General features: G+C 40.1%; 2 protein-coding genes and 1 long non-coding RNA gene across 8 annotated transcripts; all 3 read right to left on the bottom strand.

The window, feature by feature from the left end:
- Positions 1-16724: 16724 nt before the first annotated feature.
- zgc:194930 (uncharacterized protein LOC557813 homolog) lies at positions 16725-67518 on the bottom strand. 2 transcript variants are annotated; one of them, XM_034164527.1, is made up of 4 exons: positions 67252-67518; positions 67083-67166; positions 28108-28160; positions 16725-19813 (listed from the first exon to the last, which is right to left on the bottom strand). In XM_034164527.1, the coding sequence occupies exons 3-4, from the start codon at positions 28137-28139 to the stop codon at positions 19069-19071; spliced, it is 777 nt and encodes a 258-aa protein (XP_034020418.1). In that variant the 5' UTR covers positions 28140-28160; positions 67083-67166; positions 67252-67518; the 3' UTR covers positions 16725-19068. The 2 variants fall into 2 exon arrangements, with proteins under 2 accessions (XP_034020418.1, XP_034020417.1); XM_034164526.1 differs by lacking the exon at positions 67083-67166.
- Positions 67519-75463: 7945 nt separating this feature from the next.
- Positions 75464-79259, bottom strand: LOC117505009. Its single transcript, XR_004559000.1, has 2 exons — positions 78517-79259; positions 75464-77593 (listed from the first exon to the last, which is right to left on the bottom strand). It is a non-coding gene; the product is annotated as an uncharacterized LOC117505009 (long non-coding RNA).
- A 676-nt stretch (positions 79260-79935) lies between these two features.
- Positions 79936-134012, bottom strand: LOC117504992 (NACHT and WD repeat domain-containing protein 2). 5 transcript variants are annotated; one of them, XM_034164500.1, is made up of 8 exons: positions 133556-134012; positions 131072-131243; positions 118046-118134; positions 107909-108025; positions 91267-91470; positions 89807-89957; positions 86017-86606; positions 79936-83837 (listed from the first exon to the last, which is right to left on the bottom strand). In XM_034164500.1, the coding sequence occupies exons 2-8, from the start codon at positions 131220-131222 to the stop codon at positions 79941-79943; spliced, it is 5199 nt and encodes a 1732-aa protein (XP_034020391.1). In that variant the 5' UTR covers positions 131223-131243; positions 133556-134012; the 3' UTR covers positions 79936-79940. The 5 variants fall into 5 exon arrangements, with proteins under 5 accessions (XP_034020391.1, XP_034020390.1, XP_034020392.1 ...); XM_034164499.1 differs by having other exon boundaries at positions 133831-133869; XM_034164501.1 differs by lacking the exon at positions 133556-134012 and adding an exon at positions 133406-133541.
- Between the last annotated feature and the right edge of the window lie 3377 nt (positions 134013-137389).

The raw sequence follows: 137389 nt of genomic DNA, 5'->3' as shown, positions 1-137389 counted from the left end.
TTAATGATATTCTTGTTACTTAACACCATAATAAGCATCAACTATCAGTGACTTTGGAGTCATCTGTTTAGTAATCGTTTATTATTGGTGTTAATGTTAGCTAATGCCATAATAAGCATTAACTAACAGTGACTTGGAAGATATCTATTTAGTAATAGTTTATTAATGGTGTCTATGTTAGTTAATGCCATAATAAGCATTAACTAAGACTGACTTCAGAGTTAACTGTTTATTGTAATAATATAATAATGATAAGTAATCATTTATTAATCTTGTTCATGTTACTTAACGCAGTAGTAAGCATTAATTAACAGTGTTTTCAGAGTTAACCATTTAGTAATCATTTATTGGTGGTGGTCATCCTGCTATAAGCTAACTTTTACAGCTTACAACATATAAATCAATAATCTTTATTACTGCATTAGCTGTTATTTAATGTATCATCATTTTTTTTCTCTCCCTCCTTAAAGGCGGGAAGGTTCATTTCTTTTTGAAGAAGTGATCACGAGCATTTTTTAAAAGTCATATGGAAAAATGACAAATGGGTTCTAATTTTTATGGTCAACAAAACAGTTAAATTTAATCAGTTTGTTATTAATTTTTTATGCCGATCATTCATGAGATATCTTGTATCTATAAGTCCTCACTGAGGGTGAGTCAAGTTAAATCAAAGCAGGGTGCACATGGACTACACATCATGTTTTGTTATAGTTTCATACTCGCAGAAGTGCACCCCCCCACTTGTTTTAGGTTGCACTGAATATCCGCTGCTTGTAGCGTTGGAAACAAGGGCATGGTGGGGGGCGGTGTTTTGTTCTTCTGCTGTTTACTGTAACAAACCTTAAGCACAGAAAGGTGAAGTGTTACACAGTTTGGACAGTGACAGCTTTTGACAGATATTGGATTTGAAAGCGCGTAACGAAAATGAGCTAAGTGCCGACTGATTAAATTTGAGTGTTTCTCACTTGTATTGGATGAGCCCGACCTCCAAAAACATAATCGAATAAACTGTAAATGAATGAAACCGTAAAACAATAAAAAAACATACAAAAATAGTGTAATTCTTTACAATTCACCCAATCCCCTCAAATTAAAAGCAAAACTCTGTGCTTTGATTTTATATTTATCACTTATTTGCCAAGTATTTATGGATGGAACTGTAACTAACCTGCAAGGTGAAGCATAATTGGCCAAATGTTATTTTATCTCCGGTTTATTGATGTCAAGTCGCCCTTGAAATCATCAGTCTTGTCATTTGAGATGGTCACTACTTTGATGTTGTTGTTGCAGCACAGTGATTTGCTGTTCATATCTTAAGATATCATCCTGTTTTATTGATAAATTAATGTAGAATGAAAGAAAATAAAGACTCCTATTGTATTACACTTTCATTCATATATATAAGATTCTAGGTTACGTTTTGTGCACGTTATCGCTTCCTTATTTGAGTGAAACCTCCATCTTCATATTCTTTTCTCACTCATTTCCATTTTATTCTTCTGCCCTTCGTGTTCCTCATTTCCTTTCATACAATAATGAAGAGCTCGTTTGTCTTACTCATCTTGAGTAGGTTGTCCAATGACCTCTGACACACTGTCCTATTACTTCTAGACAATGAAGATGAAATGATTCAAGAGGTATATTTGAGTCGTGTTTCCTCCTGGCCATCTAAGTGTTACTTTCATGTGTTTTTTCATTATATTTGATGTTATCTTCTGTATAAAATTCTCAAATCCCATCACCCTGCCAGTTATTTTTTTTTTTCTAATTTGCTGTACTTCAGTTTTTTGTATTTGTTTTTTAATACTTGGTAATTCTCTGTTGAGAGATGTTCTCCACACAAAAGTACTGAGAAACTCTGTTTCCCCTGTAATAGTACAGGCCTGGCAGCCCACCAGGCCAACAACAACCCCTGCCATGCTGAATGAATATATATATATATATATTTCTTAACAACACCAACTAAAAATAACAGACCAAATAACGAAAAACACCACATATCTATTAATTTGAACATGGAGAATCATTTCAGCGCAGCTACAATTCTCAGATCAGCGCAAAAGCTTTTGACACAGCAGTTTTTTTTTCTGCTGCACTCCACACCTGAGTCAAAACACCTGTTGAGCACTAGAGCCCGACGGATATTATCGGCCAATATAAGCCCTTTTCAAAGTACTCACTATCGGCTGAAATTTTGCCGATATAATGCGGATAATTTCTCATAAACAGAACAGTTACTGAAATGATGTTTGTGTCGGCAATGTAAAATGTCCTTGCACCGTTTGTCCAGTAGATGGAGCTCTGACTCCATTCAACTGAGAGCTGCTTACACCCCTGCTTAAATGTGTTCATTACCGGCCCCGTAGTTCGCCGTCACACTGCACTGATTGGCTGATAAAAGCATAAAAGTAAGTTTATAAGGATCTATATCCTTATCCTGAACCTATATCTAAGTTGCAGCAACAAGAGGTACAAGATCAGATGTATTTCACAACTCTTTTTAAGGATATGTATTTGCTAATTTCACAAAAGTTTTAATTCTTGATTGCATTTTTTGAACTTGAAAATTCTTCTCTGTTATAAAGTTAATCAATATGAGGACAAAGCTTCAGCTTTTAGCTCATGCCTTTTTTGTTAAGGGTCCAAAAAAAGAACGTTTTATTCATTTAAAAAAAAAAAAATATCGGCTGATTTATCAGCTATCGGCAAATCAGCCGATTTATCGATTATCTGCATTTTTTTTCATCCAAATATCATTATCAGCATCGGCCTCAAAAAAATCCATATCAGTCGGGCTCTATTGACCACTTTATGTACAGAAGTAACTTGTGAATAAACTCTTATTTTCCATATTAAGATATAATTATGGAAGTGTGGTTAAAATGTGATTCTGTTGTGTGAAGCAGAGTGACTTTTGTGCTGGATGCTCATTTATGCCTTGACATTTGTTATTAATTAAATACAGCAAAATATTTGATTTATGAAATTTTTCCAATTTTCAAGGAGCAGTTTAAAAATGAAAATAGTCTTAATCTGTTGAGCTAATCATTAAAGGGGCCATATAAGGTGAAAACAATTTTGATCTACTTTCACATTTTCATGTACTTGAGGTTTAATTTTAAACATCTCCAAACTCCCACAAGTCTGTGATTGTCTTCACGAATTTTATCCTTATTTACACATCACTTAGGCCTGACACAGCTTGTGTGAGATATTGGTGACATATGTAACAAAAACACCCCAAAATGCTTTAATTTTACCAAAGATTGTTAAAAGACAACCCCCTCCCCTCACACTTAGTGGGCCAGGATTACCACTCTATTTCAAAATCATGCAATTACACCGGTCTATATTAGCCTGCCAGGGTTCGAACTCCACACATGCAACCTGTCTGCCCTTGGACAAGACACTAAATCAGCATTGTCTCAGTCCACCCAGATGTAAATAGATACCAGTGTCAGCTGGGGAAGTAACCTGTGTTGGAGTTTTGGACTCTCACCCGCTTGATGTGTCGGAATCTGGAGATAAGTGCCTGCGCTAGCACACCTTAAATGCGTTAAAATGCACTTTGTTGTGCAAGCAGTAACTCTATGCTCACTCTGTTCAAGCTGTCCACAATTGCAAAATTCATAGGTTATATATTTTATTTTTACACAATTAAAAAAAAAAAACTAATTTTGTAACTTTTCAGTAAAAGTGGTGTATGCATTAATTTATTTGGCACAATACATTTGCGTTTGAATTCCTTGAATTTATCTGCTCTATGCACCTCGTGATTTGTGTTTTCTGAGATTACCATCAACTGTCTGACCTATACGGTAGCTATGGCCACGTTTTCGACATGAGTCCACACACACACACACACACACACGGTTTAAAAGGGTAACGACTCATTCCTTCAAATTATTCAACCTAACCGCTGTACAACACTGAGAACCCGATTTAACGAGGCTTCTGAATGACGTGCTGTTGTCACATGATTGTGATGGATGGATGATTGATTTTTTTTTTTTCCCCCCCCAAGTGTTGACATGGACACACATTGGCGCACCCCAACCCCCACCCTCACCCATGGCATGCATAGCTGCGCCGCCCCACCCAAGGCTTTAGGTTCAAACCAAACCAGTCTTTGTGAAACTCAAACACAGGACGGCTTCAGGGTGTTAAAACCCGTCAGAAAGACGGTTGACAGCGCAGGACGTAAGTAAACAATAGGGAGGGGAAAAAACCTGGTGCAAATATTGACTCCCAGCACGTGTTTATTTGTGCTGTTGCAGGGACAAAAGGTGTTACCGCTTTGCGTCACGTTTCACACCGTGTTGCAGCTGATTTTTTTAAATCTAAATTAGGTATGCACATCTGTGATGTAGATAGATGTAGATAATACAGGCTCTTCCTGTTTTTGCATGGCTTCATAAGTGGTAAATTTATCTCAGGCACTGAATTATTCAGGCGTTCAGGCGACAAGGTTCCCATACCGATGCCAGGCTAAGTGCTCTGTCTTATCTTTGTCACTGGCTATCAGCCAGGAGGAAGCTGCAAGAAAAAAAAACCTGTTGGGGAGGAACTCCCGTTAATCGCCTTTTGAGCTATAGCAAAACTGCAAATACAGTGACTGTCTGAAATCCCTCAATGCTTGCAGCGTAATCGACATGATCCACAAGCCTACATTGTCTACCCATGACAAAAGCACCAGGACTTCTATTTATCCAGAACCCGAGAGAAATGGGTGCCAAAGGGTTTGACTTATAACAAATACAACAGCCTTCATCAAAAAAGTTCATATAATAGATTATAGAATTGTCCCTAAGCCAGACGCCAATTTTGACCCAATTGGTACCACTTAAGTCGATGAAACAACACAATCCAGCCTCAGTATACCATGATCTACACAAAAATGTGTGGTAGCCAGGCCAGGGTGAAAAGATAAAAATTCTCCAAACCATATTATTTGTCCGATTATAACAATTCCAAAAAAGTATAGTTTGGACTAGCAATGGACTCAGTGTTATGAGTTATGGGGTAAAATAACAAAAATGGCGGCGACAGGACAATTTGTATTGGGTGAAGTTAAAGTTGCGCCAACTTTCTTTAAATAGTGATGTAAATTACTGGTTGTGCCACTAGGGTGAGCAAATACAATAGTTTTGATTGTTGAATGCTTGGTCTCCGTAGTAATCATCAAACAACATAGACATCCATTGGGCTCTATGATGTCATAAAGCATAAAACTCAGTTTGACCAAAATTGGAGCAATTTAACCTGTGACCTATGTACAAACTGAAGTTTACATCTGCCACCATTTTTTGCCGTTTTTACCTAATATCACCATAATATCCACTCCAAACTATTACTTTTTGGAAAAAAAAATTGCTAACATGTAAAATACTAAATAATTGTGGACCCCCTTATGTGGTGGAATTGACTGGGTTTTATGCACCGGAACAAAGCCATGTGGTCTCCATGTCCTGATGTATTGTGCTTTGTAAAGTAAGTGGTTCTGTAGCGTCAGATTCTAGGCCTGACCGCTTGAAGCTACCCGTCTGTGTCCTTCAACAAGACACTTTATCTGCATTGTCCCAATCCATCCAGCTGTAAATGGGTTCCAGCCTCATCTGGGGAATACTTGTGACTGTCATCAGATCCAGGGGGAGTCACAGACTCTGATCTGCTTCACGCTGCCAGAGTTAAACACCGGCCCCGTTGTGCCACATTTGGCTCAGAAAGGATTTAAAAGAAGTTGGCACACTGCAAAGCCTTTTGTTATCATGGTCCAACTTTGTGGAATAGTCTGCCCATCAACATTAGAAAGTCAAATTCAGCTCAAATCGAGACTAAAAACTTTACCTCTGTTCTAGTTTTTATAATTACTGGATGGCCTGGGATTATTTGTGTTGTTGTTGTAAATCATATTTCACCAGCGTTATCTTGCCTGCTAATGTTTGTTTCTTCTAGATTGGACTAGTGCAATGTTCTATTTTCTGATTTACCGCAGTCCAGCATTAGGGGTCTCCAATTGGTTCAAAATGCTGCTGCCAGACTCTTGAGAGGAAGCGTAAAGTTCGACAACATTACACTCATTTTGGCTTCCTGTCCCTGTGAGATCAGATTTTAAGGTTCTGTTACTAACCTGTAAAATTATTCACAGACTAGGACCTCCATACTTAGCTGACCTAATTAAACCCTACGTACCGGCCCGGGCTCTGCGTTCTCAGGGTGTAGGACTACTTTATGTCCCTAGGGTGAATAAGAAGTCTGCAGGTCATAGAGCTTTCTCTTATCGTGCCCCTGTTCTGTGGGATGATCTCCCTGCATCAATAAAACAGTCAGATTCTGTAGAGACTTTCAAGTCCAGATGAAGCAGTTGAATCCTGACGAAACAACCACTGCAGGAACGAAGCTGAACGAAGGTTAAACGACGCCAACAAAAGTCAAAGAAAGTCCAGATTTCTTGTTTCCTTCGGGCTTCGTTGTCCTTCATTGAGTGTCGTGTGACTGGGCCATAAGATGCACTTATTTTCTCTTTCGTATGGTTAACATACTGGCATAGTATTGTTTTATGCTTTCTACTCTTAAATTCATTTTATTAGGAAATGGAGCGGGTCGCAGCATCAACTTTATCTAATGGGTCTTTTAGTGAAGCTTGGGGCTAGTGGCCGGCGATCACCTTAGTATTTCTTCTGTTTATCTTGTTGCTAAATGCTGATAAATTTTACTGTATTTGTTGTCTTTCTGCTGCCTGATCCTGTTTTTTTCCTCTCTCTCTCTCTGTTTGAGGTGCGGCTCCATCCAGAGATGGGCATGGTTGTCTTCTTCAACAGGCCTCCCGTCCTATGCACCAGGATGGACTCCCAGAATTTGCTGTACATTCGTTTTCATCAATTGTGTCGGTAGCATGGCCCAAGCAGAGGGTCACCCCTTTGAGTCTGGCCTGCTGGAGGTTTCTTCCTCAAATCATCAGAGGAAGTTTTTTCCTTACTACTGTCACCTGTGCACTTGCTCTACGGGTTGGTAAGGTTAGACCTTACTTGTGTGAAGCACCTTGAGGCAAGTTTGTTGTGATTTGGCGGTATATAAATGGAATAAACTGAAATTTAATTAAATTGAAATCGCTAATTGTTTCGTGATGTTTTACATATACGATGGCTGTGGTTTTACAGTGTTCTTGTCTTGTTTACTGTTTGTTGTATGGTTGTTGTAAAGCACAACTGTTTTGAAAGTCATATTTGCGGCAGTTAGACCTAAATGAATCAGCTGTCCTCACCGTTCATGAATCCGTAGCAATGGTGTAGAAGTGTATCCAGATACGTTGTCCAAAGTAGACATCGTGCAACACCTAATTCCCATTTGAACCCACCAATAGGATCACGGACGATCTCATGTACTTCTTACCGTATTATCCATAAGGTTTTATAGCATAACATTGGCCATATTCAAACAGACACTAACCAAACCAGGTTAACGTGGCTACTTAGGATTTAGCTAACTCAAGAGCTAATTTGTAAAGCAATAAGGACTTCTGCTGAAATGTGTTCTTCAGGTAACATTAAGCTATCTGGTCCCAGAGTTAATCCAGATGTACTAGATCTCCTTGATAGTCTCTGAGGCCCACTGGTGTTGGTGCTGATGCTAATTCCCGCGTTGCATAACCCACATGACTCTCGCTGGACTTGATGGTGGAGATAGTTTATGACGCGTCCTAAACAGAATGCTAGTCAATCACATAATGGCAAAAATAGTGAAAATGGCGGAAATAGACCTCATAAGCCCTGAGGCCCATTAGTGCTGGTACTTATTCCCAGATTCCATAGTATGAAGCAAGTGATGGTCTAACACTATCTGTGGACTGGATGCTTGTCCATCATGTACTAGACCACCCACATAGACCCTTAGGTCCATTGGTGAAGGTGCTTTTTCCCAGATTCTATAGCATGAAGCAAATGATGGTTTAAGACTGTCCGTGGATGGGATGCTAGTCCATCACATTGTGCTAGACCTCTAACATAGGCCGAGAGACCCATTGGTACTGGTACTTATTCCTGGACTCCATGGCATAAAGCGGATGATATTCTATCACTTCAACTGGACAGAACACCAGTTCATCACATTGTCATCAACCATATATATATATATATATATATATATATATATATATATATATATACACACACACTCTGCAACCAACATCTGATGCTTTTTTCCTTAAATACAGCATCACATATTCCTGTGAGACGAAGTGTGTGTATGCGCTCTAATTAAGGGTGACATCGTTAACTCCAACAATGCCTTGAGAAAAACAAACATGTTAACCGTGCGTGCACGCCTCTGGGACTCTACAGCCAGCTGCTTAATGGGCCGCATAAAAACATCATGAAGGAATCTGACACAAGTGCTCTTTACTCGTCTGCATACTCTTCATCTGCAGTCGGCACATGGCAGCGTGTGCGCCGTATTGTTGCCCACGTACGCTGTCACTTTAAACTTGCTGTCATTGTTTTCTTGCTTCCAAACTGTTTCAGTTATACACCATTTAAGCAAACTAACCGAGGTAACCAGGTGCCAAATGTTGTACCCAAAATCATTAGATTATCACATGATCCATCCTTAAACAGAAAAGACTTAAAATAGCGCAGCGGCTAAGAAAATATTTAGAGCAAAATTGTGCAAATGGTGATACAAGCACCAAAGTTGGCACAAATACTCCTTAGACATTACTCTTTTGAACAAACCGACTGGCCACTTGAATTTTCAATAGGCGGCCAGGTAGGGGTCAGTTGAAGAATTACACAGGGGTCAAAATTAAAAATGCTCAAATCATTTTAAAAACTGCACCACATTTGTCTGATCATAAAGATTCCAAAAAGGTATAGTTTGGACTATCTATGACTGAATGACCAGAAGTTATGGGGTAAAAATAGCAAAAATGGTGACAAAGGTCAGTGTCAGTTTGTACAGGGGTCAAAAATTAAAGTTGCCCCAATTATGGTAAAAAAAAATTACACAGGGGTTAAAATTAAAAGATTGCTCCAGTCATATAGAAAACTACACCACAATATTTGCCTGATCATAAACATTCCAAAAAGGTATATTTTGGACAATCTGTGACTGAATGTTGTGGAGTTATGAGGTAAAAGCAGCAAGAATGGTGACAAAGGTCAGTTTCAGTTTGTACTGGGGTCAAACGTTAAAGTTGCTCCATTAATTTTCCTCCAGCTGTATTTGTGCTGAATTTGATGCTTGTATCACCATTTGAAGGATTTTTGTCTGTTGCACCAATAAACCCACAGAGCATGAACCAGCTGCTGTCTGTTAGCTTAAACGTGTATATAAGGCAACCCGAAGTCCATAGTTCAAACAATGTGTTCAGTTCAAATCTGGGGCAAGATTTTTCTTCTTCTACTAAGGTGGATTAGAACTTTTTGTGGTACACGGCACCAACTACTGGACAGGAGGAACTTAGCAGTCAATGTGATGCACTAATTTGAAAATGCAGGTCTTTTAATCAGATTTCAGGGGAATCCAGTGAAACTCCGGCCTCCGCTGTAGCTCCACCCATGCCAGGAAGTGTTCAACATTTGACATTTTCTGTTTCACTGTTACTGAAAATTTGGCACTTCCTGTTTGAGTGTGAGCTTGCCACTAAGTTCCTGTGAGATTCCATGGGATCTCGTCTGTCAAACCAGGAAGTGTTTGACATTTGAACATTTCCTGTTTTGCTGTGGATTTGAAATTCCTTCCTGTGCCTTCCTGTTTAGGACTCCCTGAACCATGAGCGAGCTTCGCGCCACTGGGCGATGCTTCGCTCGTATTATGAACCTTACTGTGACCTAATTGTACAGATGGAGTCTTGACACCATCCTATTTCTGTAATTTACCAACTATTTGTGTAGGTGGGGGTGGCACCGCGCAGTAATTCATGGGGTTGTTTGAGCCGTGAAGGATACACCTGTTGTACCCTTCATTTTCTGGGGAAAGAAGGCTGCTGCCAGCGGCCCACATCCCAAGGAGTCTTTGAAATGAGACATCCGAGTTACGCGACTTATAACGTACGCAGCTTTCGAATGGTGCGGCCCCTGAATTGGATGGAAAGGATCTACTTCCTGTCACGCCTCCTGTCCAAAAAGGAAAAGTAGAAGCCATTTCAGGCTTATTTTTTGCTTATAGCTGGACCAGTTCTGCACACAGAGAATTGTGGGACTTTGAGGATATTTAACATGAAAACTTTGATGTATCATTGAAGTTTTATTTTTTTAAAACCTTTTTTGTCTCTCACTTGTGAGGCACTGATGGATGGAAGAATGTAAAGCAGATACATTTCCAGCTGGTTTTTGCTCCACTGGTGAGAGTGGGGGGAGGACGGACTTTGTTCTTTCTCCACCGCTAAACAGCAACCCGCAAGTTATCTTGTCCATCACCGGAGGAAAATATAAACACGATCCTTTACACACAGGGCGGTAAAGAGGCCTGCGTTCAGTACGTGATCTCCAATTATCTGACATTATTTAGCAATGTGACAAACGCCAGCTGACAGAATTCTTCCAAACAGTATAGTTGTGTGATCTGTGATGAGCAATTATAGCAAAGTGTGAGGATGAATGAATGAATGAAAACTGTTTATTTCGAACATTTGATACAACAACAAATACAAGATAGATCAGTGAAGACAACAAAAAAAGTTCCTACTGTGTACCCAACATGTCTGAAAAGGGGTAGGGTGAAGCATCAGCTTATTTATCCCTACCCCTTCTTCCCCACAACCAGTAATACCCTTTGCCACATATACACATAGATTCCTACACACCTAAACCGATATCAGTGTATATATATATATATATATATATATATATATATATACAAACATAAATATACACCTACACATACCTACTTACATACAAAATACTATATATTTACAAGCCGAAGCAAAAAACAAAAACACCCTAACCCTCATTACCCTTCCTCCTCCCTATACCCAGAAAAAAACATATTTTTGTACCCAATCTGTTCCACATCCTCACCCCGCAGACAGAAATACAGAAACCTTTTAATGTTGTTCGTGCCCACTGATGCTTTAAATTAAATTTCCCCCTCAGACTGCAATCCCCTGATCTGTTAAAAAACATATTTTTAATATTTGCTGGAATTGTTTATTGCTTTATACACGATTTGTACTGTTTGAAAATGAACCAAGTCTGAATTTTAAGATTTTGGATTGTAAAAATAGTGGATTTGTATGATCTCTATAGCCAGTATTATGAATAATTCTTATAGCTCTTTTCTGCATTACTGATAGTGATTGTGTTGTACCTTTATAAGTATTACCCCATACCTCTGCACAGTACTGTAAATATGGTAAAACCAGTGAGCAGTAAAGAATGCGGAGTGAGTTGTGGTCCAGAATATGTTTCGCTTTGTTTAGAACTGAAATGCTTTTGACAGTTTACTTTGTATATGTTTTATATGAGTCTTCCAGTTTATCTTATCATCTATTATCACCCCCAGAAACTTATTTTCATGTACCCTTTCAATATCTACCCCCTCGACTTGTAACTGAAGCTGTATGTCTGTATTACAATAGCCAAATAACATGTATTTTGTTTTACTTAAGTTTAATGATAATTTGTTTCTGTCAAACCATATTTTCAATTTTCCCATTTCTATACTGATCCTCCTCAGTAACTCCTGCAAATCCCCCCCTGAACACAAAATGCTTGTGTCATCTGCAAATAATACTAATTTTAATATTTTGGAAACATTGACAATATCATTTATATAAATTAGAAACAGTTTTGGACCCAATACTGACCCCTGTGGGACACCACAAGCATTGTCCAAGCATGATGATGTATATTCCCCCAACTTCACAAACTGTTTTCTGTTACTTAAGTAGCTTCTCACCCAGTGCATGATCACAAGGATGACAACAAAAAAAGTGGAAGTGGCTGACGTGCAGAGATCAACGTCCACAGAGGGACTATTCTAGTCTCATCGGGCTCCGTTCCACTTCCTGCTCGCAGACGCGCTTGTAGCCGCTCCTGCGGTGAGGTTTTTATTCAGAGCTCATCTTGCAGCTCTTGTTGAAGCAGTTTCCAAGGCACTGGTGTTTCTCATCCCACAGGTGTTCATTAGCCAGGGGTCCCAGGGGCCGGACCGCTGAGGCTGGAACTGCTGTGACGGCAGAGTTTAAAGGCCGACTCGCTTAGTGATCTCGCTTATACAGACAGGACATTTGATTCTCTCAGAGACCAAGACTGATGGATTTGGGATCGAATGAATTGATAAAGATATTAAGGGCTTCAGCTGTTTGTTCATAATGAATTCATGATAAAATGTCAACAAACTCAATGAATTCACCTGTGGACCTTGAGAGGCACTGGACAAGACTCTACGACTCTCCATGGACCCCAGTCTGTTCTAGGTTACTTCCCTAAATAAGGCTGGTACCTATTTACAACTGAGTGGACTTGGACAAGGCAGACAAAGTGTCTCAGCAAGCACATGCACCAGGTATCAAACCCAGATCTACATATTGGTAGACCAAATATTGGTTGAAAAACAGTTGTATAAAACAAGTGTATCTTGAATACCATTTAAACTAGTTGGCAAAAGCAAATTTTCCATGCGTGCTTATGCCAGTTAAGGATCACGGGTGATATGACGCCTATCCCAGCAGCCACTGGTCAAATGTAGGGTACGCCTTGGGCAGGTTGCTAATCTGTTGCAAACTAGGATTTCAATTTGGACATTTTCTGCCATATTGGATTTGATTAAAAAATTCAAAAAAATCCACAAGCCACAAATTTTGTACAGTCTTCACAAAAATTGCCAGTAGATTTCGAGACCAAGCCTGACTGTTCTAATGTCATGAAGACTTAGGACAAAGTCCCTGATCACCAGACAAGAGTCTAAGTGTTTTAGCTGTACTCAATTGTATAAAATATCTTCTTAAAGTTGTCCAGAAAAGTCCGAGAGAATCAAGTCCCAAAACAAGTTTTTATTTTGCCGGCAAAAGGAAGTAATATCACAAGGTCCCTATAACACAGAAAACACCAGGACTGCTTCAAAAAGACAAAGGATTACAGCCACGTTTATGCAGTTCAAGGGTCAGTTACTCCACCTGTAGTGGGTGGACCTTCCAAACTTGGTAACTCTTAGCAAGAGTATAGTTTGTCATTAGCAAGTCATCTATCTATCTCATCTATATTTGGCAAAAAATTACACTACACTATCTACAAGGTGACCCAAAAACAAAGAACCCATAAAAATGGTTTTAAATCTTATCCTACAGATGTCCAGCAAATTTAAAGAAATTCCAATAGTCTTCCCCAACATGTATTGGTCAACCAAGGAAAAGACATTTTACCTGGAGACCTATTACACCAACAAATCATCCCATTTGGAGCATAATTTTGAGAGACCATGACTTTTATGCAAAGCCACCAAAATAACAAACTTTGGGGGGTGATTATCATACACAGACTGAAGTTTAAGTCCAGCATATTTTGTAGGATTTATTCGTTTTATGAGTTCTGGATTTTTTTTATTATTATTATTCACCGTGTATATCGGCGTTTGATGCATTTAATGGATTTTCCTCTCTCAAAATGATCGTCCATCACAGCCCATTGAAATTGGTGGAAATACAGGAAGTGAGGTCATATCTCACTAATGGTTTGACGTATTGTTTGTGGCCTCAAGACCCGAATTGTGAGAAAATACCAAATTTAGGCCCTTCAGACTATTTTGAGTAAATGCTTCAGGGAAGCATTAGCATGGCAAAAACCTTTCAGCTTCTTGGAGGGGGGGGGGGCTTTTGCCTTTCAGCTGACCCCCTAATTACAGCCCTCTTAACCCCCTGCCACTTTAAGCATTTTTTATTGTAAATGTAAATTAATAGTCAAGGTTTTCAGCTAGTTCACAGTAGGGCTATACAATATGGCCAAATTATTGTATCTCAATATTGTCAAATAAACTGTCATAAATGTCACTTATATACATGCTGTCCATATTCTAGAGCCATTTAAGTGGGTAGGGAGAGTTCCCATGGAATAAAAAACCTTTTCAACCTACCATCCCTGGTTCTCAAGACCAGGTACTTAAGTGTCTCTATACTCTTTTTTTTTTTTTTTTTTTTAAGATATTTAGGTGTAACTTAACCAACACTAGTAGAGTTCCACCTTAAATTTGGAATGTATATAATAGAAGATATACCTTCCTGAATTTTCATATCAATATGATTTATGATATGACTATGATTTGACACAAAATGCAGCAACAGTGAAAATTAAGCATTCTTAAACAAAACAGTAATAATACCACACTCATTGTGCAGTCATCATAAGGTTAGGATACTGTGCCCTCCAAAGTATTGGAACATTTGGAATTTCACACATTTTAATTTGTTTATGCCATTTTAATATAAGAAATACAAAAAAATAAATAAAAAAATAAAAATTTCTAAAATTATCTTCCTTAACTCAAAACTGAAAGCAAATCTCTAAAACTTGATAAAACCTGTAAATAATAATCAGTTTTATTGCCAGTTTTCTCTAGACAAGTCAGGGGATGGAAACATGAACATTTACAAATCACTGAATATGTCTTGGATTTTATTTACCTACCTCAATTATGAAGAAATACAAAAGTTTCTTTCATCAAAACATCAAATCTACGCTTTCATCTCAAATGTACTTTGTCAAATTGTAGCTGAACTTTCAGGTCTTTTTAAGAAAATCCTCCTCTACACCACTTCATCAGGAAGCTGGATTTTATCATTTTAGTTTATTTATATCAAGTTGTAGAGATTTGCTTTCAGTTTGAGTCAAAGAAGTAATTTTAGAAAAAAAAATGGATTTGAAAATGAAATAAATTAAAATGTGTGAAATTTGAATTTTTTTCAAATTTCACACATTTATTTATACACATTTTGTTAAATACCAAGTGTTTCAATACTTCTGAGGCCAATTGAGAAACATTGAGGAACAGCATCTTACGTCTCATATATAGTGCAGCAGATGAGAATTTTTAAAGTGGAATCCTGCAAATGGTGATACAAACATGAAATTTGGCACAAATAATCCATGGGTGATTCTTTAACTACGGGCACTATTGGCCTTGTAAATGTAATTTCCACCACACCATTTCCTTACAATATAAAGTGCCTTGGGGCAACTGTTTGTTGTGATTTGGCGCCATATACATGTGCTCTGATGTCACTGTTTATCTCCATAGAAACTACCCAAACAATCTTTCATACAAACTGTTTAAAGGGACATTACAGTGTTGTGGTGGAAATTACGGCAATAGTGTGGGACAACTACATTGTTTAAAAAAAAAATCACAACAGTTGTATGACATTGAATACCCCAATTATGTTTTGATTATTTTACTGATATTTTATTCAGATATTTTAAAACATTAGAAAAAAGTTTTTTTTTACCATTCATTTTTATCATTGAAGATCAAAAGTCTGGGTGTGGGACAAGCACAAAACAGCAATATTTGCATATAATGATGCTGAAAAAAAAGGTGAAAAAGTCATCATAGACTACTAGAACAAATTTCTTAAAACACTTTCATTGTAAAGATAACTATAAAAGTGTGAAATTTCCCCTTTTTTCTGTTTTTCATACAATATGATCAAAGGACATAAGTGCCCATAGTCTAAGAATCACCCCCATAGACATGAACTTAAGAAAAAAAAACTGATTGGCCACTTGAACTTTCAAGAGGCACCCAGGTAGGGGTCAATTGAATTGCAGGTTTTCTTTGCAGCCACTGACTCCACCAGGTGATTTCACTGGCTGCAAAGAAAACCTGCACCCTCTTGGCCCTTTGTGGAACAAGTTGCCCACCCCTGATCTAAATTAAAAGATGCTTGAATCATATAGATAATTACACCACATTATTTGCCTGATCATAAACATTCCAAAAAGGTATAGTTTGGACTATCTGTGACTGAATGTTATGGAGTTATGAGGTAAAAGCAGCAAGAATGGTGACAAAGGTCCGTTTCAGTTTGTACAGGGGTCAAAATTTAGAGTTGAAAGATTGTTTCAGTTATCTGCTACACTAATAAGCCAACAGAGCATGAACTAGCTACTGTCTGTTAGCTTAAACGTGTATATAAGGCAACCCGAATTAAAGGATAAACGCTGCTTTTAACAACCTGGACCTCATTTCTGGCATAAAATATGGTTGTTTACTCACCAGTATAAGTTCGGTGTGATTAGACATCCATAGTTCAAACGACATATTCAGTTCAAATCAAGCAAACATTTTTCTTCTTCTAAGGTGGATTAGAACTTTTAGTGGTACACAAACTACTGGACAGGAGGAACCTATATCAGTCAGTGTGACTCACTAATTACAAAACACAGGTCTTTCAACCAGACTTGTGGTGTGGTGCCGTGACACCTCAATCATCTGTGTCCAATCAGAATTCAGGGGAGTCCAGTGAAACCCCGCCCTCCGCTCTAGCTCCACCCATGCCAGGAAGTGTTCAACATTTCCTGTTTGAGTGTGAGCTTGCCACTGAGTTCCCGTGAGATTCCATGGGATCTCGTCTGTCAATCCAGGAAGTGTTTGACATTTAAACATTTCCTGTTTTACTGTGGATTTGAAATTTGGCACTTCCTGTTTAGGACGCCCTGTACCATGAGCGAGCTTCACGCTGCTCGTATTAATCTCTTAAAATTCACAAACAAAATATAGCCACAATTATTTTTAAAGTAAATTTCTTTATTTGACATTATAATACAAACATTTTAAGAAGAAATAATTTGGCAGGCTGTACTTCATGAAGCTTATTGAGCTGAATGTCACTTTTTCCGAAGTCATGTTTTTTTTGTGTGTGCCTTGTTTACCCTCTTAGGCACTTAAGATAAGCTCCAAAATAAACTCATGTCACAAGCCAGACACAGAAACCAAAGCTTGACCTTGAGGAGCTCGTAGACCCAATCGATGCCCTGTCAATGGTTTATTTTTTGACGATTTGACCTTAGGAGAAATAAAATGTACAGAAAAAAAGCAAAATAAATGAAATGCACAGGTACTTTTGGTAACATTCTCAGAATTTCTCCTTTTCAACAACATTATTTACATATTCTCACACTAAGGAGATGTGAATGGAAATTCACCTGCACGTTAAACAGTTTATGTGAATTCGTACATCTGGGATATGAGTGTTGATGTCCAGAGGAAATGTTTCATAGAAACCCAAAGAGAAAACATGGCCGTCTTCAGTCACATGTTGAAAACTAGATGACCAATGACATCACGCAATGGAGTGTGAGCTAGGACTGCCCCCTTTGTACCCTTAACCTCATCCAAGAACAACAACAACAAAAAAACTCTCTCAAAAATAATAAAAACTGTCCTCAAGCCAGATGTTCAAGATGGTTCCCCAAAACAGCCACCATTAAGACCAAACTTTCAAAACTATATACATGAGAAGAAAATCTTAGGTACAATACATTTGCATCTTAACTTAATTCATGACCTTTGAATTCAAAATGGTGTCACCAAAAATGGTTTCCCATTAAAATGCATCATAGCAATAAATTAGATTTAATAATTGCAGAATTTCATATTTTTTGGCAGCCAGTTTGGATGCCATCCTCAATATCCGGCTTGAGGCTAGTTTTTTAGTCTTTGGAAACGTTCATGACTGTAGTGTGTTATACACACACACTACAAAAGTTGGCCTGGTTTACTTGTGGTCGTGGGGGTTGTAAAGGGAGCGGTTCTAGCTCCCCTAATAGCGGTATCTGAGCTCTAAAGACTGGACGGGGCTTCACTATCATGTTGGGTCACAACCACTTTAGCACTTTAGTGTCCTTGGCGCTATATTTTCTTGGCCAAACAGGGACTGTGCTCACAGTTGTACTACTGTAAAGCCAATTTTCTGCCAGAAGATTGTGTTTTTATTAGATGTTTCCCCTGTAAACGGAGTTTACCGTCATCATGAAAATTAGCTTAACATCTTAATTACTATATGAACGAATAGGTCTTGACCAATCCAGTACTTACAGATCAGTAACCGTCATATTTATGGAAACTTTTCATCCCCCAGAAGTGTAAATTCTGAAAGGTATTATTTAACCTGCATCTAACGCTTTAACTTTTACAGATGATAGAAAATAATTTCTTCAAAACAGAAATTACACACTTGATATATGAATAATGCACAAACTGATTTATAAATTTCTAACTTACTCTTTTCCGCAATCAACCGACGTGTGCGTTCTATGTTTCCTCAAATGTTTCGCCCTTTGAGACTTTAACATTGTTCAGTTTCTTCTTTTCAAAAATCACTAAATCAAGAATGATATAAATAACATCAAAGTACGGTTAAATAATAAAAAAAAAGTGATGACCTTTCATCTTCCATTTGCTCAGTGGAAAGAGGCAGAGCTCCCTGAATAGACAGGCAATATGCTAATACCTAGCATATCGTCAAACATCGTATAAAAACCAACGGCAACCTGATGGTCTTATGGCAATAATGATGTGGCAAAGCGGCGAATAAACAGCCTGAAGGCACAAACTTACCTCAGATGTAACTAAAAAAAATAACAAAAACAAAGAAATATAATTGTTATTGTTCATATATTCATCAAGATTTATCCACCAGGGGGCAGATTTGAGCTGAATCATGTTTCTGGTTTGACATGTTGCGCAACCACCTGATGACATCCCCCCCCTCTTATTTGTCCTTGTTCTGCCTCTATACTGCCCCCATGGTTGACACAGATATTGCAACTCGTGATTCATTGCACAAGTTTCGAAGGATGCGATTAAAAAAAATATGTTTGTGCCTTTACAATGAGCATGGAGTGTTTTTTCTTAACTCTACCTGCAGGAAATGTTCACAGTCTGTATCTTCATTTATGCATTTACGCCAACGTCGCAGCATTCAAAATGTTTCTTTCAGCCATGTCCTCTGTCTGTGCACAATAAAAAATAGAGTCTAAAATAAAACTTTTTTGTAAACTGAGTTTTTGTCACTCGTTTGATTTCTCATCATTGGTTTTCTTCTGAAGACATGCTGTGTTCAAGTGCTCCCGCTTGTCACTCGGAGTCCTCCCCGGCGGTGGCTGCCTCCAGGGCAGCGAGAGCCTCCGCCACCATGGAGTCCGTTACGCTCTGTACCTCCTCCTCATCCTCGCTCTTCATCATCGAGATGCCGCTCTCAACGGTGGAAGCATCCGGCGTTTTTGGCAGTCTGTGGTCGTCCTTGGTATCGGCCGAGGACAGGCTGGTTGTACTGGTGTGGATGTCCACCGACAGGACGCTCCCTTCGTCCCCCGTGTCGCATGGGTATTCCGGTGTACCTCCCACGCCTTCGTCTGTCTCGTCAGCCGTTAGGCTTTCGCAGCCTGTCACGCACTCAAGGGCGGAGTTGTCCCGCCTGTTCTTCTTCGGTTGGTCTGCACCTTTTCTGTTGCTCTTCATCCTACTTGGCTGATTCTCGTACTCGTGTATGTTTGGGTACACTGGCACCTGGCTTGGACCTTTTTCCTGCATGACCCATCGTGGTCCCATTGCTTCTGGGTGGATGATATACAGGCCCCCAGCAGTAGGGGGCGCAGTCCCCTGTTGGAGCTCCTTGGCGTCTGCAGGAGCAGCGTGTAGCCTGTGATTGATGTGGTTATTGTCCGACTCAAGTTTGAGGGTGCTGTCATGGGACTTGCTGTAGCCCATGTTTGGGACGCCCTGCTTCTGCTTGTTGTGGCGGCTTTCCGGCTGGTAGAACGAGCTGCTGGTAGTGTCGCCCTTCCTGCCGTCAGTGGGAACAGACGGGTCATAGATGTAGCTGTGAGAGAGACAACAGGACTATTTTTAGATTCCCATTTTGTTTTGATGTACAGTACTTTGCGTTAAAATGTCAAAATGTCTACATTCTTCTTGCACCTGATGCACATTTTGAAACATTGGGTAGTAGGGAAGCTATGCCCCTCTGGCGACAACTAAAAGCTTTAACAACCCCCAAAACACAGCTGGGTTACTGCTAAAAAAATGCCCTCAAATCAGTTACTCAACGTGGCATCTAAAATGGCTACCAACATAGATTTTTTTTTTCCCATTTTGGGAATGACAGGCAAACTACCATTTTTCAATAAAATGCCCATAAGAGCATCAAAGCAACAAACAATACAATTATTAACAAAACACTATATTTGGGTGGGTAATTTGGACACCATATTGAATATCTGGTTTCAGGGAAGTTGCTATGTTTGGCGAACATACCGCTTGTGTTTTGGGTTCATCTAAGGTAACTAAAAACATTGGTTTGGTTTAGTTCTTGGGCAACTTCACACCCATCTGCTGTAAAAGTCCCTCACTCTTATTTTGCATTTTCGTCCATTGTGTTGTCGCGGCTATACTATTTTTGTTTTACTGACGGGATTATAAAGAAAAGAAAAATACTTTCTGGTGTTTTAATATGAACTGGGTAACCTGCACGAAGAAGGGTACATTCTTTTTAGTTCCTCTTGAGTTGCTGCTTGAGTGTGGATGATCTGGCACAAAAATCCCTCTCAAAAAACAGGTCTTATGTACTGTACACTGACAACAGTATGTACATAGTTTGTTTACACTTCCTGCACCTCCTTAGCTCTGCTAATATTTGCTTTTCTCACGATCGTTGTATATAATCGGCAGTGGATGGACATGGATACACACCGCTCCATTTCAACCTGTAAAATACCTTTACAACGTTGCATCACTAGTGTGGAGGAAGAAACAGGTTCGTTTATGTGATGATGCCTAATGAAACGTGATTAGATGTTTCTAGCGTGAACCTTAACTACACAGAACTGATTTTTCAGGAATAGGTTACCGACAGGAGGAAACGCCGTTAAATTACTGTAATTTATCAGCGAAAGATTGTTTTTTTTTTTTTTACTTTTAATTAAATACGTACCGTAAATGCTTTTTCTGAACAGTGCCTGTAACACAGCTGGTAAAAACACACACACAAATCATAAATGCTTTTTTCTCCAAACAGGGCTTGTTAAAAAATAAAAATAAAAAAAGCGTAAAATGCTTTTCCCCCCCCAAACAGGGATGGTAACAAAAAAACAAACAAACAAAAAACAAAACAAACAAACAACAAAAAAACAAAATAAAATAAAATAAAAAACACAAACCGTAAATGCTTTTTTTCTCCAAACAGGGCTGGAAACAAAAAACAAAAAAATCCCACAAAGCATAAAATGCTTTTTCTGAACATTGCCTGTACGCGACTGGCAAAAACAACAACAAAAAAAACCCCAAACAAACAACAACAACAAAAAAAACAGTACAATTGCCTACCAGGAAAAGTCCTGTGCACTAAAACCACTAAAGTTGTCTTCTTCAGTGTCGGAATTGAACAGCCTCCAAATTACTTCGTCACACGCTTCCTCGGTCTCTTTCGTTGTCGCTCTCAATGTCACTTTCGTCTTGGGGAAAAACTGCCCTTGAAAAATCCATAAATTAGCCGCATCATTGTTAAAGCCGCAGTGTTCAAAGTGTGTGAAAAAGTAGTGACTTATAGTCCAGAAATTACGGTTCACAGTTAGCCTGCTACAGACAAGGCTAGCTCAGAAGCATGCGTTACCATGGATACTTAGCAGGAAATCCTGTTAGCCACAATGATGGATGCTAACTCTCACATACCGACGCGAGAGTCATGAAAACAAACTAGGACTCCACTTTAGCCGGGTTGAGGGAGATTTTATATATCTACATCCACCCTGTTTGTCTTCCCGTGTTATTTGCTTCTACTTATTACCACGATTAATGCTAAATGAGGCCCCTTCTGGCCAACGCCTCCACAAAATTATTTTTAGCCCCAAAAAGCTAAGATTAAATGGAAATAAATGGCAAATGAGATGCTGATTGTGGACCTCAAATGGTAATCAGAATACGAGGGCTGTCTGGCGCTTTGTTTGATCAAAATTTTTTCTAAACCTGTGAGACACATCGAAGTGGACACAGTTCGAAAAATTAAGCTGGTTTTCGGTGAAAATTTTAACGGCTGATGAGAGATTTTGAGGTGATACTGTCGCTTTAAGGACTTCCCACGGAGCGAGATGTCGTGCAGCGCTCCCAGGCGCCGTCGTCAGCCTGTTTCAAGCTGAAAACCTCCACATTTCAGGCTCTATTGATCCAGGACGTCGTGAGAGAACAGAGAAGTTTCAGAAGAAGTCGGTTTCAGCATTTTATCCGGATATTCCACTGTTAAAGGAGATTTTTTAATGAAAGACGTGTGGACGGGTCCGCGCGTCGGGACGCAGCCGGCGCGGTGGAAAACACCTCCGTGTTGATAACCATTTGTAAAATCCAGGCGGCTTTTGGTGGCTTTCAGTTGAGTGAGTATATGAGAAATTGTTTAACAGCTGGACATGTTCCAACTTGTCCTCAAGGCTTCCAACAGAGGTGTTTTTCCTGTGGCGGAGCGTCGCGGCGGCTGCGAGCCGACGCTGCAATCCGTCCGCACGTCTTTCATTAAAAAAATCTCCTTTAACAGTGGAATATCCGACGACGTCCTGGATCAATAGAGCCTGAAATGTGGAGGTTTTCAGCTTGAAACAGGCTGACGACGGCGCCTGGGAGTGCTGCGCGACGTCTCGCACCGTGGGAAGTCCTTAAAGCGACAGTATCACCTCAAAAATCTCTCAGCCGTTAAAATTTTCACCGAAAACCAGCTTAATTTTTCGAACCGTGTCCACTTCGATGTGTCTCACAGGTTTAGAAAAAATTTTGATCAAACAAAGCGCCAGTCTCTCAGCAACTTCTCAGACAAAGGAATTCCGACGAGGGGCTGGACGACTCCTCCCACAAGGAGTGCTCACAGGCGAATGACGTCACCGACAGGCGTGGAAAAACTCACGCATGCGCACGAGGGTTCAAGCATGTCTGACGTAAAAACATATGAATGAAATCCATATAGTTTTTGAAAAAAATAAAAAGGACCTATACTTTATGGACAGACCTCGTAAGCACCAATAAATAAGCTTTTTCAAAGAGGTGGTTCATTATGATGCTTGCTAAATGCTAAATATCGCAAGGGGCTCTGTTCACCCACAGGAACACCAACTTGTTTTTATTTTCCTGCTGCTAATCAATCAATCAATCAATCAATTTTTTTATATAGCGCCAAATCACAACAAACAGTTGCCCCAAGGCGCTTTATATTGTAAGGCAAGGCCATACAATAATTATGTAAAACCCCAACGGTCAAAACGACCCCCTGTGAGCAAGCACTTGGCTAAGTTCATCACTTTTTGGTACAACTCTTTTGATCATCGACAGTATTGGAGTTTGGTAGGATTTCTTCTGGGGGACGAGCAGGTTCGAGGGAGTTTATCTGGATGTTGTGTTACCAGCTGTCAGACATCACCCGCTGTGACAGCGTTGTGTTTTCACACCTTTTCATCAGTTTTCTCCTCCGGCTGATGGCTCCCTTGAGCCTCACGTCCCCAGCAGAGCTCCCTCCATCTCACACCTCCAAAACACCCTCCTCCTCCTCCTGTCTCCTCCAGCTTCAATCATCTGCCATCCCTTGCACCGACTCCTAACCACAATTGGCAATCCTTCTTGAAAGATGGCAGCTTTTGTCGGTTCCCCTGTTTTCTTTACACAAATACAGATGTTTGTGATTCCCTAAAAAATAATGCTAACGCAACTTTTCTGATATCTCACGAACACATCAGGTGCCTACGCTAACACGGCGCTCTCCCTGTGACTCTCTAGCGCCACATCACCCCCTGCGTATCTCTGTTAGCGGTGCGAGGGCTCAGAAAATGAATGTTTTCTGTCCCTTCTCACACCTTGGCAGCACCGCTGCAGTCTTGGAGCTCAAATTGGAGGCTCGCTTTACTAGAAAAATAAACCGAATAAGCTGAAACAAACACATCGTATCAATGTAAAAAAACAAAAAACAAAAACAAATTCTTCATTTTTACTTGTTGCCCAAAGAGATGGATACATCTGTTGTGGAATTTTAAAGTGGAAATGCAAAGTTTAGGTTTGTTACTTTCCCCCTAACCAAGTTCTCCAAAAGATGAAGCCAAAGTAGGTGGCTCGCTCCAAAAAGTGAGTCACTCCCCATAGACCCCCATGTTAAAATGTCCAACTTACAGCCTGGTATGCAAAAATAATAATAATAAAAAAAAAATGGATTGGGTCTCTATCGTTAGTTTCCCAGGTCATGATAATGGTATGGTAGGTCAATTTTTATGCAACTATACATTTTAGGATATTTTATGCAATAAAATTATGAATAATTTAGGGCGGAGCTGTTTTGAGTGTAGTTGGCCTTCATAATAACTCAGCAATGGGTGTGTTTTTACCCCACCAACCATGGCAAGAATATTATTTGGGTGTTTTGGTGAACATCTCCAGATGATTACTAGTCAAGGGTGTCAAAAAAAGAGCAAATTTTCCAGGAAATCTCCACAACCAAAGGGGCTGTATTGATCTGCTAATCATTTGCCACTATGTGATGTCATGATGATGTCACTGAAAGGTCATTTAATGATGTTACTGTAGTGTGGACCCCCCTCCTCCCCCAACATTTATTATATGCACTAGTTTGATACACTTTTAAATAACTAGCAATTTTCTTTGGGAGTGTTTTAATCTTTGAGTACCAAGGGGGCGCTATTATTACTATGACGAGAGTCGTAGTAATAATATGCAACTGGGATACGTCATGTGCTACACATTTAAAGTTACAGTGTGTCGGGTTTTGGAGCGTTTATTAGCATCGTAACCATCTGTTCATAAAGAACAATAACAAATTGATGTTTTCATGAGCTTATAATGAGCCTCCAGGAGGCTGCCATGTTCATACAGCCACCCAAAAACAACACGCATACTTTACCTTTTGTTTTTTGTACCACGGCTGCAAGACTGAAGAACAAAGTGGAGAAATCAGTGGTTGCTTGCCTATACACTGTCTCCCGGTTGCTAGCACAGGCTAGCACGCTTGTGAACCGTCATTTTTGTGAAACGGATGATCAAGAGCAGGCAAAGGAGCATGAATCCCCACTGGCAAAGAAGCGAAAATGACCAGTGACAGTTTATGCAATTTGCAACATCGCCACCAGATGGCACTAAATTCTACACATTGTAGCTTTAAGATGGCATTTGTGAAATTAAACGTAGGATGCAGCAGTGTCAGGTAGAAGGGTGGCTTAATGGTTAGCGTTCTCGCATCCTCCCAATATGTTCACATAATGTTTTTTGGGATTTATGCTTCCAGGAATAGAAAATAAATACCAAGACGTGACAAAATATCTTTGTTTTTTTCTCAAAGTGGTTGGGAATGTGTGCTGTTGAGCCTTACGAGTGAAGCCGACCCAGTAACCTACAGTCTGACCCTGCCAAACTCCAAACAACGCTAAGCCCAGAAATGTGACGCTCCAGACTATTAGGCACGTATGTGTGCGCGCAAACATACACATGGGTGTATTTGACATGAGGAAAGTCGAGGGCGGTATTGGGGGGGGATTACCACTCTGGTATGCGAGTCACAGTGCTGCCATTCATTAATCCACAATCAAAAATCCGTTTTCCTGCCCTGGTTCAGTCTTAGTCTGCTTGTTCACCTCAAACACCAGGGCGGTGTTGAGGCCTGACAGCGCTGGCATGTCGGCTTTTAATGAACAGGCAGACCTGCGAACAAATACTGTAACCAAGGGTGACGACTATTGGCGTATTGACTCACACTCGGTACAAAGACCCCACGTGAGGTTGAGAGTACAAGACGTGAAATGGTAATGTGGGATATTTGAAGTGGCACAGTGAACCTGCAGATAAAGGAACCGTGAGTGGTTACCGATGACGTGGACCGAGCTCCGCACAATGGGCAACGCGGTTTACGCTAATTGCGTTTGCAACAAGACAAACAAAAGGTTGTGAAATGTTGGACAAGTGGACTGCACGCACTTACTGCGTGTTCAGGCACAACATATAAGAATTTACAATGAATTTGTGCGCCAATCAACTGACAGGAAAAACAACTTTTTGACCATTGTAATAATAGATTAAATGATTGAACTTTTCGTGTTGCATTTCAAAATGTTTATAGCTTTAATAAGATTCTTTGAGCACTGTTTCGTAAATCGTTAAATCTGACATTTTATTAAATCGAGTGGGATTCTGTTTTACACCATCAAAAAAGGTACTTTAGATATTACGATTTTAAAAACAATTGTTGCCATGTGTGTGCTATTAGGGATGGGTATTGATAAGATTTTAATCAATATCAATTCCGCTTATCAATCTGATTCTTTATCGATTCCCTTATACCTCCTGTGAATTTTACGTGTACAAAAAGTAGGCTTTACAGGTTTTCTATGTCAACAGCATTTTATTGAGATTTAAAGTAAATAAATGTGAGATTGATCACTGGATCCTTGAACTCTGGTCATAAAATAAAACTAAAATCTGTACATGCTCACTGGATTCTAGATCTCTGGGACAGGTTCATCCAGGAGTCGGCAAGACCTTATTTAGGACATTGTTTTGGTGATTAGGGATGTCCTCGTGTACTGTAATAAATATTCCAGAGAATTGATTCTCTCAGAATTGAGAAAAATAGTCCTGAAAGAAGTTTCTGTTGGAAGTATTTTGGACATAGGATCAGCAGGTTCGGTGAATTGGAAACTTTATAATTGTCCAGGTCCAGGTAAAAAAAGATCTTGATCTCAGTGGGACAAACCTGGTTAGATAAAGATTGAATTAAAGTGGAAGGGGGAAGTGTTGCCATTTTAAACACTTTTAAAGACACTGGACTCTGGAGGCTTTAGTACTATCACACAGAAGGTGGCAGCAATGCAACAATAAGGATGCCAGCTGCTGATAAACACCACAGAAGAAGAAATGGTGCACTTTGTTTATTTCACAGGACTGGCATTTTGAGGTCGGAGCGCATTTTCACATTCACAAAATGCCTCAAGAAACCACAAAAAAAAAAAAAAAAAAAAAAAAAAAAAAAAAAAAAAAAAAGCATAAAAGTACTTAATTTACTTATATTTGTTGTCAGTCTGGGTAAATTGTCGGACTCGAACCCATTAATTGTGCAGCTAATCTTGTTTCCTCAGCGGTGCGTGCATGAGACAAAAACAAACATTTTCATTATGGTGACAACAAATGTTTTCATTATGGTGAGTGGTCGAAGCTATCTCCAACCACCAGCTTGCTCCAGCGTAGTGAACTGAAGAACCGATAAGGGAATCGTTAAACAAAATGGCTATTGATGCCGGTGGATCGAATCATTTCTTACTGATTCTTAACAGGAACTGGTTTTCGATACCCATCCTTAAGCGCTATATAAATAAAACCAGCTTGATGAGGATGCCCAACTTGGAACAGACAAAAAGGTAGATCCAGAGCATGGAGGAGGTTACACAGTGACTTCCCAGTTGGTTCTATTCCCATTTTATCTCATTTATACTCAACAAGAACTGAACTTTAACTTTAAATTAACTCAAACATTCAGTATACGTTGAACTACATATTCAATGAAAGGGTTCGGGCTCGTGCTTAGTGCTTGTCATTTAGCACAAGTGGCTGTGTGTCTATACTTAGTAGAGACAGTGGAAGTAGACAGTATAACAAATTTAGAAGGTAGCCCAAGTGAGAGTAGACCTACTGGGAATATTTGATGAGATGAAATGGCAAAGTTTTTTGTCGACAATATGGAAGTACACCAACTGCGCACAAATCAGAATATGCTGCAGCCCAACTAAACTGGGGACACGATGGGAACACCCACTATGAGCTGCTTGAGGAACATCTGGCCTATCTTGATTGACCTGTTGTGCTTGCAACCCATATAAACTAGAATATGGTTGAATGGCTGAAAAGGTCGATGTATTTTAATTCATTTAAACTCAAGATGGCTGCATTTAGGTTCCAAACCACAAATCAGCGCCACACAATGCATCCTTTCTTAACCAGTCATGTAGAAAACAGGCTAATCTTTCATAACTGGCCACTGCAAGCAGGGCGGGATCAGAGCCACACTTCCCACACAGGGTCTCACTACAGGGAGCACGTTGGCACAAAATAAAAAGGTAATGAGAACCGAACAGATCCGGACAGGCTTCTCACCTCTTTATCATCCGGCAGCACCGGCACCCCATTTGGCCAGCTGTGTGGTGGAGCTGTGGAGGGACATTAGTAAAGCAATTAAACTTTAATCACGCAAACATCAGTCACTGAAAGAGACAAACTCCACAAGCCATTTAAAACACGGAAAGTGGCCTCAAATTAAGTTTTCAGGTGGTGCTATTTCCTACGTCTGCGTTATCATGCGCCACAATGAACCACAGCGACACAAATCCCCACTTTATGGTTTTTAAGTGAGTGCTTTTTGGGGTTCTCTCAAGAGTTTGCTTCATCAGTCGAGTTTTGCTTTGCCCTTGGTCTCTATGGTGTTTGGACATGAAGTGGAAAAGTGTGCGCCTGAAGCACTGATAGAGATGTTATTGCCATCCATCACCCTTATACGTGCGCAGAATGGGAGTGACCTTTTCTCTCCTGGTGGTGTGTTTCTCTCCGCTTTGGCATTTCATTGCCCGGGTAAATAATTAATCACAGAGTCTTGAATAGATTTGTCTGCAAGCAAAGGGGGGAAAGAGAAAGCAACAAAGGTAGAGGACACAGTATCTCTTCGTGAAATGAAAGGAAGGATGTCTGCCTGCGGGACGAAGACGATTCCAGTGTTAACCTTAACTCTCTGACCTGAATACCTTCAATTTTAGCTTCAGTGCACAGTTAAAGAATGGAAAGCAGGCTCCATTGCATAGTAAAACAAGTAGTCGTCGTCCTGGGTAGCAGTGATCACGGAATATTAAAAAATATTGACTGACTGAAAAGGACAAAAATTCTGTTTTTTTAAAATCCAAAAATCCCTTTGGGCGAAAAATTACATCCCTTTTTAGGGTAGGGGTTAAAGAAGCCAAAACAGTGACATAGTCAAACTGTGGATTTTGACCTTTGAATATCTGTGCGCCCTCAGTAAGCCTCATTGATCTTATGGTATATGAATGTATGGATGGAGTTCTCCCATTTAGCGTTGTATTTTTCAAGGCTAACTGAGGGCGCCACCTACAGAGGGCACTTCAAGTCACAACTTTTGGCATTTTGGGCTACATTTGGGACCCTCCCAGGGCCTGCACCCTGAATAAGCCTTGCTTATTTATGCAAATTTGGATACACTGGGACAAGTTCTTTCCAAATTTGCATAAATGGCGGTGGCTTAGTTAGGGCGTTTTTGCATAAATGGCGGTGGCTTAGTTAGGGTGCTTTTGCATAGGTGTCGCTCTTTATGTTAAGAACGTGATATTTGGCGATTTTCATTTGGCCATATCTCGGTGCGCCCCCTATGGATTTCAGTGAAACTTGTTTTATTAGGTTCCTCTATCCTGCTATTCAGGATAAAGATACCCTAAAAAGGGCCGTAATTTTCCTCCCAAAGGGATCTTTGGATAAAAAAAATTTTTTTTTGTCCGTTTGGACAATATATCTTCCCCTAAATAAAACTTCAGTGGCCTACTGAAACATGATATATCACCCCCTTCTATAAACCATTCCACAGTTACAGACTATGGCTCTTAAGTAACAAATCACAATATCCATCCATCCATCCATCCATCCATCCATTTTCTTCTGCTTTATCCGGAGTCGGGTCGCGGGGGCAGCAGCTCAAGCAAAGCTGCCCAGATCTCCCGATCCACACACACCTCCCCCAGCTCCTCCGGGGGAACCCCAAGGCGTTCCCAAGCCAGCCGAGAGATGTAGTCCCTCCAGTGTGTCCTGGGTCTTCTCCGGGGCCTCCTCCCAATGGGACGTGCCCGGAACACCTCTCCAGCGAGGCGTCCAGGGGGCATCCGGAAAAGATGCCCGAGCCACCTCAACTGACTCCTTTCGATGTGGAGGAGCAGCGGCTCAACACCGAGCTCCTCACCTTCTCTCTAAGGGAGCTGCCATGCGGAGGAAACTCATCTCGGCCGCTTGTAAAGTTCTGAGACTAAAGGATTAGAATTGGCTTTGTTGTCTCTGTACTAAAAGTTGACCTTAGTCAGCATCAGTCAAAAAGTGATTTGGGTGAGGGACTGACAAGTGATCATACAAGACAAGCGATTGTTAGTCTGATAGTTTCTTGGGAAGCGTTTCTGTGAAGGACAATCATGGGCTTTCGCGACGCTTGCATTGTGTTTTGTAGTGAGCTTTCACAATCTTTAAAGCACATTGAGGACTCCATCAAAAATATTTGTGCAAAGGTACACATACACATGCAGAAACATGCCTAATCTTTAGGGTCACTCAGCATAAATGTGTTTGACACTTTTTAAATGTGTTCTGAATAATGTCAGAAGCCTTTTTGAGTAGATGTGGTACAGATACACAATATTTATAAAGCCACCAGTCTGACTTTACATTTAAAATGACTAATCTACTCATCTGTGAGCATGAAGACAGGAAAGGTGATAGTAATCCACCAGTATTGACCTCTGGTCTAGTGGTTAAAGGATCCTGCCCAAAGAGCCCTTCGTCATTTATTGGCCTGACATGGAATTGAGATCCTATCAGGCCGGAAAATGAAGAAAGACCCTTGAGCAAGCGATTGAACAGGTGTATCTAATAAAGTGGCAGGTGAGCGTAAATCTGTCCATTTACCAGACTTACTGTGAATATCTGTTTTGATCATTGACCCAAATGAACCTGATGGTTACTGAAAGAAAAAAAAAAAAGAAAAAAGTGCGCAACTCTGGGGTTGACCTTCATCGACATAACGTTTGGTAGCAATATCATACTGTAAGTATGATATTCTTGGATTTAATATGGATTTATTAGTGGAAAATTAAAAGCAAAAACATCCATCCATCCATTTTCTTCCGCTTTATCCGGAGTCGGGTCGCGGGGGCAGCAGCTCAAGCAAAGCCGCCCAGACCTCCCGATCCACACACACCTCCCCCAGCTCCTCCAGTGGAACCCCAAGGCGTTCCCAAGCCAGCCGAGAGATGTAGTCCCTCCAGCGTGTCCTGGGTCTTCCCCGGGGCCTCCTCCCAATGGGACGTGCCCGGAACACCTCTCCAGCGAGGCGTCCAGGTGGCATCCGGAAAAGATGCCCGAGCCACCTCAACTGACTCCTTTTGACATGGAGGAGCAGCGGCTCGACTCCGAGGTCCTCCCGAGTGACCGAGCTCCTCACCCTATCTCTAAGGGACCGCCCAGCCATCCTGCGGAGGAAACTCATCTCAGCCGCTTGTACTCGCGATCTCCTTTTTGGGTCATGAGCCAAATATCATGACCATAGGTGAGGATCGGAACGTAGATCGATCGGTAAATCGAGAGCTTTGCCCCCCTACTCAGCTCTCTCTTCACCACGACGGTCCGATACAGCGACCGCATCACTGCAGATGCTGCACCGATCCGTCTATCGATCTCACGCTCCATCCGTCCCTCACTTGTGAACAAGACCCCGAGATACTTAAACTCCTCCACAAATCACAATATAGTTTTGTTTAAAAACAGGAAAATATGAGTGAACAAATTTTCTGCCATTTTCGTTTTGTTGTTGTTCACACTGTATATTCTCTCTTACAGGTACATACTTACCTAGAGGAACTATCTTATTGCTCCTTGACACTTTCAGAGGGATGTTTCATGGAGATGTGTGCCAAATGGAGAACTGAAGGACTTCTTTGAGTGTACTGTGTTGTTAAAGAACATTTTTCCAAAGAGGACATCTTGCCAAGTTGGGTTATTGGGTTATTTATCTTTCGGCTGCTCCTGGTTGCTCTGAGTTACCAGAGTGGATCTAGTACAAATCCTCATTGGGGTTTAGCAAAAATATTACATTGGATCCTGATGCAACTAAACTTCGACATGGACAAACACACACAACTCCTGGTCTCCACAAGTACTAAGCAGGACCTACTCTGCTTCCCTTCAGAAATCAGGTCTACGCAGAGCAGCATGTATTCACAAACTCTGAACTATGAAGGAAGGTACGGGTTTGTGGATTTTGGCAGGTCAGGCTCTTACTAAACCCTGCTAACTTCATGCTTGTTCACACTCTGAGTATGTTAGAAATTCAACCTGGTGAAACACGGGTGCATCTTTGGCCTTCTCGAGCCACTGTGGTCCTCAACACTTATGCACCTGTGTGCTGCATCATGCCTGGAGAAATGCACCACACAGGCAAAAAGCCGTAACTGACTCTCCATCCTCATGCAAGGGATACTTGTCACTGGAGTCTTCTGAACTAACCACACATTTGACACAAAAGTAATTCCAGAAGCACCCATTCAACCCCCCTAAGGGTATATACGCAACAAAAAAAGCAGCAAACACAGGGATATGGAGTGTAGATACTGTACGATGGGGAATCACACAAAGGGATCAAGAAACTAAAACAAGAAGTGTTTATTTGTGTTATTTGTCCTCCGAAGACACCTGGCACCAAAGGCAGCCAGTCGTTACCTGAGGTCACTGGTTCGAGTCCAAGTCCCACAACCATACAGTAACACAGGAACCACTGGGACACTAAAGATTTGGCCCCTCATTCTCCTGCAAAGATACTGGCATTGGCAAACACCTCTGTCCTCATGACTCCATAAGCACTTCCTAGGTGTCTCTTGATCTCAAAGACAAAGGACCCAAAGGACATGAATGCAACTGTTGAGATAAATGAATATTCAACCATTGCTCATTGCGGCCACAGATTCTACATGTGTATGGGTGCTTAGTTGCAGCATTTCCTTCTTTGTATGTGTAACTATTCTTTGTTGGGCTTTGTTTTGTATTGATACTATGGCCAAGCAGATGGCCACCCCTCCGAATCTGGTCTGCTTTAGGTTTCTTCCAATCATCAAAACTCCCAAGGGAGTTTTTCCTAACCGCTGTTGCCAATGTCCTTGCTCAGAGGGTGTGGAATGTTAGACGTTACTCGTGTGAAGTGCCTTGGGATGAATTATGTTGAGATTTGGTGCCATGTGAATAAATTGCCGCATACACTTACCCTCCTGATTTCCAAGACCAGTAGGTCATTGAAAGCCTGAATCTTCCTCTTAATCCAGGATCATCAAAAACACAGACACTCCGACTCCTCACTCAGTTTCTCAAGTGCTGCCATCAGAGTATCCACTAATTCCATAAAGATCACAGCATCATCCAAAAAAACTAAGTTGGTAAACCTTTCATCACGAATAACGATACCCAAGTTGCTGGTTTCCAAATTTGAAGCACCTCAATAATAAGCTGACAAAAACATTCCTCGTAGCTACAGGATATTTAATTTCACAACCAACCGCCTCTTGTTTTACCTTCTTCCTCCCTTTGTGCAATTCCCCATCGTGCAGTATCTATACTCCGTATCCCCGTGTTTGCTGCTTCTTTGTTGCGTATACCCTTAGGGGGGGTTGAATGTGCTTGCCTCAGATTCATGCATCCTGACTCATTTGGGGAGCTTCTTCACTGACAAATTCAACTGCGTATCTGTTGGCTGCACTAAATGGTTCTAAACCCTTGGATGTAATTGTCTCTGATAAAAGTGTTTAGATGATTGCTGGCACCAAAGTACAGATAAAACAGTGTGATAGAAAACCAGCGCATTTATTAAGCAATGAGACATTTTACAGGTGAGAACCTAATAGCCACAGATGCATTTGCATTTAAAGAGTTTTAATCCTTCTTTCTCAATGAGAAAATGTTCTACTTCATATAAATATACAAATCAGGTGGTGCAACATGTTTGCTATCACGTTCAGTGTCTTTCTACCACCTAAATTAAAGTTTGGACCAGGCTCTGCAGAACAGATTTTTCAGGAAATAAAACTACTAATTATGTTTAAATCAAAGGTGATATTACTGTAGGACTGCAGGAAAAATTGGTGTCTGACCACAACACCTTCTGGGCAGAAATCACTGGGATATACAGTAGTGTTCAGAGTAATAGTAGTGCTATGTGACTAGTAGAAAAGGGGGTGTTCACAATAATAGTAGCATCTGCTGTTGACACTACAAACTCAAAACTATTATATTCAAACAGCTTTTTTAGCAATCCTGTGAATCACTAAACTAGCATTTAGTTGTATAACCACAGTTTTCATGATTTCTTCACATCTGCGAGGCATTAATTTTGTTGGTTTGGAACCAGGATTTTGCTCATTTACTAGTGTGCTTGGGGGTCATTTCAAGGCCATGTCCTCTTCAGCATAAGGCAACATGACCTCTTCAAGTATTCTGACATATTCAAACTGATCCATGATACCTGGTATGCGATATATAGGCCCAACACCATAGTAGGAGAAACATGCCCATATCATGATGCTTGCACCACCATGCTTCACTGTCTTCACTGTGAACTGTGGCTTGAATTCAGAGTTTGGGGGTCATCTCACAAACTGTCTGTGGCCCTTGGACCCAAAAGGAACAATTTTACTCTCATTAGTCCACAAAATATTCCCCCATTTCTCTTTAGGCCAGTTGATGTGTTCTTTGGCAAATTGTAACCTCTTCTGCACATGTCTTTTATTTAACAGATGGACTTTGCGGGGGATTCTTGCAAATAAATTAGCCTCACACAGGCGTCTTCTAACTGTCACAGCACTTACAGGTAACTCCAGACTGTCTTTGATCATCCTGGAGCTGATCAGTGGGTGAGCCTTTGCCATTCTGGTTATTCTTCTATCCATTTTGATGGTTGTTTTCCCGTTTTCTTCCATGCCACTGTTTTTTTTTTTGTCCATTTTAAAGCATTGGAGATCATTGTAGATGAACAGCCTATAATTTTTTGCACCTGCGTATAAATTTTCCCCTCTCCAACTTTTTAATCAAACTATGCTGTTCTTCTGAACAATGTCTTGAACGTCCCATTTTCCTCAGGCTTTCAAAGAGAAAAGCATGTTCAACAGGTGCTGGCTTCATCCTTAAATAGGGGACACCTGATTCACACCTGTTTGTTCCACAAAACTGACAAACTCACTGACTGAATGCCACACTACTATTATTGTGAACACCCCCTTTTCTACTTTTTTTTTTTTTTACTAATACCCCAATTTCATAGCCTTAAGAGTGTGCATATCATGAATGCTTGGTCTTGTTGGATTTGTGAGAATCTACTGAATCTACTGGTACCTTGTTTCCCATGTAACAATAACAAATATACTCAAAACCTGGATTAATCTTTTTAGTCACATAGCACTACTATTATTCTGAACACTACTGTATCGGCAAAAAAAAGGAAGATTATTGCTTTTTATACAACCAGAATTCATTGTTGTATCTTCATTTGATTCAAAAGAGTTTGTGCATGTCTGAAACTGTTATTTATGCTACCATCTTGGCAAGGACACTCCTAAAAAAATACATTTTTAATCTCAATGAATTGGTATGGAATGCATTGTTGATCTGTATTTTTTTTTTAAACAGTTCCATCTATATAACATGAACGGGACTCAGGCGGCCTTGAACCTGGGAAGTTTTGCTTGGAAGGCAAGCATACTTACTTACTGTTTACAGCACTGTGCCATCACACAATGAGAACCACTCTGAAAATATAACAAACTGTATATCATATTGCCATATGAACACATTTTTACTGCATTTACAACAAGTGTGTTCTGAAAAAAATCATGTCTGCTTAGAAGTGAGTAGGTTTTATATCAACAAGATTAAACAGATTCTGCACTTTATGATGTTTGCAGATGACATTGTGATCTACAGTGAGGGTAGAGATCAGGTTGAGTCTAGTCTGGAGATGTGGAGATATGCTCTGGAAAACGGGAATGAACATCAGTGGGAGCAAGACTGTGTGTGTGAATGAGAAGCTTACAAGATATAGAAGTGGTGAAAGTAGATGAGTTTAAATACTTGGGGTCAATTGTCCAAAGTAATGGAGAGAGAGGTGAAGAAGAGAGTGCAGGCACTGCCAGGCAGGGTGGAGTGGGTGGAAAAAGGTGGTAAGAACATCTGCAAGAGTGAAGGGGAAAGTCTACAAGACAGTAGTGAGACCAGCTATGCTTTACAGCTTAGAGACAGTGCCAATAACAAAAAGACAGGAGACAGAGCTGGAGGTGGCAGAGCTGGAAGTGTTGCAATTCTCTTTGGGAGTGACGAGAATGGACAAGATAAAGAATGAACATATCAGTTTTGAGACAAAGTCAGTGAGGAGAGATTGAGATGGTTTGTAGATGTGCAGAGGAGGGACCCAGGGTATATAGGGAGAAGGATGCTGAGGATGGAGCCAGCAGGCAGGAGGAGAAGAGAGAGGCCAAAGAGGAGGTTTATGGAAGTGCTGAGGGAGGACATGCAGGTGGTTGGTGTGACAGAGGAAGATACAGAGGACAGGGCGAGATGGAAATGATTGATCTGCTGTGATGACCCTGAATGAGAGCAAAGAAAAAGAAGAAGTAGCACATGATTGACATACATTCATGCAAGCTATTTCTTTGTGATGCTGTGATATAGTAACATCTAGTCCTGTATAGCCTTGACATTTGATCAATTGTTAAACAATAAATTTACTGGACTTTGACCTTTCAAGGTCCCATAAAGTCAAATTTTATGTGACCAATAAAAAGGTGACATATTACTTCATATTGGTGTTCAACAGTAAACACAGCTGTATCTTTAAGAAATTCCTCAAAATAGCCATTCTACGAGTTTGACCTTCCCAGATCACCCAGTGTGAAAGGTCATGCATCAAACATAAAGGTGGTACAGGTTGTATTCATGTTTCATAGTAGCTAGGGATGCACCGATCCACAATTTTTCACTTAAAATCCGATCCCAATACCTGAATTTGGGTATCTGCCAATGGTGATACTTTGCTGATCCGATACCAGAGCTCTGTTTGCTTTAATATTATTATTATCATTATTGTTGATTTTATGAGGATTTTCTTAAAAAAAGAGACCTGAAAGTTCAGCTACAATTTGCCAGAAGGTGCATCTAAAATGAAAACCTAGATTTGATGTTTTGGTGAAAGAATGAAGTACTTTTATAGACGAAAAGACACACTCACTCACTCACTCTCTCTCTCTCTGCAAACTTCGAACTTTTTGGAAACACGAAGCCTTTCAACTGTAAAATAAGTGTATCATCAGCGACGCTCACGCGCAGGATTTTAATGGAGAATTTTTGTCCCTTTCAGCGGACAGAATCTCTGTTCGGCTCCTCATTGGCTCCTCGGGACAGTGAAGCGGCTAACTTTGAGCACACATTTTCAACAACAATTCAGTTCATTTTTTGGTAAATCTGTGCTTGATGAACAGACAATTTGAACACGAGAGCCGGGAAGAAATTTGCCGCTAACCGCAGCTAGAACATGGTGGAAGAGAGCTCTCTCAAACAGCTCAGCTTCAAAAACCTCCCCTCCTCACTCTCGGCAGTAAACAAGCAGAGAGCAAACAACAGCAGCTGAGACGATTCACAGTGGCTTTTCTCCGGTATCTGAAAATGTCACGGGTTGGATCGGTATTTTCTGATTAGTGAATTACGTTGGTATTGGAACCCGATACCGATCTGGGATCGGCTCGCTCCCATCCCTAATAGTAGCCATGGTGTTTCGGTAACTAGTTTCTCAAAATAGCCATTCTAAAAGAGTCTGACCTTCAAGATCACCCCAGGTCAAAGGCCATGTGTCTTATATGTGTCTTAATGCCATAGGTATTAAAGGCACTGCGCTGCGGTGGTTTGAATCATATTTGTCTAATAGATTACAATTTGTTCATGTAAATGGGGAATCTTCTTCACAGACTAAAGTTAATTATGGAGTTCCACAAGGTTCTGTGCTGGGACCAATTTTATTCACTTTATACATGCTTCCCTTAGGCAGTATTATTAGACAGTATTGCTTAAATTTTCATTGTTACGCAGATGATACCCAGCTTTATCTATCCATATCAAAGCGCATATTAAACAAATATGTAGGACTGCTTTTTTGCATTTACGCAATATCTCTAAAATCAGAAAGGTCTTGTCTCAGAGTGATGCTGAAAAACTAATTCATGCATTTATTTCCTCTAGGCTGGACTATTGTAATTCATTATTATCAGGTTGTCCTAAAAGTTCCCTAAAAAGCCTTCAGTTAATTCAAAATGCTGCAGCTAGAGTACTGACGGGGACTAGAAGGAGAGAGCATATCTCACCCATATTGGCCTCTCTTCATTGGCTTCCTGTTAATTCTAGAATAGAATTTAAAATTCTTCTTCTTACTTATAAGGTTTTGAATAATCAGGTCCCATCTTATCTTAGGGACCTCGTAGTACCATATCACCCCAATAGAGCACTTCGCTCTCAGACTGCAGGCTTACTTGTAGTTCCTAGGGTTTGTAAGAGTAGAATGGGAGGCAGAGCCTTCAGCTTTCAGGCTCCTCTCCTGTGGAACCAGCTCCCAATTCAGATCAGGGAGACAGACACCCTCTCTACTTTTAAGATTAGGCTTAAAACTTTCCTTTTTGCTAAAGCTTATAGTTAGGGCTGGATCAGGTGACCCTGAACCATCCCTTAGTTATGCTGCTATAGACGTAGACTGCTGGGGGGTTCCCATGATGCACTGCTTCTTTCTCTTTTTGCTCTATATGCACCACTCTGCATTTAATCATTAGTGATCAATCTCTGCTCTCCTCCACAGCATGTCTTTTTCCTGGTTCTCTCCCTCAGCCCCAACCAGTCCCAGCAGAAGACTGCCCCTCCCTGAGCCTGGTTCTGCTGGAGGTTTCTTCCTGTTAAAAGGGAGTTTTTCCTTCCCACTGTAGCCAAGTGCTTGCTCACAGGGGCTCGTTTTGACCGTTGGGGTTTTACATAATTATTGTATGGCCTTGCCTTACAATATAAAGCGCCTTGGGGCAACTGTTTGTTGTGATTTGGCGCTATATAAAAAATTGATTGATTGATTGATTGATATTCGATTTAGATGTCTGATGGTGATGTTACACTAGCTGTCTACACAAAGAAAGCAAGAGCAGCCTAATGTAATAAGACTTTACAGTAAGAGGGTTCGGTTTTAGTTTGAATCTGGATTCACAAATCCAACAAATGCGCCAACAATGTTGATTGCTAAAACGCCTCTTAATTACAAATCATACAAAAGCAACAATGAGTAATGGCTAACAAAACAAAAACAGTGATGACCTTTACAAAAATATCCATCCTTGAAGTCAGTCTCATGACTTTCTCAACTCATGTCACATCATGGGGAATTTTAGGAGGAAAAAGAGGGATTTCCTCGAGCCAACTTGACACGGGACACTCCGCTCTGCTGTCATCAGATATTATGACCACATTCAATTTCAAAGAGTATAGAAGTAATTCTACAAAAATAACTGGAAATGTGTGTTGTGCAGTTTTGAGTCTCATGAGGTTACAACTGGATAAACGTGCTGGAAGACAGAACTGTTTTCTTATTGTCAAATTTTTTGCCTTCCTTATAAAACGATGTTTTTCTGTAAAATCTGTCTGACAGTGAGTATCCGATGAGGATGTATCAGACTAATGGGTGGCTGCCTGCGTTGGAAAAAGCTGGTTTGCAGAAGAATGGAGTTGGGTTGCAAATTTGCAAGGCAAAAACGGGCTGGTGGGTGAGCGAGTGCTGACAATGTGATTGTAGTGTTACCTGCCTTGGGCAGGCTAATCGCTTTGCTATTGGACAGCACAAATGGCTCACAGTCACAAAAGGGGTTGGGGGAGCATCCACAGCCAGACCCTCCCTTGGACATCTACCAATTCTTCTCCAAGCAACCAGGCCCCAGTGAGGAAACAGCTACTTAAATGGCTGTGCAACTTCTGGATTTAAACTCAAATTGTGTCTCCCAAGTAATCTGCTTTGGGACAATGAAATGCCAAACATGACTAATTCAGCACGCTAATATATGTTCTGCCTCCAAAGTGTCTACTGCATCTGTCATCTTTGACATTTTAATTCTTGTAGAGTAAATGGCTTCTGATACGCACAGATAATTAGAAACCAAGAAATCACATTCATGGTGCACACACCCAAGAATTCCCATTACGACTGTTTCAAGTATATAGTTTATGTTTGATATTGTATATATGCATTATGTCCAGGAAGGTGGACTTAAAATGTATACAAAGTGACTGAGGGCATTTAATATACCAATCACGTTTGGACATAATTTGGTTTTCTTAACTTTAAAATTCATGTTGTTCATTTAAAAATGTTAAAATCTGCATTCATTCAATCTGGCACCATGGACTCTGATATACTGGAATATACAGTACAGCATTACCAGCAGGGTTCCAACAATTTAAAACAAGATGGAGTTACAAAATTAAATAAATTATACCAGTCTCAATGATATTTAAGAGGAACTTTACAATATGGGTGTGCAGAATATGCGGTAGACAGTATAAATGATAGAAATTTGGCCTATGATAGAGATTTGGACTCCATCAATTGTAATAATGCTTGTTGATGCAGACACAGAGACCATGGAGCAGGAGACGCTGGTCAGAAAACAAACAAAAAAAAGTGTGCACTTCAACCTCTATACCACTTTTTAAATTCAGTTAATAGGCCTTCTATAACATGAATTATAATAATCAATAATTTCCGCTATGTTTTTTCAGGAATTTTATGGTCACATTTGGTGCACATATTTGCAGAAAGCCGCAGCAAAAAGACTCAATTATTCCTCATTCGGTGCAGGAGAAGCTAAGGAAAAAAACCCCACACCTTCTTATTTATCACTGGTTCAAACGCATAACCGAGGCCAATCAGGATCACCAACCCACGTGGGATGCACTCTGAGGACTTTCTGAACAAAATGCCACCAAAGGCAGACAAAAGTACTAACACTTTATGATAATGAAGCTCTAAGTGTTTTATTGTAACCAATACCAGCTGACTCATATTTAGAGCATCCAAGTTACCAACTGGATTGTTCTCCAGGAAAATTTCCAAAGTCTTAATCAGATAAGTGGTTTTTATTTATTCAGGCATGAGTCATTGTTTATTGGCATTAACAGGGCTTTATCTGCTCCCCGGGCCATTCATTTATTATATGTGGCTCCTGTTTTTATAATGGAGAAAATCACATGATGGGTTGAGAGTTCAGGACAGGCACCATGGCTTCCGCTTTTTAAAAAAATTCTACAGGAGAAATTGAAACATTTCATCTTGGGGAAGCAGGTGCAATAGAAGTGAGACAGGCTAGGAGTGCCTCCTAAATCTGAACGAGATTGAATTCCAGTGGATAGCCACGGTACTGGCAGCCGGAGCCATTATTAAACAATTTGTGTGGGTGTGGGAAATTTCATCCACAGTGATAAGACTCTGAAAGAGACCAGCTGAAAATAAATGGACTTTGAGTTTTTTTTGTTTTTTTTTGAAAATGGGAGTTAAGAGATAGTTTCCTCACCATAGTGGATGACCCAACATTCCAAAAAAGTTAGGACACTAAAGCATTTACCACTCTGTAATGCTGCCATTCCTTCTCAAACTTAAAAGATGCATCTTGGCAATGAGGATACCACGTGATGAAGGCAACATATGTTGCTCCAAAATCTCAGTGTCATTTTTTTGGCATTAATTCTGCCTTCACAGAAGCTTACTCACATTACCATAACAGATCCTCCCTTTTGACTTGTTGCTGATGAGTCTAGATCGCTTTATTCATCTTTTTTTCTGGCACACACAGTGTCCCTTTTTTGCCAAAAAGGGACAAACAGGACAAACTACAGGTGTCTCTGGGTTTTCTGAGGGACAGTCTAACTGACTATCAGAAGGCTGTGAAGGAGGCAAAAGCACAATATCTGTCACATATTATTTCTAGCAATTGTCATCGTCCCAGTGTGTTATTTCAGACTATAAACTCAGTTGTAAATCCACACACCTCTGTTTTGATGGATGCTACAACCGCAACCTGTGAAGAGTTTCTTCAGTTTTTTATTGACAAGGTTTCCTCAGTCAGACAGAACGCTGATCAGAACTATAATGTTGAGATGTCTGCTCCTCGTGCACATTCTGCTATGCTCGAGCAGTTTGAGCCCATTTCTTTTGCATCTCTTGCTGATGTTGTCAAACACATAAAATCCACAAGTTGTCCTTTAGATGTTGTTCCAGCTAAGGTGCTGAAGGAGGTTTTTACAACCCCTGGCAAAAATTATGGAATCACCGGCCTCGGAGGATGTTCATTCAGTTGTTTAATTTTGTAGAAAAAAAAGCAGTTCACAGACATGACACAAAACTAAAGTCATTTCAAATGGAAACTTTCTGGCTTTAAGAAACACTATAAGCAATCTGGAAAAAAAATTGTGGCAGTCAGTAACGGTTACTTTTTTAGACCAAGCAGAGGGAAAAAAATATGGACTCACTCAATTCTGAGGAATAAATTATGGAATCATGAAAAACAAAAGAACGCTCCAACACATCACTAGTATTTTGTTGCACCACCTCTGGCTTTTATAACAGCTTGCAGTCTCTGAGGCATGGACTTAATGAGTGACAAACAGTACTCTTCATCAATCTGGCTCCAACTTTCTCTGATTGCTGTTGCCAGATCAGCTTTGCAGGTTGGAGCCTTATCATGGACCATTTTCTTCAACTTCCACCAAAGATTTTCAATTGGATTAAGATCCGGACTATTTGCAGGCCATGACATTGACCCTATCTTTTTGCAAGGAATGTTTTCATAGTTTTCGCTCTATGGCAAGATGCATTATCATCTTGAAAAATGATTTCATCATCCCCAAACATCCTTTCAATTGATGGAATAAGAAAAGTGTCCAAAATATCAATGTAAACTTGTGCATTTATTGATGATGTAATGTCCCCAGTGCCTTTACCTGACATGCAGCCCCATATCATCAATGACTGTGGAAATTTATATGTTCTCTTCAGGCAGTCATCTTTATAAATCTCATTGGAATGGCACCAAACAAAGTTGCAGCATCATCACCTTGCCCAATGCAGATTTGAGATTCATCACTGAATATGACTTGCATCCAGTCATCCACAGTCCACGATTGCTTTTCCTTAGCCCAAGTCCCAAAAACCAGTTTTATTTGTTATTATCTATCGTCCACCTGGTCGTTACTGTGAGTTTCTCTGTGAATTTTCAGACCTTTTGTCTGACTTAGTGCTTAGCTCAGATAAGATAATTATAGTGGGCGATTTTAACATCCACACAGATGCTGAGAATGACAGCCTCAACACTGCATTTAATCTATTATTAGACTCTATTGGCTTTGCTCAAAAAGTAAATGAGTCCACCCACCACTTTAATCATATCTTAGATCTTGTTCTGACTTATGGTATGGAAATAGAAGACTTAACAGTATTCCCTGAAAACTCCCTTCTGTCTGATAATTTCTTAATAACATTTACATTTACTCTGATGGACTACCCAGCAGTGGGGAATAAGTTTCATTACACTAGAAGTCTTTCAGAAAGTGCTGTAACTAGGTTTAAGGATATGATTCCTTCTTTATGTTCTCTAATGCCATATACCAACACAGTGCAGAGTACCTACCTAAACTCTGTAAGGGAGATAGAGTATCTCGTCAATAGTTTTACATCCTCATTGAAGACAACTTTGGATGCTGTAGCTCCTCTGAAAAAGAGAGCTTTAAATCAGAAGTGTCTGACTCCGTGGTATAACTCACAAACTCGTAGCTTAAAGCAGATAACCCGTAAGTTGGAGAGGAAATGGCGTCTCACTAATTTAGAAGATCTTCACTTAGCCTGGAAAAAGAGTCTGTTGCTCTATAAAAAAGCCCTCCGTAAAGCTAGGACATCTTTCTACTCATCACTAATTGAAGAAAATAAGAACAACCCCAGGTTTCTTTTCAGCACTGTAGCCAGGCTGACAAAGAGTCAGAGCTCTATTGAGCTGAGTATTCCATTAACTTTAACTAGTAATGACTTCATGACTTTCTTTGCTAACAAAATTTTAACTATTAGAGAAAAAATTACTCATAACCATCCCAAAGACGTATCGTTATCTTTGGCTGCTTTCAGTGATGCCGGTATTTGGTTAGACTCTTTCTCTCCGATTGTTCTGTCTGAGTTATTTTCATTAGTTACTTCATCCAAACCATCAACATGTTTATTAGACCCCATTCCTACCAGGCTGCTCAAGGAAGCCCTACCATTATTTAATGCTTCGATCTTAAATATGATCAATCTATCTTTGTTAGTTGGCTATGTACCACAGGCTTTTAAGGTGGCAGTAATTAAACCGTTACTTAAAAAGCCATCACTTGACCCAGCTATCTTAGCTAATTATAGGCCAATCTCCAACCTTCCTTTTCTCTCAAAAATTCTTGAAAGGGTAGTTGTAAAACAGCTAACTGATCATCTGCAGAGGAATGGTCTATTTGAAGAGTTTCAGTCAGGTTTTAGAATTCATCATAGTACAGAAACAGCATTAGTGAAGGTTACAAATGATCTTCTTATGGCCTCGGATAGTGGACTCACCTCTGTGCTTGTTCTGTTAGACCTCAGTGCTGCTTTTGATACTGTTGACCATAAAATTTTATTACAGAGATTAGAGCATGCCATAGGTATTAAAGGCACTGCGCTGCGGTGGTTTGAATCATATTTCTCTAATAGATTACAATTTGTTCATGTAAATGGGGAATCTTCTTCACAGACTAAAGTTAATTATGGAGTTCCACAAGGTTCTGTGCTAGGACCAATTTTATTCACTTTATACATGCTTCCCTTAGGCAGTATTATTAGACGGTATTGCTTAAATTTTCATTGTTACGCAGATGATATCCAGCTTTATCTATCCATGAAGCCAGAGGACACACACCAATTAGCTAAACTGCAGGATTGTCTTACAGACATAAAGACATGGATGACCTCTAATTTCCTGCTTTTAAACTCAGATAAAACTGAAGTTATTGTACTTGGCCCCACAAATCTTAGAAACATGGTGTCTAACCAGATCCTTACTCTGGATGGCATTACCCTGACCTCTAGTAATACTGTGAGAAATCTTGGAGTCATTTTTGATCAGGATATGTCATTCAAAGCGCATATTAAACAAATATGTAGGACTGCTTTTTTGCATTTACGCAATATCTCTAAAATCAGAAAGGTCTTGTCTCAGAGTGATGCTGAAAAACTAATTCATGCATTTATTTCCTCTAGGCTGGACTATTGTAATTCATTATTATCAGGTTGTCCTAAAAGTTCCCTAAAAAGCCTTCAGTTAATTCAAAATGCTGCAGCTAGAGTACTGACGGGGACTAGAAGGAGAGAGCATATCTCACCTATATTGGCCTCTCTTCATTGGCTTCCTGTTAATTCTAGAATAGAATTTAAAATTCTTCTTCTTACTTATAAGGTTTTGAATAATCAGGTCCCATCTTATCTTAGGGACCTCGTAGTACCATATCACCCCAATAGAGCGCTTCGCTCTTAGACTGCAGGCTTACTTGTAGTTCCTAGGGTTTGTAAGAGTAGAATGGGAGGCAGAGCCTTCAGCTTTCAGGCTCCTCTCCTGTGGAACCAGCTCCCAATTCAGATCAGGGAGACAGACACCCTCTCTACTTTTAAGATTAGGCTTAAAACGTTCCTTTTTGCTAAAGCTTATAGTTAGGGCTGGATCAGGTGACCCTGAACCATCCCTTAGTTATGCTGCTATAGACGTAGACTGCTGGGGGGTTCCCATGATGCACTGTTTCTTTCTCTTTTTGCTCTGTATGCACCACTCTGCATTTAATCATTAGTGATCGATCTCTGCTCTCCTCCACAGCATGTCTTTTTCCTGGTTCTCTCCCTCAGCCCCAACCAGTCCCAGCAGAAGACTGCCCCTCCCTGAGCCTGGTTCTGCTGGAGGTTTCTTCCTGTTAAAAGGGAGTTTTTCCTTCCCACTGTAGCCAAGTGCTTGCTCACAGGGGGTTGTTTTGACCGTTGGGGTTTTACATAATTATTGTATGGCCTTGCCTTACAATATAAAGCGCCTTGGGGCAACTGTTTGTTGTGATTTGGCGCTATATAAAAAAATTGATTGATTGATTGATTGATATTCGATTTAGATGTCTGATGGTGATGTTACACTAGCTGTCTACACAAAGAAAGCAAGAGCAGCCTAATGTAATAAGACTTTACAGTAAGAGGGTTCGGTTTTAGTTTGAATCTGGATTCACAAATCCAACAAATGCGCCAACAATGTTGATTGCTAAAACGCCTCTTAATTACAAATCATACAAAAGCAACAATGAGTAATGGCTAACAAAACAAAAACAGTGATGACCTTTACAAAAATATCCATCCTTGAAGTCAGTCTCATGACTTTCTCAACTCATGTCACATCATGGGGAATTTTAGGAGGAAAAAGAGGGATTTCCTTGAGCCAACTTGACACGGGACACTCCGCTCTGCTGTCATCAGATATTATGACCACATTCAATTTCAAAGAGTATAGAAGTAATTCTACAAAAATAACTGGAAATGTGTGTTGTGCAGTTTTGAGTCTCATGAGGTTACAACTGGATAAACGTGCTGGAAGACAGAACTGTTTTCTTATTGTCAAATTTTTTGCCTTCCTTATAAAACGATGTTTTTCTGTAAAATCTGTCTGACAGTGAGTATCCGATGAGGATGTATCAGACTAATGGGTGGCTGCCTGCGTTGGAAAAAGCTGGTTTGCAGAAGAATGGAGTTGGGTTGCAAATTTGCAAGGCAAAAACGGGCTGGTGGGTGAGCGAGTGCTGACAATGTGATTGTAGTGTTACCTGCCTTGGGCAGGCTAATCGCTTTGCTATTGGACAGCACAAATGGCTCACAGTCACAAAAGGGGTTGGGGGAGCATCCACAGCCAGACCCTCCCTTGGACATCTACCAATTCTTCTCCAAGCAACCAGGCCCCAGTGAGGAAACAGCTACTTAAATGGCTGTGCAACTTCTGGATTTAAACTCAAATTGTGTCTCCCAAGTAATCTGCTTTGGGACAATGAAATGCCAAACATGACTAATTCAGCACGCAAATATATGTTCTGCCTCCAAAGTGTCTACTGCATCTGTCATCTTTGACATTTTAATTCTTGTAGAGTAAATGGCTTCTGATACGCACAGATAATTAGAAACCAAGAAATCACATTCATGGTGCACACACCCAAGAATTCCCATTACGACTGTTTCAAGTATATAGTTTATGTTTGATATTGTATATATGCATTATGTCCAGGAAGGTGGACTTAAAATGTATACAAAGTGACTGAGGGCATTTAATATACCAATCACGTTTGGACATAATTTGGTTTTCTTAACTTTAAAATTCATGTTGTTCATTTAAAAATGTTAAAATCTGCATTCATTCAATCTGGCACCATGGACTCTGATATACTGGAATATACAGTACAGCATTACCAGCAGGGTTCCAACAATTTAAAACAAGATGGAGTTACAAAATTAAATAAATTATACCAGTCTCAATGATATTTAAGAGGAACTTTACAATATGGGTGTGCAGAATATGCGGTAGACAGTATAAATGATAGAAATTTGGCCTATGGTAGAGATTTGGACTCCATCAATTGTAATAATGCTTGTTGATGCAGACACAGAGACCACGGAGCAGGAGACGCTGGTCAGAAAACAAACAAACAAAAAAAAGTGTGCACTTCAACCTCTATACCACTTTTTAAATTCAGTTAATAGGCCTTCTATAACATGAATTATAATAATCAATAATTTCCGCTATGTTTTTTCAGGAATTTTATGGTCACATTTGGTGCACATATTTGCAGAAAGCCGCAGCAAAAAGACTCAATTATTCCTCATTCGGTGCAGGAGAAGCTAAGGAAAAAAAACCCACACCTTCTTATTTATCACTGGTTCAAACGCATAACCGAAGCCAATCAGGATCACCAACCCACGTGGGATGCACTCTGAGGACTTTCTGAACAAAATGCCACCAAAGGCAGACAAAAGTACTAACACTTTACGATAATGAAGCTCTAAGTGTTTTATTGTAACCAATACCAGCTGACTCATATTTAGAGCATCCAAGTTACCAACTGGATTGTTCTCCAGGAAAATTTCCAAAGTCTTAATCAGATAAGTGGTTTTTATTTATTCAGGCATGAGTCATTGTTTATTGGCATTAACAGGGCTTTATCTGCTCCCCGGGCCATTAATTTATTATATGTTGCTCCTGTTTTTATAATGGAGAAAATCACATGATGGGTTGAGAGTTCAGGACAGGCACCATGGCTTCCGCTTTTTAAAAAAATTCTACAGGAGAAATTGAAACATTTCATCTTGGGGAAGCAGGTGCAATAGAAGTGAGACAGGCTAGGAGTGCCTCCTAAATCTGAACGAGATTGAATTCCAGTGGATAGCCACGGTACTGGCAGCCGGAGCCATTATTAAACAATTTGTGTGGGTGTGGGAAATTTCATCCACAGTGATAAGACTCTGAAAGAGACCAGCTGAAAATAAATGGACTTTGAGTTTTTTTTGTTTTTTTTTTGAAAATGGGAGATAAGAGATAGTTTCCTCACCATAGTGGATGACCCAACATTCCAAAAAAGTTAGGACACTAAAGCATTTACCACTCTGTAATGCTGCCATTCCTTCTCAAACTTAAAAGATGCATCTTGGCAATGAGGATACCACGTGATGAAGGCAACATATGTTGCTCCAAAATCTCAGTGTCATTTTTTTGGCATTAATTCTGCCTTCACAGAAGCTTACTCACATTACCATAACAGATCCTCCCTTTTGACTTGTTGCTGATGAGTCTAGATCGCTTTATTCATCTTTTTTTCTGGCACACACAGTGTCCCTTTTTTGCCAAAAAGGGACAAACAGGACAAACTACAGGTGTCTCTGGGTTTTCTGAGGGACAGTCTAACTGACTATCAGAAGGCTGTGAAGAAGGCAAAAGCACAATATCTGTCACATATTATTTCTAGCAATTGTCATCGTCCCAGTGTGTTATTTCAGACTATAAACTCAGTTGTAAATCCACACACCTCTGTTTTGATGGATGCTACAACCGCAACCTGTGAAGAGTTTCTTCAGTTTTTTATTGACAAGGTTTCCTCAGTCAGACAGAACGCTGATCAGAACTATAATGTTGAGATGTCTGCTCCTCGTGCACATTCTGCTATGCTCGAGCAGTTTGAGCCCATTTCTTTTGCATCTCTTGCTGATGTTGTCAAACACATAAAATCCACAAGTTGTCCTTTAGATGTTGTTCCAGCTAAGGTGCTGAAGGAGGTTTTTACAACCCCTGGCAAAAATTATGGAATCACCGGCCTCGGAGGATGTTCATTCAGTTGTTTAATTTTGTAGAAAAAAAAGCAGTTCACAGACATGACACAAACTAAAGTCATTTCAAATGGCAACTTTCTGGCTTTAAGAAACACTATAAGCAATCTGGAAAAAAAATTGTGGCAGTCAGTAACGGTTACTTTTTTAGACCAAGCAGAGGGAAAAAAATATGGACTCACTCAATTCTGAGGAATAAATTATGGAATCATGAAAAACAAAAGAACGCTCCAACACATCACTAGTATTTTGTTGCACCACCTCTGGCTTTTATAACAGCTTGCAGTCTCTGAGGCATGGACTTAATGAGTGACAAACAGTACTCTTCATCAATCTGGCTCCAACTTTCTCTGATTGCTGTTGCCAGATCAGCTTTGCAGGTTGGAGCCTTATCATGGACCATTTTCTTCAACTTCCACCAAAGATTTTCAATTGGATTAAGATCCGGACTATTTGCAGGCCATGACATTGACCCTATCTTTTTGCAAGGAATGTTTTCATAGTTTTCGCTCTATGGCAAGATGCATTATCATCTTGAAAAATGATTTCATCATCCCCAAACATCCTTTCAATTGATGGAATAAGAAAAGTGTCCAAAATATCAATGTAAACTTGTGCATTTATTGATGATGTAATGTCCCCAGTGCCTTTACCTGACATGCAGCCCCATATCATCAATGACTGTGGAAATTTATATGTTCTCTTCAGGCAGTCATCTTTGTAAATCTCATTGGAATGGCACCAAACAAAGTTGCAGCATCATCACCTTGCCCAATGCAGATTTGAGATTCATCACTGAATATGACTTGCATCCAGTCATCCACAGTCCACGATTGCTTTTCCTTAGCCCAAGTCCCAAAAACCAGTTTTATTTGTTATTATCTATCGTCCACCTGGTCGTTACTGTGAGTTTCTCTGTGAATTTTCAGACCTTTTGTCTGACTTAGTGCTTAGCTCAGATAAGATAATTATAGTGGGCGATTTTAACATCCACACAGATGCTGAGAATGACAGCCTCAACACTGCATTTAATCTATTATTAGACTCTATTGGCTTTGCTCAAAAAGTAAATGAGTCCACCCACCACTTTAATCATATCTTAGATCTTGTTCTGACTTATGGTATGGAAATAGAAGACTTAACAGTATTCCCTGAAAACTCCCTTCCGTCTGATAATTTCTTAATAACATTTACATTTACTCTGATGGACTACCCAGCAGTGGGGAATAAGTTTCATTACACTAGAAGTCTTTCAGAAAGTGCTGTAACTAGGTTTAAGGATATGATTCCTTCTTTATGTTCTCTAATGCCATATACCAACACAGTGCAGAGTACCTACCTAAACTCTGTAAGGGAGATAGAGTATCTCGTCAATAGTTTTACATCCTCATTGAAGACAACTTTGGATGCTGTAGCTCCTCTGAAAAAGAGAGCTTTAAATCAGAAGTGTCTGACTCCGTGGTATAACTCACAAACTCGTAGCTTAAAGCAGATAACCCGTAAGTTGGAGAGGAAATGGCGTCTCACTAATTTAGAAGATCTTCACTTAGCCTGGAAAAAGAGTCTGTTGCTCTATAAAAAAGCCCTCCGTAAAGCTAGGACATCTTTCTACTCATCACTAATTGAAGAAAATAAGAACAACCCCAGGTTTCTTTTCAGCACTGTAGCCAGGCTGACAAAGAGTCAGAGCTCTATTGAGCTGAGTATTCCATTAACTTTAACTAGTAATGACTTCATGACTTTCTTTGCTAACAAAATTTTAACTATTAGAGAAAAAATTACTCATAACCATCCCAAAGACGTATCGTTATCTTTGGCTGCTTTCAGTGATGCCGGTATTTGGTTAGACTCTTTCTCTCCGATTGTTCTGTCTGAGTTATTTTCATTAGTTACTTCATCCAAACCATCAACATGTTTATTAGACCCCATTCCTACCAGGCTGCTCAAGGAAGCCCTACCATTATTTAATGCTTCGATCTTAAATATGATCAATCTATCTTTGTTAGTTGGCTATGTACCACAGGCTTTTAAGGTGGCAGTAATTAAACCATTACTTAAAAAGCCATCACTTGACCCAGCTATCTTAGCTAATTATAGGCCAATCTCCAACCTTCCTTTTCTCTCAAAAATTCTTGAAAGGGTAGTTGTAAAACAGCTAACTGATCATCTGCAGAGGAATGGTCTATTTGAAGAGTTTCAGTCAGGTTTTAGAATTCATCATAGTACAGAAACAGCATTAGTGAAGGTTACAAATGATCTTCTTATGGCCTCGGATAGTGGACTCATCTCTGTGCTTGTTCTGTTAGACCTCAGTGCTGCTTTTGATACTGTTGACCATAAAATTTTATTACAGAGATTAGAGCATGCCATAGGTATTACTATCCATGAAGCCAGAGGACACACACCAATTAGCTAAACTGCAGGATTGTCTTACAGACATAAAGACATGGATGACCTCTAATTTCCTGCTTTTAAACTCAGATAAAACTGAAGTTATTGTACTTGGCCCCACAAATCTTAGAAACATGGTGTCTAACCAGATCCTTACTCTGGATGGCATTACCCTGACCTCTAGTAATACTGTGAGAAATCTTGGAGTCATTTTTGATCAGGATATGTCATTCAAAGCGCATATTAAACAAATATGTAGGACTGCTTTTTTGCATTTACGCAATATCTCTAAAATCAGAAAGGTCTTGTCTCAGAGTGATGCTGAAAAACTAATTCATGCATTTATTTCCTCTAGGCTGGACTATTGTAATTCATTATTATCAGGTTGTCCTAAAAGTTCCCTAAAAAGCCTTCAGTTAATTCAAAATGCTGCAGCTAGAGTACTGACGGGGACTAGAAGGAGAGAGCATATCTCACCTATATTGGCCTCTCTTCATTGGCTTCCTGTTAATTCTAGAATAGAATTTAAAATTCTTCTTCTTACTTATAAGGTTTTGAATAATCAGGTCCCATCTTATCTTAGGGACCTCGTAGTACCATATCACCCCAATAGAGCGCTTCGCTCTTAGACTGCAGGCTTACTTGTAGTTCCTAGGGTTTGTAAGAGTAGAATGGGAGGCAGAGCCTTCAGCTTTCAGGCTCCTCTCCTGTGGAACCAGCTCCCAATTCAGATCAGGGAGACAGACACCCTCTCTACTTTTAAGATTAGGCTTAAAACGTTCCTTTTTGCTAAAGCTTATAGTTAGGGCTGGATCAGGTGACCCTGAACCATCCCTTAGTTATGCTGCTATAGACGTAGACTGCTGGGGGGTTCCCATGATGCACTGTTTCTTTCTCTTTTTGCTCTGTATGCACCACTCTGCATTTAATCATTAGTGATCGATCTCTGCTCTCCTCCACAGCATGTCTTTTTCCTGGTTCTCTCCCTCAGCCCCAACCAGTCCCAGCAGAAGACTGCCCCTCCCTGAGCCTGGTTCTGCTGGAGGTTTCTTCCTGTTAAAAGGGAGTTTTTCCTTCCCACTGTAGCCAAGTGCTTGCTCACAGGGGGTTGTTTTGACCGTTGGGGTTTTACATAATTATTGTATGGCCTTGCCTTACAATATAAAGCGCCTTGGGGCAACTGTTTGTTGTGATTTGGCGCTATATAAAAAAATTGATTGATTGATTGATTGATTGTTTAGGTGCTAATGATGGCTTTCGTTTAGCTTTTCTGTATGTAAATTCCATTTCCTTTAGGCGGTTTCTTACAGTTCGGTCACAGACGTTGACTCCAGTTTCCTCCCATTCGTTCCTCATTTGTTTTGTTGTGCCGTCAAAGCGTCTGTCTTGACGCTTTGACGTCTTCCTTGGTCTACCAGTATGTTTGCCTTTAACAACCTTCCCTTGTTGTTTGTATTTGGTCCAGAGTTTAGACACAGCTGACTGTAAACAACCAACATCTTTTGCAACACTGCGTGATGATTTACCCTCTTTTAAGAGTTTGATAATCCTCTCCTTTGTTTCAATTGACATCTCTTGTGTTGGAGCCATGATTCATGTCAGTCCACTTGGTGCAACAGCTGTCCAAGGTGTGATCACTCCTTTTTAGATGCAGAATAACGAGCAGATCTGATTTGATGCAGGTGTTAGTTTTGGTGATGAAAATTTACAGGGTGATTCCATAATTTATTCCTCAGAATTGAGTGAGTCCATATTTTTTTCCCTCTGCTTGGTCTAAAAAAGTAACTGTTACTGACTGCCACAATTTTTTTTCCTGATTTCTTATAGTGTTTCTTAAAGCCAGAAAGTTTCCATTTGAAATGACTTTAGTTTTGTGTCATGTCTGTGATCTGCTTTTTTTCTACAAAATTAAACAACTGAATGAACATCCTCCGAGGCTGGTGATTCCATAATTATTGCCAGGGGTTGTAATACTGTTGGGGCAGGTCTCCTAACTTTTATCAGTGCTTGTCTTAGATCAGGGTCTGTTCCAGCTGCTTTTAAACATGCTGTGGTTCAACCTCTTCTTAAAAAAACCTCACCTGGACTCATCAGTTTTATCCAATTTTAGACCTGTGTCTCATCTGCCGTTTCTGTCTAAGGTTTTAGAAAAGGTTGTCTTTTTACAGTTACAATCATTTTTAGAAGACAATCTCATCCTTGAAAAATTCCAATCTGGGTTTAGATCGCGACACAGCACTGAGTCGGCACTTTTAAAAGTTCATAATGACATCACTTTGTCAGTGGATGCAGGGAATCCTGCTGTGCTGGTCCTGTTGGACCTCACAGCAGCCTTTGATACTGTGGATCACACAGTACTTGTTTCCCAGTTAGAAGATTTTTATTGGCATTCATGGTACTGCACTTAAGTGGTTTAGATCATATTTGGCTGAAAGGAGCTTCTCTGTCATGATTGGGGACCTCTCCTCATCAACTGCTCATCTGTCTTGTGGTGTGCCGCAGGGTTCTGTCCTTGGGCCGATTCTATTTTCTTTGTACATTCGTACATTCGGCCAAAATTTTGCCGATAGAACGCTGTCGTTAGTTACTGAAATAATGTTGTGTAGACCTTATTTCTAGCATGAAGAACTTTCATTTACTGCTAAGACGTTGAAACATTCAGCTGATTTATTGGCTATCGGCAAATCAGCCGATTTATTGATTATCAGCATTTTTTTTCCATCCAAATATCATTATTGGCATCGGCCTCAAAAAATCCATATCGGTCGGGCTCTATTCATTACCAGCCCAAAACTCCCTCCGTCCCAACTTTTCTTGGAACATGTTCTTGGAACACCACAGCTGTATCTTTAAGAAATTCCTCAAATAGCCATTCTACGAGTTTGACCTTTCCAGATCACCCAGTGTCAAAGGTCATGCGTCAAACATAAAGGTGGTACAGGTTGTATTCATGTTTTCATAGTAGCTAGGGATATAAACAATATTAACAAATACATAAATAATAAATTAAGTTGACCACACAAAACATGAAATATCTTGGGCTCATACTGCCTGCAATGAAATAAAAGTCAAAGTCAATGCAGGAATCAGAGAAAAATCCACAAAAATGATTTTTGGTGTAAAATTGAGGGAGTTGAAATATTTTTGAGGGTTGAAACCGAGTAAAGTTCCTTTAAAGGCGATAGTTTCAAAATTAGAGCATATGCTAGATTTTCAAAGTATAATGGAGGTGAGTTGATGAGAAAACATGGTGCTCAGTTGTTCATGAGCATTTCAAAATCTGTTTTCAGGAGGTATTTAGTAGTCTGACAGGAAAGTGATCTCAATGTATAAATTATTCTTTACAACTTTTGTTATATACTGTTGTGACTTTATAGCCAGCCCAACAAAACCACCTACCAAAAAACAAATAAGGCTTCTAGCCCATCCTTTCACCTTGGTAGAGTGCAATATGGGTTTGAGTTGTTGGTGTAAACACTGCACATACCAACACGGTAAAACCAAATAAAGGTAGATGAGGTCTGACATAAACCCGGAGAGCTTCGATAACATCTGGGCCTCGCAAACAGATCACTAAAATCCATTTTTTCCAACATACCAACAGTAATTCAACACCAGAGTTAAGCTGGCACTTTTTCAGTTGTTGCCCGAGGTGAAGATATGAAGATATATCTCTCTGTGGCTCTCGGAACATTATTACAAAAACAAGCTAAATCTTTCACAGACAACAAGAAATTGTTGGCTCAGATGAAAAAAAAAGCCTTAAATTATTAAGTCGGCACTTAAATCTTGGCATGCATGACGAACGTGTGTATTGACAGGACAGTGAGCTGGAGATCATGTTTATATGGGTGATGTGTGAAGGAAAAGTGGGCTAACAGGTCCAACATCGATGTCGTGCTTGCTGTCTTTCTTTCTCTTTATCTTTTCCCATCTACAATATAATCGCTCACATTTTTCCTTGACATTTGACCTTTCAAACCACAAACTAGTCAACATAGGTCTGGCAAAAGCATGGTGGGGATCCCCTTTGCTAATACTTTTGTGCCCGCCTGATATACTGAAGGTGAATTTTTGATAAAAGCTCAAACAAGAAGGTACGGATTTCCATATCACCCTGATTTATCTACAATAAAGTAACTGAGAACCTCGAACTGTCATTGAGCTTCTGCACTGGAGTACAGCAGAATGGGCAAAGAGGTCATCTGTCAAATTCGTGGTGCAGTTTAGCTAAAATTCCCATAATTGTGCATTTTTGTGATTAAATCAATCAATCAATCAATTTTTTTATATAGCGCCAAATCACAACAAACAGTTGCCCCAAGGCGCTTTATATTGTAAGGCAAGGCCATACAATAATTATGTAAAACCCCAACGGTCAAAACGACCCCCTGTGAGCAAGCACTTGGCTACAGTGGGAAGGAAAAACTCCCTTTTAACAGGAAGAAACCTCCAGCAGAACCAGGCTCAGGGAGGGGCAGTCTTCTGCTGGGACTGGTTGGGGCTGAGGGAGAGAACCAGGAAAAAGACATGCTGTGGAGGGGAGCACAGATCGATCACTAATGATTAAATGCAGAGTGGTGCATACAGAGCAAAAAGAGAAAGAAACAATGCATCATGGGAACCCCCCAGCAGTCTACGTCTATAGCAGCATAACTAAGGGATGGTTCAGGGTCACCCGATCCAGCCCTAACTATAAGCTTTAGCAAAAAGGAAAGTTTTAAGCCTAATCTTAAAAGTAGAGAGGGTGTCAAAACCTTATAAGTAAGAAGAAGAATTTTAAAGTCTATTCTAGAATTAACAGGAAGCCAATGAAGAGAGGCCAATATGGGTGAGATATGCTCTCTCCTTCTAGTCCCCGTCAGTACTCTAGCTGCAGCATTTTGAATTAACTGAAGGTTTTTTAGGGAACTTTTAGGACAACCTGATAATAATGAATTACAATAGTCCAGCCTAGAGGAAATAAATGCATGAATTAGTTTTTCAGCATCACTCTGAGACAAGACCTTTCTGATTTTAGAGATATTGCGTAAATGCAAAAAAGCAGTCCTACATATTTGTTTAATATGCGCTTTGAATGACATATCCTGATCAAAAATGACTCCAAGATTTCTCACAGTATTACTAGAGGTCAGGGTAATGCCATCCAGAGTAAGGATCTGGTTAGACACCATGTTTCTAAGATTTGTGGGGCCAAGTACAATAACTTCAGTTTTATCTGAGTTTAAAAGCAGGAAATTAGAGGTCATCCATGTCTTTATGTCTGTAAGACAATCCTGCAGTTTAGCTAATTGGTGTGTGTCCTCTGGCTTCATGGATAGATAAAGCTGGGTATCATCTGCGTAACAATGAAAATTTAAGCAATACCGTCTAATAATACTGCCTAAGGGAAGCATGTATAAAGTGAATAAAATTGGTCCTAGCACAGAACCTTGTGGAACTCCATAATTAACTTTAGTCTGTTAAGAAGATTCCCCATTTACATGAACAAATTGTAATCTATTAGACAAATATGATTCAAACCACCGCAGTGCCTTTAATACCTATGGCATGCTCTAATCTCTGTAATAAAATTTTACGGTCAACAGTATCAAAAGCAGCACTGAGGTCTAACAGAACAAGCACAGAGATGAGTCCACTGTCCGAGGCCATAAGAAGATCATTTGTAACCTTCACTAATGCTGTTTCTGTACTATGATGAATTCTAAAACCTGACTGAAACTCTTCAAATAGACCATTCCTCTGCAGATGATCAGTTAGCTGTTTTACAACTACCCTTTCAAGAATTTTTGAGAGAAAAGGAAGGTTGGAGATTGGCCTATAATTAGCTAAGATAGCTGGGTCAAGTGATGGCTTTTTAAGTAATGGTTTAATTACTGCCACCTTAAAAGCATGTGGTACATAGCCAACTAACAAAGATAGATTGATCATATTTAAGATCGAAGCATTAAATAATGGTAGGGCTTCCTTGAGCAGCCTGGTAGGAATGGGGTCTAATAAACATGTTGATGGTTTGGATGAAGTAACTAATGAAAATAACTCAGACAGAACAATCGGAGAGAAAGAGTCTAACCAAATACCGGCATCACTGAAAGCAGCCAAAGATAACGATACGTCTTTGGGATGGTTATGAGTAATTTTTTCTCTAATAGTTAAAATTTTGTTAGCAAAGAAAGTCATGAAGTCATTACTAGTTAAAGTTAATGGAATACTCAGCTCAATAGAGCTCTGACTCTTTGTCAGCCTGGCTACAGTGCTGAAAAGAAACCTGGGGTTGTTCTTATTTTCTTCAATTAGTGATGAGTAGAAAGATGTCCTAGCTTTATGGAGGGCTTTTTTATAGAGCAACAGACTCTTTTTCCAGGCTAAGTGAAGATCTCCTAAATTAGTGAGACGCCATTTCCTCTCCAACTTACGGGTTATCTGCTTTAAGCTACGAGTTTGTGAGTTATACCACGGAGTCAGGCACTCCGTGGTATAACACACACCTCCATTGGAAGCCTTAAGGACAAGTTGGAACATGTCCTGCTGTTAAACAATTTCTCATATACTCACTCCACTGAAAGCCATCAAAAGCCACCTGGATTTTACAAATGGTTATCAACACGGAGGTGTTTTTCCTGTGCCGCCGCACCACGTCGGCTGCGTCATGACGCGCGGACCCGTCCGCACGTCTTTCATTAAAAAAATCTCCTTTAACAGCGGAATATCCGGATAAAATGCTGAAACTGACTTCTTCTGAAACTTCTCTGTTCTCTCACGACGTCCTGGATCAATAGAGCCTGAAATGTGGAGGTTTTCAGCTTGAACAGGCTGACGACGGCGGCTGAGAGCGCTGAGCGACATCTCGCACCATGAAAAGTTCTTAAAGCGACAGAATCACCTCAAAATCTCTCATCAGCCGTTAAAATTTTCACTGAAAACCAGCTTAATTTTTCGAACCGTGTCCACTTCGATGTGTCTCACAGGTTTAGAAAAAATTTTGATCAAACAACGCGCCAGTCTCTCAGCAACTTCTCAGACAAAGGAATTCCGACGAGGGGCTGGACGACTCCTCCCACAAGGAGTGCTCACAGGCGAATGACGTCACCGACAGGCGTGGAAAAACTCACGCATGCGCACGAGGGTTCAAGCATGTCTGACGTAAAAACATATGAATGAAATCCATATAGTTTTTGAAAAAATAAAAAGGACCTATACTTTATTGACAGCCCTCGTATGACTACTATATACGATATACTGCAGATTCTTTCCTGGTGGATGCATATCATGTTCTGAGCCCGTCTGCAGTTCAGCTTCTTTCCGGGAAGCTTAGAGTGATGAACAAAATGTCATACAAATACAAATCATCATACAAATCGTCTTACAAATGCAACGCTGATAAACGGGACTGAGTGCAACATGGTCACAATTCACTTTTGTGTAATTCACCACACTGGCTCTTCTGTTTAATTTACTTTGGGTTTAAATAGTGCAGTGCCCTTAGGAAGTACGTGTTCCTCTAGAAAAGTGGGGGTTTTGTTGACGATCTTTGTCAAGCTGGCTCGTGAGAACGTTCCGCCGTGTGCTATTAAAGCAAGAAGCATCTGTGTGTCTGTAGCTCACATATCTCTCAGTGTTTGTGTATTATTTATTTCTTCCGCCTCTCCCCTGTGAACGCGTTCGAGATAGGCATCTGTTTAAGGCAGAGTGGCTCATCTTTTCTGACAATCTTTGTCAAGGTTGTCATGCGAGAATGTTCTGCCCTGTGCCAATAATGATGACGACTTAAAAAAAAAGGTTTTGAAAATTAATCCCCCAAAATTTTCAGAATAAAGGATGCGCATTATCGTGCCATGCGCAAGCCATTCACATTCGCTCAGCAGTCTTTGAATTGGAGTCTTCCTTCATGGGCCTCGAACCAAAACCACGATGGTCGCAAAAGTAGTACATCATTACTTCATACCCACAAAGCCACAGTGCTGATGCCCGCCCTCCCTGTGAGCTGAAGCTGCACCTGACAGATTGTCCTCACGTGACATGAGGGAACGGCATCATGTTTGCTAATCCAGTTCCTCAGGATGCAGGTGGCTATGATCGTGAACATACTGTTATTTGTCCTTAAACGACACCCAAACAGAACCAGTATTTCCATGTAGACATGTGGAATGACCCTCTATTTCTCTGATAAGGTGCTCCACTAATCACGCTTTTAAGACCCATGTTCATTCTTTTTAAGATCAGCGTATGAAGAAAATAAAGCCCATTTACCTGCTTTTGTGTTTTGTTTTAGTAAACTGCGTACAGATAAGAAAGCCTCCCAAATCTCCCAAAACGTATCAGAAAAGTTGACACGTTTTTCTGGATTCTTGTTAATGTGTAACTTTTTCGATTGCAATTTCACACAAAAACCATATATGTTGCAACACTAACAGCGTATTCCACAAATGTCATAATAAGTGGCAATTAGGAATGAGTAGGTGGAGCCAGATTTAGGGTGTCCCGGGGGCGTGCCCCCTCCCCCGGAAAAATTTTGCAAAGAAAAAAAAAAAGAAACGTGGGTTATTAGGTGGTTTTTGGTTCATTTTGAGTGTTATTTTAATTCTTTTTTCTGAACAGATTATTTTAGACATATTTGCAGTATAACCAATAATAAGCATGAAACTGGGTTACAGTTTAACACTCCTCCATTTCCCTTCTTTCTCTCTTTCTTATGCACTCACTATGTACCTTATCTGTTGGATGAGACAAATAATCAGGGTATTTAATGATCACAGGCACACAACCGCTATAAAGTGTTCAGGCTGCTTAGCGAGACTAATGTATTTGAACCATGGAAACTATTTAAAACTTACTCTTTGACAAAATTTTCCAGTTGCTTAGCAGAGCAGTTTACAGGAACGATGTCTGCTAACACAGTGAATTCCCTAATGTTCCCTTGTTATCTAGCGGTATCTATTGATAATAACTAGGCATAGCAGCTTAGCTAGGTGATGCTGATGTTAGCTTCCGATTCTGTTGTTGATTCAAAGCTCTCAAGAGCGCTTTGAAGATTTGTGACCTTTTCTTTAAATTATGTGATGTGTAAAAAAGTATGTACACAGAACAAAAGGAAAAAGTAGCTGGAACACAGGTGTACACTCATTTTTCAGGGCGTTACGGCCCGAGACGGGCATCGGTGGCCGTGAGAGTGCAGCCACAGAGACAGACAGAGAGCAGCTGCTGTCTACACGTGCGCGCGCACACACACACACACACACACACACCACCGGCCCCCGCTGTTAGGGAACACAAAGGTGTAAAAACAGAGGTCATAGAAGGTGCAAGTCTGTTTGCTATTTAACCGGTGGGGAATATCAATGTAAACCTGAACGTGAGGTGCAAAGGAGTTGGATTTACCGCATGCCTGGACATGTTTGTAGTTCACACACAATCAACCAGTCACACAGGTGCCTGGCCTCCCTTTTACACTGGAGCGCACCAGTGGAAAAGTACTGGGATAATGAGAAAACAGTTGCAAGTAAAATACGTTCTGGCGAGGTGACGGATTAGCGCCAACCTGCCAGAGTGTGCACTGGACAGTGATCACCAAAGCTCCCTGATGTGAAGCAGTCAGGTGAAGTTTTGAGTTTTTGCATTCATGCTGACTCATTTAATAGTTGATTTCAATTCACGTTTGTTTTTTTATTTTTCCTCTTATATTGGAAGTGGGGGGGGGTTCTGTCACAAACAACAATGCTTTGCGTTGCAATATCACATCTTCGTGATGCCAATTGTGCACATAAATTCAACAGCTTTGAACCTGGCTGTGAATTAATAGTAGTTTCATAGTTTTTTAATCATAGGCATTACCTGAACAAGTAAATGTACAGGAAAATGGAGTGTATGTGCACTGCGAACCTACTTATGTAAGGCGAGTCTGATTGTTGCGCACTTTAAAATCGACCTATGCAACCCTGGGCTTTGGACCAGGTTTTCTTTGGTTTATCAGGTGGACACTAGGAATGAGACCAGGCTGCAAGATGGAACCCAAAGTATCACTTCCAAATCTGCATCTGACAAATGCGCTTCTTGCCAGTTGTGAAAAGCGTAGTTGTCGCGGCAACCAATTCATATAAACTCTACGCTCCACAACCCACAGTTGTTCCATAAATCACACATCTGTATCTTTACATTTTCTAAACTGATGTGAGTAACTGAATTTGAGCATTTACTCTGCATATGCAGTGATAAGAGGAGTTTTTTCTTACAGCAGCCTTTCAGATGTCATGGCGCAGAGTGTGTGTACGTGTAACATGATGTGCAGTCTCCAAACATCTCTTTCAGACGGCCTTGGGCGGCAGCCTGATGCAAACAAGTCCGTCTTCTCTCTATTACCCAGCAGCCCACACTTATCAATAGCTGTCCCCTCCCTCGGTCACACTGCAAACAGACCTGCTGCTGTTTTCCTAGTCAGGAGATCCGAATTGCACTTTAGACGGTAAACAGGCCTGCATGGGTAAATGACGCAGTGCTCTTTATGCGGTGCTAAATATAGGCACATTTTTTATTTGGTTACAGATCTACTCAAGAAACTAGAGTACAGAATTTAAAATAAACTCACCAATGAATTTTTGAACAACAACATTAATGTGCAATAGTTCCAGTTATTGACACATTTTGATAGATGTACATGAAATCATCATTTAGTAGATTTCTGTGTGAAACCATGTATCAATGTTCACCAAATTTTAATCAGTTTATCGTCATTAAGTTATTACTTCCACCAAGGGCGTAATAAAATCATCAGCATTTATTTATTTATTTGTCTGTCTGTCTCTTAGCAGGATTATGTCAAAAGTACTGTCAAATCAATTTTTTTGGTTTTAATAAATGTTAGAAAAACTGGATTATTGTGGTTTTGAGGAACTTCCTTAACAATTTTGTTCAGGAAGTGCCCAAAATAATCACTTAACCCTCATTAACCGTTCAGGGATAAATTGACAGTAAATGTGTAAACCTATTCTGCTCAACCTAAGTTTCGGGATGTGTTAATGTTTAATACATCAAAACACATCCATTAATTGAAAGAAGAATTGGAAAGCCTTGCATGAGTGCACCGCTGGATGAGGGGTTTAAAGGGGTCATACTGTGCAAAATTACCTTTAACAGGTAAATGTGGTTGGGATTTAATGTTAAACCACCTCACAGTTGAGCCCTGCTGTCCTCGCCTCCTTCTACAGATAAACAGAGAGTGTACTAACCAGTAGTATCTCTCTGTGGAATGAAAGTAGCAGTCTTGCAGACGGGAAGGCACTGGGGAGGGTTGTGAGGGCAGCAGGGAAGATTATCAGGGCCCGGCTGCCAACCATTGGTGAACTGGCAGAACAGCGCTGCTTGTCCAGGGCAAGGATAATCAGGGACACTTCACATCCCTTTAACAATCTGTTTTCCCCCCTACCCTTGGGTTGACAGTACCATAGCCTGAGTTGCAAAACACACAGATTCAGGGACAGCTTCTACCCAACTGCCCAAAGACAGTTAAATACAAATCGATAGAACTATCCAATATAGAATGTAGGATATAGAATACACTTTCTCCTTGTAGCATCTTCATATGTGCAATATCCTGTGTCCTTTATTTATTTATTATTATGTATGTTGTGTATACACAGATACAGAGACAGTTATTAATCTTTTTTTAACCTATGACTATCACAGTCCTTGGACTGGTATTCTGTGCTTTATTCTGTTTTTATCTATTCATGCAGTGCATCAATCTTTCGTTCTGTACACCATCTGTGCTGTTTTTACTGAATGACAATAAAAATGAGTCTAAGTTGCACAGTTTTATGTTTGTCCATGTAGAAGCAACACTAAGCAAAGCGTATGTAATAAAATGGCCCATTTATGCTTATGTGACACACTGTAAAAGTCATACGGCAGTATGAATACATCTGAATATATGCTCATAACTGAGTCCATTCTTTTCCACTTATCACCCGCGGGACCACAGCGGATATACAAAAGCGGATATAGAAACATGATCCCCCCATCAATACGTGTCAGACATATTTCATGTCAACACTAAACTGCTAGTTAAAAAGTTGTTTCCACTAAGTTTCATGCCTGTACCTCACGTGCTATAGCGCCACCACCAGGCCAAATGTAGAGCTCAATTTGCACATGGAACTTTTGAATCATATGCCTGACTTTCAAAGCTCATGTACTGCTGGATTAGTTTGATGCTCAACGCACCCTATAATGATTATTTTCACCAAGTCAAGACTTTCCTTCATATTTTATTTTAAGGAAAAGTCTAAATATTTTTCGCATGCCATAAATTTTGTCCAATTATTGTGAAAAAGCCAATGATGATCTACAGGCCGAGCCTCACAAAGCTTTCTGTATGACTGTTTGGTTTTTCAAAGCGTTCATCTGTTACAGCCGACTGAAATTGGTTGTGAATCCGCCAAATAGGAAGTGAGGTCATATCTCAGGGTTACTTCGATGTATCAAAACCAAACTCAGTATGTGGCCTTGAGAAGTTATTGTGAGGAAGCACAAATGGTTTTTGCAAAAAATAAGAAGGTCCGATACTTTTCTAACAGACCTAGTAAACACTTCTAAAACTGAAAATGCTGTTTTTGGAACCTGCTAACACCTCTGGAGTGATTTACAAGACATTTTGCGGATGTTAGCGTGGTGACGTCACACGCTGGTCTTGCTAGCTGCAAAGCTCTGTTTAGTTTGTGTGTAAATATAATCTCTGTCATATATTATGTAAACGCTAGTGCGAAATAAACATTTCTAAAACTGAAAACGCTCGTTTTGGAAACTGATAACACCTCTGGAGTGATTTACAAGACATTTCGCGGATGTCAGCGTGCACACTAACTTCCGCTAACTCAAAGCTAGCTTCTGCTCTTGCCCAAAGCTCATAAACATAAATATTGCTTATGAATGATTAAATGATTGATAGAAGGGCTTTATTGAACATGTACAAATTGTAAATAAGACAATGGGATTTTAATAATTAATGTAAAGACAACAAATGTATAATTTTATATATACACACATATTCTGAAATGTAATGATTTTGTCAATTATGTACTACTTTCAAATTGAAAACAAAAAATAATCCTTAAAAAAACAATAGGCCACTGGGCAAACACAGACTGGAGCTCTGTTTATCCTGTTTCACATGATTCAGCTGCAGCAACCTTAGAGCAGCAAGGCAAACTAGTCCTCAGGCAAAGAGTATTTGCATACACTTTTAATGGCCTGCTTAGTAATGGTAATAATGTGCAATACAGGTGGAAAGCAAAACAAAAGGGTTTAGCGCACCACATCTTAGCATGTCGTGTCAACCAACTATCAGGATGTGTTGAATCGCACCTGTTGAGGGAAAATAAATGACTTGGAAACTATCATCAAATTGAAGAATTGCACTTTGGTGCTGAATGCGCCACAACACTGACGTGATCGACTTCCAGGAAGAAGGATAAATTTTGGGTGACATTTTAACCGCCCTGTGGTTCACTAAAGCTATGCGTTAGATATGCAAACAAAGCCCAAGGCTACGTATACGAGTCCTGGTCCACCTCTCCCCGCCATCTCCATTCCAGGAAGAACAAATGTTGCCTGTAACTGCTCACTGATCACTCATTAACCCGCCTGTTTGCAGTTCTCAAGGTCTGACGGACGTTTTTAGCTCAGCACTCGCCTCCTGAAATAAGATGTTTGACTCAAGAGCTGAAACGGTTACTTGATTAACCGAATGTTTGAGCAACACAGACTCCTTCAAGTGTAACAGTGGTGTTTTTAAACATCATTTTTTAAACACCAACTTGTGGTAATTAATCATTTTTCTGTAGTTATATAAGGTAAATTAAATATCCAAAATATTTAATCAAAATAATGGTTATTTTTTTGTGCTTTCTGAGTTCTGCTACGATAGCCAAGTATGCCTTTGAATACTAGCTACAGGCGATTAATATAAATAGACTGTTGTTGCATTGTTTGCCGCGTGTGTAATAAAATCTCCAGAATTCGCTCGTGTGGAACCCCTTGGGGTGAAAAGCATTAACTCAGCAGTTCTTGGAGATGCATGCACCGCGCAAGCTACAAGGACATGGCTGAATCTATGGATAACACTACGGCAAATATTTGTAACTTGCTCAAAGAAGGATGGACAAAGTCCCTGAAATGTGTCACGGATGTGACAATCGCAACAATAAAATATTTCTGGTCAATAACGCATGCTTTACATTTCATTGTTGCACTCTTGCCCCCCAAGCCAATAGCATAAGTAGGACTTCACATTTACGCAGATTTACGCACTGCTAAGCTTGAGGATTCAGTTTGTAGCATTGGGTTCCTGTGGCGTTGTCTCCTTTCCAACCAGAGACGGTAAATATTGCGCTGTGCACCTTATAAACGTTGGTCATTGACATCAATTTCACCAGCATTTGATGAACAGGCTAACGTAAAGAGAAATTATGTTGGAAATAGTTTGTAAATTCCAGTTAGGCTAAAAATGTGTCTAGCATAGCCTAGCTTGTTAGCTGCTACATTAGACTATAAAGTAAAAGACAGTCTTTATCAATATGTATTTAGAATGTCCAAAAGCTACATAGCTATGTTTCAAATTCTTAGAACAGGTGGATCCTAAAACCCGGAATCATTCGGCGACATCTCGGAAACAGTACTTATTATGTAGATCAATGTATTTCTGCTTATAATTAAAAGTCATATGGTAGAGTATGTTTTAAATGGAGTAATATAGTGCGGTTTTAAGAGTGATTTACAGATAGATTTTAAAAATCGAAATCATTCGCTGTTTGAAAATAAGTAATATTTCTGAGATCTCTCGTGGGGGGGGGGGGGGGGGGGTAAGAAAAGGTAAGAAAATTCACATCATTTCAAAGTGCACAAAGTGACATCTTCAAAATATTTAGTTTGGTCCAACAACACTCAAAACTCAATTCACACTGCTACAAAAACAGAAGCTTTGGTGTCAACCAATCAATAAATAAATATTGAATACTAATTAGATTTTTTTTTATCCATTCAGGGTGATCATTTTCTGTTATTTTTTGAATAAAGCTGCAACTAATTCATGTTAATGATTTAAATTGCATAATGAAGTAATTAGTATGTATATATATATATATATATATATATATATATATATATATGAATCAGTTTGAGTATATTAATTAATTTATTATTCATCATCTCACAAATAATTTCCAGCTCTTGTGCACAAGATTTTTTTTTGTTCAAACTATTAATAATTCTGAAAATAGTTTTTTTTTTTTAAATTAAAAAAAAAAAAAATTCTATTCAAGAATGATGTACAGCAGTGGTGCAAACACTTGCTTCATCATCAGTTTAACATAAATAAGTAAATAAATTGCAGTTTTATTTTCTGTTGTTGAATGTGTGGATGTGATATTTTATATAACTTTACCTCGCCATATGGTCACAACATTACAGCCAGACGTGCACCTGTTTCTGTCGACGCTACGGCAACTAACACTTCCATCCACACCACCTTGTTGTAAAACGAAATATATATATTTTTAATAAAAGTCGTTGATAAGGCTTGTAAAAGTGGAATAAGTGTTAATAGCACCTACCTGTTGCGCTAAGCGAAGATGTGACGCTCCTCTAAGTATGAAAAAACCACCGAAAACTTCTGCTGTCATTGAACTTTTCTCCCCCCAAATACTCACTTGACAGAAAAAAAATACGTTTTATAAATCTTAGAGGCTCCATCGATTATTTTCAGCGCTAAGTGATGGTTTTTGTTGATTTGAATCCGCTGAGAAGCGTTTTATTTCCCCCTCGGTGACCACACAGTCCCATGTCTCTCCAACTGATGTTTGTTAGCTTAGGATACACCAGCACCTCCGTCAAGTTACACGCAACTACCGCCGGAAGTCTGTCACAACTTTCAAGTTAAACTTGTAAAGCTAAAAAAAAAAAAAAGTACTTTGCTTTTAAAAAATGCTACAGTGCTGGAATGTTGTAAGTGTTATGACATTTAAAAAGTTTAGATAAATTTGCATTTAACTGAGTTTTTTTTCTCCAAAACACCAAAAATAAAGGATGCCATTTTTATTTTATGCTATCAGATAAGATCAACTTTATTTATTCTGAAGGAAATTATTTTGAGTACAGAAACAGTAAACAGTGAACAATGCCCCCCACAGACACACAATAAGGAGAACAAATTCATGCAAAATGCCTGGAAGACCTTTGCACAAGATGTTTGACAACACTGCACACAACCCTGAATAACAACTCGACTGAATCACTCTTATGTATTCATCCTGCAGAAGGGGGAGGGATTATACAATCTGATTGCCACAGGTAGGAAAGACCTCCTGTGGCATTCTTTGGTGCATCTCGGTGGTCTCAGTCTGTGGTTGAAGGTACTCAGGCTGGACACTAGTGTGGCATGCAGCGGGTGGGAGGTGTTGTCCAGGATGCTGAGCAGTTTCCTCAACATCCTCCTCTCTGACACCTCCACCACAGATCCAGCTCAACCCCCAGGACAGAGCCAGCTCTCCTGAGAAGAGGCTCAGGTCTAGGCCATAGTCTGTAAGAGACTATGGCCTCGACCTCACTCACTAGAATGGTGGTGGGTACATAGGGTTTTAACTATGGCCTTTGAAATTTCATAAAGCTGACAAAATTTAGTTTCTACTGAAATCCAAGCATTATAATGTAGGTTTATTTTTGCAGTTAAATTACTGCTCATTTTAAAAAGAGAACATATTTACCTGGGGGAAATTCATAGGGAATATAGAGTCTTTCATGGTCCACTCATACCCTGCGCATTTGGAGGAGTTCCAGTCACACTCGTCACACACAAGAAAAAAAAAAAGGCAAACCAGCATGAAATGTGGTCACTGAAGGCATTCAAACATAAGCTAATGTTTATATAGATATTTTTATTTTTTAAGTCAAATCCCACAATAAATCACACCTAGATATCTGCCATTGATATTCCCATTTCAGAACCTCCATATTTCTGATAACTGCAAGAAAACAACAAATCTTCGTGCGACGTCATGTTAGCGTGTTACTTGAACCCCTGCAGGCATTCAAAGCATCATGGGATCCTGAAGTCCAGAAATGCCTTTTCCTTTTTACGCTGTCGTACAGATAAACTGCAGGAGGTTTTCAGAATATTCGTGCTCTGACCACTTGCTTGATGAATGTTCCAGGGGCGTGCATGGTAATATCCATAAGATGTCTTGTAAATCATGTCAAAGGCGTTTACCTGGCTTCATAAACAGTTTTTTTTTAGATTTAGAAATGTTTCTTTCTCACAAATGTTTACAAAATATATGAGAAACATAGTAGATTTACACAGAAATAAGCTGTTTCAATGCATTTCCCCCCATCTTCGTTTATTTTGTTGGAGCAAGCATCCAGCTGACATCACGCCATCTTTATTTACTCTGACTGTTGGCTTGATCTTCCCAGCATTCTTTGCGCAGACTGGGAGAAGCCCCCTTGTGAAGTATGACGTCGCTACTAAATATATGTCATGGCATTTGATTGCTTGAATTTCTCCCCTTCAGGGGTCAAAATTCTAAATTTGTTCTTGACGTAGCAAATTTTGACCATATTGGTAATATAATATTATGAATTCCTTATTTAAATGCAAAAGAATACATTTATATTGGTGCTAATGAAAATTCTTTTATCACTTAAATCTTAAAAAAAAAAAAAAAAAAAAAAAGACCAGAGGCCACACAGCTTTAATGGAGTTAGTCAGCAAAAACGCCTGTGCTGAAATTTTGACTTCTGGCAGATGATTTTGAGGACCAATTTGAGCAGTGTTGGTTTCTATTAATATGCGCAGATGCACCATTTGAGCAGCCCTAGGTTCTGGATAGCAACCACTCAGAAGGATAACAGGTCGATCCTCACTTCTTCAAAGTAGACATGTATGTGCTGCAGGAAAGTGAAATGTGGGCGAAAGGGTTTGAATATGTCACCAAAATTTCAACATTTTTGTAAACCATAAAAAAAACACATCAGTGATGATTTTCAGTCATGTTTCCATAAGATCAAAATTAAACGCTTGATTGTTTATTGTCATTTCCAGCCCTGAGGATGGCAGCATGGTTACACACTTGGAAAAACTGGTTTTAGTGTTTAACAGATACACAGGCAACAAGTTCAACAACGGTTAACAGAGGCCGCTGCAGGAGCAAACAGGTGGCGGATCTTTAAAACAGTAAATGCTAAGCAAAAAAACAAACAAACAAAACGAAAAGGGCATCTGTGGTTGCATGTGACAGGAAGGCAGGTAGCACTTAGACACAAACATGGCAAAACATCCGATGCATGGTTGACCTCTTTGCAAGACGTTCAAAGCTCTGCCAAGCACTGCTGCATAAACACTGTTTTCATTCTACTGCTTTCTGCTGCAAACAGCGAACAATTTAAATGTTTTGGTCCTGTCATTTGTAATATTTCATATATACAACCCCTGGCAAAAATTATGGAATCACCAGCCTCGGAGGATGTTCATTCAGGTGTTTAATTTTGTAGAAAAAAAGCAGATCACAGACATGACACAAAACTAAAGTCATTTCAAATGGCAACTTTCTGGCTTTAATAAACACTGTAAGAAATCAAGAAAAAAAAATTGTGGCAGTCAGTAACGGTTACTTTTTTAGACCAAGCAGAGGAAAAAAATATGGACTCACTCAATTCTGAGGAATAAATTATGGAATCACCCTGTAAATTTTCATCCCCAAAACTAACACCTGCATCAAATCAGATCTGCTCGTTCGTTAGTCTGCATCTAAAAAGGAGTGATCACACCTTGGAGAGCTGTTGCACCAAGTGGACTGACATGAATCATGGCTCCAACACGAGAGATGTCAATTGAAACAAAGGAGAGGATTATCAAACTCTTAAAAGAGGGTAAATCATCACGCAGTGTTGCAAAAGATGTTGGTTGTTCACAGTCAGCTGTATCTAAACTCTGGACCAAATACAAACAATATGGGAAGGTTGCTAAAGGCAAACATACTGGTAGATCAAGGAAGACATCCAAGCGTCAAGACAGAAAACTTAAAGCAATATGTCTCAAAAATCGAAAAATGTACAACAAAACAAATGAGGAACGAATGGGAGGAAACTGGAGTCAACGTCTGTGACTGAACTGTAAAGAAACCGCCTAAAGGAAATGGGATTTACATACAGAAAAGCTAAACGAAAGCCATCATTAACACCTAAACAGAAAAAAACAAGGTTACAATGGGCTAAGGAAAAGCAATCGTGGACTGTGGATGACTGGATGAAAGTCATATTCAATGATGAATCTCGAATCTGCATTGGGCAAGGTGATGATGCTGCAACTTTTGTTTGGTGCCGTTCCAATGAGCTTTATAAAGATGACTGCCTGAAGAGAACATGTAAATGTCCACAGTCATTGATGATATGGGGCTGCATGTCAGGTAAAGGTATAAAAATCATTGAAATTAAAGAGGAAACTTTACAGTACAAGTAATTCTTGATTGTTTTGTTAATACTTGTGGACTTGCCTGTATTTTTTGGAGTAGATGCTCTACTGCAGTGATTCCTAAAGTGTGGGTCATGGCCCCCGTGGTGGGCCATGAAGCTGTTGCAGGCAAATTATATATATTTTGACTAGTTTCAGGACTGGTCCAATATAGGCACACTTCACTTATGTAGTTGGGCAATGAGAGGTCAATAAAAACAAAACACCCAAAATATTTATTTAAAAAAAATCTGTAATAAATATTAAACAATGGGATTTAAATTGAGTGTTGTTCTTCATTTACCTGCCCAATCTTAACATAATATATACATATGGAAATACTTAATCTACTGTCAATCAAAGCTGTGGTTAAAGCTTTTGGAACATTTTCATATCTCAGGTTTGGCGATGGTATTCGTTGCAGTATAGCTGCTACTTTTGTTGATCATGATTGCATTTGTTGACCTGGACCCAATTAGTAGGCAAATTTGTCAACAGTTTTTTTCGGTAACTCTGTCCCACGGGTTTTCGGTGTGTTGTGTTGGACTCAGTTCAACGTATTTATAATGCCCCAAATCACAACATAAATCATCTCAAGGCGTGACGCACAACCAAGGTCTTAACGTGTGGGACTAGACCATGGTCTGGACCTTACCCACATGCATGATAGTAGGTGGGTACAGTGTAGATCAGGGCTCTTCAACTCATTCCAGAAACGGCAGAGAGGGTGAAGATTTTATTTGTGACCACTGATTTCACTGATTAACATCACTGAGCAAATGGAATCAGTTAATCAGTGAAATCACCTCGTGGAGTCTAGATTATGGTCTCTCGACCTCACTCACTTGAATGGTGGTGGGTATGTAGGGTTTAGACTGTGGTCCAGACCTCACTCACTAGAATGGTTGTGGGTACGTATGGTTTAGACTGTGGTCTAGACCTCACTCACTAGAATGGTGGTGGAAACGTAGGGTTGAGACTGTGGTCTAGACCTCACTCACTAGAATGGTGGTGGAAACGTAGGGTTTAGAATGTGGTCTAGACCTCACTCACTAGAATGGTGGTGGGAACGTAAGGTTTAGACCGTGGCCTAGACCTTAATCACTCGAATGGTGGTGGGCATGTAGGGTTTGGACTATGGTCTCTAGACCTCACTCTCTCGAATGGTGGTGGGAACGTAGGGTTTAGACTATGGCCTAGACATCACTCACTCAAATCGTGTTGGGTACCTAGGGTTTAGACTATGGCCTAGACCTCATTCACTCGAATGGTGGTGGGTACGTAGGGTTTAGACTGTGGCCTTGACCTCACTCACTAGAATGGTGGTGGGTACATAGGATTTAGACTGTGGCCTTGACCTCACTCACTAGAATGGTGGTGGGTACGTAGGATTTAGACTGTGGCCTTGACCTCACTCACTAGAATGGTGGTGGGTACGTAGGGTTTAGACTATGTCCTAGACCTCACTCACTAGAATGGTGGTGGGTACGTAGGATTTAGACTATGGTCTAGACCTTTGTCACTCAAATGGGGTGGGTGAGTTAGGTCTATACTGAGATTACAGTGCCAAACACATTGATGTAAACTAAAGACATCAACATGGATACACATCCAGGTCAAATATTTAGATTTTTAACTGTCGCATGTGCAAACTCGTCACTCTTGTCTCTTCAACCCATCACAAGCAACCTACTCTTGGACTGACCCCTATTCCTCCAGTTCACCTGACAACATAATGGAGAAAAATACTTCAGAGAAGGAAGGTGTCACATACAGTTTCTTTCTTCCCAGCATGCTTCAGAAGGATTAGGTCAGGGCACGCCAGTACCCTTTCCCCCCTGTAACTGGGCCTGCGTTGAAGCAATGGGCAAAGATTCCAAGATTAAAGAGGGCGAAGATGAAAAGTTAAGAGTTTTTCTGATTGAATTTCTCATATCTGTTTCCCAGACAAAGAAAATTACTTTACTCACGCTGGATCACTTCATAAAATGCACCGTTTGTCTTTGGCTCCAACATCCTCGAAGACTGAACAAGACGTTATTAAGTTTGGATTCTTTGTTCATTACTCGCAAGGACAAGACGTTATTGGTTGAACTCACCTTTCAGGACCAAATGTGTGTGAGTCACGGACTTCACCGTCACTGAAAGTACAACTTATAAAAACGATCCGTTCACAAAACAAAAGGACAAGATGACACAAGGAGGGACCTGGATTGCAGAGTCAATACCGCATACAATAGAACGTTTTAGTGTTGCGTAAATAAGAGAAAGCGTCCTACTCTACTTGTCCCTCAGTTGGATGTGCACTGTGTGACTTGTGAAGACCTCCTGTTGGATAAACGTGGTTTAATTATTCACCTGTGCAACACTGGAGGTGGAATGTGCTCCGGATAGTCAACCCCTTGTTGTCCTATAAGGCCTGGAAGCAGCTCCAATAGCCAACAGACATGAGCTCACCATTATTACAATGAGAGGCATGGCCAAACCCGCCGCTGCCATGGATCTGGCGTTGCCGTGGAGACAGGACACACTCACAAACACATCCTGGCTCAGAGTGACACCACTGGGAAATTAAAAAGGGAACCCAAAGCAACAGGGTTTTTTTTATTGGTCTATCATGTCTTTGGCTTGCATGTGCGTGACACATTCATCTCGTCTCTTAATTGCAATGGCAATGCAATCCGCCATTGGAGAAATATTCTTCACGCTTGTCTGGTGTTGAGTGTCAAGCTCAGAGGGGAAATTATGAGCTTGTCGCCACCTTTTACATCTGCAGTTTGTGTTTTGACACTGTCACCTTGTGAGAAGGTGATCTTCACCTGGAGAACCAAGAGTCACGGGACATGCATGAATGATGTTTTCCATCAAGATTGCTACATTATATTTTAGAAGGTGATTCCGCCTGGAAGGAATAATCCAGAATCCATATCTGGATTTTGATCATCATGAGACATAATGGGTTTTTCCCCTTTTGAAGGTTGCTCATTCTGTAGGTTTCCTAGAGATGGTATACTATAACCAGCTATGGTTGGCCAGTTATGGTATAAATGGCTGAAAATCTCTTGAGTAAACAAAATTTTTGGCATCCATTCGTTCATCTGTGCATACGCTAGTCGCACTTCCTTGACCCAATATTTTGATTTTCACCAGATTTGAGTTGGACATCCTAAAAGAGTGTAACATTTTCCAGAGTGTAAGGGTTTTATTTTCTTACTAGTTTGGGAGGTCCTGCAACTTACATATCAAAAAAAAAAAAAAAAAAAAAAAAAAAAAAAAAAAAAAAAAAGCTTAAGCAATTTAATAATGATAATAGTAACATTGTTTAGATTAGGCTTTCCCAGGAATCAAAGCACAAAGCAAAATGTACTCCAACAATAAAAATCAAATCCCAAATAGACTCACGTTTTTTTAAATTATAGTGTTTCAAGTGCTGTCGATCAGCAATCCGTGTCCATCCAATGATTTATTTTGTCCAAACTGCATCAAATAACATCAAATATGTTGTCCTAAACACGTTTATTTGTCCATCTTGCTTAGTTTTGCCATTTGTCATTTTGTTAAGTAACAGCACAGGCTATTGTGTGCACATGTGCTACACTGCGTTCCTATCCATTAAACTCACCCCAAGAGAAAACCTGTGTTAAAAAAGTTCCACATTGAGGAAAAAAGGGTGCAATTGATACTCTGGAAAATATGGTATCTCAAGATGACTTTGAATTTAAGCTTGATTGGGATTCACCAAGAACCTCAAAGGACTGCCCACTTTCCAGGATAGAGTCTTAACTGTTGTAATTTGTTATCCCTACCTTAAATAATCAGCAGCACAAAAAAACATCCATCGAACATATGTTAGCAATGCTCAAGATGTAAATTTGGAAAGCAGAACTGTCAGTGTTCCATTTACCCCAAAACCTTTGTTCATAAATTCCAATTTGCCCCACGGTTGGCACACACATAGACGTGGGATGCAGAATTGCCCAGCAAGGCCGACTCCCCCTGGTCCTTTTTGCAAATTTCCATCAAAGTTGTTATATCAATGAAGGATGACTCCAAAATTGCCATTAAAGAATTCATTTTTGGCAATCGTCAATGTCAACGTCAAGGAATTTCATTTTTCAGTCCCATGTGGACCAAATGTGGCACATGCTTGGGTAAATTCTAGACGCGCCAAAGGTCAAACATTGGGTGAGGGTCAAAGTCATTGAGATAATATGTTAGATGTCTGTCGCACTTATCTTCGTGAGCAGGATTACCATTGCCTAGTCCTCTTAAAAAAAATACATGAATAAATTTACCAATGTTGTGGCATATGGAGCCAAAAATGTGAACCATTTTTATTACATTAAAATGTTTCTTACAAACAATGCATACACACTAGTTCATATTGCTTCAGACATAAGTTTCTTTTCAACTTTAATTCCAGTTAAACAACTCTGTAACAAAATGTAAGTACAACATTTATGAAAATATAAATCTCTAAACAGTAAGTCAGTCCTGACAATACAAAGAATACCATAGAAACATTCATTACCAGTATGTCAACTAAGAGTTGCAAACATATAAGTTATTAAAAGTCATTCAAGTTACTTAACATATTATAATACCATTTACTGGCTTCCATATGGACACATTCAAATATACTATGAAACTGGCATTCCGATATATCATAAGAGGACTCTTTTTCAAACTTTTTAACAAAGTACTTTTTTCTATCGTAAACATAATCACAGTAGAACGCTAAAACAATTTGGTAACAATATAATTACAGTACAAGCCTCCAAAAACAAACGAGACCGTCAGTAAAATAAACTATAATCGGGACTTTGGTAAATACATAATGTCTTTTTTTTTTAATTTAGAAACTCTTCAGTTGTACTTTAAAGCTTGCACTGCTACCCGGTTTCAAATGATCGAAGGGCAATTATCTCAACAGCTCAAAATAGTAAACATACAATAATATGGAGTAGCCCTTTAAAATATATGTAGAGGTGGACGTGTGGTTTTGTTTCGTTCATGTTTCTTAAAGCTGTCCGGCCTTTGGTTTAAGGTTTAAGTCATAAAAAGAATTTTCATTTGTACCACTATAATTTTATTAATTATTTAAATAAGGGATTCATAATATTATAATGCCAATGTGATCAAAATTCATGCTGTCTGGAAACAATTTAGAATTTCAGCCCCTGAGGGGGAGAATTTCAAGTGATCAGGAAGTCAGATCATGTGGGGGCTTCCTTCAAGCAATACAAGGATGCTGGGAAGGACACCACGATTGCCAATCCAAGTAAAGAAAGGTAGTGTGACATGAGCTGGCTGCTAGCTCGAATAAAATAAACCAAGATGGCGGAAAACACTCAGAAACAGCTTTCTATATAAATGTGTTTCCCAGATATTTTGTATAGGTTCGCAAGAAATAAGCACTTCTAAATCTAAAAATGCTGTTTTTGAAACCATATAACACCTCTGAAATGATTTACAAGACATCTTATGGATGTGCACTCGTATGCTTCCTCCTGTACAGTACGTAAGAAGGAAAACAACATTTGCCATGTAATTCCGCCCAGATAAATGTGTTCTCTTCATTGAAATAAGCTGTAATTTTGCAGTATGATACAAAAATAAACCTACATTTTAATTCTTGGATTTTGGTAGAAGCTAAATTTTGTCAGTTTGTGTCATTTGAAAGGCCGTACAGCTTTAATTAATCTCTTAATAATATAGTATCAGATTACTACATAATCCATCTTTATTGTAAGCTGTTAAAGTTGAGATAAATTTTTATTTTAGGCAATTCCTAGTTTAAGACGAATCTAAATCACTTAACTTATACAATGTTTTATATGAATAAATATTATTTTTCACAAACTACTCATAAAGTGCTTCCGTCTATGGTCTAAACCTCTAAATCTACTCACATGGCCAAATTGTTTCAGCGAAACAGTGGACTATAATCACTTCGCCCCCTTTCTCTACTGGAACGTTTGAACAAACTCGGCTAATCCTAAAGCAAGAACACTGGTTAAGGCGTGCATGTGTCTGGTGCTATGCTACACTGTATGCTCCATAGTGGTGTATCCCTTAGAACTAACAGCACACGAATTGATGGAACTGCAGGTAAATTCACATCAAGTTTCTGTAAACTGTTCGAAGGAATTTCTAAAATGATCATTACAAAGAGCAAAATGCCTCTGATCTCCTGCGTGGTTGATCGGATTTCCAATCATCCACTTTCACCATCAATGCAAGTATTGTGTAACTATGTGTATACTGTGTACAAATTCCCTGCATCTTCATAAATCTTGTAATCTGCTCATAAATAGCGTTTTTTTTTTTTTTTTTTTTTTTTTAAGTCCAGGCACTCACTTTGATTGCATTAAGCACAATAGAACATGTTAAGGAGTTGCACAAATTGCAGCAGCCAAAGAGATATGTACATATGTTCATAATACTTCCTTTTTAGTGCAGCAAATAACTGAAACAATACTTCACATGGTGATGCAAGCACCAAATCCAGCACAAATTCTCCTTACACATTGCTCTTTTGAAAAAAAAAAAACAATTTTCAATAGGCGGCCACATAGGGGTTAATTGAAGAATTACATAGGGGTCAAAAGATAAAAATGCTGCAGTCATATTGAAAATTATACCACATTATTTGTCTGATTGTAAAGATTCCAAACAGGTATAGTTTGGACTATCTATGACTGAATGTTATGGAGTTATGGCGTAAAAACCTTAAGAATGGTAACAAAGGTCAAAAGTTAAAGTTGCTCCAATTTTAGCAAAAAATGGTGCAAATTGTTGATTGAGCTACTTGGATTAATAAATGGAATAGTTTTGACTGTGTTGAATGCTTGGTCTCTAAAGTAAAAGTCAAATAATGTTGACGTTCATTGGATTCTATGACATGTGACATGTTACCCCATAACATGACAACTAAGCATGATACATGGTGCGAACTATTCCTTTTTGAAACCCTATTAACTCAACCAATAATTTGCATCACCTTTGAACAAAATTGGAGCAACTCTAACTTTTGACACCTGTACAAACTGAAACTGAACTTTGTCACCATTCTTGTTGTTTTTACCCCATAACTCTATAGAATTCAGTCATAGATAGTCCAAACTATACCTGTTTGGAATCTTTACAATCAGACAAATAATGTGGTATAACTTTCAATATGACTGGAGCATTTTTATATTTTGACCCCTATGTAATTATTCAATTGACCCCTACGTGGCCACCTATTGAAAATTGAAGTGGCCCGCCGGTTCTTTCAAAAGAGTAATATCTAAGGTGTACTTTTGCCAAATTTGGTGCTTGTATCACCATTTGCAGGATTTCTCTGTAAATATTCTGTTATCTGCTGCACTTTTTTGTACAGTACCAACTGATATGAATACAAACATAAATATAAACTTCTTGAAAGAACGCTATGGCTTAATGTGCACTATTAAATGGAGCTTAACAATGAAAGTGGCCAAGAGCGCCAGAATGATGTTGAAAATGTTTAACCAAGACATTTCAGTCATAACGTTGTTCTTCAAATGCAAAAAGACACGTAATGGCAAACTAATACCTCAGATAATATACATGTTTTTTCTGGACGAAATTGTTTTTTTTTTTAAACAGTCTTCATGTGTAAAATAATCAAAAAGCTAAAGTATCAGAAGTTGGAAGGAAGTAATACATCGTTTGAGTACAGCGTTGTAACGTTCAGCCCGTTAGCTACCCAGAGGGCTGACATCTGCAGCTGAATCACGTGGATGTAAACAAGAATCGACCGCAACCCCAGAGATTTTAAAGTTTATCCTCAATCTCCACCCTACTGCCCCATTAGTCCATGGGCCAAGAAGGTTTTCGGTGACACCAAAGGAGACGAAACAACACTTACAATCCAGCTTCTGTACACCACAATTTACAGAGAAATGTATGGTGGCCATCCCAGGGTGGCAGCTCTAGCGGGTTGGGTTCTATGAAGAATTACATGGAGGTCAGTATTTAAAAATAATCAAAATCATATTGAATACTATACCACATTATTTGTCTGATCATAAAGATTCCAAAAAGGAATAGTTTGGACTGTCTGTGATGGAATGTTTTGGAGTTATGGGCTAAAAAGGTGAACTGCACTTTGTACAAAGCTCAAAAGTTAAAGCTGTTCTAATTTTGTTTAAAGAAAAGTGATGCAAATTGTTGACTGAGCTAATATGGTTCTAAAAGGGAATGGTGGTAATAATATGTCGTATGTCATAGAATCCGATGGACGTTTCCTTGTTCGACCATTACTCTGGAGACCAAGTATTCAAAATGGTTAAAACCATGACATTCACAAATCGTATTAGCTCAACCAATAATTTGCATCACTTCTTACCAAAAGTAGTGCAACTTTAACTTCTGACCCCTGTACAAATTAAAATTGACACCAAAATGTGTCACCAGTTTTGCTTTTTATACCCTATGACTTCATAACATTCAGTCATAGATAGTCCCAGCTATCCCTTTTTGGAATTTTTCATTATGTTTGTAGCATTTGTACATATTTGATCCTAGTGTAATCCTTCACAGACCCCTACCTGCTACAGCTACCACCTTTGGATGGCCAGCATACATTTTTATGTAGTCCATGGTATAGTCCTAGTGAGTGCTGGTTTCTCCCCGTAACTGGCATTAATCATTGGCATTGGTATATAAACCAATAATAATATGCCAGTAATACCAATAATAGGAATTGGTATTAGGTCAAAATTGGCTTTGGGCTCATGGACTATAACCTGGTTTGTGCCTTCTAGGCATTTACTGCACCAGTTCTCCCTTTTTGGTAGGGGTAGTTGTCTCACCTTCTCCAGAGTCTGACACATTGATGGGGCTATCCCTGGAGAAGACCTCTGTGGACTCCCTCCAAACGCAGTCAGCAATGGTCTTAAAGGAATGGTTGCTGCACTTGGGCCGCACCTTTTGTGAGGCGTTGTTGACAATCTGCCGGCTGTTTGAGGTGGCGATCTTTATCTTTAGAGCAGCGTCCACGCGGTCCACAACTGTGTATGTGCCAATGCTACCATCCTCAAAGCCGATAATGATGTTCAGCGCACGTTGTGAGAGAGACAAGAAAGTGGGTGTCTTGTATAGAGAGCATGTTCCGATGCTCTTACCATCAGCAAGGCGCATCACAATCAGACTGGACACAACACCAGCCTCGTCGTCTTCATCACAGTTCCGGAAACACACGTATACAAGATAACGTCCATCCCTTGATAATTTCTGCCTCCAAATAATACCAGCAGCATGGACAAGTCTCAGTTTTCCATTGTGAAGGTCTAGGACATTAATGTTCTCATCGCCTTTGGACACAATTCCTAGTTTCCCATTTGGTGAGATCTGAAAGTCCTCTAGGTTTTTGAGGAAGTTGGATGGCAGCTGGACTCTCCTGCAAACAGACTCATCTGCGACATTCCAGATGAAGACGGTCTCAGTGGATGTGATGAAAACCACACAGTCTGGGCAGTCCGGAATGAGTTTGAAGTTAACGATGGTAATGCCATCATCACAAACAAACTTCTTGGATACGCTTCCAGACCAAAGGCTGACAGCGAGGAGCTTGTTTTTAGTTGTTCCCACAAGGAAAGTGTTGGCTGTTGTGATCAGGGCATTCTGGAGGGTGACTAAGATGTTGCACACTTTGTGCCCAGTAGCAAGCCTCCAGACCCTGGAGGCATTTTGCTCACAGAGGGACACAACAAATTGGTCATTATGTGTAATTAGCAGCTGTGATATTCTCTGTCCATTAATGCGGAAGATATTTTCCCCAGTATTTGTTTGCCAGATGTACTGACTGCACTTGTCATCTGATGTCACCATGAGGTCCCCTGAGGAGGTTAGGACACAGTTCTCCACTATGCCCTCATGTTTGAAGACTGTCTCAATGAAACCTGTGCCAAAGTTCCACTTGTGAACAGCTTCTGAGCCGTCCATGGTGAATACGTAATCCTCTCTGCCAGTTAGTAGTAAGTTTTGAATTTTCTTGCCCGTTTTGTCAATATTTGACATGGCAGTGATAATATCGATATCCCAAACTGACAGCACTCCACTACTGGCAACAGAAAGCAGCAGGTTGTGGTGGACTGATTTAATGAGCTTGACGATGGCCCCTGAGATCTCAATTAGGCTAGCCATGCACTGTCCACTGTCCCTCCTCCAGACAAAAATGGATGATGTGTTCTCCATGGAGGCCACAATGCTTTGGCCATTCTTGGAGAGAACTGCAGCCACAAAGCGTTCACTACGCTTGGCTTTGAACTTTTCAACCATTTTCCACACTTTTGTGTCCAAAACCTCAATGCTTCTGGCCTTACAAATGAGAATAGATCGCTGATCTTCTGATAACTCAATGCCTACAACTTCACTTTCATCGCCTCGACAGTCATAATCTTCCATCAGTCGTGGGTTGGTGATTTCTTTTGTGTTCCAAACAGACAAACTGCCTTCATTGTCAATCATCACCATCTGGTGAAGAGTGTCCAGAACAAGGATGGACTTGACGAAGCCCCCAGAAAACTCAGAGGTGACAGTAGCCAACTTGTCTCCATTTCCCAGATGAAATATTGATGCAGTGTTGAGATACTGGCCACAGAATGCATACATCCCATCTGGAGAGCACTGGACACATGTCACCTCATACCAGCAATGGAACTGGTAGAGAGGCCAACCATACAGTAAGTCAATGACATTGACATCTTTACTCGCCTCGAGCCAAGCCAAAGCATGATGAGTAGACAAAGTAAAACCATTAATGAAGGCCACACCCCCAGTGACACCACCATGCTTAGATCCCTTGATTTCAACCTCAGATAAAAGGCAGGATTTATGGTTGTCATAGATGAGCAGCGTGTTTTTGGTTGTAGCCACAACAAGATACTTCTCATCAGTGGTTAACCTGATTCCCAGCACTACAGACTGAGCTGTATCAATTTGACGCAGAAGTTGTCTGCTCTCCACATCCCATGTGCTGACAGATCCATCTTCTAGTGCCACAAGGACAATGTTTGGGGCCAGTGTAGGCAGGATTTCCACTATTTGCATGTAGCTGGAACACAGAGGAAGCCTTTCTGGACTGTAGGTGACATCCATAGAGGAGTGAAGAGGCACAATAGAGCAATACTTTGGGCCGTCTTTGTCACACTCCAAGAGGAGGTGTCTGAGCTTGGGAAGGGAGGTGACAACTGGCAACAACCTTTGCTGCAGTTCTGCCGACAGCGATGTTGGATTTTTCAACACTTTGACTTTGATACTACGGAGAGTTGTGGCCAAGAACTTTAGCTCCTTTTCTTGAGTATAGCTATAAGCTAGGTCAATGTCTGTAATAGCCTTTTCAAACTGGCCAATCTTGATCATTGTATAGAGCCAGCTGAAGTTCATGATGACCCCAAACATAAGATCGTCAGTGCGCCCACTCCTGCTCAGGTGGTACACCAGTTCTGTCATTTTTCGATGATTGACGAAGAAAATGTCGGGTTCCAAAAGGTTGCACTGGAACACCCAAGGCTGCTCAGGAGTCTGCCTGTCGTAGGAATATTTGTCTGACGAGGGCTTCTCGTGGGGCTGCTGATGGTGAGGGTTTTTGTGATGAGAAATATTAAGGGATGTGAAATGATTGTTATCATAGGTAAAGATCTTCTTCCTGCCTCCTGACCACGCACCCAGAAAGTACTCCGCTAAGAGGCTGTGCATCTGATGAACATCCTCTTCATTGCTGAGATACAACTTCTGAGCAATGAGGTGTAGGTGTCTGTTGGCCCAGACCATCAGAGTGACATTCCGTACCTGCCGCTCCACCAAATAACCCTCCAGCTCTTCTTTAAGCTTTGCAACCAAGTCATACGAGATCCTCAGGGGGTTTCTAAGGTAAGATGCCACAATGACATCACCAAGGACTATGTTATCCAGGGATAGGATGTCCTCTAACTCAACCTCAGTTAATCCAGCCTTGGCCATTGTGATATACCCCAATGCTCTGAAGACGAATCTTTGGCCCAGCTTGTTCTCCACTGAGTAGAATAACTGTTCTATGCTCTCATGTACCGTGGAACACAAAGACCTGTCATCCACATCTTTGTGAGACCGCCAATGAACTACCTCTCTGTAAATGAGGTTGACAAACATGGGTAGTGTGCACTTGGCAAGCGCCTCATTGACGTATATCTGCTGGCCTGAGGTGACCTTCCTCTGTACCCCCAGTAACTGCTGCTTCAGTGTTTGGCTGCAGACCTTGCGGTCTCTCTGTATTAATTCCACGTAATATCCCTCATCAAGGATGAGATTTCGGAGCTTCTGCAAGATGCCGTGCTTATTGGGCAATGTAGACACCACAATGCGAACTGTTCGTGGCAGGTGTACAGGAAGCCACCACAGCTTGCGGGCATCATCAACGTCAGAGAGCTGCTCCAGAGCATCCAGGACAATCACAAGGGGCCTGTGGAAAGAAGATTCCCCGAGAAGATTGATGAGGAGCTCCCTCATCTCCTGGATCTTGTTAGGCAAAGAGTGGATCAGGCAGTGGTAGTTTATTGCAATCTGCTCACAGATGCTCTGGAGGAGGGTGCGTAGGTCTGTGGAGAGCTGGCTGGAGGCAATAAATCGGATAATAACCACAGGGTCGGCTTCGGGGCCCATTTCTTTCTGCAACCATGTGTAGGCCTAAAAAAAGACATAGGGAGATGGTTATTAGAAAATGTATGTCTTTTACTTGCTAGTCTGAATAACATTTCAAGATTGCAAACAAATGGCAAGACAACAGACAATATTAATTATAGGAATAATTAAAAAACTATACCACAGTGATGGAACGAGGATGGAATGTTGAAAATTTTATGAGGCTCAGATGTTTGCCTAAATTTACTGTGAATGTAATTAACTTGTATCCTACCAGGAACAGTCAGAGAACCACAATCAAACAGCGAGAATAATCAAAGCTCACCAGCGAGAGCGGAGGGATCTAATTACTATTCCAACACTACGAGGTCGGGCTCGTTAGTACACCAAGAAGGATCAAGGTTTATTACATTTTACATATGACTGAATATGGATGCTGCTTTTAATTCTTATGATGAACAGAAAAATATGCATTTTTAAGTGCAATTATATTTTAATTTTTAATTCAGAATTTGTTTTCCATGAGAAACACCCTGTAAAGGAGGGCAACTTCAGTTTCGAGTCTCTGTTGACACTTTTCGAGTGACATTTTTGGGGCAATACTGTTGTCGGCGGCCATGTTTTTTGCGCCAGTGAGCGAGACGGGGAAAAAGAGAGATGAATATATACGGTATTTGCAATGAGTAGTTTTGAGTTTAAGTAAGGACACAGGTCCACAAAAATAATGGAAATCTCTATAACTATTCTTGACTACATGTCTATGGATGATACTGTAATAAAAAGCTAAATTTCTACATTATTGGATTTTAGAAGTTTTGATCATTTTAAAAACCTATTCAAAAGCAATGCCCAAACTACTTTTTTTTTGTTAATTCCAGTATTCTGTGCTATATTTCCAAGTTGTCAACTCCCTATAGAGTCATACCGTAGCATTAACCAGTCTCCACCCTCATGTTTTTCCACAATCTTGATGAAATGAGAATGACAAAAAAAGAAACACTCATTTCAAGGGGCAATATTTTGCAAAATTATTTTTAATCAATTTTTTACAGTTTAATGTGGTTGATCATTGTTGTACATCCTCAAAATGCCACAATTCTATGACTGTTTATCAGAAAACCTTTTTTAGTAAATATCCAGTCCTGAAATAACCCCATTCATTTGTCGAAGTCCCATCACTTCCCCAAATTTCAAGAAAATTATTCTAATTTGTTTCTGAGTCCTCCTGGTGACACGCACATATTTGAAACGAAACATTTGTATTTATCTTAGCCACAAAAATCTATATTTGTTTATGTGGAAAATGCATTAGCCAACTATAACAAAATACAACTTTATGTGTTTTTTTAAAATTACAAAAAAAAAAAAAAAACACTATGGAAAATGATGTCTGATAATGCAGAAATATGTTAATTAAAAAATATCATAGTGATATTACAAAATAAATATGCCCCAAGTGGAAATAAAACATGATGTGTTAATTTAAAAAAACAACAATAAAAATTAAAAATAAAAAAGATGGACAACTGCAGCTCTAATGGATTGAAACAACAAGGATTCATTCAATACTATAAAAAAACATTTTATTGCAAAAATGCACTGACATCTTTTGCAATTTTCACAGTCCCCCCACTATATTCATCTCATCCTGAACTTTTAATGCTTTGCATGATGAAACGATCTGCACATAGTTTGTTGTGCCGTCACCGTCTTGACTTCACCAGCGTCACATTTTTCATACTTTCTCAGTTCAGCATCACAGTTACCCTGAAATCTTTCGGTTTTTGTAAATAATTGCTTTTTATTGCACATTTTGTACAACTCTCCACAACACGTGAATGTTATGAACTCACCTTACATAGTGGAGAGGCATCTATTATTAAGATTGGACAGGAGGGGTAGATCTGTGCACGCGTGCTGTGCAATCCTACGATGTGATCCAAATGTAGACGGGCAGCCAGATGGTGCACGCAAAACCAGTGGGTGAATACGGTTCAACAAACGGGTAAATATGCACACAGATTTTAGAAGCATTGACAGATATGCACGTCATGCATGTGACAGGAGATCAGAGGTATGCACGGTGATAGGTGGCCTTCAGAGAGACGCACAAATGGACAAGTGAGCATTTGACAAGAAGAAATGGAACAGTTGTAGGCTCCTTCATACTCTGCTGTACATTGATCAACACGAGCGCACAGTAAGAGTGGTCAAAATCGCTCACCTGTTTGGCGACTTCGGCGAGCAGCAATGTTTTTCCTGTGCACGGCCCCCCGTACACCACCAGAGGGCTCATTCTGCTCCCCTTGAATGGCAGAAGGTACTCTTGTATGTAATCCAGTGACTCGCTCTTGTACGTGTACAGCGATGCATAGGCTTTGCACAGCGACAGGTGTTGTAAAACCTCGTCGTACAGTTTGTCAGACTCGGTGTCAAAGTTCTGCTGGACCGTGGCTTGAATGATGTCCACCATGTCCTCGTAGAACTGTTTACACAGACCTTCTACGTAGTGGCTCTCCACCTCTTGGGAGTAGCCCAGCTTCATGTCGCAGTGCGTGACCGACGAGTAGACTCGGAGGTTGGAGGCGGCCACGATGGTGGGGATGAATTCATCACGCACCTTCAGCAGACGTTCGTAGGCTTCCTGATTACGCATGACGCGGTCGCTGCTAATGACAATATCCATGTATTTTGCCATGTCGGGGAGTTTGGCAAAGCGGTCGAAGTTGGAGATTTTGCGAATGTAGCAGACACATTTCCTGAGGAAGGCAGGAGTTTGTTTCCCAAGAGCAAAGTCCAACTCATCTTCCAAGGCTGAAATGACAAAGAACAAAATGTTTTACTGGTGTTGAGCACTGCTGCCATTTTGAGCATTTAAACTGACATATGCAGTTAACATGCATGTGAGGGCACTGGTCTGTCTCTTGTAGCTAATGCAGCAAAGGGGTTAGTGTAGTAATTAGCAACGAAATATTGGCGTACACTCTTGTGATAATTTTGGTTTCTGTGTAAAACTACATATATTGTATGTATGTATGTATGTGTATATATATATATATATATATATATATATATATATATATATATATATATACATATATAGTCTAAGGCACACCTGTGCACTAATCATGGTGTCTAATCAGCATCTTGATATGGCACACCTGTGAGGTGGGATGGATTATCTCAGCAAAGGAGAAGTGCTCACTATCACAGATTTAGACTGGTTTGTGAACAATATTTGAGGGAAATGGTGATATTGTGTATGTGGAAAAAGTTTTAGATCTTTGAGTTCATCTCATACAAAATGGGAGCAAAACCAAAAGTGTTGCGTTTATATTTTTGTTGAGTGTATATATATATATATATATATATATATATATATATATATATATATATATATATATATATATATATATATATATATACACACGCACACACGTCCGTTGTCGTCGACGCCATTGGTGTCGTTGTGCGTTCATTGCAATACCTCAAAAACTGTTTGATACCTTTTTCTAATTTGGCAAGGGCGTAATATGGATCATTGGCTTTGTTTCCGTCTAAAAATCATATTCATAGATTTGTTTGTTTGGAAATGGTGGCCATTTTTTGAGTACTAAAAGGCAATCTTCTTAAAAACTGTCTGATAACTTTTTCCTAATTTATCAAGGGCATAATATTGGTCATTGACATTGTTTCTCTCCTAAAATTATTTTGCGTAGATTCGTTTATTTGGAAATGGTGGCCATTTTTTGCGAAAATAGCCATTTTGAGTACTGAAAGGCAATCTTCTTAAAAACTGTGTGATAACTTTTTTCTAATTTGTCAAGGCCATAATATGGGGCATTGACATATTTCAATAAAAAAAAAAATTATAGTCAGATTCTTTCGTTTGGAAATGGCGGCCATTTTTATGCCAAAAGCAGCCAATTTGGGTATTTGTACTCAATTTTCTCAAAAACGGCTTGATAACTTTTCTTTTTAATTTAACAAGGGCACAATATTGGTCATTGACATTGTTCCTGTCCTAAAATTATTTTGCGTAGATTTGTTTATTTAGAAATGGCGGCCATTTTTATGCAGACAACAGACAATTTGGGTATTTGGACCCAATTTTCTTAAAAACTGTCCGATAACTTTTCTCTTAATTTAACAAGGGCACAATTTAGTCATTGACATTGTTCCCATCCCAAAATTATTTGCGTAGATTTGTTTGTTTGGAAATGGTAGCCATTTTTTTGCTGAAAATGGCCATTTTGTCTTGGGCTTTAATTAAGCCGTTAACTTGCGGGGAACTTGGCACTCCAGTTTAATCCTCAATGAAAGGGCAAAAACTGTGATTTTTGGGGAAAAAGATGATGTCGTTTACGGTGACACTATGATTGATAACAATCCCAAGAAGGTTTCAAGAACAGAAAAAAGTTGATCTTACTCAAATACCAAAATTACCTGAACACAACAAACGACAAAAAAAAAAAAAAAAAAAAAAAAAGGTTTTCTCTCACTCACTGAGAGTCTAAAGGCCGCCATCAAACAAGCTGGATTTAGATTCTTGTAGCAGCAAAGCTGAACAGCTTTGAGACCTTTTTGTATTCTGATTAGACAAATTCCTCTTGAGCCTTGTTGATAAAATTTCAAGCGCTGGAACGACTGAACTGTAGCGCAAAACTCCCTCGCCTAACCTTCGCCAGCATCTCCTGTGCTGCTTTGCTCAGATGGCGGCTGGATAAATAGGTGTGAGTGGCAAAGTCGTCTTGTTTCCCCTGTAAGCTGCACTCAAACACATGACAACACATCCACATTTTCTTATGGAAATCTAAGTTTTAGCAGCAGTAACTTGATTATCGAAGCCCCGGCGCCGTGCAAAACACTCCACGTCTTGGTGTTTAACATGAGAGCTCAGAAGGACAACTTTTATGAGTCATGATTTTTACATTATTTTTCATGACACCAACAACCAACACTGAATCCAAATTTATGATAAAATACAAAACAATCAGCCTGAATACAACACAGAAAAGTACTGACAAAAAAGAGGAAAAGTGACACTGAATCTCGATTAATTACTATAAAGGTTTAGTGTGATCCATTAAAAGATAATAATGGAGCTTTGTTTGTCATGATGCGTTCGTTTCCTAATGATGATGTAAAAATGGCGTTTAAGTTCTTAAAAATGTATTAATTTTGTAACATCAGATGTGTTGCAAAACTTGGACATTAAACATAACAATTAGAGTTGAATTTTGTTATTAGAAGCTACAGTGTGTAGGATATAATGACATCTAGTGGTGGGTTTGCAGACTGCATTATGCAGTCACTGAAAATTTTGCTGCAAAATGCAAAAGGAGGGATAAGCATGTCTGCATGTTTTGGGCTACTGTATCAACACTGCGGTGCAACATGCGCCCACTTTCATGGAGACAAAAAGGGCGACCTTCTAAGTTCATGTAAACATATTGCTTGTTACGTCCGCCAAGGACATAAAATCATTGGTGTTTATTTATTTATTTCTTTGTCTGTCTCTCTGTTAGCAGGATTACGTCAAAACTGACACAGATTTTGATGAAATTTTCACCACAGATAGATATTAGGCCAAGGAAGACCATTAAATTTTGGAGGTGATCCGGATCCGGATTCTGGATCAAGTTTCACATAGGTTTTGAAGGATTACTGTTAGCAGGATTACATCAAAACAACTGCACGGATTCTCACCAAATTTGCACCACAAATAAATATTAGGACATGGAAGACTCTGATTTCTATGGTTTTATTGCAAGTAATTTCACTTTAATGTGCAAATAGATATGAATGCTACACTCCGTTTATACTAAGTCCTACACACTGTAGCTTTAAATCGGACAAGTTGGCCATATAAGTCATCAAGTGTCAAAAAACAGATATTAAAGTTCAAACCGCACAACAGACCATCACTCCATCACAAAAACTCAACGGACAGCGTATGTTCCTGACTTTATAAAAGTCGGAACATACCTCAAACTTAAAAACCTCAAACTAACCAGAACAAAGGAATTTCTTGGCCTGAGTGCTTTTCATGGACCCTTTCTCTTGAAGCTGCAGCACCGCCGTGCGGAATATCTTCTTGATCTCCTCCGACACGCTCCTCCAGGCTTTGTCGTTCTTGGTCTTGGCCGCGCTGCTGGACTCCATCTGAGCGGGACAGAGAGGTCAGCCCGAGGACTCGCCTCGCATACTGAGGAAATGTGCTTCATCACATTTTTAGTATAAAGACCAAAACTGGCATATTTGTAGCCTGAAAATTTGAAATGATTTGGTTCATCATGATTACATTGGAGACACATGTGAGAAAAACTGCTTTTATGGAATAAAATGTTTCAAATTTTCCAGTTTCTGACATGATTATGATGAAATCATTTTTGATATATATCTTTTTCTCACATCTTATATGCAACATAATAGTAATTAACAATAAATCTGATTGGAAAAGGGAAAACACAAGAATAATAATAGTTAAAATTGCGTTTTTTTTCATGTACGAGTTGCAACACACTCACTGATTTCAATAATAAATAATCCAGCTATTTAAATATATTTCACAGTCAATAATGGCGAAAATAAAGCTGCAACTTTGTGTGTTTCCTTTAAATATTTTGTGTAATGATGTGTATTGATTATGGAGTCACAACAAGAAGGTCCAAGGTGCCAAAGGGCAAAATTTGTAGGGTTTGAATGCCGATATGTTTGTTTTGATGAGTATGTTTTGCTGATTCTTTGATACATTCTGTTGAGTATCCATGAAAATGTGGTGCCATCTACTGCACTGGCAGCATTTCCACATATTTGACCCTAACGGGGCACTCGTTAGAGAGGATAACCCTGCCAGAATTCCCTATGGTGCAATATCAGAACAAAAAAATGTGCAAATTTTGTCAAATATGTCAATTTTATCCCACTTTTTTGAATATTTGCAGATCTAATTTGCAGATTTAATAGCTTTTATTCCAAAGCGAACATTTTGTAGAAATCATTTCATTCATATGACGGCTCATTATCCTGTGTGCCAGTGAAGCAGGGTATTTAAGCCTGTGTGTGTCTGTTTTTGAACAAAGATAACTCAAAAACAGCTCAACAGATTTTCACTAAATTTGATGTGAATACTTATTGGGCAGCTATCTGGAAATGATTAACTTTTGCAGAAGTTTGGACAAAATCACAGTCAAAGCCAACAAAAAGATGTTGCAAAAAACATATTTTCTGCTATATCTCAGCAACCAATAGGGCTAGAGAGTTGATCACAAGCTTATATTGATCAGAAAAATATTTGTGATTGACTGGTAAAACTGGTATCATCATGACATCACAAAGACGTGATCAAAGGAGGGTTTTCATCAGCCCTCTTTTTCATCTTGCTGTGTTAATACAAAATTCAAACGCTACACACCAGGTTTGTGTACGATGTAGGAAAATAAAAATACCTGTGATTTGAATGCACACTTACAGAGTTCTGGAAGTTCTTAAACATTTGGGCTTTGGGTTTGAGGTAGTATGCGGGTGGCACGGAGTTTTCGTCCCTGCAGTACCACTCTTCCAAAATGTGTGTGTCCAGCCCCGCCTCCATGGCTGCGTCCAGGATCATCTCAAATTCTGCCGAGTTCACCTCGCCAGGCACGCGGATGCTGCCATACCGTTCCCCCACGAGACCCTGGAGAGAGGTAGACAAGGCAAAAATAGAGGTCATAGGAGGCGTGTCTCAAATAGCCGGAGGTATCCAGAACTGCAGGGACGGAGCATAACTTTGGAAATGAAGGGAAACTACTGTCGCCTTTTAAAGGACCATACTAAAATACGAAATGGACGAAATGGAGCGAAACGGGGACTGATAATCACGAAATGGGGGTAAAATGTAACGAAATGGAGCAGACTGACCCACACTGACTTCAAAAAAGTACTTTTATTTAATTGTTTGGCTTTTGTTTTTTGTGAGATGCGCTTAGTAGATGTAATTGGGGCAGGTGCGCCATCTGCTGTTCAAGAAATGAAACTTCAGTCAACGGGTCAGTCCATTTCGTTACGTTTTACCCCCATTTCGTTATTATCAGTCCCCATTTCACTCCATTTTGCTCAAAAATAATCAAATAAAAGTAATTAATTTAATCATATTTGGAGTCAGTCTGGGTCAGTCTGCTCCATTTCGTTACATTTTACTCCCATTTCGTGATTATCAGGCTCCATTTTGCCCCATTTCGTATTTTAATATGGCCACCTTTTAAAAGGTACTACAGAGAGGGCTATTTCCACGCACCCTTTGTGAAGTATTGTTAACCCACAGCTCTTTGCCGCCATCACCGAAACCATTCATGTGTTAATTGCACTTCTTGAAACAGCTTCAAACAGTCAGGACTGAAGTGGGACACAATCTTTACCCTTACTACACTCTACAGTACCGACTGCTTCAAAGGACTGAGGTGAACAACTAATCAAGTGTGAAATGTTCATCTCTTTGTCTCACTAATGTCTCACTCTCATCACAGACGGGGTTTCGTCAGTGTCTGTGCATAGGTCAGGCAGCTGATACTATCGGTTGTGTAACCACTGGCTGTCTGCCATATTGGCCGTCACTGTTACCAGCCCTTTGTAAGGTAATGTGACAATGCTGGATGTAAAAGAAGAGTAAATCTAGGTGTCATCATCATGCCTACTGGAGGCTCAGATATGGGGTGCAGAAATTGGAAAAATTTGTCATTTGATACCTTCCTGAAAGACCCAGAACAGTAGAAGCATAGGTCATATGCAATGACACGAGAAGGTATTTTGCTCAGACATTATTTATTCTTATGAGCTCTGAAATGGCACAATTGTTACCCTAAGCCGCTACACATAAGCAGGGCTTAAACCTTACCCAACCCATGAGCAAACACATTGGTGACAATAGTCAGGAAAAACTCCCTCAAGCTTTTTTTTATTACAGGAAGAAACCTCAAGCAGACTAGACTCAGGGGGGTAACGTCTGCTGTGGCCATACTAACAAATAAAACAGAATTGTCACAAAAAGCCGTGATATAAGCAGTGTTGCCACAGTTACTTTGAAAAAGTAATCCAATTACTGATTACTCCTTGAAAAAGGAACTTAGTTACTTTACTGATTACTCAATTGGAAAAGTAACTAAGTTAGATTACTAGTTACTTTTTTAGTTACTTTCCCCAGCTGCCGACAACAACCCACCTCAACATGACAATGATACCTGTTTTGCCAAAACTCACTTTATAATCACCCTTTCTTGACTTCAATGAAAATAAATACTTGTTTTATAAAAAGTAAAATAAAGACGTCTTTCTTGACCTCATATTTAACTATTGACAGCACTGTAACAGTAAAACCTGCTATTTCTAACCTACATTGTTTATAAATGTAACTATTAAATTCATTCTAACATTTTTCTAACATTTAAATTCTTTCTAAACATTTTACTTGTCGAAATTATTATTATTTTAAGTAGTATTAGTAATTGTAGCTAAAAAAAAAGGCTTCAAAACTGGACCTTTAATCTAGGGGTGTTGTGGGGGGGCACATCCTTGCCCCACGCCCCCATTCTATCTGGATTCGCCCCTGCTTTGGCGTCTGAGCACAAAGAATGGATAACATTTATTTATGCAGAAAACATGACCAGATTTACAGCTAAGAAAGTTTTATTGCGTTTTCACATCATGTGGTCCTCAGAAAGAGAGTTTAGGTGCATTTGAGTGGAAAATAATGTTAGTTGTTGACGCGTCGCGGAGGATCAGCTGTTTTTAGCAACAGATACAGAGCAGCTCGGAGAAAAAAAAAGCATAAAAATGTCTTTGTAAAGCTCAGTGTAGGTGTGCTGTTGTCACCGCGCTTTAAGAGGTGAGGACGAGTCGAGCTGCTGAAAAAAAATGCGGATGAAAAGCTCACAGCTCACTTAAAGTGGGCAGTTCAGTCGAACCCTGACCCCCTGCCCACGGACCACGTTTAATGCTGCTATCGACCCACAATGCAAAAATAATAGTAACGCACAATGACTTGGAGAAGTAACTTTAATCTGATTACTGATTTGGAAAGATTAACGTGTTAGATTACTCATTACTAAAAAAAGTGGTCAGATTAGAGTAACGCGTTACCGGCATCACTGGATATAAGTATATATAATTGCTGTGCATTGCACATCCTGTGTGTTTGTGCCAAATAAGATCGACTGATATGAGCCTTTTGCGATCAGATTGATATCAGCATTATTGTTGCTGATATGAAAATTTTTATTTTACAGAATAAACAATGCAGAAAAAACACCTTGGCTGTTGTAAATGGTGTCATAACAAAATATGACCAGCAGAGGGCACTCCAATGGCATTGTTTACAATGCCGTCAAGCATGGCTGGGACCCTTACCATCTCACATGAGCTTCAGGAGACAGAGGCAAAGCAACCAGCTGCTCTTCATTTTCAGTCCGGCAGGGCGTTTTACTGCAACATGAGTCAGGTGGTTGCTATGCGGGGGGGGGGTTTAAAATAGGCACATGGCGCATGATGAGTGATGCGATGCAGTGACTGTCAATCCTCGTGAAGACAGCACAATGGCAGTGTGATGTACATTGGCAGGTTGTTGTTTATATTTATAGTTATTTGGAATAATGTTTCTGTTTAAAGAGTAACATATCAACCCAAAATTACATTCTTTGCCATAAGGGCTTAATAATTAAATGGTAGAAATTATTGCCATGTTTTATGTATATATCGGCAGATATATCAGTATCTTAATGTGGGTATCAATATCGGCCTCCCAAATATCGATAACGGTCAGGCCCTAGTGGATTTAGTTCCATCAATGCATGCATCCATCACAGCAGATTCAATATCATCCAGAAAACTCCCAGTGCAGAACAGAGCCTGTATCCAGAACATATCGACAGAGTGATTCTGTATATTTGTTTTGCTATCATTATAGCTAAATCGGAAAAACATGAACAGCTTTTGTACGATTTATGTGAGTGGAAAAAGTTTGCCAGATCATTTCAGTCAAAACCTTCAAATCATTTGTAACTTTCACACACTAGTAACTGCGTTAACAAGGCGGTACGGGTCAGTAATGTTTGAGAATCAGAAACATCATTGTGCCATAAGATACTAAATTTACAACCCCTGCCGTTCCTCCGCCGGCAATAAGCGACCATCAAAACCAATGTAGATGTTTTCTCTCAACCAGACAGAAAACAGAACACAGTCTCTGCATAATTAGGCATCATCAAATTAAACCGTGGCCCTTTTACCCGACCATTATCTCTCACTGTCTACGTGATGTATCCGAGCTCCACTGAGTCTCCATTGTTCTCATCGCTCGAAATGCAGTGAGACAGCAGATTCAATATTATCCGAAGAGATCAGGGCCATTTACCGGCACAGCACTTGATCTGCTCGATCAGTCACTTTTGACGACAATGGAAGTACAAAAAAAAAAAAAAAAAAAAGAGAAATAAATAAAAAAAAACCTCACCGGAAACCTTCTACATCATGACCAGCTCCTATATCTCCTCCATGAGTCGTAACTCACATGCAGGTAAGGCCTCGGGGGAAGAGCGAGGAATGGGCCAAGTGACCGTGAGCTTGGTCAAGCGTGGTAAAACAACATCGATGCGCTCGCGGCAATGACGCTTCAAAGCCATTGCATGTTGCCCTCCTCGTACCCTTGGCATTCAAAGGGAGAACAGATGCAGAATCGCATGATGCCGTCGGACAGGCGAAACTGAAAACACATTTGCACAATTTTTTTGACTTATTGACTTACAATTTTTTTGAATATCAGTTGTTTTTAAGGGAGAGGTTTAATTTTCAACTTTGTATGTTGGATTGAGGCACTCAGTACCATGCTTTCTCTCAAAATACTATATGTTAAAAACAAAGGTAGGATACCAGGATGGATTGGTTTTCCTTTGACATCAGTTCGCTCCAGCCCTGCTGTCTGAAAGTGTTTTGACAAATTCTTACTAACAGGTCACTCACTGGAGATAAACATTAGAACATGAGACCAAGGCAGCTCACGGCTGAGCATCCCCCTCCACAAGAGGCATTTGCAAGAGGTTAAATGGCACCTTTTCTTTGTGATTCCTCACAAAGGGGTCCCAGTCCCCAAACTAATGCTATGATATGACCTCACTTCCTGTTTGCCAGATTTGCAACTGATTTCAGTTGGCTGTAATGAAGTTGTGACATTTGGACTGAATGTTAACTGAGCCAGTTTTCAGAAAGATTGGCTTTTTTTTGTTTTTAACCTTCTCATCCAGTATTGCTGAAAATGCGTGGTGGTGGAAACTGATGTGAGACAATCGTATTAAACTTGGCTTGAGCCGATGGCGTAATCCAAGGAATCTAGTTGGCACCTCATATTTGAAGTTTCAAAAGTTGGACATGCAAACACATCTCCATATTTGACCCACTCGGGGGTGCTAGATTACTGGAAATGCAGATATGAAACTTGGTGAAAAGAATGACAGTACTGATCTCAGTAGTGCACCAAATTTTACAACTTTTTACCCCGCGGTTATAGTGTAGGCATGAAATGTGATGGACACATGCATTGATGGAAAAAGCGTGTTTCTGTAGTAAAACTCACATAATGATATGGGTGGACCAACTAATTTTGTCCCTTATAATCAAAATGTGTTATAGGTATAAAACTGAGAAAATCCGCTATATGTACAAAATGTACAAAATTCATTATATGTATAAAATGGACAACATATGTTTTCCTAAGTCCGCTGCGGAGTGGTACCTTAAAATCTTAAAGCGTGATTTATGCTTCTGCAACTCTGTAACTCTGTGGCCATGCAATGACGTTGGTGTGTGCGTGACCCTTTTAAAGTTCTCTGTCACGTCTTTGTGCAGTTTGCTGCAGGAACAGCTGCTTTCTCTGGATTAATTTGTCCCTCAATGACCTCCACTTCTTTATGCAATCATGAACCTCCAAACCAACGACATGGCCGTACAATTTTTCTCCATGAATTGTGGGTCATTTGAGCATCTTTTTCCGACTCCTTGTTGTAAAGTTGGTCATATTTGTGGACTTTTCTGCTAAACGTATTTGATCCATGATCAAAATGTAATTGGTGGGTGCATTGAAAACTATTAAAATAGGACGAGAGAGGAAAGAGTGAAAACGTACAAGCCCTTATGGTCTCAGTCATTAAGCAGGTGTACGTCAGGCTCTGGGGAGGATTTGCAGCTATGCAGAGGGCTCTGATCTAAAGTGGTTTGGTTCGCCACACCTAGGGATATGTGTGAAACCTAACACCAGATAACAGTGCAGGCAGCAAGTAGCGTTTTGTTAGTAATCACCAGCCTTGAATTACACCCTGCCTCATTTAGGTGCTGGGTCTGAGCATGGTTTGAAAAAATGAACGGCAAGGCATTTAATCAAGGAAATACGGAACCCACTTTCCTTGAATCGGCGGGTGTCAGTACTGAACTTCATTTTGTACTTCTGTTGTGGCTGGGCACATCCAGACTACTCTATCCGGTACATGTGAGGAGTTTTTAATGGAAATGCATTGCGATCAGACAGGATGGTTTGTCCTACGTGAGCGAAAATCCGTTATACACAGTGTTTATTACATGGAAAACCATACAAAAGCATTGGGACTCTTGCTTTTGTCCGGTGAGTGTGAATATCCGGTTTATACAATCACGGTTTAGGGGATGAAAGGCAGAAGGTAACCAATGAATGGATGAATAGCTACAAAAATGAAGACTAGCTTGGCATGATGAAGATCTAACAACTCATCTACGCTTGCAATCATTAAGTGCTGTTATTGTTCTTGGAGGCTTTTGCTGTGTTTGAACTTAAAACTAAACACATTGATTTTGGTGTTACCACTTTTTCCTGTCAAAAAAGCTACCTAGGAGAACATCAGGCAAAGAATTACAGTCCCAGTCTGTGAGTTACAAACTCACAGATGACTACACTTTTGCAAGGATAGTGGCCGAACATTACCGCCATGCGTAGCATACTGCACTGACAAATGCTCAAATCCAAGAACTGTTGTCTCAAACAGTTTGAAACCGGAACTTCTGAAGGACCTGCGGCATGTCGTCCGCCCACTTTAAATGGCTTTCAGTGAGTCACGCTGCTGCAATGATGTGTCAGAAGATGACGGAGGCACTGGGTTGAACGATTCTGAGGTTGAATAAGAGACATACTGTGTTCAAGAGAGAGAGTTTGTCTCACGGCGACATAATAGGGTGGACGGGAGTGGATCTATGCGAGGAGAGAGTGAGACAGACCAGAATGAAGTTAATCACACAAAATCAGGCGTATAAATGCACAGGTGGTAATACTTCACACTTTGGATTTGCAGGTGCAAGGACCAAACTGGTCACCACAAAACAGATGGGGACGGAACGCAATCCTGCTTTAAGCTGCAACCCCCCCCCCCCCCCCCGTTTAGTTTCATCCTTGGAAGGGGTTCATACTCTGCCTAAGTGCACTTTATCTGATGAGCCTGGGCACGCTGTTGAGAGAGGCGGCTGAGATATTACCAACGCAAAATAAATCAATCAAATCGACTGTAAAGATATTTGCTGCATGAGCTTTGGCCCCGAAAAGGAAGAAATGTCAAGATTGTGTATAGATCTAAATTCTACGAGTGGATTTATTCAGACAGGCTGATGAGTTGAGTTTGAATTAATCTCACCTTTTGTCCAAGTCTTGATGAGGTTTTCTTGGGTCTGAACCCCGTCTTAGCAGGAAATCCGTGCTCCTATACCCCCAACTATCCTCTTACATTCAGCAAAGTTGGATGAGCGACTGAGCATTGCCTTCCGATATGCACACTTGAGGCGTTTTATCAACTCTGGCTTTTTCATGAGGGAATTTAAGACCGTTGGATAGAAGGGTAGAGACAGTCATGGATCATTGTCATGCTTAATCTCCAGGTCAATGATTCCATATCACCATGCCAACCTCTCCTATTGCCATGGAAACTACCTTCCTGCATCTACGGTTTACAAAGAAGCCCCCATCACCTAAGTGTATGTGTGTTTTCAACCATGGTTTGCCACTTATTGCATTGAGCCGTGACCTTTAAGAGACATTTTCGAGAACTGATTCTTAGTCATAAAGAAATACTAACTTGCTCAATAAAAAGCTTGTTATATAACAACTGACTTTCTGTCTCGACTACAAACCAATACAAGTCTACACAAGAGCAATCCGACAATTCAGATCCTCGTAATCAAATCCTCATGTCTTGAAAAACATGACTTGTACCTACTACTATTTGATGTTTGGACACTTTTATGCCCACGAATCTCCACTGTATTGAATTCAGATCAGTTCCTGGGATTTTTTTTAGATAATAGTAAGAGGTCACCCACTCTATCATTTTAAAATTTGGTGTTTGGCCACCCGGAATAGAAGCCAAATTGGCTGAAAGAGTCCTTTAATAATTTGTTGAGCCTACATCTGTCTGATCTCTGGGGAAGACCAAGTCAAATGTCAATAACATCAACTGGTTTTAAATTACAGAGAATAACAAAGGCACAGATGTGATTTAAAAAAAATCCATTTCCAAACAGAAAATCCAACCCAAAAGGGACCTGGGGATTATTGGACATGAACGGAGAAAGACCTGAGGCAAACCAGCTGCAACAACAAGCAGTCAATCTGAACAAATTCCAAATTGAAAAAGCATGACACCCTAAAAAATAATGAAAGAACCAATTGCCTTTTTCTCAGCACTTTTACACCAGATATATGGACAAACAAACCTGAGGCAAGAGGACAGGATCCACGTCACTGAATGAAATTTGGTAAGTTGTTTTGTAGAAACCAGGCGGACCCATGAAGACTTCCAAAGGAAGAAAACTGAACCCCTAACAACAAAGTGGAAATGAAGATGGGACAAGGTAAGGTGAGACCTTACCCTTGTGAAGCGCCTTGGGGCGACTTATGTTGTCATTTCACGTTTGATAAATAAAATCTATTAAATTTAAGAATAGAATAAGGATTTCCCCTTTGCATTAACATTTTGAAACACATTTCAGTTCGAGGGGCACTAGTTAGAATTCATTCATCCGTTAAGGCTGAAACATGCCAGATTTTACTATTCCATTTATTTATACTGTGCCAAGTCACAACAAATACCCTCCCAAGGCATTGTACCAGCAAGGTTTAAACCTTACCCATGCCAAGAGCACTTTGTTACAAAAGGCGTTGACTGCGGGATGACTTAATCGATACTAGGGGTGTTTGTTTGATGGTATGTTGCTTCTTATCTAATGTGCTTAGCTCTTGTGAGGATTTGTAATTTGTAGAACCTCTTGTTGCCCACCAGGTTGATGCCCTATGGTAGAGGTTGAAGGTAGGTCACCTTCGAGTGTGGGGTCCAGTTAAAGCCTCACTTCCGGCCTTGCTCTACCACTCCTCAGTATGTCCCATGTATGAGTTTGGTGGTTTTACTCTGATATTTTTTGGGTTTGTCTGCTGTGCACACCTAGTGGCTAGTCTAGGCTGTCTTTGGACTGTGGCTATGGTTTCCTTTGTTTATGCTGAACTAGATCCTACATCTCTGGAGTGTTTGTCTAGATGTATGGAACCTGTACATGAACCATGACCCTGAACCTGTAGACTATTACTAAAAGTTGGGGTAACAATCAAGGATGGGAACACCTTGTCTTCAGGTACTGTGAATAAGTGGACACTTTCAAACAGAACTTCAGAGATTGGTTAGGGTGATACAATCCATACCAGTATCGTTTCTCATATGAAGCTTTGAGAAGATGAAAGGCAAGTTAACTAATCCAAAACTCGGCCAATCTCAGTACTCCTTTAGGGTATCTACTGACCGTGCATGAGGTGAGTCATGAGGTGGGTAGCTGTGACAAATGCCAAAAGTACATTTATATTTCCTGGCTTTGCACCAATTCTTGAGACTCTACCACAACAAGAATGGTTCTTTTTCCAGTCTCGACGAGTCCTTGTCACCATTGGTTCTGGGCGCATGTGCTTAGCTACACATCACTGAATCCATCACTCTGTGGCACTGCCTTGGGTCTTGTTTGACACCAACCCAGACAGACAATCAGTTTATCCCAACATCTTGACCTTAATCATCTATCTACTACAGTCAGGTGAAACATGAGTGTCCACCTGGGCTTCTCCAGCCATTGTACTTGGCCCCACAAATCTTAGAAACATGGTGTCTAACCAGATCCTTACTCTGGATGGCATTACCCTGACCTCTGGTAATACTGTGAGAAATCTTGGAGTCATTTTTGATCAGGATATGTCATTCAATGCGCATATTAAACAAATATGTAGGACTGCTTTTTTGCATTTGCGCAATATCTCTAAAATTAGAAAGGTCTTGTCTCAGAGTGATGCTGAAAAACTAATTCATGCATTTATTTCCTCTAGGCTGGACTATTGTAATTCATTATTATCAGGTTGTCCTAAAAGTTCCCTGAAAAGCCTTCAGTTAATTCAAAATGCTGCAGCTAGAGTACTGACAGGGACTAGAAGGAGCGAGCATATCTCACCCATATTGGCCTCTCTTCATTGGCTTCCTGTTAATTCTAGAATAGAATTTAAAATTCTTCTTACTTATAAGGTTTTGAATAATCAGGTCCCATCTTATCTTAGGGACCTCATAGTACCATATCACCCCAATAGAGCGCTTCGCTCTCAGACTGCAGGCTTACTTGTAGTTCCTAGGGTTTGTAAGAGTAGAATGGGAGGCAGAGCCTTCAGCTTTCAGGCTCCTCTCCTGTGGAACCAGCTCCCAATTCAGATCAGGGAGACAGACACCGTCTCTACTTTTAAGATTAGGCTTAAAACTTTCCTTTTTGCTAAAGCTTATACTTAGGGCTGGATCAGGTGACCCTGACCCATCCCTTAGTTATGCTGCTATAGACTTAGACTGCTGGGGGGTTCCCATGATGCACTGAGTGTTTCTTTCTGTTTTTGCTCTGTATGCACCACTCTGCATTTAATCATTAGTGATTGATCTCTGCTCCCCTCCACAGCATGTCTTTTTCCTGGTTCTCTCCCTCAGCCCCAACCAGTCCCAGCAGAAGACTGCCCCTCCCTGAGCCTGGTTCTGCTGGAGGTTTCTTCCTGTTAAAAGGGAGTTTTTCCTTCCCACTGTTGCCAAGTGCTTGTTCACAGGGGGTCGTTTTGACCGTTGCGGTTTTTCCGTAATTATTGTATGGCCTTGCCTTACAATATAAGGCGCCTTGGGGCAACTGTTTGTTGTGATTTGGCGCTATATAAATAAAACTGATTTGATTTGATTGGAGAATACTTCATATCCAGAGAAACGTGCCACATGCCCAAAATGCCATAGCATCTCACCATGTTTCATGACAAATCAGGTAAGTTATGGGAAGGTGATGGTCTCGTGGTTAAGTGCTGGGCTTGAATAGAATGGAGAATAGAGTTTTTATCGTCATTGCACAAACCAACTATAGAAGCAAAAATACACAAAAATAGACAAACTGACTCAAGGGGCGCAGGTTAGACTTGATATTAAGGCTATTATTTTGTCACTGGAGTTTAGCAATGAGGAACTGGACAGATCTGGATTATTTGTGTATGTGACTGAGCAGGTATTAAGAGATTTCCGTGGTTGCACAGATCCCTTGTGGCAGCAAGAAACACACCTACTCTGCTTCTCTGCATTTGATCTCTCTTGAAATCCACAGCACAGTCTTTCCAGGGAAGCTGTTTTCCCCACGCCGCGCTCCCGTCCTCCCCCTTTTGTCGCCTCCTTCTCGTTATCGCTCCATTTCCCACAGTTGGAAATCCTCCAGCGTCAGCATATCAGTAAGACAACGCTTCCTTGTCTTTTTGCACATAAATCATTTCTGCAGGATTCGTTTTGGTCTTTGTTTTTTGGGCGGGAGGTTTCTCTTTATCCCTTCTTGTTTTTTCCTATCCCTCATTCCTCTCCCCTGACTCATGCACCGGGCTCCGTGACAGTTGTTTTAGCATGACAAACCCTCTGCCACATCTTCACTTTGAAGTCCATGTGCGACTATGTAACGGGGTGACACCTGAGTGGCAGCATTTTGAGATGAGCGTTAATAGAGTTAAGATTGTTCTCACGTCAATGCTTGCTGTGGAGAAAACTGGCATGGCAGACACACAAGTTCTTGCACATATTTACACAGATTGTATTTGCTGCGTACAATAAATATACTATGTGTCTACCACCCTGTAAAAATAAACAACGGGACTCCGGAGATGGCCCAGACAACCCAGAACTGTCAGAAATAAGAATCCAAGTCCCTGATCAAAGCGCTGCTGTCGCTCCGAGCTCATGGCGATGGAGGACCAGGGCTACAGGGACGGCGGCAGCTGCCACCGACAGGTCGGAGTGGGACTTGATGGTTAATTCTGTGGAGATGCTGTGAGGTCTTTGGCATCAAATACAACTTTCCCCACAGACTACAAACCACTAGAATATGTCATTAATGATTTAACCAGCCAGATGGGGAGGCATGTCTGACGAATGTGTGTCTGGTCCCCAGAGCTGGCGTATACCGCGACAACCTGTCAATCTTATGACGGAAAACGCTTCAGGTCAAGGTGTTCTGTTTGTGTGCGCCTGAGTGGGAGGCTGTCTGAAAGCAAAAACAGACAAAAGGAGAACAGAACAAAGAGATGTGCGTTTGTGTGCGTGTTGCTGGGTTGATGTGTGTGGCGCGCAGTATTGCTTGGGGTCAGTTGGGGTTAAGGCACTGAAATTGCAGCAGGGGCAGCAGGCAGTGAGGCTGATGGGAATGAATGAAATCACGGCGCTGTGTACAACACTCCAGGAGGAGACTGTGTCACTTCTGTTCAACACAAATCTAATGATTTCATTCTATTTCAGTCCATTTTAGCTCAGATTTAGGGCTTGTTCATACTATTCCCTGCTCTGGTAACAGTGACAGGCTTGGAATTAGCCAATCCCAGGCAGCTGGTGACCACAATAAAGCAAAGGTAATAAATTTCAGTCATTTTGTAACTCAGCAAACTGAAACAGCCTGTGGGATAAAATACTTTCATCTGTACTGCAAATTAGTGATAGCTGCATTAAAAGTGTTCAGGAATGTTTTGAAACATTATTCCAGAGTCCTTGGGGCTCTCATGAACATCTAGCCTGCAGAGACAGAGGAGGCCAAACAAACCATTCTGAACTGAGAACCTTGTTCACATAAAATAAGGTGTTCCACAGGGCTCCATCTTAGGCCCCCTGTTTTTCTCCCTTTATAGAGCACCCCTCGGGCACATATTGTGGTGTTATGGGATTACTTTTCATTGCTATGCTGTTGACACTCAGTTGTACATGCTGATAACTGCAGGTAATCTCATACCTCTCAGGATTGCCTTGCATCAGTGAAAAGCTGGATGTCCAGCAATTTCTTACTTTTAAACTTGGACAAGACCAAAATGATGGTCCTTGCTCCAGCAACACATTAAATCAGTTTGACCAGCTAATGCTTAACCTAGACTCGTGTGTCATACATCACACTGACAAAGTGAGGAACCTTGGGTGATTTTTGACCCCATGCTGTCCTTTGAACTCCACATTAGAGATATTTGGATTTTCTATATTTCATTAATACGATGACGAGAGAAATTAATTAGTTATTGCTATTTGGATTTTCTATACTTTGTTAATTATTAAGTTATTTAATTTTTTATACTCGTATATATTAAATTTAAGTATTTTTACATTAGGGTACTTTGGCTAGATTTGCATTGATTGTTCCGATTGCTTGCCTCTACTGGTGGTTGGCTCTCACTGCGGTATTGTATCACTTCCTGTTCCGGAGCACAGCGGTGTTTTGCTGTATCTGTTAGCTGTTTAATCTGCGCAGTTAGACTGATCGTTACCTAGATAACGATTTGTTTCACAGTGTAATCTTCACGTGCCTTAACTAAAGCACTCCCTCTGCTGAATCACCTCTAAATTATTTACACATTATTCACTTTGTGTGTTTTTAGGAATCCGCTAGCTTAGCACAGCTACTAGCTCTTAGCCGGTTTAGCATGGCGGCTTCTCCTGTCTCTCCCGCACTTTTCTGCTCTGGGTGTGAAATGTTTAGTTATTCCTCGGCCTCCTTTAGCAGTAATGGTACTTGTAATAAGTGTAGCTTATTCGTAGCTTTGGAGGCCAGGCTGGGCGAATTGGAGACTCGGCTCCGCACCGTGGAAAATTCTACAGCTAGCCAGGCCCCTGTAGTCGGGGCGGACCAAGGTAGCTTAGCCGCCGTTAGTTTCCCTCTGGCAGATCCCGAGCAGCCGGGAAAGCAGGCCGACTGGGTGACTGTGAGGAGGAAGCGTAGCCCTAAACAGAAGCCCCGTGTACACCGCCAACCCGTTCACATTTCTAACCATTTTTCCCCACTCGACGACACACCCGCCGAGGATCAAACTCTGGTTATTGGCGACTCTGTTTTGAGAAATGTGAAGTTAGCAACACCAGCAACCATAGTCAATTGTCTTCCGGGGGCCAGAGCAGGCGACATCGAAGGAAATTTGAAACTGCTGGCTAAAGCTAAGCGTAAATTTGGTAAGATTGTAATTCACGTCGGCAGTAATGACACCCGGTTACGCCAATCGGAGGTCACTAAAATTAACATTGAATCGGTGTCTAACTTTGCAAAAACAATGTCGGACTCTGTAGTTTTCTCTGGGCCCCTCCCCAATCGGACCGGGAGTGACATGTTTAGCCGCATGTTATCCTTGAATTGCTGGCTGTCTGAGTGGTGTCCACAAAATGAGGTGGGCTTCATAGATAATTGGTAAAGCTTCTGGGGAAAACCTGGTCTTGTTAGGAGAGACGGCATCCATCCCACTTTGGATGGAGCAGCTCTCATTTCTAGAAATCTGGCCAATTTTCTTAAATCCTCCAAACCGTGACTATCCAGGGTTGGGACCAGGAAGCAGAGTTGTAGTCTTACACACCTCTCTGCAGCTTCTCTCCCCCTGCCATCCCCTCATTACCCCATCCCCGTAGAGACGGTGCCTGCTCCCAGACTACCAATAACCAGCAAAAATCTATTTAAGCATAAAAATTCAAAAAGAAAAAATAATATAGCACCTTCAACTGCACCACAGACTAAAACAGTTAAATGTGGTCTATTAAACATTAGGTCTCTCTCTTCTAAGTCCCTGTTAGTAAATGATATAATAATTGATCAACATATTGATTTATTCTGCCTTACAGAAACCTGGTTACAGCAGGATGAATATGTTAGTTTAAATGAGTCAACACCCCCGAGTCACACTAACTGCCAGAACGCTTGTAGCACGGGCCGAGGCGGAGGATTAGCAGCAATCTTCCATTCCAGCTTATTAATTAATCAAAAACCCAGACAGAGCTTTAATTCATTTGAAAGCTTGACTCTTAGTCTTGTCCATCCAAATTGGAAGTCCCAAAAACCAGTTTTATTTGTTATTATCTATCGTCCACCTGGTCGTTACTGTGAGTTTCTCTGTGAATTTTCAGACCTTTTTTCTGACTTAGTGCTTAGCTCAGATAAGATAATTATAGTGGGCGATTTTAACATCCACACAGATGCTGAGAATGACAGCCTCAACACTGCATTTAATCTATTATTAGACTCAATTGGCTTTGCTCAAAATGTAAATGAGTCCACCCACCACTTTAATCATATCTTAGATCTTGTTCTGACTTATGGTATGGAAATTGAAGACTTAACAGTATTCCCTGAAAACTCCCTTCTGTCTGATCATTTCTTAATAACATTTACATTTACTCTGATGGACTACCCAGCAGTGGGGAATAAGTTTCATTACACTAGAAGTCTTTCAGAAAGTGCTGTAACTAGGTTTAAGGATATGATTCCTTCTTTATGTTCTCTAATGCCATATACCAACACAGTGCAGAGTAGCTACCTAAACTCTGTAAGTGAGATAGAGTATCTCGTCAATAGTTTTACATCCTCATTGAAGACAACTTTGGATGCTGTAGCTCCTCTGAAAAAGAGAGCTTTAAATCAGAAGTACTTGACTCCGTGGTATAACTCACAAACTCGCAGCTTAAAGCAGATAACCCGTAAGTTGGAGAGGAAATGGCGTCTCACTAATTTAGAAGATCTTCACTTAGCCTGGAAAAAGAGTCTGTTGCTCTACAAAAAAGCCCTCCGTAAAGCTAGGACGGTTTTTCCGTAATTATTGTATGGCCTTGCCTTACAATATAAAGCGCCTTGGGGCAACTGTTTGTTGTGATTTGGTGCTATATAAATAAAACTGATTGAATTGATTGAAATTGATTGATTATCCATGGGGGACGTGCTAGTATAATATATGTCATGCAAAGATAAATCAGATAAAGAACTCTTTTTTGTATTGTCTGTTGTTTGTCCATGAGAAAAAGCAGGGGGAATCAGTGCATACAGGGTTGGGGACAACAAAGCAGAAGCAAATGTAAAACTCAGCCTGGGCAAGGAGATTATGCTCCCTAGAGACCTGGGTTCCTGTCTTACCCATAAAGCATTACTTCTCCCCCTGATCTCTCACCTCAATTTCAACATCTAGAAACAGATATGTTCCATTTGAATAATTCACTATCCATTTTTCTTCCTGCCTTTGCCCTTTGTAGTCTCCTATATTCCTTCGTTTGTAGCTTCATTTCTTTTTTTCCCCATCTCTACATTGATCTAAAAACAGATCTCTGTAATGTCGGCGCTAATTACGCATCGTGTCACTCGCACTCCTTGCAGGAATTTTTACATAACTCATTCAGAAAAGTGTATTTTTAGTTCTGGATTGTACAGCTTTTTTGCACTTCGGTGCTACTCAGTGTAGTATAAAACTCGACTGTTTGCACACAGTCTCTCAACCACATGTGCACAGCGATACAATAAGTTACAGCAGCGCAACACTACCCGAAGGTCTTTTCTGCCATCATTCTTCAAAAGTGACCAAGCCGGCACTCGTAAAAAAGACAAGTCTGCAAGAAAAATTAGATTTCATTCTTATTTGGTACTTTCACCGTGCTATTTGATGGCACAGCCTGGGAACAATCCAGGCCTAATGTCATACAGGAACTGTGTAATGAGACAGAGAGGGATGGCGAGAAGAGGATTCGGTAACCTAAGCAGCATGCGATACTCACAACAAAGCAGGGTCCGGCTGACGTCTTCAGACATTCTTCCAGGAGCTTCATTCGGAGTCGCTGCAGCTCTGGACTGTCCCATTCCTCTGGGTCCACGCCCCAGTACAGATCCACCACCTGAACACACAAATACAGAGTTACGTCACAGCAATAAGGCAGCATGCAAGCCTGGCGTATGGTTGTGCTCCTCGCGGATCATCTCTAACCTTCTCCTTGTGCAAACAGAAAGTAGAATCTGGCTCTCTGGGGAACATGTTTCAAACAGAGTAAACAGCACAGCCGCCTTCGCGGTAATGAAATGAGCAAATGATGCATTTCTTCTTAAAATTTGCTTTTGAAAATTAGCACTTCAAGAAATTAGAGTGTGCACAACAGCCTGATTTTACAACACGTTCAAAGACAAATACCCATGTCAGGAAAATCCAGGACTTTATTGTTTACCAAGAGCTATTTCAAAATAAGAGCCAGTTAAATTACCCAATATCCCAAGACATTTCAGGCGCCATATAATTTGGACAGAATGCATTGTTAACCACAACCCTAATTACCATCTCCAAATATACATCATATCTGTGTAAAGCAAGAAATATTTACAGTATATCTAATTACAGTGTCTTTTATCAGTGCTCTTGGGTGGCTGTTGCAATTAATTATGCAAATCTCCACCTCCACATACAAGTATTAGTATGTGTTGTTATATTTGTTTTACAATACACACATTCTGAAGAGGACATGTGCATGATACTGTATTCTTAGGCCATAGCTGTTAGAAACATACAAAAAAGCGGATATTAAAAGACAGGTGCAGACACACCTGATTCTCCATCAGGTGAATAATTTGTGTGATTTACAGAGAGAAATGAAGCTGTAGTGTAACAAAAGGTTGACTTATGAGCTTCCTGTTTTAATATATAATGCACAAAACAGTACAAATGTGTTGTATCTTTAAATTAAGTGTGTTATCGAGGGTCTTGTTTGTACAGAAAAATGACTGACATCATCCACCGCCAGCAGGGAAGAGTGAAGGATCACCAAAACAACACGGACGGGTGCGACGAAGATGATGGTGAGGAAATGCCTCGCTGAAATGGCAGCAATCCCGCCCACCGGTGGGGTGTGAAAGCTCACAACCCTTCAGCCAGGGTCGTGACATATGACCCTGCTGTCTGGGGTGTCGGTTGCCTTCTCTATATCCGTTTCTCCTCGTCTACTTGCCTTTGGGATGGGCAAAAAGATGAAACGGGCTGCTGTCATCTTCACGCTCTGATGCCCACCAGATTGGCGAGTTTAAATGAGTTTCACCTGGCAAAATGACAGGCACATCCGCAATGACAGGCAGCCCTGTAATGCCGGCCAGCGTTGGCTCCAAGACCGCCGGAGTTGACTTTGACAAGCGGGGAGAATATTTGCCTGTGCAATTATGGGTAAGAAGGAAAGCTGGAGAGTCGGAGCGCCGGCTCGGCTCATCCGCCTGATTGTTGTGCAGCTGTGAGCAGCTGTATCCCTGCAGATGGAGGCAGATGTCAACCAGCTGCAGATTTTGCATTAAATTGTTTCCACCACAAAGCTTTAGATGATTTTCCAGCAGGCTGGTAAAAACGCATGTCAGCACAAAGTTCTACAAATGGAAAACAGTCCCCAGACACATACTACGCTTCTTTCAGTCACGTCACGTTTTTTTTTTTTCCTTAAACAGTGATGTGAACACACTGCTTCACAACATAAACATTGCCTGGGGGCTGAAAACTGGGATTTGGGGGTGCTATTCTTGCAAAGGGTATCTTTTCAGTTGGCGGCACTGGGCCTATTGCTTCTGCTTCAGCTATGAAAGCTGCCTGAGTTGAGCTGGGCCTCTCTAGCTAGCTCAAATATTTTAATTGTATTTTAGTTACAAATTAATTGTAGTTAAATGCTCCTTCTTGCTTCTTAAAAGTCTTTCATTTTTATTTTTGAACAGACAACCTCCGGTCCTGAAAAAGTAAGCCAACACCAAAGTGCCAAATCTTCCAGTTTCCTTTTATGTCCAGGCTGCAAAATCTAGTCAATCCACATGCTAAAATCTCCAAATTTGCATCAGAAATATACATGTTTTCAACCTGTTTGGTCTTTATGGCAACTGCACCTGGAGGGAGGGCGGTATATTTAAGATAGTTTAAGATATTATTAGCCACAGAATTGTGAATAAATAGGAGTGTGATGACTTTCAAGTGTGCCAACAGGTCCATGCAGCCACCTGCTAGCACTAGCTACTAGGTGCTATGTCTTCTCAGAGCATTTTATTGTAAATATTTGAGATAATATGGCTTGCATTACAGTTAATTGTACTAACAAGTCATTTAAGATGTCAGTGCTCCAGTATTTCTGTTGAGTAAAACTTTAGTATAATTTCATTTGTATTTAGCACCGCTAGTGCAAATTAATTTGTACCCAAGCCACCTGCAAAAACCACCGCCCAGTCCACAAAGAAATTATCTAATCAAACACCTGTGCCAAGTTAGCATGTTTGGAAAGAATGAGACGGGGTGTGTTTGGGTGTCATTGTTCACACTGGTCTTGTCCAACCTTTTTACCCAGCCTTTAAAAAAAAAAAAATTGTCCAATAGAAAATGCATGGATCTCGCGGTTGCCAACACTTACTTGGCGTTAATGAAATCTCAGTACTTGCAGAGTAGTTTCCACCCTCATGTAGGATTTATACTATGACTGAGCCCAATATGACCATTTTATTAAATGTTGTACTTTCAGCAAATTTGCTTATATTTCTCATTTTTGTTGAAAACAACCCCAAATCCATCTTAAATAATCAATTATTCACAGTTTTCCCTGTCTTTACCAAACGCTATTACTTTGAAAAACCTTCCGTTCAGTCGTGCTTGCATAATAAGCGCCCCTCATCGTGGTCTATTGTGCAGAACTACTTCACACATCAGTCACCGTGTATCAGTGTCACTAATCTACTTCCAACAAGCGGGTGTGTGGGAAACTCGAATCGGCCGAGTGTTGTCAAGGACCGGAGGGAGGAGGGATGAAGTGAGATCTGCGCCCCCGATTAAAACAGGTTTCCACTGGGTTCCAGCTGGTGATTGAGAGGATGCACAGTAATTAAAAGCTAAATGAAGACATTAGTCATATCTGCTCGCCATTTACTTGTGCAGGGAGGATATACTGATTTAATTTAGCCCATCACCCACTGCTGTGGAAGGAAGGGCAGATGTATATGAGAGCAAAGGCAAAAATGTCTGTCCAAAGGATGCAAGGATGTATTGAAAACAGAGCCCCACCGATATGGATTTTGTAATGGCTGATATTAATACCGGTATTAGGGAGTGAAATTATTATTATTTTTTAAAATGATGATATCGGATATCTGCAAATATGTAAAACTATTTATTTTTTGCTAACATTTGCAAAATCTATGCATAAGCATTTGCATAAAATAGAGTTCTTGTCTATTTTGGTGCCACCTAGCTGGCAACATAGTGACTACTTGTTTTTTTGTTGCCATTCTGATTGAAAATACATGGCATCTGGTTGCTTTGCCACTGTTTCTTATAGCAAATGCAACCAAGGGGTGATGAGGTCCCAGCCATGCTTGACAGTAGTACTATCGGACCACCCTCTTCTGGACAAATTATGTAATAACACCATTTCCAACAGCCAATGTGTTTTTCTGCATTGCGTATTTAGTATCAGCTAAAATAAAGCTGATACTGATATGTTCCTGAAATGCTGATATCGGCTTGTATTATCAGCCAGCTGACATATCGGTCGGGCTCGAGTTGAAAAGGTTAAAATAAAAAGGCTTTTCATGTCATAATGAAGGTGACAGTTAAACAGACTAGACTCCTTTGGGACTGGATTTGGCTGAAACTCATTTTCTTTGTCTTTTCACCCCGTTCTCTCCTTTTCTTTCTCAACTTTGAAATTTCTCTTTCTTCCTTCCCCAAAATGATGGTAGCGGGGGTGCTGCCACTTACATAAGAGCTGAAGTAGCTTCATCTAAGCAGCTTTTTGCTGCCCTTGGAAGGCATTTGACTGTGGCGGGTCAAGTGTAGGAGAAGCTTGTTTTTTTCTCCCCCATTTATCGAATGTTAGACTGTTATTGGGATTATGCCCAGGATGGGCAGGGGTGGTGGCCAAGTGGTTTGTGTGCTTGGTTTCAGTATGGAAGGTTCCTGGTTCAAACCTCACCCCTGCCACATTTCTCCATGTAATGTGTTAGTGTTGCCAGATATGAACACTCAGAATCTCAATTTCAGTTTAACTTTATTGGCATCCGAGCTAACTAAAGTGTAACCTGGGGTGGTGCAATAATATCCATGCACCCTATTGTCATACCAACCGGTGAAGACTCAGAAACTGAACGGTCACTCTGGATGCATTTGTCGGAATTCTACAGATGGGAGTATAAATGAAGTCCAACTCGATCTTTGATCATTTGTGCCAAATATCTATATCTTTCCTGTTGACGTGTGCCTCTTCTGCATTCTGCAGACTGAACGCAGTGAACAATTGTCTCGGAACAAGAATGTGACTGGAGACGGTGGCCTGCTGCCAAGGAATGGAAGAAACACTGTACAAGAAAAATGAGAAACACATAGAGTCTTACGCCAGCCGGGGAAACTGATAGAAGAGCCGCGAATATGCAAGGTTTGAGAAACACTTTATCATTTAAAAATCTTTTCCTTTTCACATCACAGCTATCAGTTTGTCAAAAACCACATCTGTTTTATTTAAAAACAGAAAATAATTCAAAGAAATTACATTTTATTTGTGGTTCCCGTCTGTCTATTCTCGAAAGAATTGGCAATTTTTTTTTTTTTTTACGAAAAGGCAAATTGACAGCTTTAATTACCTTCCTAGATAAAACGTCTGTGACTTATGTTGTGGAAATCCGCTTTTGGACTCCTGATTTCTCTGGGAGACAAGACTACTTAGACACGCCCACAGGGTTTGCAGGAGCTAGAGTGACTAAGTGCACCAATGGATCCTCTCAGACATCGGAAAATTTATCATCATCCAAATATCTCGCATTGTTTCACCTTTTGATGTTGTTCCAACCTCATTAGAATCAAATCTACTTATAAACACTGATAATACTCCCTAGATACTCATACCTTAAACAATTTCAGTAAGTCTTCTGTAGAAGGTGGATGGATTATCACGCTATGCTACGGCTGTTTTTGTGCCATAAAATGGACATAATATTGTCCATCCATCCATCCATCCATCCATCCATCCATCCATCCATCCATCCATCCATCCATCCATCCATCCATCCATCCATCCATCCATCCATCCATCCATCCATCCATCCATTTTCTATACCCGCTTACTGTACTTAAGGGCGTTGGGGGTGCTGGAGCCTATCTGAGCTGTCATAGGGTCAAGAGTTGGGGTACACCCTGGACAAGACGGCAGTCTATCGTAGGGCCACATACAGACAGACAAACACAACCACACCTACGGTCAATTTACAGTTTCCAATTCACCTAACTTGCATGTCTTTGTAAGTGGGAGGAAGCTGGAACACCCGGTGGGAACCCACACAAACGTGGGGAGAGCATGCAAACTCCACACAGATAGGACCAGGTGGGAAGTGATCCCAGGACCTTCTTGCTGTGAGTCAACAGTGCTAACAGCTACACCACTGTGCTGCCATTGATCAACATGGGCAGCCATATTTGTTTTTTTTTTGTTGGGTTTACCCATGACATCATTGGGGATTCCCCTGATTTTTTTTTTTACTCCCCACACAGGAACAAGTTGGGGCTATATTTGAATTCAGCATCATTTATAAAACGAGCTGCAAACACGAACCTAATACGGCATTCTTTCTTGTTCATTATAATATACCATGTTAATTTAAATTGATGCAATTTTCTATCATGGAGTGACACATTAGTAAAAACAATTTGGAATACCAGCACAGTACCAGAATAAAAAGTGATGCTGCAATATGCAGTAAACTCTTGACTGAATGACATATATTTGCTAAATAACCAATAAGACTCACATAAAATAGTCTGACACAGACTTTAAAGCTCAAAGAAACACAAGGTATAAAATCTCATCTGTGCCAGATTATCTTGCATACGCTGATTCCAGTTTGACCCTGGATCTGTTGATTTGTTAAAGAAGTGCATATGCAAATGTGTGATGAAAAAAAAAATGACAGGAAAAGTAGAAACCCATAAAGGAAAAAATAGTAGAAATTAAAGAGTCAGAGTCTGATGCCCCCAGGTGGTGTATGCTGACTGAATGAGGACGTGGCCCTCGGCCTGTGAGCTGGATTTGTGTCCCCCTTATCCTCTGTGTATACCTCTCTCCATCCTCTTAAGGAGACACAGTGGATGGAAACTGAGTCAAGCGATGAGGGAACGCTGAGAACTGGGTTTCATCAGCTTGGCATATGTGTGTCAGCGAGCGCCAGCGGATGTGAGACATATGGAGTGTAAAAAAGGGGAGGGATTGCACAAAAATTACAAGTCACAGCAAAAAAAAAAAAAGGAATTGCAACAGCACTGCAATAACTCCATGCACGCATAAGATACTTCCAGTGACATATGTTTTTTTTTAAAAAGATGAGATTCCAGTTCCTCCTCATTATGGTTGAGAAGGCGGATCAGAGTGTACGGCTGGAGGACGAGGAGTGGCGGGGAAGAAGAAGGGGGAGGGAGTCAGTGAGTCATAGTATTAATTCGCGGGCCTTCTGCATAATCATTTTGGCGCACGCTTCGTCATAGCCAGCTGAATCACCAGACAGACACGTGGCCACAGATAGTGAAGCCAAAACGTCTCTGCCAAGCTTTTCTAACATTAGCTCGCACCTCTCCAGCACACAAAGGCATCTTTGAGTAACAGGATTTTTTTTTTTTGTTCATGCTTTGATTCGTTGGGTCTTCTTTGGCTTTGATCCTTTGATCTGATGTAAGAGCTTGACCGATTGCCAGCAATCTGTTAATTCTACAAGTCTACATACGTGTTGTTGATACCTGGTTGTCAAGGCAATGATAAATGCATGATATATACTAGAAAAGTTGCCTATATAATGCATGATGTGGGGATGTAGCTACAAGATAAATGAAAGAAAGGAAGAGGCCATGTGGTATCAAGGTCCTTGCTTCCCAGCATGTTTTCCAGAGCTAGACCACCACCAGACTTTATTGTCACGTTCGCAATGCACATTTATGCAAATACAAATGAAAATGCATCACAGAGGACAAGAGTCCAATTACGTGTACACTGGTTGTAGATAAATTTAGTTGAAAATCTCACACTCAACGTTGGGTGTTGATGGAAAAACATCGGGTGGTGTTCACCCTCTGCACAGTGACTGTCGCTATCTGTTGGTTCACTACATGCATGACCGCTGCAGACATTGGTGAATGCATGACTAACTGTAACTATGGTGTTTTATAACTGCCATTGCATATCACACTTTCATGCATTTCCACTTTGAACTCACAACAGAGGATTCTTGGAGATCCAAATTTTCACTCTCAAAAAACATTTTACATTACAGTTATATGACTTGCTTGTCATACCACCATTGAGTGGGTACAGGCAATATGGTATCACAGTATTTTTTTTCTCTAATGGTATTGTTATCTGCTAATATAAGCAACAGGTTGTTCATAGGTTCTTGAAATGGAGTAATATCTCCACCTGGTGGAGATTTACCATTAATACAGGTACAATAGAGTTTCAGCAAGAACGCGGGTTTTTCATTATATATCATTTAATAATGCTGCTAATATGTTCACTGAAACCTGAAGAAACTAGATGCCCAAAAAGTTTTGTCTTTTAATGGACCCTATTTTTCAGAGAACAGAGTTGCACATATAAAAAAAAATGCCTCTTGAAGAGGCAAAAAAAGATACAAAAGTACACAATTTTCTCTATTATCAACTCTTTAATTTTGGATTTTTATGCATTGTAGTATAATTTTTATTATAGGTATTTATTATTTTATTATTGGAGTTTAATTTGTTTAGTGCTTTGATTCCGGTGAAAGTCCTATATAAATAGTTAACATTATTATTGTGAATAACAAATGTATGATTTTTCAGTATATAAGTCGCACCTGAGTATAAGTTGCAGGGCCTCCCACACTAGTAAAAAAATGTGACTTATACTTAGAAAAATACAATATTTTATTTTGGGAACCACTTTGTGTATAAAGCTATAAACCACAACATAAATGTTGGTGTTACTGTCGTCGGTGTTGCTGTTGTTATAGCAGTAGTACATCGAGGGCTTTTATTATGAAAGGTCAGGGCAGGAGGTGTATCTGTTTCTCTTTGCATGAAGATATGTTGTAAAAGTGTCATCAATGTGTTCACAACAATCTGTGTCTTTATTTGGTATCCTGTTGTAAGTATCAGCAAAGCTGTAACCCTCAGTTCAACAACCTTTTTTCTCTACAATTTCCTCAGCTTTAGCAGATGACCCAAGTTCACTTTCACAGTCGCTTTTCACTCTGGGTTAACTCCCTTTCTTCCTTGCTGTCTTTTACGCCAACTTTCACAGAGTGACGTCACTCACATCTCCATGCAGCTAGAGTACTGACGGGGACTAGAAGGAGAGAGCATATCTCACCCATATTGGCCTCTCTTCATTGGCTTCCTGTTAATTCTAGAATAGAATTTAAAATTCTTCTTCTTACTTATAAGGTTTTGAATAATCAGGTCCCATCTTATCTTAGGGACCTCGTAGTACCATATCACCCCAATAGAGCGCTTCGCTCTCAGACTGCAGGCTTACTTGTAGTTCCTAGGGTTTGTAAGAGTAGAATGGGAGGCAGAGCCTTCAGCTTTCAGGCTCCTCTCCTGTGGAACCAGCTCCCAATTCAGATCAGGGAGACAGACACCCTCTCTGCTTTTAAGATTAGGCTTAAAACTTTCCTTTTTGCTAAAGCTTATAGTTAGGGCTGGATCAGGTGACCCTGAACCATCCCTTAGTTATGCTGCTATAGATGTAGACTGCTGGGGGGTTCCCATGATGCACTGTTTCTTTCTCTTTTTGCTCTGTATGCACCACTCTGCATTTAATCATTAGTGATCGATCTCTGCTCCCCTCCACAGCATGTCTTTTTCCTGGTTCTCTCCCTCAGCCCCAACCAGTCCCAGCAGAAGACTGCCCCTCCCTGAGCCTGGTTCTGCTGGAGGTTTCTTCCTGTTAAAAGGGAGTTTTTCCTTCCCACTGTAGCCAAGTGCTTGCTCACAGGGGGTCGTTTTGACCGTTGGGGTTTTACATAATTATTGTATGGCCTTGCCTTACAATATAAAGCGCCTTGGGGCAACTGTTTGTTGTGATTTGGCGCTATATAAAAAAATGGATTGATTGATTGATTGATCACTGACTCAAATCTACAAAACCGAACCGATACGTTGAAGCAGCCATTCAATTTATGTGGAAAACTATCTACCCTGTGTTCCTATTGGTGATTTTTTTAAAACCTTTTAATTGATGGGTTTTGAGTTGTACCATTTTATCATAATTCTGTAAAAGAAGTCTGAAAAGGGATTCGAACTGCTCAAATGAACGGCCAGTCCTGAAAACAAATTTAAAATCCTTCCTCACAAAGAGATTAATTTCAGAACATCCCATTAAGTGTTCAAATAATAATTTCTGCGCCTTTGTGTTTTGTGGTGCAGCATGAAATCAGAGGATCAGCTTCCAAAACCCCGTTGACGTCTGAGACAATCCGGGGGGGTCACACGCAGCTCATCAAAAGCAAAGCTCCACAAATCCTTCCTGGAACAATCTTCCTGACTCCAGGGCTGTCCTGGATTTGTTGCGCAAACAAATCTCCGATAGGAATCTCCGTGTTTACACAGGCACTGATTTGCAATGCAAATGACAGTGATCAGTGGGCAGCGCAAGCAGACGGCAACAAAAGGGAGGAAGCCCGAGTGTCATGCTGCCTTATCCACAGTTAGATTTATGCCAGGCTTCACCAGAGAACGTCTTATCGCTGGCCTGCTGTCTACTAAGAGGCACAGGGGACCCTTTGAGGCACTGACGGCTAACTGCAGTGCATAATGTACAGTTGGAGGGGCAGAACAGTCTGTAGTAGTGAATCTACTGTGCTGAGAATTATAGCTATAAATCAGGTAGAATTCAGTCAAATACCTGGAATTCAATGCCGTAGTTCTCCCTGCAGAAGTCTCGTAGTTTGGGGTAGACATGTTCTTTCAATGCGTTTCTCTCAGCCTCCGTGTCTGGAAATGAAAGGAAAAGGTCACTTCAGGGAGTTCTTGCTGATTTCCCTAAAACTTTTCTGTGCACTTCACACCAACAGCAGAATTATCAGAGATGTTGTTCTACACAACAGTGCGGAAGCTCACACAAATCACACAACTGTGGTAGGATTGTGGCAGGACCACTGTGAGTATGTCACAAACTGTCTTTCCCTCCAAAATCAATGCGACAGTTGCCAACAGTAATTGAGCGGATTTTGAACACGTTCAGGATTTGTGCTATGACTGATTTTCAGACCGCCACACAATGCAGACACCCATTTTCTTGCCAAAAGTTGCACAGGACTGTGGTAGGATTGTTGCAGGACTGTCGTATGGTATGCCATAAAGGTATGTTGTAAAACTTCCTTTCCTTACAAAATCATTGTGACAGTCGCGGATAGTCCCATGTTTTTATGTAGCCCCGTTACAAAAAATGCCCCCTTTTCATTACATGTTTTTTTTTTTTTTTGCTATTTTGCTATTTATAATCCTCTCACTTCTCCTACCTCTAACCATAACCATAGGGTAAGTGTCTACTCTCCCCTAACCCTAACCATAACCCCCCAGACCCCCATTCACCCCACATTTTGCACCCCATCACAAAATAAATTCATGTCCGTCACGAAACGCTCCCCATTTTTGTGCCTCCATCACGAATCCATAGATGAATGTACTTTTTGTAATGTTGCCGTGAACTGGCATGAGACTGGGTTGCACTGACCATATTTTGAATGATCTGGATTTGCTGTGTAACTGATTTTCAGCCAGCCACACAATGCTGACACCCATTTTTCTGACAAAAGTGGCGTGACTGTGGTAGGATTATGGCAGGACTGTAGTGCCTATGTTCTAAAACTGTCTTTCCATCCGAAATCATTGTGATAGTCACTGACAGTCAATGAGCATATTTTGAACATGTTCAGCCTACACTTTGTAACTAATTTTCAGCCCGTCTCACAGTGCCGACACCCATTGTTTTCCTGCAAAAGTGGCACATGACTGGTAGGATTGTGGCAGGACTGTTGTGTGCATTTTGTAAAACTCTCTTTCCCTCCAAAATCATTGTGATACTCACCGACAGTCAACGAGCATCTTTTAAACATGTTCTCCCTGCTGTTTTTCAGCCCACCACACAATGCCGACACCCGTTTTTTCTGCAAAAATGGTAGAAAAATGGAGAGGAGAACCTGCAAGATTTCATCTTGAATCTGTGACAGGGTGGTCGTATCCTTCCGGCGTGATTAGACCCTAAGACGACCCACCGTCAACTGTGTCTGGTCCAATCCATTCTACTGTGGTAAAGTTCAGAAAACATGGATATTCTGATTTCGGTCCATATTGACTAATTGACCAGATTTATCCAATCTGGCAAAGGCTGTGAACACGTTGGACGTTATAGAGTGGATGTCCACAGCTTGCTGTTTTCCACTTTCCTCATCTTTTGCTGTGTTTCATGTTACGATAATGTCTTTGGTCAGGCCCGTCAACAGCCCGTCAGCCGTTAAACATGCCATCCCAACCATAAGCAGGGGAGTCGACAAAATCAGTTTGATGTAGCTTTCACTCATCTATCTTTAGTAAGGCTTCAGGCCGCGAGCGACCATGCAGCTGCCCACAGCCACCCAAAGAAAATGTCAAATCAAACACGAGTAGCTATGATAGCACGCAAGTAAAATAAACGTTAATGACAAGACAGTACGGCGTACCGTACGCTAAAGTGGCATAGGTGACTGCACAAATGTGTGAATTCAGTGGTGTGTTTCACTGAGAGTTGCTTGTATGTGGTTGTGATTTGACAGAATATGTTGTTTTTGTTGCACTGCACTGATTATGGCAAGATGCCTGTTTTTTCCCCCCAGTGGGAAGATGATGAGTTATGACAGCCTGACGCATATATGTGCATGTGCACCCACATGCACAGGAACAAAGACTTGATGTTTTCATTCCCTTTCTCACTCTTTCTCTCCATCCCTCCCATCAATTATTGACTCATTTTACTTCAGCGATGCAGACAACTAATCTAAATACGTTGGTTTTTTTTGTCTTCTCCCTCAGTTCATTCTCCCTCTTCTGCCCTTGTCCTTTGGGAAACTTGTGGTAACCAATGGAGAAATATAGCCCCATTTTGTGTTCTCATTGTCTTTTACCTCCTCTTGTGGAATCCTAAAGTACTCCCAGTGTGAAACTGCATGGCAAAGAAGGCCCATAGGTAACACCTAGACAGGTGCCAAACGGATATTACTGTAACTGTTATGAATTGCTTTTATCCAAACAGTTGATTGCTTTCAAAATTCAAAAATACATGTGCACAGTAATCTGCTCAATTTAACATTTATATACCGGTTGAGCCTCCTACAGGCCTGCTAAAGGCTGACCGATATATCAGTTGACCGATAAGATCAGCCAATATAAGGCTTTCACCAACATATCAGTATTGCTGTTATTTTTTACCAGTATGAAAACTTTTATTTTACCAAATAAACAATGCAGAAAAATACAATGGCTGTTGAAATGGTATAATTCCGTAATCTGTCCAGCAAAGGGCACGCCAACGACATTGTTTACAATACTGTCATGCATGGCTAGGACCCCATCACCTCTTGGTCATGTTAGCTACATGAGACAGAAGGAGAGTGACCAGCTGCCATTTATTTTTGATCACAGTGGTCTATTTACAGTGACAAGACACAAGCGGTCACCATGCTACCAGCTACACGGCCCAAAATGAACAAGCACTCTCTTTTATGCAAATGCTGTGATGCAACATGGCAACTGCTAATCCTAGGCAAAACAATAATTCCCTCGAATCACGAGGCATTCTGAAGCCAGTTGGGAAATATAATCCATCCAGTGTGTTCCGGTTCTTCCCCGTGGCCCCCTTCCAGTTGGACATGCCTGGAAGACCTTCCTAGGGAGACTACTGGAGGTCGTCCTCACCCATTGTGTGGAAATGGATGTGAAGAAGCAGCGGCTCTACTCTGAGTCCCTCCCAGATAGTTACTTTTCAACCCTGTCCGGGAATGTAAGCCCAGATTCCCAACCGAGGAATCTCAATTCCACTGCTTGTATCCACAAGCTTATTCTTTTGGTCACTGCCCAAAGTTCATGACCAAAGGTGAGGACAGGAGTGTAAATCGCCTGGTAAATTGAGAGCCTCAACTTCTGTCTTAGCAAATTCACCATGATGGTTCAGTACAGCATCCATAAAACATTAGACACCGCCCCAGTCCATCTATTAGCCTCGCACTCCAACTTACTTCCACTTGTGAACAAGACCTCAAGATACTTAAACTTCTCCACCTGGGACAATAAATCTCCCCTGACTCAAAGGGGACAATCCACCATTTTCCGATAGCGGACCATGGTCTCAGATTTGGATGTGCTGACTCTTATCCCAGTTGCTTCACACTTGGGCTTTTGCTAACAAATTTGTTAAAATCCTTGTTAGTAAGCCAAACATTAGCAACACAACTACACAATGCAAGATGCTTTTATGTCATACTTTGAAATATCACTTTTTTCAACAAACTTTGTAGCTACAACTCATCATCAACGACTTGATTTTTTGATACACAACAGATTATGTATTTCACTGGATCTCTGGATAAAATGCATCAAATTATTTCACAGAGAACTTTAGTCAAAATGACGGTTGTTGAACTGGCGCACCCCTACAAAAACACAGAACCAAAACTCTCTAAAATGATGCATCCCGACAGCATTTCAGCAGCTACTTTATTCCTCTAGACTGTGGTCAACTGCCCTCTCCGAGTCTCATCAATAAGGCTCTGACAAAGCAATCAATCTGCTCTCATCAGCTCCGGCAGCTGACATTCGTATTTGGTATGCACAAGTGCTTAGTGAGCTCTGATTAACGGAGAGAAAGATGGATCATGTAGGATTGGCGAGCTGGCGTACATTTCATGCATCCGGCCCAGATTAAAAAGTGAAATTTATGATGGCCATAAAAACCATAGATTTACATGAACGCATAACTAAAGTACAGGCATAAATATGCAACAACCCCCCCCCCCCCCCCCCAAAAAAAAAACAAAAAAAAACAAACAAAACACTGACAGCACTGATAGACACGGGTCTTAGAAATGCAGTACTAACCCCTGGCACTGATTCTCTAATCTGAATGCAACTCACTTCCAAATGCAACACATCGAGATAAATATTATTTCCATTCGTCATAAATTACCTGTATTAGGAGAACATACAATGTCATCAGAGTGTGTGTAAAATATCATTACGCACCAAATTTGGCAAGCCCAATGAGGACTCCTGCAACATCCATTTGTGGAACTGAATGATCTGAGATCACCAGGTGAAAGAAGGAACAATCCAGTTGGAAAACATTGCAATGTGATAGTGACACTATGTTGTTTTCAGACTAGGGTCATAAAACAACAACAACAAGAAATGCATCAATACCAACATTGCTGTCTTTGGCTTCTCTGCTAGTAATTTAAATGAAAACTGGATAAAGACCCGGCTTTTCATAGCCCATTGTAGAGTCAAAAAGAGCCAGTTGCATTGTAACATTACTGTTGGTAATAAAAATGAAAGCTGGCCAAAGAAAAAAGTCACCGATCTGTGTTAGACATGACGAAATTGCAAGTGTCTTGTTTATGGGTTTGGTGTCGAAGCCGTGACTTCCAGGTCTGATAACATTTTAAAAATAGTGTATTTTTTTTTTTTTGGACTACCTATATAAAGTATACTCCAAAATATATGTAATAAACCTTAAAGTTGTGTTACCGTATTTTTGTTTTGTGCAACATCAGACAACTTATAATTGTTGTCACTGATGTCACTGTTTGTACTGTTCTAATCTCTGATTTTTTTAAACAAACACAGACATGTAAGCCTTGAAGTACTGGTCAATAATCTACAGAACATTGTCTTTCAGGGTTTTTCTGCAGCAGTGAATTAAATCCTCAAAGTCAGTTGCATTAACTAACTCAAATTTGGTGGCAGTGCAAACACTGCGCAATACTGGAATCAATCCATTTTAGCAAGTGGAACTGGCCCATATCCAAAGTCCAGTGCAGTGGAGGACTTCCAGAAGAATCCAGAGGTGACTGCTTGAAGATGTTGGACCATATCGGAAGTACTGTTTAAACTAGATTACAGAAATATAGCATTAAATTTTTTACAACACTTACAGATGGGGTGGTGGTTGTCACAGCCAGTTGCAATTCATTTTTTTTATAAATGTATTTATGTACAAATTGTATTCGCAATTAATTTAGAATCTCATCCAGAAAATAATATAGAGAAAATACGGCAACTAATTTAAATGTGTCCATTGGAGAACCACTGGCGAAGGTTCTCGCGCACGCGCCCAAATCTCATATATGGATAATCATCACAGCAAGCATCATGTAAATTTGTCAAAAAAAAAAAAGTCACGATCATCAAAAGTTTCAATCTAAAATGCCATATGCTGAAGCAAACACAATGGGCAAAAAAAAAAAAAAAAAAAAATCGAAGACTGCATGACCTTGAAGATGCTGTGTAAATCAGCTGTCCATGAAGGCCAGATGTTCCTGCATTGTTGCAGTCATACAGACCTGCAGGTTATGCTGCAACCACCGAGATGGAATGAAGAAAATCTGTCGGGTACCACTGGAGGCTGTTGTGTTGCCATCTGCAGGCTGCACACTTGATGTTAAGCATCAAGAAGACACCAGTAGAAGACGATTCTACAGGGCTGATGTAACCATAAAAGCGATGTTATGCTACCCGACAGAAACATACTCCGATGTGTTCAAGTGTCAGCAGCTGTAAATAAACATCTGCACGACTTTACTCGTCCTTTCAAAACAACAAAATAGAATTGCAGGCTTGCACGTGCATGGATACAAATATGATGGCGTATCCCTTTAAATACCCAGGCAGTGAGGAGATAGTACAAGGGCAGCTGCTGAATTTGCCAGAGTGACATCCGGGAGTAGAAACTGCTCTGCAGTGATGTTGAAAACTCAGCGAGAGGTCAACAAGAGCTCCTGTCAGACTGCTCACACTGAGCTTTTATTCCTTCTGTGCAGAAGAAGGCGCTTGAAGATGGAAATACACCTGCTGTCATATGTATCATGCATGTTATTGCAGCAGATAAGCGAATATTTACAGAAGAATCCTTCATATGGTGATGCAAGCACCAAATTTCACATAGACATTACTCTTTTCCACTTGAATTTTCAATAGGCAGCCAGGTAGGGGTCATTTGAAGAATTACACAGGGGTCAAAAATTAAAAATGCTCCAGTCATATTGAAAGGTATTCCATATTATTTGTCTGATCATAGAGATTTCAAAAAGGTATAGTTTAGACCAGACCTGGGCAAACTGCGGCCCGGGGGCCACATGCGGCCCTTTGCATGTCTCTGTCCGGCCCTCATGAGGTCTGTGATTATTATTACATATATTAAAAATGTCAAGCTTGTGTGTTGCAAATCATTAGAGAGGTTTATTTAGGTATATTTAAATATTTACATATTATTACAATAATAAAAATGACCTATAAAAGGTGTTAAATAGGTAATGTTTTGTAAAAATTTGTAATGGGAGACAGCCGAGTTATCGATGGTGTGGCCCTTGGACATAATTCAGGTTCCCTATGTGGCCCCTTGTAAAAATTAATTCCCCACCCCTGGTTTAGACTATCTATAACTGAATTCTATGGGGTTATGGGGTAAAAACAGCAACAATGGTGAGAAAGGCCGATTTCAGTTTGTACAGGGGTCAAAAGTTAAAGTTGCTCCAGTTTTGGTAAAAAGTGATGCAAATTATTGGTTGAGCAAATAGAGTATTAAAAAGGAATAGTTTGCACTGTCTGCCATGCTTAATTATCATATTACAGGGTAACATATGTTATGTGCCATTGAATCCAATGGATGGTGCCATTGTTTGACCTTTACCTTGGACACCAAACATTCAGCACGGTCAAAACTATTCCATTCATTAATTCTATTAGCTCAACTGTATCATCACGGGGCTGCAACATGGAGACCCCATGAGGGGGTCTGCTCCCATACAGATATGAAGGGGTCATTCTAAACTCATAAAAACATTGTTACAGGTTACTAATACCATAAATATATATATATATATATATATATATATATATATAAAACAAACCCAACATGACATCACACTTTATAAAGTGTGATGTCATGTTGGGTTTGTTGATGTCTTTATAGAAAAGACTCTTCCAGGTCTTTTCTGGAGTGGCACTGAAGCCCAAAATTAGCCTATGTTCCAACAAACCCATTAATGGGTAAAGAGGTGGAGCATGTTTGATACAGTGCATGACCTGGTCAAGATGAATTAAGCCTGAACATGCCCCCATCTTAGAATTACAGAACAAGCTAAGCTAACTGGCTAACCTTGGATTGGCTGTTTATTAAATCATATTTTTGGGGACTGGGTGATAGTTTTCGTAAGAGTTTGCTCGGGTGTGGGCATAAAAAATTATGACCCGCTTATTTCCTCAGTAATCACAGATTAACTGAACCTAATGTCATCAAGCTCCTGATACCTGTAATGCATTAGCATACATTAAATCACACAAAAATTTCCCTCAATGGAAATCCTGGAGCGCAGATGTCTGATGATTTGTTAGGATGATTACCCTCATACAGAGCCATATTATTGCAGATATTTGTAGTAAAATGATCAGAAAAGATAAACAGCGGCCTCTGTGCTAACAGCTCAGCGGCACCACACTAGCTTTAACTCAAAGTGACCACACCCTGAATTATGCATAACTTTATGGCTTAAAATGTCTTAAACTAAGGAGTTAGATAGAAATTCACTCCCCGCCCCTTACAGCTGTCATGGAGGTGCAACTCTGTATTTCTGCTCTAAATTTGGACATTTTAACATGGGCTTCTATGGGAACCTCCCACATAATGTAGGTTTAAAAGGGCACAGCTGCAAAACGTGCTCAGAAAAGAGGCAAAATAAATAGAAGCAGAGGGAATATTTTAGTAAAATGTAATTAGTGTTCTCAGCGGAGATATACTATCTCCGTAATGATGATGATGATGCGCGTTGGACCAATAAGGCTTCCTGCTTTTGTCATCTTTAAAGAGCATAAGCGATATCTCGCCTACAGATCGCTGCCCAAGCCCCCGAGGTGAGCCACGCCAAAGCAACGTAATGGAGTCGTCTTGATGTGGTTATAGGGATCTGCATGGACACACACACACTGAAAGATGAGGCGGGCCGCGTCATGCACAAAGAGGTCGAGACAAAAACACAGAAATAAATCACGTTAGCCTCTCTGGCCTGCTGCTGCAGTCTGGCAAGAACAGATAGCAGCGGGGTTTTTAATTGATCAGCCGAACCAAGAATGTGAGTGATTCATTAACAATATGGGAAGAGGATCTGAATCCGTTGCATTTCCTTGCGTTTTGGCACACACTTTGGAATACCTTCCAACATGCTCTATATCAGCGGCAGCACTCACGAGCCACTTTTTCCGAATCCTCAAAAAGACTCTGAGATTTATTTGAACTGTTCAGAGTTGCGCAAATAAAGACAGCACAGCCGAGATGCTTTAAAGCTGGTTTGCGGTGAAGATTATTACAGTTGGAATGTGCAACAACCAACACGGTGACTTGGGAGCATTTAAAACTCAATGCAGACCAAAGAACGCAAGCGGAGATGTCAAGTATTACAACCCCACTACTAATGAGTTAAAAATAAATTCAATTAAATGTTATTTCAAACAGATTATGCCAACAGGTGATTGCAATCATGAGTATCAACGAAAGGTTCAGTATTTTGGTGCCAAAGTAAGGAGAGGATCTCCAGTATGCCAACAAATATGTGAGATAATTACTGAAATGTTTATAAATGATGTTCCTCCAAGAAAGATTGGAAGGCATTTGCACATTTCTCGCTCTACAGTGCAAAATATGCATCATTAAACGATTCGAGGAATCTAGAGGAATTTATGTTCCCAAAGCGCAAGGGTATAAGCTTAAGTTGAACACCTGTGATCTCTGATCCTTCAGACAGCACTAGAGCCCGACCTATATGGATTTTTTGAGGCCGATGCCGATAACGATATTTGGATGAAAAAAAAATGCTGATAATCGATAAATCGGCTGATTTGCCGATAGCCGCTAAATAGGCCGATCAGCTGAATGTTTCAACCTCTTAGCAGTAAATGAAAGTTTTACGTCGGCCGACGCAATGAAGCACATCTGACACATTACTACATCAAATGAGTTAATCAAACTGAGTTGAACTGAAACGGGAGAAATGTGGGGTGAATGTATTTGCAAAGTTATTACAAACAACATCCTTATAAACTTACTTGTATGCTTTGGTCAGCCGATCAGTGCAGTGTGACGGTGAACTATGGGGGCCGGTGTTGAACACATTTCAGCAGGGGTGTAAGCAGCTCTCAGTTGAATGGAGTCAGAGCTCCATCTACTGGACAAACGGTGCAAGGACATTTTACATTGCCGACACAAACATTATTTCAGTAACTGTTCTGTTTATGAGAAATTCTATTGGCAAAATTTCAGCCGATAGTGAATACTTTGAAAAGGGCTTATATCAGCTGATAATATTGGCTGGCTGATGTATCGATCGGGCTCTAGAAGGCACTACAAGAATTGTCATTCATCAATAGCTGATATAACCGCATGGGAAAAGGGCTACTTTGGAAAACATTTGTGAGGCACGAAAAAATATGGAGTTAGGTTCACAAAAGCCACTCAAGTCTTTCCTGTGCAAAAATAGAAGCCTTATGTTAACCTTGTCCAGAAGGAGCATCACGTTTACTGGGTTTGGGGGCATCTGGGTTGGACAATCGCAGAGTGGAAACATGTATTGTGATCAGTTAATACTAATATTCCAGATATTTTTTTGGAAGACATGCCATGATGTGCTCCGGGCTAAAGACAAAAGACCATCCAGACTGTTATCATCATCAGTCCAAACATCAGCGTCTGTCATAGTATGAGGTTGTGTCAGTGTCATTAGCAAAGGTGATTTATACTTTTGTGATGGAAGAGTTAATGTAGAAAAGCACATCACAATTTTTGAGCAACTTCAAGATGACATCTTTTCCAGGGATTAGGAAGCACTGCATTTTTTCTTTTTTCCCCTTATTCTCCCAACATTTTTTTTCTGATTTGCGGTTGTAGAAATACCAAAACTGTGAAACATAATTTTAAAGTTTTCGAATTTTATCATTTCTCAATATTTCTTAGATGACAGTCCAGCTGTACCTTGATTCCCTGAAAAAGGCCTGATTATACTTTTGCTAAGAATGCCTGCCTGTATTTTTACTTATTTATCTTGACTTTTTATTCCAAAGTGGTTCTTAGAAGCCAGCAGTCGGTAAGAAGCTCCTTAACGTCTGCTGTCCATGGTGCTGATTTCACACTAAGCACATACTGACCTGTGTGAAGTTGCATATTAAAGAACAGAAACTATAATCCATAAATGTTACATATGTGAGGATTCATCAGGATGAGCTTTTACAATGTACACAGCCAAGAGTTGGAGCTGTCAGCTGACTTTATAATACAGTGAGTGTTTCTCACTGAAAGTTAACGTGCTGATTGCTGAACTTTTTCCACAAGTTTATTTTATTTTATTTTTGCATATGACTGACTGAAAAGGTAATGACTGCTGAATTTTTTGGAAGTGTATGGCTGACCACCCCCCCCCCCTCAAAAAAAATTGATTTTGTTTTGATGCATATGAAAACTTACTGATTTCTGTTTTTTTTTAAAAACGTTTTGACTGACTGACTTGACTGACTGAAACCTTACTGAATTCTAAATTTTGTTGGATGCGTATGACTCACTGAAAACGTACTGATTTCTGAATTTGTTTTGATGCGTATGACTGAAAACTTACTGATTTCTGATTTTTATTTTTGGATGCATATGACTCACTGAAAACTTACTAATTTCTGAATGGTTTTGGATGCATTAGACTGAAAACATACTGATTTCTAAATTTTGTTGGATGCGTATGACTCACTGAAAACTTACTGATTTCTGATTTTTTTTTTGGATGCGTATGACTCACTGAAAACTTACTGATTTCTGAATTTTTTTGGAGGCGTTTGACTGACTGAAAACTTACTGAATTCTAAATTTTGTTGGATGCGTATGACTCACTGAAAACGTACTGATTTTTTTTTTTTTTTTGGATGCGTATGACTCACTGAAAACGTACTGATTTTTTTTTTTTTTTTTTTGGATGCGTATGACTCACTGAAAACTTACTGATTTCTGATTTTTTTTTTTTTTTTGGATGCGTATGAGTCACTGAAAACGTACTGATTTCTGATTTTTATTTTTGGATGCATATGACTTACTGAAAACTTACTAATTTCTGAATGGTTTTGGATGCATTAGACTGAAAACTTACTGATTTCTAAATTTTGTTGGATGCGTATGACTCACTGAAAACTTACTGATTTCTGAATGGTTTTGGATGCATTTGACTGAAAACTTACTGAATTCTAAATTTTGTTGGATGCGTATGACTCACTGAAAACTTACTGATTTCTGATTTTTTTTTTGGATGTGTATGAGTCACTGAAAACGTACTGATTTCTGATTTTTTTTTTTTTGGATGCGTATGACTCACTGAAAACTTACTGATTTCTGATTTTTTTTTTTTTTGGATGCGTATGACTCACTGAAAACGTACTGATTTTTTTTTTTTTTTTTTTTGGATGCGTATGACTCACTGAAAACTTACTGATTTCTGATTTTTTTTTTTTTTGGATGTGTATGAGTCACTGAAAACGTACTGATTTCTGATTTTTATTTTTGGATGCATATGACTTACTGAAAACTTACTAATTTCTGAATGGTTTTGGATGCATTAGACTGAAAACTTACTGATTTCTAAATTTTGTTGGATGCGTATGACTCACTGAAAACTTACTGATTTCTGAATGGTTTTGGATGCATTTGACTGAAAACTTACTGAATTCTAAATTTTGTTGGATGCGTATGACTCACTGAAAACTTACTGATTTCTGATTTTTTTTTTTGGATGCGTATGAGTCACTGAAAACTTACTGATTTCTGATTTTTTTTTTTTTTGGATGTGTATGAGTCACTGAAAACTTACTGATTTCTGATTTTTTTTTTTTTTGATGCGTATGAGTCACTGAAAACTTACTGATTTCTGTTTTTTTTTTTTTTTTTGGATGCGTATGAGTCACTGAAAACTTACTGATTTCTGTTTTTTTTTTTTTTTGGATGTATATGACTCACTGAAAACTTATTGAATTCTAAATTTTGTATTAATTTGGGAAAGTTTATTGACTTTCTATGCACATGTGGTTTAAATACTGTTGTTTTTTTTTAAGAAGTACATAGGTAGCCTTCTTTTGCGAACGTGGACAAATAACCACAATCATCGGGCACACCTTGGTCATCTTATGTTCTAAGTTTTTTAAAAGGCAGGGTTGATTTTGCTTTCTAGGACAGCAAAGGTGTGCAAGTGTAAAAAGGTTTCATCACCTCATAAAGATTACTCGCAATTGCAACCCCCCCCCCCCAAAAAAAAATATCTACAGCTGTTTGCAGCATAAAATCAAACAGAGAAGTTGTTGAAACCTGGCGTGCCCTCTTTCTTTCTCGCCCTCTCCCTTGCAGCCTACTCCACTTTTCCAGCCTTGTTTACTCCAGTTTTACTGAGCCTATTTTTACCCACTTGCCCGGAGGGTGTATTCAAATCCAAAGCTGCCACTGGGTGTCTCTCTCAAGACCCAGCTGTCTCGCTCACACCACGCATGCCGCATCAAAGCCAGTGTGTGCGTTGGCTGCCTTTTTTTCCCAATATATCTTGCACCAGTTTGTTTTGTACGTGACATTTTCCAAGTCATTCTCCATGCAAATGTGAGCACAGGTCCTTACCGTCAGGGTTGGCACAGATGAAGACGCGGACGCTGCGGCCGGAGGGCACGTGGTGCAGTGGCAAGGCGAGGATGTTGCCGCTGAGAGCCGCTCTCCGCAGCGCTGACTCCCGCGGGCAGGGCTGCCTGTTGCCCGCTCCCGACGGCCACATGGGGGTTGACTTCCAGCGTGGCTGTACGCACACCAACATTACAAAAAGAAAAAAGGGGGCACGTTAGGGTCGAGCACGCAGGGACGGGCACCTATTGGTGTGCAGATTCCCCTGATCCATCCACATGCATGGGGCGTTAAAGCAAACAGAGGCGTTTACCACCAAAAATCTGCCCGTTCAGATTAATCAATTCATCATGTGTCCTATCAAATGCCTTCAAAGAAGTTTTTATATCAACCTTTTACAGCTGCGGTTGAAACTTCAAGCTAATATTGCAAAAGTCCCACAATGAATGACCAAACGTTTAAATTCTCCCGCTGTGACATATGTCACAGAGGTCCATGTCTTGACTCTTGCTTGTTCAGTGAGGCAGCTTGAAGTGGTCTAAAATGAAAACATGCCCCCTCTCCTAAACAAGAGAGGGCATGGCTAGCAGCAACTCCTCTCTATTTAAAGCAACAGGCAATAAAACAAATGGGTGTTTTGTTTTTCCCCAAAACCATGGCTTTTTTCCCCAGAATCCGTCTCCTCTGTGTCTTTGGATAAGTTTTACTTTAAAATGTTTTTGCTGAAAGGGTACGCAATATGACCCCTTTAAAATGCCAGGAAGGTGCCTTCAAGATGCTTATGTTTTGCGGTGACAAGCAGTCCAAAAATATTACTTTGGGCTTTGACAACCATTTAAAGCAGGTTTTTCTGATATTTACTAAATTTAAACCAGTTTACTTTTGGTTTAGCATCAGCTGAAACCAACTATCAGCTCTGAAACCACTTTTAAAAAGTCATAAATGCACTTTATCCTATGTAGAACAGTTTCAAAGCAGATTATCTCAGTTCAAAACAGATTAAATGCAGTTAAAGACATTCTGTTGTTGGCTAAATAAAGTACAAAAAAGTTGAATTTTGTTTAAAATGCATTTACAGTAATTGGGGAATAGTTAATAAATTAGAAAATATGCCAAATCCTTTAATTTGATAAGTAAACATCTGGTATTTTTCTTCAGTGAATAACTTAATCGATTATCTTTTTGCTGATCAGCTTGTCATTAAAGCTGTTTTAGAATTATTCTTTGTTAGACCTCGACTGATATATCGTTGGATGATAATATGAAACAGTACCTTCACAAACATATCAGCATTGGTGTTATTTTTGCCGCTATGAAAACTTTTATTTTGCTAAATAATGCAGAAAAACAGTTCGGTTGTTGGAAATTGTATAAATATGTAGTTTGTCCAGCGGAGGGTCCTCTGACAGCATTCTATAGAATGCTGTCAAGCATGGCTGGGACCCCCGTTGCCCTTTGGTCACATTAGCTGCAAGAGACAGAGACAAAGCGACCAGCTGACACTCATTTTCAATCAGAATGGGCATTTTACAGCGACAAAGACAAGCGGTCACTAAGCCGCCAGCTTGGCGAGAAGCCTATTTTATGCAAACTCTTGAGCGGTGCAACACTGACTGCCAATCCCAGCCCAGTCTCACGTTTTTATCATGCCCCTGTCACGAAAAGTGCCTGATTTTCATGGCATGTTTTTTAATTTTGCTATATATAATCCTCCCCTCTAACCATAACCACAGCGTAAGTGTCTACCCTCCCCTAACCTGAACCATAACTCCCCAGACCCCCCCATCAACCCATGCTTCATGCCCCCATCACGAAAAGCACCCCATTTTTGTGCCCCCATAACAAACCCATTGATTAATGCACTTTTCATAATGCTGCCACGAACTGCCATGAGACTGGGTTGGACAATCCTCGTTAAGTCAGTTGGTGTTGGTTATATTTAGAGTTATGTACAATAAAGTTCATGTTTAAACTTTTAAATCATCGAGCCTCTTTGTCAGAAAGGTTTGATATGAAAATGTTTGGAATTGTTGCCTTTTTTGTACAGATCAGCAGCTATACAAGTATCATTCTTTTTTTTTTTAAATCACAAATACTGGTAGCGGTATCGGTCGCCCAAAAAATATATGTACATTGGTGTGACTCCAATCTTTATTCTTTTATGCAGGATGTACCCCTGGGTTAGGTGCCCGCCAGCTGCTGTGCTCCTAACGCCCATGCTTCGCAAGCACACACACACACATACACACACACGCACACAAGTTCAGAATGGATCTGCCAAATCTTGTGCAAACAACACAGGAATGCCAGTATATATAATAATAGGATATTACGCACAGCCTACTACCGCCACGGTGCATGCGTAATGTGTATACATGTCCTCGGACGCATTCATGAATTTTCATGCCACTGTGGGACAAAACAGACAAACAGAACGAGACGAGACAAAAAAAAGTCGAGTAAGGCAAGCATCAGCCGCGTTCCCACCCCAGAGAAGATGCTTGTAAAGGCGAATAACCGCTAAGAAAGGTTATTCCGCTTGGAGCAGATGGCAGCACGCTGGTTTTCCCACAGTTGATCTATCCTGAAATCTTTGTTTCATTAGAAGGAAAACCGCGAGAGAAGGGGTGAAGGAAAAAAGAGGGAGAAGTTTGGTAGTCCGCCACAGAACTCTACATCAAAGAGTCAGAGAACCATCCACAGGGAGGACCGGTGATGCTGGAGATCGGGGACAACAACAGAGGACACTTCTTGTTGCTCACGTTCATGCGCTTCATTTCGGAAATATCCAGTTTTTGGGTTGAAAACGAAAAAAAAAGGAAAAAAAAATAGTAATAGGAGGAGGGGGCGTTTAAAAATGCCGTGTCCGCGGAAGGACGCCGGCAGACGGAGAGACGGACGCCGCGTGTCGGAGAGCTGCCCTCGGCATCCTGCTGCCTCCGCGAGCGGACTGACTGAGCTTCTGGAAAAACTGGAAGCGGCGCGCGGCGCGCCCCTTTCAAAATAAAAGTCCGCGCGCGCGCACACACGCAAGAAATGCATAAAAGACATCCTAAAAGCTAAAAACTACGACAGCGTTTTAGGGCCACATAGAGTTTTTAATATTACGAGAAAAAAGTCGTAATATTACGAGAATAAAGTCGTAATTATACGAGAATAAAGTCGTAATATTACGAGAATAAAGTAATATAAGTATAACTAAAGTAATATAATATTTGGACTTTTTTCTCGTAATATTACAACTTTTTTTCCTCATAATATCACGACTTTATTCTCGTAATATTACGACTTTATTCTCGAAGTAAATAAATAAATAAATAAATAAAAATTCAATGTGGACCTAAAACTCCATCGTAAAAAACCCACATGCCTTTAAAAAATAACTAAATAAATCCATCTGCTTTACAAACTACATTTAATTATATTTATTTAATAAAAAAAACACCACAAGCAGCCACTAATCTCAACAGTATACGTATATATTATATCTGCATATGAATTAGTTTTCTGCGGCATTCAGAGCTTTACTCACTTGGAGAAGGGAAAACGCGGTGCTTTTATGTTGAAACCCCAATGTGCTTCCGCTTTCTCTGCTTCTTTCTGTCTGCCTTGACGGAGCTTAATGAAGCCTCTCTCTTCTTCCCTCTCTGCTTGGTCCCTAAATATAATTACAAAAAACCGCAAAGTCAGCAGTGTCGTACTAAATTGTGTGACCCATCACATCCTCTAACCTAACTTGGATAAAAAAAAAAAAAAAAAAAAAAAAGCTACAGTTTTCGAAAAAAGCCACGGTTTTCGAAAAACAGCTTGAAATCAGCAGGAATCACAAAATGTGGAAATGAAGGTTCTTTTAATAATAAAGTTCAGCATCAGTGTTTTGATTGCTTTTCTGAAACAATTGGTTCATTCAGTGATTCAACAAAACAATGAATATTTTTCTAAAGCAATCATTTAATTTGATATTTCAAGTGCTTCAAAGCAGTGAACATTTCTTAAGATCTTTCTGAGTGTTACAAAGCAATTAATCATTTTTTTTCTGAACCAATGAATCGCAGCTGTTCACTTGATGCCATCATGATGTTTCGATCATTTTGAAGCTCCACTTTAAGTGTTTTGAAACAAAATATTTTTCTCCAGCAGTGGTTTAATTTGATGTTTTGAGATATTCAAAACACTAAGTCATTTGCTGAAACTATTGGTTCTTTTGCTTTTTTGAGTGTTTTGAAACAATGAATCATTTTCTGAAACATTGAATCACCACTTAACTTGAGGTCACATCATAGTGTTGCAATCATTTTGAAACTGAATAATTTTCTGAAGCAGTTGTCTTCATTGATGTGATGAAGCATTTTGAAACAATATTTCATTTTCTGATGCAATTGGTTCATTTCATTAAAAAACCCCTTGTTTTGCCATTTCAACACTTTCATATTCTATAAATGAAATAACTGAAATATTTTGTATTTAAACATGAACATCTATTCTGCCAGCTACAGTTGTAGTTGTGCTAAAAACATTATATGATGTGACAAAGTATGCACCCAGTATGCTAACGTGAATAGCCTTTCACTGTCAAGTTGACCTCAGCTTCTATGATGCGAGAAAATATATGCAAAAAAAAAATTGAAGGGCAGAATGAAAATAGTAACATTATGGTGCAAAATATTAATGTGGTATTACTACTTTAAAGACATACTAAATGCGTAATGTGCTAAGCTACTGGTCTGTTAGCGCTGTCAAGTGGTAGCGCATCCAAAAACCTACTAGACAATTTGTATTAAAATGCAACTGCTACCTTCAGCGTCAACTTTACTACTTTGTTGTCATCCTTGAATCACTTTGAATGAACAAAATACAATTTTAATGATGTAAAACCTACTTCTTCTAAATGAATGCTACACAAGGCAATGCTAATGCTAATTTCTGAGGTCCTGTGACGGACGGTACATCACGTTGATTTACTTGTCGGACTGCAAATGTGTCTTTTTGCAGTCGGCTGTGAGCTTTCATCCAGCTGCAGTGGCAGCACAGAGGAGAGGGAGGAGGAAAATGACAAAGAGGAGGGTTTGGAATGAATTGCTTTTTCGATAAATGTACCTCTGCTCTGCAGCCTCTGGTTATTCACGCTGGAAGTTTAAGTGCATTGGATTTGTACTAAACGGAATTGATTACGGTGCTGTTCTTCTGAGGGGAAATGCTGAACCATATATTTTTCTCCCCCTCCGACTCTGAATGTTTAGCGGGTAGCAGGCATTTCCCAGAACCTGATGAACAGCGTCTGTCACCAAAAAACCTTTCTTTGGTTGTGATGCATTGAAGCTTTGACTTTTTCCAAAAGAAAATGCATCCAAATCTTTGAATATTTCAAGTCAGAAAACTCACTTTTTCTCCAGTAGCTCTGATAGTTTTACATCTTGCTGTGCTAAATGTTGCTACACTAATAGAGTAGCTGTTTCTAGGCTTTTACAAACACAACATACCCTGAAAAATGAAGCGAGTATAAGTAGCATTTTTTTTTATTTTTAACTGTTTTGGCAAGTCCTGGGACTTATACTCCAGTGTGACTTATATGCAGAAAAACCATGGTTTCATTATCAATATTATTAACTACAGTTCTTGCTGAAATTCTATTGCACGTGCATTAATGCAAATATCCACCAGGTGGAGATATTGCTCTATTTCAAGAACCTTGAGTACAGGTTTCTGTGGGACACTGCGACAAACCTGTTGATTATAGTGGTCAGTAATGAGAATTGTTACTTATATAGGACTTTCCTGGGAATCAGAGCTCTAAACAAAACAAACTCAAATAATACAATAATAATACAAACAACTTTGCACAAAAATCCAACACAAAAGAGCTAATGCAGAAAATGTGTGACTTATATGGTCTTTCATCTTCAGTGGGCATATTTTGACAAGTTGTGCCTTATATTCTAAATTCTAATCCAATTACATTTTTTCCGCAAATGTGATTGGTTAATCATGTGAGATTTCAGACTGTATAATATCGAGGTAACCGTGGCAAAATATTTGACCGTTTCACATTTGGATGTATTACTCCGCACCCTGACCGGCCGCGCGCTGCTACACAGATATCAATAATGGTGCAAACGTATAACCAGCATGAACATCCACAAATCAAATCAGACACAACAGGGTTATTCCCTAAAAATATGGTACTATTATCGTGTAGGTCATGATATTAAAATGGAATGCAATCAGGATAAATGGATTAAAGTCTAAATAATATTGATGCACAACATCAATACAAAAAATTGATTGCTTATGTAATGCACACTTGGACACAAATGGATTGTT

This window comes from Thalassophryne amazonica, chromosome 23 (genome assembly GCF_902500255.1).
Source record: "Thalassophryne amazonica chromosome 23, fThaAma1.1, whole genome shotgun sequence".
In the NCBI taxonomy this organism is placed as follows: Eukaryota; Metazoa; Chordata; class Actinopteri; order Batrachoidiformes; family Batrachoididae; genus Thalassophryne; species Thalassophryne amazonica.
Note: the sequence above shows the minus strand (reverse complement) of the source record. Positions and strands in the feature narration are given on the sequence as shown.

What these genes read in the sequence shown, in the direction of transcription:
- zgc:194930 (XM_034164526.1), bottom strand. Translation starts at nt 67,320, where the DNA reads ATGACAGCAGAAGTTTTCGGTGGTTTTTTCATACTTAGAGGAGCGTCA. An exon ending in ATCTTCGCTTAGCGCAACAG is followed by an intron (nt 28,161 to 67,251) that starts GTAGGTGCTATT and finishes GTCCCTCCACAG; the next exon opens with CTCCACCACACAGCTGGCCA. An exon ending in TGCTGCCGGATGATAAAGAG is followed by an intron (nt 19,814 to 28,107) that starts GTGAGAAGCCTG and finishes TCTCTCTCACAG; the next exon opens with CTACATCTATGACCCGTCTG.
- LOC117504992 (XM_034164498.1), bottom strand. Translation starts at nt 131,261, where the DNA reads ATGTTGGTGTGCGTACAGCCACGCTGGAAGTCAACCCCCATGTGGCCG. An exon ending in CATCTGTGCCAACCCTGACG is followed by an intron (nt 118,135 to 131,071) that starts GTAAGGACCTGT and finishes TTTCATTTCCAG; the next exon opens with ACACGGAGGCTGAGAGAAAC. An exon ending in ACTACGGCATTGAATTCCAG is followed by an intron (nt 108,026 to 118,045) that starts GTATTTGACTGA and finishes TTGTGTGTTCAG; the next exon opens with GTGGTGGATCTGTACTGGGG.